The sequence below is a fragment of the Rana temporaria genome, chromosome 6, assembly GCF_905171775.1.
Source record: "Rana temporaria chromosome 6, aRanTem1.1, whole genome shotgun sequence".
NCBI classification, from domain to species: Eukaryota; Metazoa; Chordata; class Amphibia; order Anura; family Ranidae; genus Rana; species Rana temporaria.
Genome location: NC_053494.1, coordinates 24,437,462 through 24,581,640, shown reverse-complemented (window position 1 = coordinate 24,581,640; position 144,179 = coordinate 24,437,462). Strand labels below are relative to the sequence as shown.

General features: G+C 45.8%; 1 protein-coding gene across 1 annotated transcript; it reads left to right on the top strand.

Moving 5' to 3' along the window:
• The first annotated feature begins 44,720 nt into the window (after positions 1-44,720).
• HS3ST6 (heparan sulfate-glucosamine 3-sulfotransferase 6) lies at positions 44,721-124,156 on the top strand. Its single transcript, XM_040356464.1, has 2 exons — positions 44,721-45,374; positions 122,964-124,156. Exons 1-2 carry the CDS (start codon positions 44,950-44,952, stop codon positions 123,580-123,582), a joined length of 1,044 nt encoding a protein of 347 aa, XP_040212398.1. The 5' UTR covers positions 44,721-44,949; the 3' UTR covers positions 123,583-124,156.
• The last annotated feature ends 20,023 nt before the right edge of the window (positions 124,157-144,179 follow it).

Below are 144,179 nucleotides of genomic sequence, written 5' to 3'. Positions count from 1 at the left end.
AAGTAGCCATTTTGTACAGCGAACCCAATGCCTCGTACACACGATCGCAATTTCCGATGGAAAAAGTCCGACTGACATTTACCATCGGAAATTCCGACCGTGTGTATGCCCATCGGAGTTTTTACATCGGATATTCCGAGGAATTCCATCAAAGTTTACATAGAGAACATGTTCTCTTTTCCTCTGATGGAAAAGATCTGGAGCAGCTGGTTGCCGGCCAATATGGTTGCTGGTGGCCTTATTTCTAAATGACCCAGGCCAATCGTTCCCTGGTTCTGAACACAGAAGCAGTTTGCACAGCATCATGTGACCAGAAGCTACAGACCCACCCAGAAGAACAGTGGAACTCCTGCTGACTCCGGCTACAAAAGATTTGATAAAAATGATATAAATCTATAAAGATTCTATAAAAGATTGAAACCGAATTGATCTCATTTTCACCAACAGCTGTAATGTTTCCCGAGGAGGCTTGGCAGCTCATGGATTGATTTTTACTTGTTACTGTGGAGTTTTATATACTTGTCACCTTTTTTTAAACATATGTCATCATTTGTTTATATTGACTTTTTTCCCAACTGGAAAATGAAATGTGAAATATAGGAGAAAGATGTTCCGGATTACCAAATATGAGCCAACAAAGAGCCCTTGCATGACACGGAGAGGAAGTGAGATGTTATCGGCCGCTTTACTCCACAGAACATCCAATTACAATTCACACGGGATGTCTGGAGCGCAGAGGAAAAAAACGTCTTTGGAAATGGGATGAAGAGGAATCCCAAGTGTTACCAATTCTGGCACACACATAAATAAATAGATCTTGGGCCAGATCCACATACAATTGCACTTGCGCCGCGTATCAGAGATACGCTACGCCGCCGTACCTTACCTGGCGGAATTTCGAATCCTCAACGATTTTGCGCCGTAAGTTACGGCGGCGTAGTGTATTTCTGGCGGCGGAATTCAAATCGGCGATTAGGGGGCGTGATTCATTTAAATGAAGCGCGTCCCCACGCCAAATGAACTGCGCATGCGTCGTCCCGAAATTTTTCGCCGGGCATTGCGCTAAATGACGTCGCTAGGATGTCATTTTTTTAACTAAGACGTGAGTTACGTCCATCCCTATTCACGGACGACTTACGCCAAAAATGTATTTATTTCAAATTTCGACGCGGGAACGACGGCCATACTTAACATGGCAAGTCTATCTATACGCCGCAAAATACCAGCTTTAACTATACGCCGGAAAAAGCCGACTACAGACGACGTTAGAAAATGCGACGGCTGCGCGTACGTTCGTGGATCGTCGTAAATCGCTAATTTGCATACCCGACGCGGAAAACTACGCGAACTCCACCCAGCGGGCGCAGAAGTATCGCATCTAAGATCCAAAGGCGTACGAAGACGTACACCTGTCGGATCTTACCCAAATGCCGTCGTATCTTGGTTTGAGAATTCAAACTAAAGATACGACGCAGGAAATTTGAAAGTACGCCGGCGTATCAGTAGATACGCCGGCGTACTTGCTCTGTGGATCTGGCCCCTTGTATATAAAGATTGTCATAGCCTAGTGCAGCAGGCAACCTTTACCCCATCAATGGTGGTGGGACAGTGGGCAGAGTAGAGGGTATGACCAACAGTGGGGCTCAAAGTGGCCAAATTGTTCTAAAAGAGGAGGGGGTTTAACAGAGTAAAAATACGGCTGCATTGGTGTCAGTGGGATGAAAGAGGGAGCATGGAGGCCTGGGTAAGGCGTCTTTGGGGTGCACTATATTGCAGTGTTATCTTTTGGCCTGTTTGGGGTATAGCCTGTGACACTGGGTTTCATGGATCTCGGGTTTTGGGGTCTCTGTGGGTTGGAGGGGTAGGCATTCCTCCATGATGTGCATCTGGCAATGGAGGATGCAGATCATTGGTACAGTATTTTGGCTCACCTGTATGTCACAAATCAAGGAGAGTCACAGCAGCTCCATGAAGAGTTGATTGGAGGGAAACAATTCTGTAGTGTAGTACTGCTCTTATTTCTTGAGAGCACTTTCATGGACTGGCAGCCAGTCTGACCCTGAGAAGAGGTGGGTTGGGGTTATTCTGATGTGGCTCAGGACTTAGGACTCAAGACATAGGACTCAGGTCTCGGGACTTAGGACTCAGGACATAGGGCTCAGTCTCCGGACTTAGGACTCAGGACATAGGACTCAGGTCTCCGAACATAGGACTCAGGTCTCAGGACTTAGGACTCAGGACATAGGGCTCAGTCTCCGGACTTAGGACTCAGAACATAGGACTCAGGTCTCCGAACATAGGACTCAGGTCTCAGGACTTAGGACTCAGGACATAGGACTCAGGTCCCAGGACTTTGGACTCAGGACATACGACTCAGGTCTCCGAACTTAGAACTCAGAACATAGGACTCAGGTCCCAGGACTTAGAACTCAGGTCTTGGGACTAGAACCCAGGTCTCAGGACATAGGACTCAGGTCTCAAGAAATCAAACTCATGTCTCAGCACTCACAGTGTTAAGAGCCTGAGCCAGCCGCTCCCACCGCCTCCCGTTTTTTAATTTATTTTTTGCATTACATCTGTAAGGGGCCCGATGGTCCCCAGGGCCCCTTACAGGCCCGGCTGGCCCCCCCTTCCGTTTTTTTTATTTAAAAAGAATAATGTATTTATTTATTTTTTGCATTACACCTGTAAGGGGCCCAATGGTCCCCAGGGCTCCTTACAGGCCCGGCCAGCCCCCTTCCGGGTTTTTTATTTATTTTTCCTTTTTTTGAATATTTTTTTTGCATTACACCTGTAAGGGACCCGATGGTCCCCAGGGGCCTGGCTGGCCCCCCTCCGTTAAAAAAAAAAAAAAATTTGCATTACACCTGTAAGGGGCCCGATGGTCCCCAGGGCTCTTTACAGGCCTGGCTGGCCCCCCTCCCGTTTTTTTATTTAAAAAAAAAATGTATTTATTTATTTTTTGCATTACACCTGTAAGGGGTCCAATGGTCCCAAGGGCCCCTTACAGGCCCGGCCAGCCCCCCTCTCATTTTTTATTTAATTTTTTGTATTTTTTTTGCATCACACCTGTAAGGGGCCCGATGGAACCCAGCACCCCAACTCCAGGTTCGCTGCTCCAGGTTGACCCTGCCTAAAGCTGTGTAAGGGGCCCCAAAATTTGTGATGGCTGCCCTGGTTGCAGCATTAAAGCGGGGGTTCACCCAAAAAACAAGTATATAACATTAGATTCAGTATACCTCAAACATGTACAGTATGCCGTATTTTTTTTGGGGGGTTTTATCTGTATTTTCCTCCCGTCTTCCGGGTACTCACTCCCGCGGGACTGGGCGTTCCTGTGCAGTGCCGCAATGTCATCTGGGACTTCGCCCATATGATTGACGTGCCTGAGAAAAACTCCCACCGGCGGATAAGGCGCGTCATGACTTTCCCGAAAATAGCCGAACTGCGAGTCGGGTCTATACGGCGCCGTATGGAGTGAGTACCGGGAAGCCGGGAGGAAAATACCGATAATACCGTATGTACACCCCCCCCCCCAAAAAAAACGGCATACTGTACATGTTTGAGGTATACTGAATCTAATGTTATATACTTGTTTTTTGGGTGAACCCCCGCTTTAAGTTGACCACAAGTAAAGATATCAACCAGGTGTCACAATCCTACAAGGAAAAAGCGAAACCATTTTTTCATGCAGTACAGTAATAGCTAAAAGCAATTTGAAGATTTTCTGCTTTGGCCTGAACACCTCAATCATTATCGCCCAAATACAGGTTGATATATGAAACTCCTCGTACTTATCACTGGAACACAGTGTATTACGGTCAGCAGATACTGTCTGTGACTCCAGTTACCTCCACTAGAGGTCTCCCCATCACACAGCAGTCAGAATTCTCATTGGATGCTGATCACATACTGAACTTTTAACCAGTGACCTTTACCTTACAGACCCAGACTGGATGCGCCCGGGGCGAAAGGAGCACAAATTAATGTCAAATAACAAAAAAAAAAGAAAAAAATACAAGCCTCTTTGTCTGAGGACCTAATTTTTCTGTTATTAGTTTAGAGAAACATTGAGTGAAGTGGAGTTCTGAGCATGGGAAGAATAATTCTTATAATTCCATTACAACAAATGGATGGCACGGTTTTTGGAATGTTATTCTGTCAAGCCTGTCCGCCTCGTACCGCGCCGAATACATCCCTTTTCCCAGGCTGCTCATTCGGCGTAATGTGAATTTTCTAGGATGCGGTAATGGAGCTGTATTGTGTTATTTTCTCAGCGGGATCTGAAATGCTAAGCGTTATGGCTGCTAAGACAAGCTTCTGCCTGGTAGCAGTCATTTTTTTCAATTCAGATAGTATTACATTTAATAATAGTATAATAATGGGATACTACATTGCAGCTGAAGGTTGAAATCAGGCTTGCAATTAGAGGTGTCTGGGAGCACTGAGTGGACCCCATTAGTTCAGCAGTGTTTGGCTGTAGTTAGTGGCGGTGCGTCCATAGAGGGCGCAGGAGCGCCGCTCCCTCTCGCTTCTGCACCGCCACTGAAAACAATACATAGATTCATGCATTGCATGAATCTATGTATTGTCGCCGCTGCCGCCCACTATTCAGATGGCTGGCCCCCTGGTGAGCGCCGGCCATCTGAATTATGGCAGCTGGTTGGCTGTGGAAGTGACTATCAGAGCCAGCGGCTGAGGGCTGTAATCGGCTTCCAAATAGTTAACCAAGGGACGCACGGGGTGTGTGTTCCCTGGTTAACACTGACACGCATCTCAGCCAATCAGGTTCACCGGATCTGGTTACCGGTAACCTGATTGGCTGAAGCAACATCGAGGGCGGGACTACATTGAGGGGTTGTGGAGGAGGATCGAAAGGATGGCTGACGAGAAAGGTAAGTGCTGGGCAGGATCTTAGGGGCAAACTGGCGGCAATTGATAGGCACAGTGGCGACAATGGCTTGGCACAATGGCTGCGTTTGGCATGGCACAGTGGCAACAATTGATGGGGACAGTGGGGACAATGGCATGGCACAGTGGCTGCATTTGGCATGGCACAGTGGCAACAATTGATGGGCATGCTATTTTTCTCAATCATTTTCATCCATATTGCAGGGACCAGACATTACATTAAAGCCGCAAGCAGTTTTAAATTACTTTTTTCTTATAGTAATCTCATTTTGTGCAGGGACAGTTCTAAACACGTGCCACTTCACAGGCATACTATAGACACCCAGCAGGTACGATATTTAAAGGATTTTTTCTTTTCTTTTTTTTCACTTTAAGCATCACTGCTCCAGAAAAAACGACCGGTTTAAAAACTTTTATTTCCATTGATACATGTTCCCTGGGGCAAGACCCGGGTTCTCAAATCCGTTTTCCGACAATAACTTGCATATTAGGCTTTAAAATGAGCACTTTTGAATTCGAACGTTCGATTCCCATTGACGTCAATGGTTCTAAATGTTCGCGCAAACGTTCGGTTCGTTCGAAGGTTCTGTTGCGAACCGAACGGGGGGGGGGGGGGGGTGTTCGGCTCATCCCTAATGGGGGTTAGTGGACAGATTCCCAGTGGCGTAGCGTGGGTGGCCCCGGGTGCGATATTTAGGGGGGGGGGCGCAATTTCAAGCCAGTGTGTGTCACTACTGGCTGCGTCCTCCTAAATTTAATTTCCTGTGTCCCCAGCCGCCCGAAGCTCCGGCCATCATCTTTCAATGTCTGGCGCTGTGATTGGGCCATGGGGGTCATGTGCTGCGTGGGGCTGGCCTGTTCGTGATCCTAAACTCCCGCCTCTGCACATGACCTTCCTGTGTCCCCGGCGGCCCGAAGCTCCGGGCGCCATCTTTCAATGTCTGGCGCCCTGTGATTGGGCCATGGGGGTCATGTGTGGCGTGGGGCTGGCTTGTCCGTGATCCTGATCTCCCGCCTCTGCACATGACCTCCATACGCCCAATCACAGTGCGCCGGACACTGAAGAAACATGGCGGCCGCTTCCTCCTATCCTCCGGACCGATGTCATGATGCAGGACAAGCAGGTGAGGAGGAACACGGACTGAGGAGAGAGGCAGAGAGAGAAACGGAGGCAGAGGCAAAGAGCGAGAGAGAGACAGAGGCAAAGAGAGAGAGAGACAGACAGAGGCAAAAAGAGAGAGAGGCAGAGGCAAAGAGATAGAGAGAGACAGAGGCAAACAGAGAGAGAGAGAGACAGAGGCAAAGAGAGAGAGAGACAGAGGCAAAGAGAGAGAGACAGAGGCAATGAGAGAGAGAGGCAAAGAGAGAGAGAGAGAGAGACAGAGGCAAAGAGGGAGAGAGGCAGAGGCAAAGAGAGAGATAGGCAGAGGCAAAGAGAGAGAGAGACAGAGGCAAAGGCAGAGAGAGAGAGACAGAGGCAAAGAGAGAGGCAGAGAGAGAGACAGAGAGAGAGAGAGAGAGAGAGAGAGAGACGGGCAGAGAGTTACTTGCCTTGCCCTGGGTGCTGACATCCCATGCTACGCCACTGCAGATTCCCCACTGAGCATGCAGACTCCTGGTAGAGTCTGCTCCATGTGAAAGGGTCTAAAGTTGCTGGAGTATCCCACAGTTACCCTATACCTATCCAAGTTCAATTTTTTTTACAATAAAGCATCAGAGAAGCATACCCCTAGACCAGTGGTTCTCAACCTGGGGGTCGGGACCCCCTCGGGGGTCAAATCATGATTTTCCAGGGGTCACCGAATCCTGGTCTGGTCCTGAAGCCTGCACCACTCTCTCAGCCTTTTTGCGGCCACTCAGAAGGCCTATCCCTGGAGCCTGCGGCTGCCCAGCTGGGCTGTTCCTGTAGCCCACAGCCGCCCACTCAGCCTCTTTGCAGTCGCCCAATCAGTTCACGGCATGGCTGGGGGGCAGAGACTAGAGGTCAGCTGACTGGTGAGGAATGTGATGTGGGAGGGGATGAGGGAGACCCTATCTCCAGATTTCGACATAGGTGTCACTGCTACGAGACACCATGAAGCTGGAGACACAGTGAGTAACACTACCTGTGATTATAGTTGCCATTAAAAGGACTCAGGTAGCGCTAAATGTCTGTGGGTTAGGGGCGCAAATTACTTGTCTTGCCTTGGGTGCTGACAACCCACGCTACGATTTTTTTTTTACTGTTAGGGGTCCCCACAACTTGGGAAATTTTATCAAGGGGTCACGGCACTAGAAGGTTGAGAACCACTGCCCTAGACTGGTTACTGAGCGAAGAGAGTGACGGATGTGTGCTAGCTGTGAGATCAGCTACTGGGAAAGAGCCTATGGACCTAAACTGGGATCTCCTACGGGGGACTGGATGAGCGCTACATTTAACGCACCAATACAAGTGAACATTCAAGACCAGACTATGATCTTATGTCTATGGCTAACTCCAGAGATTGTCCCTCAAATCTGAGCTCACATTATCTCAGAGAGTTCTCCAGACTTATAATAAACTTGTTCCCCCGTTCTGGGAAGACGCCTGAGCTACAGACAAAGGTCTTGGTAAGATTTGTTCTCTAATAATTTCTTGCGGCTGGAAGTATGTATCATCTACTGTACCTCTATAGGACTGTGGGGACCTCTAGAGGTGGTAATATATAGAGTTCATTTCTCCATTTGTTGCCCCGGCACGGACACAATCCGAGGGGAAGAGTGTAACTCCTGCGTTAACCTTTCCTCCGGTCAGAGATGTGCCGGGGACCAAGAGAGTTATGATATGTCTACACACCAGACACAAAGGGTAATAAACTTTTTGTTTATGTTACTTCCCAGATCATATGATTGATTAGTATCAGGGGCCATGGCAGGGCTGTTCCTATCATAAGCCAAGGTGAGAAATTGGTCCAAGGTGGCACCGTATAGGAAAGGCATGTATTACCATTATCACCTTGGCTTGCCGATGTCATCCTGGCTCTTGCTAGTAAAGTAGATCTAAACCAGTGATGGCGAACCTTGGCACCCCAGATGTTTTGGAACTACATTTCCCATGATGCTCGCCTACACTGCAGAGTGCATGAGCATCATGGGAAATGTAGTTTCAAAACATCTGGGGTGCCAAGGTTCGCCATCACTGATCTAAACCATAACTAGAAAACATTAAAAAAGAACACCAATTTTTTTTAAAATTATGAAATCCTCCTTCTGTTTTGAAAAAAAAAAAAACAATTGCCAGTCTCTACTTACCCCTTTCACCCTCCCACAAACCCAGTGGCGGCTGGTGCTCAAAATGTTTAGGGGGGCGCAAACCAACGAAAAAAAAAAAAAAATCAATTGCAGCCTCACTGTGCCCATCAAACACAGCTATTGTGCCCATCAAACACAGACACTGTGCCCATCAATTGCTGCCACTCTGCCCATCAAACGCAGCCACTGTGCCCATCAATTGTCGCCACTGTGCCCATCAATTGTCGCCACTGTGCCATCAAACGTGGCCACTGTGTCCATCAATTGTCACCACTGTGCCAGCAATTTTTGCCACTGTGCCATGCCATCAACTGTTGCCACTGTGCCATAAATCGCAGCCACTGTGCCATGCCATCAAACGCAGCCACTGTGCCATGTCAATCTATGTATTGTAGATTTGAGTGACGGCGCAGGGGAGAGAGGGGGCGGCACTCCTGCGCCCACTATGGACGCACCGCTGCTGCACAGACCCCACATCCCTTTCGGGGGACAGAGTGTTGGGATGAGGCCCTTGTGTCCTCAACATGAGGACAAGGGGCCAGATTCTGGTAGATCGTTGCATCTTTGCGGCGGCGTAACGTATCTCATTTACGTTACGCCGCCGCAAGTTTTACGGGCAAGTGCTTGATTCACAAAGCACTTGCCTGTAAAGTTGCGGCGGCGTAACGTAAATCCTCCGGCGCAAGCCCGCCTAATTCAAATGATCCGGGTAGGGGGTGTGGATCATTTAAATTAGGCGCGTTCCCGCGCCAAACGTACTGCGCATGCGCCGTCCCTTAAATTTCCCGACGTGCATTGCGCTAAACGACGTCGCAAGGACGTCATTGGTTTCGACGTTAACGTAAATGGCGTCCAGCGCCATTCACGGACGACTTACGCAAACGATGTAAATTTTTAAATTTTGACGCGGGAACGACGGCCATACTTAACATTGACTGCGCCTCATATACCCAGGGGCAACTTTACGCGTCGCAAATCTTACGTAAACGTCGTAACTTCACTGCGTCGGTCGGGCGTATGTTCGGGAATTCGCATATTTTTCTAATTTGCATACTCGATCGGGAAAACTACGTTGGCGACACCTAGCGGCGAAAAAAATAAATGCATTTAAGATCCGACAGCGTAAGAGCCTTACGCCTGTCGGATCTAATGGTTATCTATGCGTAACTGATTCTATGAATCAGGCGCATAGATTCGACGGGCGGACTCAGAGATACGACGGCGTATCTCTTTTGAGAATCTGGCCCAAGGTGTCTTTCAAGGGGAAGGACCCCCCCCCCTCCCACTCCGCAAGGCACTCTCCCAATGTTGAAAGGCATGTGGCCTGGTGTAATTCAGAAAGGAAATGGGGTTGGGGGGTACAGGCTGCCCTCCCTAAATGGCAACTTACACCATTTATTCTTTTTTCTTTTTCACTTTTAAAGGATCAACTTGTACTGTTTCATAACTTCATGTGTAAATTTAAGGCATCCCCAAGCATGTTATTTAATGTATGTTCAATGTTGCCCTTTAAGCTGCATTAGGACCCTCTCCCTGGTAAGCAGTGTTTTTAAAAGCTTTTTTTTGCATTGGTACATGTCCCAGCTACTTTGTTCACTAAAAACTTGCAAAGTAAACTAGGAAAAAAGCAAGATTGGTCTCCTATGGACTTCTATAGGGTTTAGAGTAGACATGCGCACTGCCGAAAAATGTGTTAGTTTTTGTTTTGTTCAGGTTTTTTTTTTCGCTTTTCGGGTCATTGGTTATGATTGAAATTTGTAAATTCATAAATTTGAAAATTTGAATTTGCGAATTTTACGATTTTTCGAATATTCAAATTTATGAATATTTGGAAAAATTCTGTTAATGGATTTTCGTTTATTCGGATATTTCCGAATTAACAAATTTGTCTAAATTTGTTAAAAAAACTAATTCGGAACGAAACTAATAGGCAAACTTCCCTACTGGATCCACTGAACCTCCTTCATCGTTAACTGCAATTTTGCTCATCACTAATAAATAGTGGCCCAGATTCAGAGAGCAATTGCGTCTGCGTAACCATAGTTACGCAGCGCAATTGCTTACTTGCGCAGGCGTAACGACTTCTCCTGATTCAGAGAGCTCGTTACGCCGACTGCAGCCTAAGATATGCGTGGCATAAGACTCTTATGCCCTCATATCTTAGGCTGCATTCTTACGCAGGCCGCTAGGTGGCGTTCCCATTGTGGTCAGCGTATAGTATGCAAATTGCATACTAACGCCGATTCACAACGTTACGCGAGCCCTGCGTACGCAGTTTACGTAGTTTGCGTACGTCGGGTTTCGCGTAAGGCTGCACATTCTAAAAGCAGGGGCAGCCAATGCTAAGGATACCCGTCTTTCTCGCGTCGCGAGGTTTAAATTTTACGTCGTTTGCGTAAGTGAATCGTGAATGGCGCTGGACGCCATTCACGTTCACTTTGAAGCAAATGACGTCCTTGCGACGTCATTTGCCGCAATGCACGTCGGGAAAGTTTCCCGACGGAGCATGCGCCCTACGCTCGGCGCGGGAACGCGCCTAATTTAAATGATTCCCGCCCCCTACGGGATCATTTAAATTGCGCGCGCTTACGCCAGGCATTTTGCCGGAGCGCCCACGCAATTTACGGAGCTACTGCTCCGTGAATCGTGGGTAGCGCAGAAAATTTGCGGGGGCGCAGGGCAAAAACGGTGCCCTGCGCCTACGTAAAAAATGCTCAAATGTTACTGAATCTACCCAAGTGTTATTACACTGCAGTATAACGAATTGCTGGCAGGCTATCTAGCATGTAACAGAACAGCCCAGGGACCCCATTATCATAAAATAAGTCCTGACTCCTGGGCAATAATTCCCCAGCACAAACACTGAGGATTCATTGCTGGGTATTTAATAAGGTCAGTATATCAGAGCTCAGGCATTGCAATGCCAAACTATCATAGAAGCCCAGATATGAAATACTCATGAATTATGAACCTTTCTATTAATAATCTGTATAGGCAATCACCATGTTTTATTGGCTGCGCTTGTCTCTGCAGACCTTTGGCCTCTTCTTTCTGCCTGCAGAGTCCCAACAGCAACTACTTACCGTATTTTTCTCTCTATAAGACGCACCTGACCATGAGAGGCACCTAGGTTTTAGAGATGGAAAGCAAGAAAAATAATATTCTGAACCAAATGGTGTACTAAAATATTTACCGGCCCATTTTTTTTTTAGTATTGAGGTAGTATTGAGGCAGTATTGAGGCAGTATTGAGGTAGTATTGAGGTAATATTGAGGCAGTATTGAGGTAGTATTGAGGCAGTATTGAGGCAGTATTGAGGCAGTATTGAGGTAATATTGAGGCAGTATTGAGGTAGTATTGAGGCAGTATTGAGGTCGTATTGAGGCAGTATTGAGGTAGTATTGAGGTCGTATTGAGGCAGTATTGAGGTAGTATTGAGGCAGTATTGAGGCAGTATTGAGGTAGTATTGAGGCAGTATTGAGGCAGTATTGAGGTAGAATTGAGGCAGTATTGAGGCAGTATTGAGGTAGAATTGAGGCAGTATTGAGGCAGTATTGAGGTAGTATTGAGGTAATATTGAGGCAGTATTGAGGTAGTATTGAGGCAGTATTGAGGTCGTATTGAGGCAGTATTGAGGTAGTATTGAGGTCGTATTGAGGCAGTATTGAGGTAATATTGAGGCAGTATTGAGGCAGTATTGAGGCAGTATTGAGGTAGTATTGAGGCAGTATTGAGGCAGTATTGAGGTAGAATTGAGGCAGTATTGAGGCAGTATTGAGGCAGTATTGAGGCAGTATTGAGGTAGTATTGAGGTCGTATTGAGGCAGTATTGAGGTAGTATTGAGGCAGTATTGAGGCAGTATTGAGGCAGTATTGAGGTAGTATTGAGGCAGTATTGAGGCAGTATTGAGGTAGAATTGAGGCAGTATTGAGGCAGTATTGAGGTAGAATTGAGGCATTATTGAGGCAGTATTGAGGTAGTATTGAGGTAATATTGAGGCAGTATTGAGGTAGTATTGAGGCAGTATTGAGGTCGTATTGAGGCAGTATTGAGGTAGTATTGAGGCAGTATTGAGGTAGTATTGAGGCAGTATTGAGGCAGTATTGAGGTAATATTGAGGCAGTATTGAGGTAGTATTGAGGCAGTATTGAGGTAGTATTGAGGCAGTATTGAGGTAGTATTGAGGTCGTATTGAGGCAGTATTGAGGTAGTATTGAGGCAGTATTGAGGCAGTATTGAGGTAATATTGAGGCAGTATTGAGGTAGTATTGAGGCAGTATTGAGGTCGTATTGAGGCAGTATTGAGGTAGTATTGAGGCAGTATTGAGGCAGTATTGAGGTAGTATTGAGGCAGTATTGAGGCAGTATTGAGGTAGAATTGAGGCAGTATTGAGGCAGTATTGAGGTAGAATTGAGGCAGTATTGAGGCAGTATTGAGGTAGTATTGAGGTAATATTGAGGCAGTATTGAGGTAGTATTGAGGCAGTATTGAGGTCGTATTGAGGCAGTATTGAGGTCGTATTGAGGTCGTATTGAGGCAGTATTGAGGTAGTATTGAGGCAGTATTGAGGCAGTATTGAGGCAGTATTGAGGTAGTATTGAGGCAGTATTGAGGCAGTATTGAGGTAGAATTGAGGCAGTATTGAGGCAGTATTGAGGTAGTATTGAGGCAGTATTGAGGTAGTATTGAGGTAGTATTGAGGTCGTATTGAGGCAGTATTGAGGTAGTATTGAGGCAGTATTGAGGCAGTATTGAGGTAGAATTGAGGCAGTATTGAGGCAGTATTGAGGTAGTATTGAGGCAGTATTGAGGTCGTATTGAGGCAGTATTGAGGCAGTATTGAGGCAGTATTGAGGTAGTATTGAGGCAGTATTGAGGTAGTATTGAGGCAGTATTGAGGTAGTATTGAGGCAGTATTGAGGCAGTATTGAGACAGTATTGAGGTAGTATTGAGGCAGTATTGAGGTCGTATTGAGGCAGTATTGAGGAGGTATTGGGGTAGTATTGAGGTAGTATTGAGGAGGTATTGAGGAGGTATTGAGGCAGTATTGAGGCAGTATTGAGGTAGTACTGAGGCAGTATTGAGGTAGTATTGAGGCAGTATTGAGGCAGTATTGAGACAGTATTGAGGTAGTATTGAGGCAGTATTGAGGTCGTATTGAGACAGTATTGAGGAGGTATTGAGGTAGTATTGAGGAGGTATTGAGGTCATATTGAGGCAGTATTGAGGCAGTATTGAGGTAGTATTGAGGCAGTATTGAGGCAGTATTGAGGCAGAATTGAGGCAGAATTGAGGCAGTATTAAGGTAGTATTGAGGCAGTATTGAGGTAGTATTGAGGCAGTATTGAGGCAGTATTGAGGTAGTATTGAGGCAGAATTTAGGTAGTATTGAGGCAATATTGAGGTAGTATTGAGGCAGTATTGAGGTAGTATTGAGGAGGTATTGAGGTCGTATTGAGGCAGTATTGAGGCAGTATTGAGGTAGTATTGAGGCAGTATTGAGGCAGTATTGAGGTAGTATTGAGGCAGAATTGAGGCAGAATTGAGGCAGAATTGAGGTAGTATTGAGGTAGTATTGAGGTAGCATTGAGGCAGTATTGAGGTAGTATTGAGGCAGTATTGAGGCAGGGTGCTGTGATGTTTTCAGGAAGCTATGTACAGCACCCCGCCAGCTATGATCTGCCTGCATTGTATAGAGAAGTGCAGAGACCCAATGATGACATCAGTGGCCTGGATTCAAGAAGCAATTGCGCCTGTGTAACCATAAGTTACACAGCGCAATTGCTTACTTGCCCCGGCGTAACGAATGCTCCTGATTCAGGAACCTCGTTACGCCGACTGCAGCCTAAGATATGCGCGGCATAAGGCTCTTATGCCCGCATATCTTAGGCTTTATTCTTGCGATGGCCGCTGGGTGGCGTTCCCGTTGTGCTCAGCGTATAGTATGCAAATTGCATACTAACGCCGATCCGCGCGAGCCCTGCGTACGCAATTTACGTTGTTTCCGTACGGCGGTTTTCGCGTAAGGCTGCGTCGCAAAATTTGAAAGTTACGTAGTTTGCGTAAGTGAATCGTGAATGGCGCTGGAACGCCATTCACGTTCACTTTGAAGCAAATGACGTCCTTGCAATGTCATTTGCCGCAATGCACGTCGGGAAAGTTTCCCAACGGAGCATGCGCTCTACGCTCGGCGCGGGAACGCGCCTAATTTAAATGATTCCCGCCCCCTACGGGATCATTTAAATTGCGCTCGCTTACGCCGGGCATTTTGCCGGCGCGCCCACGCAATTTACGGAGCTACTGCTCCGTGAATCAAGGGCAGCGCAGTAAATTTGCTCTGCGCCTCCGTAAAAAATGCGCAAATCTACTTGAATCCGGGCCAGTGTGTCTAAAAAATAGATTATTTTAAACTTTTCATTAGCATGTTTATATTGGGAGTTGGGGGTCCGGTAAATATAAGCAGAATAAACTTCAGCTTTAAACACTTCAATTTTAGTGATTGGCCAGTTTCAGAGATAATGGTGCGTTCTTGCTTGACCAGAAGATGTTTTTTACCTCCAAGTTTGGAGCGGACAGGTGCCCAGCATGGAGGATTAATCGCAGGGATGAGACAGCCGAGGACAGAAGAGCAGAAGGTCAGGGGAAAGGAGAGCAGCTGCCCCCTCACCCCAGAGACACTATGACAACATGGACAGACCTGATCGGACTCTTCTTCTCCGATGACGAATCTGCCCCAGAGAGGACAATGCCTGCTGCTCCCTATTATGACCGATATAACACCGCTTATTGCCTGCCGGATTTAGGAATATAAATTATAAGCAGCCAAGCAGAAGGCGAACGCGCACAACACGGCCGGTAAAGGCACAAGTGGGCTCAGGGCAATGATTCAATTAGCAGCCAGACTGCTATAAATAAGAGGGACACACGTATCCCTGAAGAAGTCTATAGAGACTTTCTCAAGAGAGTATCTCAGCAGTAGATAAATGTCTCCAGGATCCAAGGACAGTTCCCGCTTTTCGAGATCCCTGGAATTATTGTCTCTGGAAATGTCCCCTTCTATTGTACTGGTGTCCGACTTACCATCAATTATTTTGCCTATATTTTATTTGCTTTCTTTAAATCCTTCAGCAGACAGGTTGAGTAGGGTTTTTTACAGTGCTTCTAGGCAGCATTGTGACTTTTCAATATATACAGGTACAGTGGAACCTCAGTTGCGAGTAACGCGGTTAACGATCGCTTCGCAAAACTAGCACTGTATTTTTTTAAATCCTAGCTCGGATTGCAACTGTTGTCTCGTAAAATGAGCAGGATTAAAGCCAAAGCGGTGTGCAGTACCGCATTTGGCCTGAGGCGGGGGGCGTGGGAGTTGAACTGCACCGTTCGGAAAGGATCGGAAATACTCTGAAGTACGCCGTTCCCGAGCCTTTCTGAGGTTTGCCGAGGTCAGCCGAGCTGTCCTCAGGCCTTTCCGTGTGTTCCTGAGGCTCTCCGGCATCCACCCACCTCTGGCCGCATGCGGTATTGCATGCCATTGAAGTCAATGCGGAATTAAATATTTGTGTATATATAAGCTTGAGAGCCCTTGTCTGTGGGGGGGTCTAACCACCGCCTCTACCTCGGGGGAGACAGCTCATCATTGGCCATCAGTCTATCCCTAATTGTGGGACTATTGGGTTATCCACTTTGGGCTTTGCCACTGTTAATGTATATGATCCCCTACTCTGCTCTCCTATTGAAAACATAAGTTAACTCATTTGAGACTTTAGTGACCTAATTTGTCCATTCATCCTTTTACTATTCTAGTTGACATTTACACACCCCACTCCTGATGACTGGCTTTAAGTGCCAAGAAACGCGTTGAGTCCATGCTCAGGGATGCCAAGTCAAGTTTTGTCCAACAATGAATTTTTATCAATTTAACCGATGGCTTGTACTCACCATCGGATCAAAATCCACGCGGATTTCATCCGCGGTGACGTGTTGCGCCGTCGCGGCGACGTGCGCGAAGCTGGAAGGTAAGTACTTCCACACATGCGTCGAATCATTATGACACATGCAAGGGAGTGGAGCGGACGGATTGATCCGGTGAGTCTGTACAGACCACCGGATCAATCCGCTGGACCCGATTCAAGCGGATAAATTTCCTAGCATGCTAATAAATTTATATCCGCTTGAAATCGATCGGGCCGAGAAATGTCCGCGGATAAATATCCGCTAGGCCGTACAGACGACCGGATTTATCCGCTGGAACTGATCCGATTTGCAGCCTGAAATGAAGACAGACACAGTTTTTGTTTTATCCTGCTGTATTTACTCAGTGCAACTTATAACATTCAAGTGAAAATTATAACACCAACATGTCATAATTTTTTTTAATAAATATCAAAGACAGAATCACTGAGCAGAGAAACCACTGCCCGTCGCCCGTGATGTCTTCGGAGGAGAGCAGAGAAACCACTACCCGTCGCTCGTGATGTCTTCAGAGGAGAGCAGAGAAACCACTACCCGTCGCTCGTGATGTCTTCGGAGGAGAGCAGAGAAACCACTACCCGTCGCTCGTGATGTCTTCGGAGGAGAGCAGAGAAACCACTACCCGTCGCTCGTGATGTCTTCGGAGGAGAGCAGAGAAACCACTGCCCGTCGCTCGTGATGTCTTCGGAGGAGAGCAGGGAAACCACTACCCGTCGCTCGTGATGTCTTCGGAGGAGAGCAGAAAAACCACTGCCCGTCGCTCGTGATGTCTTCGGAGGAGAGCAGAGAAACCACTACCCGTTGCTCGTGATGTCTTGGGAGTAGAGCAGAGAAACCACTACCCGTCGCTCGTGATGTCTTCGGAGGAGAGCAGAGAAACCACTACCCGTCGCTCGTGATGTCTTTGGAGTAGAGCAGAGAAACCACTACCCGTCGCTCGTGATGTCTTCGGAGAAGAGCAGGGAAACCACTACCCTTCGCTTGTGATGTCTTCGGAGGAGAGCAGGGAAACCACTGCCCGTCGCTCGTGATGTCTTCGGAGGAGAGCAGGGAAACCACTGCCCGTCGCTTGTGATGTCTTCGGAGGAGAGCAGGGAAACCACTACCCGTTGCTCGTGATGTCTTCGAAGTAGAGCAGATTAACCACTACCCGTCACTCGTGATGTCTTTGGAGTAGAGCAGAGAAACCACTACCCGTCGCTCGTGATGTCTTCGGAGAAGAGCAGGGAAACCACTACCCTTCGCTTGTGATGTCTTCGGAGAAGAGCAGGGAAACCACTGCCCGTCGCTCGTGATGTCTTCGGAGGAGAGCAGGGACACCACTACCTGTCGCTCGTGATGTCTTCGGAGGAGAGCAGGGAAACCACTGCCTGTCACCCGTGATGCAGAGGAGAAGAGCAGGGAGAGATGATGTCATTGCCCGGGTGAATCGTTGCCTGCCATAGATGGGGTAAGTGCCCTGACCGACTGGCCCGGGGGGTGCCCGTTACCCGACACGCTCTGGTGGCTGTGGGTGCACTATTTGCCCCCCCTCAAATAAAATTGACCACCAGCCCCTGCTGCCACCCCCGTCCCAAATGCAGGGGTGTACACATGCCATAGCCGTAGCAAAACAGGAGTTTAATGCAGGTGATTGTGACACGGTAGTACGGCAGTTTGGCGCGTGAGGAGGACACACTGTGCCCGGTGATCCCATGTTACATAGTTACATAGTTACATAGTTAGTCAGGTTGAAAAAAGACACAAGTCCATCCAGTTCAACCACAAAAAATAAAAAAACAAAAATAAAAAACACAGTAAAATCCTATACACCCAACTCCATTCCCACAGTTGATCCAGAGGAAGGCAAAAAACCCCAGCAGAGCATGATCCAATTTGCTACAGCAGGGGAAAAAATTCCTTCCTGATCCCCCGAGAGGCAATCGGATTTACCCTGGATCAACTTTACCTACAAATCTTAATACTCAAGTTATATTCTGTACATTTAGGAAAGAATGTTGTTCAGGTAGATCTCTTTAAGGTTGCCTAACCCTGCTTTAGTGTAATGCTTCAATGCATGTAACGTGTGTTGCGATAATGCGCATACATGAAAAAAAAATTTAAGCTCATTATGTGACGATTTCTTTTTCGGTTGTATTAAAAACATTTTTTCGGCTGTATACACTTGAACCAACCAATAATGAAAATGCAGAACCTAACATACTAGGTAGGTTTAGGTGAGAACGGTGCTTAGTGGAATGAAATTGGTCATCTTTGAGTAGAGTTTCCCTTTAATGTTGCAGCTGAACGCTCCCCAGGCACCGTCTAAGTTTTCCATGTATGATGTATGGAGGTCACATAAAGTTTATTGGCGGTGGGGGAGTCTGACGGAGCGGAATGGTCACCTCACCTCTTATTACAACAACAAATCATGTTATGTAAAGAGCAGTAGGAACAGGCGATGAATGGCCAGCGTCCCTGTCTGCGCCTAATGAGAGTCTCTCATTTGTCTCCTGAGCGGCAGATGAGTCCATTCTGGAATAATAACCGAATGATACAACACCGAGACGGAGGGGACCTGCCGCCTAATCCTTATACACTGCTAGAAAATAAAGGCCTGGTCAGTGGTCATAGGAGAGCTCAGCGGTCTGCTGCAACAAAAACTGCAGCTGCTGCAGAACTTCTTTACCGGTACCGCTGGTTATGCCGGTCCGTAGTCTGCTGATTGTGGGCCAGATTCACGTACATCCGCATAAAATTGTGCGGGTGTAACGTATCTGATTTATGTTACGCCTCCGCAACTTACACGGGCAAGTGCTGTATTCTCAAAGCACTTGCTCCGTAAGTTGTGGCGGCGTAGCGTAAATCGGGCGGCGTAAGCCTAATTCAAATTTGGATCAGGGGGTCGTGTTTTATGTAAATGTACTGTGACCCGACGTGATTGACGTTTTTCATTGACAGCAGCACCAGCCAATGGCTGTGCTGCTCTCAATCCATCCACTCTAGCCAGTCAGCAGCCAGGCTGAGCGGCGAAGAGGATCTCGGGACCGAGTGCGGGACTTTCGAAGGGTCAGGTAAGTAAAACGAGGGCTCGGGGGGGGGGTGGCATCATCAGATGTTTTTTCACCTTCTTTCCTTTACAACTCCTTTAAATAATTACACTGTTATTGCTGAATGAACCAGCCCATAGTGGACATGTAAAACTAGTTTTGGTCCAGGTAGAAGAGCTAAAGAGGTTATGAGGAATTTATAGGAAAATCAGATTCAACTAAATGAGCTTTCGGACTTTTTTCGGACACTTGTGCGTTTTCTCCTGAATAGCATTGGCTCCTCACTGCTAGATATGGCTTGTTCCTTGGAGATGGACCTCAACAAGAAGAGCGTCCCTCTCCTATTGCAGATGTGGATGAGGTGCCAGGTTCGTACAAAGGCTTGTGTTAGAAGGGGACCCTCAGGAAGGAAAGTGATATGGAGCAAAGGGACGAGGCTTCCTCTTCCTCCCCGTAACTGAATCCACCATTCTGCTGACACTCAGTCCTCCATCCAACACATGTTCCTTATCTCCTAGAATTAGCCAGCTGAGTGTAATACTAAGAAGGCTTCATCTGTGACAGAGGGCCCGGCGCTCCTTACGGCCTGCGTCTCTCCCACCTCTGCTGGGATGAATGATAAGGCTCGGTGCATTCAATGTATGGAGCCTCTATGATCTGATTTCTCAGATTACAGATAATGTGCAGCTGTTTGTACAGTCCCCCGGCTACACAGCTAACAAGCTCAGACTAAACCGACTGTGGGCCATATTCTGAGTAAGGATACGATGGAGTATCTCAGGATACTCCATCGTATCTCTCTTTTTTGGCCCGTGTATCTATGCGACTGATTCTTAGAATCATTTTCGCATAGATACACTTAAGATCCGACATGTGTAAGTCACTTACACTGTAATTACTCCGCCCGCCGCTAGATGGCGTTTACGTTCAGGTCTCATTTGTTTATGCAAATGAGCCTGATACGCCGATTCCCGAACGAATTTGCGTTGCGTAACCGTCGCTAACGTCGTTTGAGTAAGCGTAAACTTACTCCTTCTATATGAGGGGTAAGTTTACGCAAGTCCCACGTAGGCCATGTTAAGTATGGCGTCGGGTCCGCGTCGTGTTTTTCCGTCGGCTACGTCGTTTCCCTAAGTCGTTCTTGAATACGACTTTACGTCAATGACGCACACGTCGGCGTCATTGACGTTTTACGCCGAGAACTGGAGCATGCGCACTGGGCTATTTTAAGCCCGGCGCATGCGCAGTTCGTTAGAATCGGGGGCGCGCTTAATTTAAATAGAAGCCGCCCCCTTGGAGATACGCGGGGATACGCCGGGCCATTTACACTCCGCCGCCCCAAACTACGGAGCAAGTGTTTGGGGAATACAGGACTTGCTCCTGTAGGTTGGGGCGGCGGAGTGTAAATGGCTTACGCGCCGCCCGCGGGAAATCTAGGAGAATATGGCCCTCTATATGTATACAGTGTCTTGAAAAAGTATTCATACCCTATGACATTTTCCACATTTTGGCATGTTACCACCATAAACGTAAATGTATTTTATTGGGATTTTATGTGATAGACCAACACAAAGAGGGATTGGAGGAGTATGGGATTATTGCGGTGCCAAAATAGAAACCAAACAAAGCAGATATATAAAAATAAAAAAGTTTTATTGGTTACCCAAAGATAAAAAGTTTAGTTCAAACATATGGGCAATACATAAATAGTGTGGGAGCGAAACATTAGGAAACAAGCCAGTGGTCAGGTCTTCCCAACTAGTTTCGCCAATCCTTTGGCTTCATCAGGGGATTTATGACGTGACCATCACAATGAATTGCTCTAAAGAGATAAGACGAAGAATATTTATCAATTTATTCATTAAATACAACAATGTAAACATTTCCATGGTTTTTAAGAGCAATTCATTGTGATGGTCACGTCATAAATCCCCTGATGAAGCCAAAGGATTGGCGAAACTAGTTGGGAAGACCTGTCCACTGGCTTGTATCCTAATGTTTCGCTTCCGCACTATTTATATATTGCCCATATGTTTGAACTAAACTCTTTTTATCTTTGTGTAACCAATAAAACTTTTTTATTTTTATATACCGTATTTATCGGCATACCGCGCACTTTTTTGCCCTGAAAATCAGGACAAAATCGTGGGTGCTCGATATACGCCGATACCCGCTTTCCCGCGCCGAGTTTTGAATACTGCGCCGACATATACCGAGCGCAGTACACTCGGGTATAGTCGGGCAGTCTCGGCTCCTTCCGCGCTCACGTCCTGGACGTACAGGACGTCAGCGCGGGTAGCCGAGCATTGCCGACAATACACGAGTGTACTGCGCTCTGTATATGTCGGCGCAGTATTCAAAATTTGGCGCGGGAAACGAGCGGCGAGGATGCGAGGACGCCGCGAGGACGGCGCGAGGACGCCGCAGAAGGACGCCGGACCCGCCGAAGAGTACACCCGACCCGCCGAAGAGGACACCCGACCCGCCGAAGACGGACGCCGAAGAGGACACCCCGAAGCCGCAGAAGGACGCCGGACCCGACGAGGCCGCCGATGGACGCCGCGCAAGACACCAAAACTGTAAGTACAAAAAAAACAAAAAAACTTTTTTTCCACAGGATTCAGGGCAACTTTAGGGGTGCGCGGTATACGCGGGAGCGCGTTATACCGCGATAAATACGGTATCTGCTTTGTTTGGTTTCTATTTTGGCACCGCAATAATCCCATACTCCTCCATTCCCTCTTTTTACTCAATTAAGGGATGAGGTGCCGTATTCTTATTTGGACTATCGACCACTAACTACCCACTAGACCAACACAAAGTGGCACATAATTGTGAAGTGGAAGGAAAATTATAAATGGTTTTCAATTTTTTTTTTACAAATAAATATGTGAAAAGTGTGGTGTGAATTTGTATTCAGCCCCCTTTACTCTGATACCCCCTGACTAAAATCTAGTGGAACCAATTGCCTTCAGAAGTCACCTAATTAGTAAATAGAGTCCATCTGTGTGTAATTTAATCTCAGTATAAATACAGCTGTTCTGTGAAGCCATCTGAGGTTTGTTAGAGAACCGTAGTGAACAAACAGCATCATGACGGCCAAGGAACACACCAGACAGGTCAGGAATAAAGTTGTGGAGAAGTTTAAAGCAGAGGTCCAGCTGTAAAAAAATATATTTTTAAAAGTCAGCAGCTACAAACACTGTAGCTGCTGACTTTTAATAAGCACACTTACCTGTCCAGGGTGCCCGCGATGTCGGCCGCCCAAGGCTGATCCGTTCATCGGATCGGGTCCCTGCGCCGCCATTTGAAGTAAGGGAACCAGGCAGTGGAGCCTTGCGCTGTTTCCTACTTCGCATGCGCGAGTCGCATGGCGCTTTGTGAATGGTCGACTGTCTTCTGGGACACATGTCACAGAAGACTGCATGCCCAAATGTCACAGAAGACAACGCGAGGAGGCAGAAGAAGACAGAAGATTAGGAAGAAGAATAGGAAGTGGCAGATTAGGAAGATCTGCCTAGCAACAGCCATTTCTGCTAAGTATATAAAATAAAAAAATAAAAATTTACAGCCTTTTTGTCATTTTTTTTGTCACTCCTTCCCCACCCCCTACTGGTTAAACCCTTCACTGCCAGTCACATTTACACAGTAATCAGTGCATTTTTATAGCACTGATCGCTGTATAAATGTGAATGGTCCCAAAATAGCGCCAAAAGTGTCCAATGTGTCCGCCATAATGTCGCAGTCACGATAAAAATCGATGATTGCCGCCAATTACTAGTAAAAAAAAAAAAAATATATAAAAAAAAATGCCATAAATCTATCCCCTATTTTGTAGACTCTAGTAGCCAAATTCAGGTAGAGTTACACCGACGTATCAGTAGATACGCCATCGTAACTCCGAATCTGCGCCGTCGTATATATTTAAGCGTATTCTCAAACCTGCGCCGTCGTATCTTAGCTGTCTATTTACGCTGGCCGCTAAGGGCGTGTACGCTGATTTACGTCTAGAATGCGTAAATCAGCGAGATACGCCTATTCACGAACGTACGCTTGCCCGTCGCAGTAAAGATACGCCGTTTACGTAAGGCGTTTTCAGACGTAAAGATAAACCACCAAAAAGATGGCCTAGCCAATGTTAAGTATGGACGTCGGAACCGCGTTTAAATGTTTACATCGTTTGCGTAAGTCGTCCGTGAATGGGGCTGGCCGTAATTTACGTTCACGTCGAAACCATCGAGTCTTTGCGGCGTAATTTGGAGCATGTGCACTGGGTTACGTCCATGGACGGCGCATGCGCCGTATATTCAAAACGTCAATTACGTGGGGTCATGCCTTATTAGCATAAAACACGCCCACCTCTTCACAATTTGAATTAGGCGCGCTTACGCCGGCACATTTACGCTACGCCGCCGTAACTTAGGACGCAAGTGCTTTGTGAATACAGCACTTGCCTCTCTAACTTGCGGTGGCATATCGTAAATACGAGCACGACACTCCACACCAGAGAGAAAGCCTTGCATTACTGTGTGGAGTTACAGACAGAAGAACAGGAAGTGAGGATTTCTCAGAAGAAATAAGGACATTTAAAAGCAAAATGGAAGGATGAGGTAAGTGAAGGAGGACTGCACTAAGGTAAAGGAAGCTATTTAGGGGAAAAGATTGTACCTTTACAACCCCTTTAAGTAGTTGCAATTTCAAATGACAGACCCCGAGACTTCAATAGCAGAACAGCCGTATCGGGAAAGGCCCTAGCAGGGTGCCACTTCAGCACATGCAGGATTGCTGTCTCCTACGGTAACAGTACTTAAAGTGGAGGTCCACCCAAAAATGGAAGTTCAAGTCAATTTAAGTCAAGCTTTATTGTCATTCTACTACACGTGAGGACAATACAGTAGAACAAAATGTTGTATCTCCTAGGGCCACGGTGCTACATACAAACTAAACCTAATCATACCTCCCAACTTTTTGAGATGGGAATGAGGGACACCTATCAGCAAAAGTATGCAGGCATAGGACACACCCCTTGCCACGCCCCCTTAAAGGAGAATTGTACATTTTTTTTTTACCACTATTCCTTTATATTGGCTTTTGGAATTTACAAATGCAGCAATTTAGAAATCAGATGAAAGGTTTAGGGTTGGGAAACACCTTTTGATAGATAAAAAGTGGATTTTATATACAACTCTATAGATCAGACCAAAATGAGGGACAAATGAGGAGGAATGAGGGACAGAGGGACATTGCTCCAAATCAGGGACAGTCCCTCAAAATCAGGGACAGTTGGGAGCTATGCATAACTATAAATAAATATACAAAGCCTAAAAACACAGGGGTAGATTTAGAGAGCAATTACGCTGGCGTATCCATAGATACGCCGCGTAATTGCTAAGTAGCGCCGTTGTATCTACTTTCTGTATTCAGAAAGCTCGATACGCCGACTTTAGCCTAAGATACGACTGGCATAAGTCTCTTACGCCGTCGTATCTTAGGGTGCATTCTGACGCTGGCCGCTAGGTGGCGCTCCCATAGATGTCAGCGTAGAGTATGCAAATTACATACTTACGCCGATTCATGAACGTACGTGCGCCCGGCGGTATTTTTTTTACGTCGTTTGCGTATGTCGTTTTCGTCGTAAGGCTGCTCCTGCTATTAGGAGGCGCAGCCAATGTTAAGTATGGACGTCGTTCCCGCTTCGCGATTTGAAAATTTTACGTCGTTTGCGTAAGTTGTCCGTGAATGGCGCTGGACGCCATTTACGTTCACGTCGATACCAATGACGTCCTTGCGACGTCAATTACCGCAATGCACGTCGGGAAATTTTAGGGACGGCGCATGCGCATTACGAGTTGGCGCGGGAACGCGCCTAATTTAAATGATCCACGCCTCCTACGGGATCATTGGAATTATGCGCGCTTACGCCGGCCCCTTTTACGCTACGCCGCCGCAACTTAACAGGCAAGTGCTTTGTGAATCAAGCACTTGCCCGTAAAACTTGCGGAGGCGTAACGTAAATGTCATTCGTTACGCCGCTGCAGTTTTGCGCGCCCCTACCTGAATCCACCCCATAGTGAAGAACAAAAAATTGAAATAAAAAAATATTATAAACCTATGCGCCATCCAAGACAGTTGGCATCTATGGAGTGGGCTGACTCATTACCAACAATGTTCTCCCATGTGGCCAGTGCCTAACTGGCACCAGCCAGGTCAAGATCACTGAGATCCCATTTTCCCCAATCTGGGCATGGCTGTATACATTGTGCCGCTGCCACACCATTGGCTGATTAGATAATTGCATGAATAATCAGATGTATAGGTGAATACTGGGCCAGATTCACAAAAGAGATACGACGGCGTATCTCCTGATACGCCGTCGTATCTCTGTGATCTGCCCATCCTAACTATGCGACTGATTCATAGAATCAGTTACGCATAGCTAGCCCTAAGATCCGACAGGTGTAATTGACTTACACTGTCGGATCTTAAGGATGCAATTCTAGGCCGGCCGCTAGGTGGCGAGGCCATTGCGGTCGGCGTAGAATATGCAAATAACTAGTTACGGCGATTCCCGAACGTCCGCGCTGCCCGTTGATCTAACTTTACGTTGTTTCCGTCGAGATACGCTGCGTAAAATTAGGGCTGAGCCCTAGGTGTTCTAAGCCATGTTAAGTATGGCCGTCCTTCCCGCGTCGAAATTTAAAAAATCACGTCGTTTGCGTAAGTAGTCCGTGAATGGCGCTGGACGCCATTTACGTTAAGGTCTAAACTAATGACGTCCGTGCGACGTCATTTAGCGCAATGCACGTCGGAGCATGCGCAGTACGTTTGGCGCGGGAACGCGCCTAATTTAAATGGTGCCTGCCCCATTTGAATTGGGTGGGCTTGCGCCGTGCGCATTTACGTTACACCGCCGCAAGTTTACAGGTAAGTGCTTTGTGAATCAGGCACTTACGCTGCAAACTTGCGGCGGTGTAACGTAAATGGATTACGTTACGCCGCCGCTGCGTAGCGGAAATGTATGTGAATCTGGCCCACTGTTATTTCATGTGGACCCTTTAATACACAAAACCTGAGAACTGCAGCCAGAGTATCAGAATGAGAGTCAGCCAGCAGGTTAAGAAGCTCCCGTGTTCTGAACACCATGAAATCCTCGTGTCCTGATTTCTCTGCTTCCCTTTCAGGCATTACTCTTGTTGTGATTTGTGTCCTCTATTATTAGAGCGAGAAGGCGCTGCCAGTCCTGAGCCGTATAATACTTCGCCGGCTAACGACCTGCAGCCGCCGTGATAAATTTCTGAGTTTTCTCTGTTTCATGCAGATACAGCAGAAAATAGCGTGCGGCATAAAAACACGGGCTCACCTCGCACCTGCTGAAATATCGCCAGATAACCTCATTCATTCCCCAGCAGGCTCCATGAAGATTAAAAAAGATCAGCGGGTCTGCTGATAAACACTCCATACATGTGGAGGGGCTCAGTACACAGAATGGATACAAATAGGAAAACAGAGTCTTTGCTTCCAGGATACAAGCCATCTCCCTTATTAACCACTAGTGTTGAGCGGAATACGCCATATTCGATTTCGCGATATATCACGAATATATAGCCGAATATTCGTGAAATATTCGCTAAAATCGAATATTCGTGATATTTAAAAAAAAAAACAAATTTGCGAAATTTCGCTAATGCGAATTTATTGCGAACATTATTTATTTATTTATTTTTTTTCTGATTGGCTCTGATGCAAAAGGAGGCGGAGAAAGTATTCTCGAATATTCGGAAATCGAATATTCGGAATATTTTATAAAAAAAAAAAATTTTGTGAAATATTTTGACAGCTGTGGTAGAAGAACTCTGATTGGCTCTGATGCAAAAGAAGGGTGGAGAAAGTATTTGCGAATATTCGGAAATCGAATATTCGCAAATACTTTCTCCACCCTTTTTTTGCATCAGAGCCAATCAGAGTTGTCAAAATCTCGCAATCAATTTCGCATTCACATTAGCGAAATTTCGATAAAATATCACCAATATTCGATTTCAGAATATTCGCGAATACTTTCTCCGCCCTTCTTTTGCATCAGAGCCAATCAGACTTCTCCTACCACAGTTGTCAAAATATTTCACAACATTTTTTTTTTGATAAAATATTCCGAATATTCGATTTCCGAATATTCGAGAATACTTTCTCCGCCCTTCTTTTGCATCAGAGCCAATCAGAAAAAAAAAAAAAAAATCGCAAAATGTTCGCAATAAATTCGCATTAGCGAAATTTCGCATTTTTTTTTTATATATTCGGAATAGCGAATATTGGCCGCGAAATTCGAGATATTCGCGAATACTCGAATATGCCATATTCGAGCCGAATATTCGCAATACGAATATTCGTGAGCAACACTATTAACCACTTGCTTACTGGGCACATAAACCCCCTTTGTGCCCAGGCGAAATTTCAGCTTCCAGCACTGCGTCGCTTTAACTGACATTTGCGCGGTCGTGCGACGTGACTACCAAACAAAATTGACGTCCTTTTTTCCCCACAAATAGAGCTTTATTTTGGTGGTATTTGATCACCTCTGCGGTTTTTATTTTTTGCACTATAAACAAAAAAATAGCGACAATTTAGAAAAAAAAAAAAACAATATTTTTTACTTTTTGCTATAATAAATATCCCAATTTTTTTTTAAAAAAATATTTTTTTTCTCAGTTTAGGCCGATACGTATTCTTCTACGTATTTTTATATAAAAAAAAAAAATTGTTATAAAAAAAATAAAAACATTTTTTTTTAAAAAATTGGGATATTTATTAGAGCAAAAAGTAAAAAATGTAGGCCCGGATTCAGATACATTATCGTATCTATCGACGGGCGTAGCGTATCTCAGATACACTACGCCGCCGTAACTGAGGGCGCAAGTTCCGTATTCAGAAAGAACTTGCGCCCTAAGTTACGGCGGCGTAGTGTAAATGTGTCGGCGTAAGCCCGCCTAATTCAAATGTGGATGATGTGGGCGTGTTTTATTTAAATTACTTGTGACCCCACGTAATTGACGTTTCTTACGAACGGCGCATGCGCCGTCCGTGAACGTTTCTAAGTGCGCATGCTCCAAATTATGACGAAAATGGTCAATGCTTTCGACGTGAACGTAACTTACGTACAGCCCTATTCGCGAACGACTTACGCAAACAACGTAAAATACGACGCTGTTCGTACGTTTCTGACGTCCATACTTAACATGACTTACCCCTGCTTTATGAGGGGTAACTTTACGCCGGAAAAAGCCATACGTAAACGACGTAAAAAAATGCGCAGGGGCGGACGTACGTTTCTGAATCGGTGTATCTACCTAATTTGCATATTCCTTGCCTAAATCTACGGAAGCGCCACCTAGCGGCCAGCGTAAATATGCAGCCTAAGATACGACGGTGTAAGAGACTTACGCCGGTCGGATCTTAGGGAAATCTATGCGTAACTGATTCTACGAATCAGGCGCAAAGATACGACGCCGCACACTCAGAGTTACGACGGCGTATCCGGAGATACGCTGTCGTAACTCCTATCTGAATCCGGGCAATTGTGTTTTTTTTTTTATAGCGCAAATAATAAAAACCGTAGGAATAATCAAATACCACCAAAAGAAAGCTCTATTTGTGGGGAAAAAAGGACGTCAATTGTTTGGGAGCCACGTCGCACGACCGCACAATTGTCATTCAAAGCGTGACAGTGCCGAAAGCTGAAAATTGGCCTGGGCGGGAAGGGGGTGAAGAGGGAAAGAGTTTCTTTTTAAGGGTTAGGTTAAGGATTAGGTTTAATAATTTTAACTCCATTCACAATTTGGTTTGGTTAGATTCTTTGTTTCTGCGCTGCTCTCCGGTTGTGACAGTTGGGTGGAGTGTTTGGTGACAGAGTGTCCTCCCCTGCAGTGAGCAGTTGTGCCGTGTGTTGCAGAGTGACGTGCTGTGGGTCGCAGTGTGTGACAATAAATTATGTGTCGTCCTCAATCCTCTGACATCAACAGGTGCTGATACCACAAATTCGGGGCACTGACAGTGACGCCACAAAGCTGTCACCTTCCAGACCAGACAGGAGAATCCCAACAAATGACCCCGGGGAAAGAATGTGGCTTCTGTTTTTATACTATTCTATTCATACTATTTATCTGTTGATCCAACATGGCTGCAGTCGTGTCATAACAATAAGCTACGCAGTGAGGCCCCGTACACACGACCAGTTCATCCGATGAGAATGGTCCGACGGACCGCTTTCATCGGTCCACCGCTGAAGTGACCTGATGGTCTGATGTGCGTACACACCATCAGTTCAAAATCCGATCGGGTCAGAACGCATTCACGTAAAACACGCGACGTGCTGAAAAAAACGAAGTTCAATGCTTCCAAGCATGCGTCGACTTGATTCTGAGCATGCGCGGGTTTTGAACCGATGCTTTTGTGTACTAACCATCGGTTTGGCCCGATCGGTCAGCGGTCCATCGGTTCGATTTTAAAGCAAGTTTAAAAATTTTGGTCCGAAGGACAAAAGACCGATGGGCCCTACACACAGTCGGTTTGGTCCGATGAAACTGAACCTCGGTCCATTTTTATCGGTTTTGACCGGTCGTGTGTACGCGGCCTTATAGGGGCCAAACAGTCAGCTTTAAGGCTGCATTCACACCTGAGCGTTGGTCGTTTTTTCTGGCGTTTTTTTCTGGCGTTTTGTTGCGCGTATTCATGCTTATTTGCGCGTTGTCTGACGTTTTTGTACTTCGACGTTATTTATTTTAGCCAATAGGAAAAGTTATCATCTTTTCATTACTTGTTGCTATGTTAGTAGATTTTTTTAATCTTCTGCCTGGGTGACAAGTTCTATACCAGGCACTTACGCAGCTTCCCACCCAAGCCAATTTTCAGCTTTCAGCACTGTCGCACTTTGAATGGCAATTGCGCGGTCATGCTACACTGTACCTAAACAAAATTGGCGTCCTTTTTTCCCCACAAATAGAGCTTTCTTTTGGTGGTATTTGATCACCTCTGCGATTTTTTTTTTGCGCAACAACTAAAAAAAGACTGAAAATTTGGAAAAAAAATTACGTTTTTATTTTTTTCTGTTAATTTTTTTTGTAAATAAGTTTTCTCTTTCAATTACGGGCACTGATATGGCGGCACTAATGGGCACCGATGAGATGGCACTGATGGACATCAATGAGGTAGTACTGACGGGCACAGATGAGGTGGCACTGATTGGCGGCGCTGGTATGCGACACTGATGGGCACTCATAGGCGGCACTGATGGGCACACATAGGCGGCACTGATGGGCACACATAGGCGGCACTGATGGGCACACATAGGCGGCACTGATGGGCACTCATGGGCGGCACTGGGCACTCATAGGCGGCACAGATGGGCACTCATGGGCGGCACTTATGGGTGGCACTGATGGATACTTATGGGTGGCACAGATGGGCACTGATAGGTGGGCACTGGGCATGGATGGGCACTGTGGGGTGGCACTGATGGACACTGTGGGGTGGCACTGATGGACACTGGGGTGGCACTGATGGACACTGTGGGGCAGCACTGATTTTGCCAGGTTGCCAGTCAGTGCCCATTTGTGGGCACTGATTGGCATCTTTTTTCTTTTTTTGAATGCTTTTTTTTTAGACTTCTTTTTTTTTTTTTTTTTGCAGGCTTTTTTTTTTTTTTTGCCCACCCTGGTGGTCCAGGGTGGGCATCCCTGGTGGTCCAGTGTGGCGATCCGAGGGGGGGCTGCGCTGATAAACAATCAGCGCGAACCCCCCCTGTCAGGAGAGCCGCCGATCGGCTCTCCTCTACTTGCGTCTGTCAGACGCGAGTGAGGAAAAGCCATCAACGGCTCTTCCTGTTTACATCGTGATCAGCCGTCATTGGACACGGCTGATCACGTGGTAAAGAGTCTCCGCCGGAGGCTCTTTACCAAGATCGGAGATGCAGGGTGTGAGACTGACACCCCGCATCACCGATCGCCGCGATGCGCGCCCCCACGGGCGCGCGCGGCATGAAATCCTGCAGGACGTTCTGGAACGTCCTGTCAGGATTTCATAACCACTTCCCGGACGTAAATCGGCTATAGGCCGGGCGGGAAGTGGTTAAAGCGACAAAACGCCCGTAGCAAACGCTCGTCGCGCTAGTCGCTTGAATCGAGCGTTTCCATTACTTTCTATGGGAAATGGAAACGCTGAAATACACCCAAACCGCCCGATACACGCGACAAAAAAGGGTCCGGAACTTGTTTGAGCTTCAGGCGTTCGGCGTCAGGCGTATTGGCGTGCAGATGTGAACCATCTCCATAGGGAATAATGTATTTTTTTCTCCTCTAGGGTATTTGAGCGTCGCGCTTCAGGCGACAAAACGCTCAGGTGTGAATGCAGCCTAAGGGAATGAAAAGTGGTTTTGTACCTATTTTCTTGTTATTTATTTATAGCTATTGAAAATAAAACAAAATAAAAGTAAAACAAACAAAAATGTTACATATTAATGTTACAAATATGATAGAAAATATGTGATTGATCATATTTGTTAGTTTAGGCTTTTGATTGTGTTCACATGAGGTATTAATTACCAATTTGCTAATTGGATCCAATTTACCATTTTTTCGGTCACATGGTCGAAAGGAAAGAGTATGTATTTGAAATGTATTTTTGTGACTGTTAGCTATGATTAAGCACTAAGTAATAGTGTGAAACGCGTCAGTGGTTTTTCCATCTGCTGTGGCATGTATTTTTTGATCCTGATTTACCAATAAAGGCAAACATTTTTTGGAGTGCGGCTGTCCAGAAGTCTTCTTTTATCTTCATTGCTATAACAAAGGTATTTGGCACAATTATATTACAGAAACACACACATTGTACATTATATAATACTGTAATAGAGTGGATTATAGGATTTTACAATCATTTTAACTCGGATCACACTGGGGATTCCTGACAGGCAGGGAGGGAGAGGGGGAAAGAAGACAGCACATTACATGACAAGCCCTACCCCGAAAATAAGCCCTACTGTGCCTTTTGTTGCCAAAATGAATATTAGACTCAGGCTTATTTTCGGGGAAACGTGGTATATAAAACACTACAAAAAATTAAAATAAAGAAAAATGCCTTTCCAGCATCTACCAAAAATTGAAATAAGTATTGTGAGTGTATTAACCCTCTGTGTTGGTGTTTTTTTAGCATATAAATATTTGTGTATTTTTTTATCCACTTTAGAGCCGCGCTATAGACGAAAGACGTCCACAGCGCGGCTCTCCACTGCCGGGTGGACGTCCCTGGACGTCCTTTTATGTGCATTCCCCGCGCGTGCCGCTGAGAGCACGCAGCGGGTAAACACTGTGCCCGGCGCATCGCTGAGATGCCGATGCACGTGCCTGGCGGCCGTGATGTCCGCCAGGTTCCCGCGATCGGCGGTTAAAGCAGGGACGTGGAGCTCTGTGTGTAAACACAGAGCTCCACGTCCTGTCAGGGAGAGAGGAGACCGATGCTGTGTCCCTTGTACATAGGAACACAGCATCGGTCACCTCCCCCAGTCAGTCCCCCTCCACACACAGTTAGAACACACCCAGGGAATACATTTAACCCCTTCCTCACCCCCTAGTGTTAACCCCTTCCCTGCCAGTCACATTTATACAGTAATTAGTGCATTTTTATAGCACTGATCGCTGTATAAATGTGAATGGTCCCAAAATTGTGTCAAAAGTGTCCGATATGTCCGTCGCAATACCGCAGGCCTGACAAAAAAATCACAGATTGCCGCCATTACTAGTAAAAAATAAAAAAAAATCATAAATCTATGCCCTATTTTGTAGGCGCTATAGCTTTTGCGCAAACCATTCAATATACGCTTATTGCGATTTTTTTTAACAAAAATATGTAGAAGAATACGTATCGGCCTAAACTGAGGAAAACAATATTTAAAAAAAAAATTTGGGGATATTATTATAACAAAACTTAAAAAATATTGGGGCAGATCCACGTACCTCCGCGCCGGGCGCAGCGTATCTAAGATACACTACGCCGCCGTAACTTTTTTTTTTTTTTTTTTAATCCTCAAAGAATTCACGCCGTAAGTTACGGCGGCGTAGTGTATCTTTCGCGGCGTAATGGCACGCCATTCAAATCTCTGTGATGGGGGCGTGTTTTATGTTAATACGTCGTGACCCGACGTAAACAACGTTTTTTTTTAACTGCGCATGCGCCGTCCGTGGGGGTATCCCAGTGCGCATGCTCGAAATTAACCCGGAACAAGCCAATGCTCACGACGGTGACGTCATTCTACGCAAATCCCTATTCGCGAACGACTTACGCAAACAACGTAAAAAATTCTAAATTGTACGCGGGAACGACTGCCATTCTTAACATTGAGTACACCATCATATAGCAGCTTTAACTATATGCCGGAAAAAGCCGAACGCAAACGACGTAAAAAAATGCGCCGGCCAGATGTACGTTCGTGGATCGCCGTATCTAGCTAATTTGCATACTCGACACGGAATTCAACGGAAACGCCACCTAGCGGCCGCCGAAAAATTGCAGCTTAGATCTGACGGCGTACTAAGACGTACGCCTGTCGGATCTAGCCGAGATGCCGTCGTATCTTGTTTTGTGGATACAAAACAAAGATACGACGCGCAAAATTTTAAATTACGCGGCATATCAAGAGATACGCCGGTGTAATACCTTTGTGGATCTGCCCCATTGTGTTTTTTTTTTAAATTTTCTGTCTTTTTTTGTTTATAGCGCAAAAAATAAAAATCGCAGAGATGATCAAATACCACCAAAAGAAAGCTCTATTTGTGGGAAAAAAATGATAAAAATATAATTTGGGTACAGTGTTGTATGACCGCGCAATTGTCATTTAAAATGCGTCAGCGCTGAAAGCTGAAAATTGGTCTAGGCACGAAGGGGGGGTTTAAGTGCCCAGTAATGAAGTGGTTAAGTATCTTTCTAGCAGCATGCAATGCTTGGATCAGTTTGCCTGTCTTGTGATAATTGGGCTGCACATGGATGAGCTAATAGATGACAAGTAATACAAGACATTCTTAGTAGAAATCACATTAGGTACATTTTGCTTGTGATGTTCTCTTCTTATTCCATCCCATCAGTCAGTATTTACTTAAATAAATCCAGTTGTCTGTCCTCCCCTCCAGGAGTATTTGTGCGTCTTTCACTTGTCCTTGCTTTCTCTGTGGCGTCTGAAAGAATTTTTGCAGAGTCTACTGGAAGAAAAATATCAAGTATCATGGATATAAAAAAGAAAAGGAAGATCTTTTTTTGTATTTTTAACAATGGAAATAGTTCAGAGTTGGTTTACTTGGAGGCAATCCTGCTTTCAAGCAATCTCCTATAAAACATTTCTATGGAGTTATTTTAGAATAAGGATTTGTTGAAAGACCTGGCTTTAGATATTTTTGTTAGGCAAGTGAACATGTTAGGTTCAAGTAATGTGTCACTGTAACCCTTCCGAATATTTATTAGCTCTCACAGAGATTACGGCATCCCCCTGACAATGACTTCATCTGCTTTTCTCTCCAGGATGGAGCCATGTTTGTTCAGGCATCATACAAAGTTATCCTCACACGGGGCACCAAAAAAAATAAAAAAAAATCATACAAAGTTATCACCTTTACCTGGACTGCTATGACTGCTTAGAGGTGACACAATCATGAAAAATCCCAGACCCGTGGAATTCTTGACCGTGTTCACAAATACACTATATTGTCAAAAGTATTGGGACACTTGCCTTTAAACGCACATGGATTTTTTTTTTTAATCTTAATAGTTGCTGTAATTCTTTTCTGATCTCCACACTTCCTGGTTGTCTGTTTCCTGATGACCACAGTACTGGGAGCTTTCTCTCTGTGGTCACTAATCAAGGAGGTGTGATTACTGTGGGCCAGATTCATGAAGCACTTACACCGTTTATTTGGTAGATGCGCTGTACCCAGAGAACCAGATTACGCCTCCAAATAGACTTCATCGCCTCGGTGTAACCTTTCCACGCCGGCGCGGCGTTGGCGCAGATTTACGCTGGTCGGATCTGGCGCGGCCATGGTTTTTGTGTTTTAAATATGCAAACGAGGTTTTTGGGCCGATTAATCAACTTAAGCTTGACCGGCGCAGGCTACTCCCGGTGCGCGGAGCTGAAATTTCCGGCGCCAAGTTACACCTCATAAAAGCAGGGGTAACTTTGCACCAAACTTGCGGTCAGCTGGAGAGCAGCTAAAGCAGCAGCGTTACAAACGAACTGAGCAACATGCCAGGGGCAGCCACTCTGTGGCCCATAGAGGCGGTCCCCATGTTGGGAGAGGCCCTCAATAATCACAGCCCTCTCCTCTGGGCTGAAATTGGTCATCCGCCCACCTGAGGATTCCTCATCAGCCATAACTGCCCCACCACAATGCAAACGACCTAGCTTGGAAAAAAAAAGCTTCAGTACATTTGCACCTGCAGGGCGGAAGTCTGGGCTGATTTATGGACTGGGTGTTGGTAGTGGGTCGGCGTAGCTCAGGGATCACGCCAGGGCGCAGTTCTGAGCATGTGCAGATTGGGGCATTTACCCCTGGATGTCACTGAGCATGTGCGGTCTAAGATGCGCCCCGGCGTGACCCCTGCGCCACGGTCGGCACTTCATTAGCATAGGGTGACTCCCATGTGGCCTTACCCCGCCTTACGCCGTCTAAAATCCGCCCCGCTGGGGCATCGTAGACAAAAAAAGTTTCTTGAATCACCTAACTGCCACTCCGCGCTGGACCGGTGTAGTCTAAAAATGATGCACCACGCCGGTGCAAATCTGCACCATTGTACATGAATCTGGCCCTGTGTGTCTAAAACCCCTCAGCACCAATCAGTTTCGTTTTCCAAACCATCACTGCCCTGTATTGGCTCTGTGGCTCTGTACATCACAGAAGCAGGAAACAACATGCAAAACGAAACTAGAAACTGTTAGGTACATTATATGATTGATTTTGATCTATTTTTAATACTTTTTAAAAGGAATCAGTTAACTATTATGTCTCTATACCCTGTAAACAGTCATTTCAGCAAAAAAAAAATGTTTTTCTTTACAACTCCTTTAAGCTAAGCCCATCTGTTTGATGTATACAACCTACTACAACAAAACTGACATGTACAGAGAAAGAAAATAAATTACAACTAAATATTGAGTTGGCAATGCGTTTGAAGACCCCGGATCTAAGGTAAAAAAGTTGCAGAAGGATGGTTTAGGTTCTACTAATACTTTTGGCATGCCGTTTTTACTGAGGCTGTCTCTCTAATAATGTATTTTCCACCATATTCTCTCCATAGGAGGGATTCACCTTTAGAAATGTTAAAAATTCAGTACCTTGAAAAACATATTGTGGCCAGATCCACGTAGGGCGGCGTATTTTTACTCCGGCGTAGCGTATCGTAGTAACGCTATGCCGCCACAACTTTGAGAGGCAAGTGCTGTATTCACAAAGCACTTGCCTCTAAAGTTACGGCGGCGCAGCGTTAATCTGCCGGCGTAAGGGCGCGGAATTCAAATGTTAAAGATGTGGGCGTGTTTTATGTTAATTTTACTTGACCCGACGTAAATTAAGTTTTTTTTTAACGGTCCGTGGGGGTATCCCAGTGCGCATGCTCCAAATTAACCCGCAGCATGCCAATGCTTTCGTTGTGAACGTAATTCTACGCAAAGCCCTATTCGCGAACGTTTTACGCAAACGACGTACACAACGGAAAATTCGCCGCTGGCCCGACGTCCATACTTAACATTGCGTACGCCTCATAGAGCAGGGGTAACGTGACTCCGAAAAAAGCCTTACGGAAACTACGTAAAAAACTGCGCCGGCCGGACGTACGTTTGTGGATTGGCGTATCTAGCTAATTTGCATACTCAACGTGGAAATCGACGGAAGCGCCACCTAGCGGCCAACGAAAATATGCACCTGGATACAAAACAAAGATACGACGGGGCAACTTAAAAATTACGCGGCGTATCAATAGATACGCCGGCGTAATTCCTTTGTGGATTTGGGCCATTGTGGCTGGATTTGCACAATATTTTAGTCCATTCTCAGCCTGTAAGGAATTCTTGTATACTTTTCTTATACATACATGGGCCAGGTGGAACGTACCTGTTTCGACTACTCTAATTCTGTAATTATATTTTGCTATGGTCTCTAAAGTATTCCTTTGTGGTCGATCTTCTATACCTTGTTACACAACTTTGAAAAACCCAATAAAAAATGTTGTAACATAGAAATGTAAAAAATTCAAAGCAAATACTTCAATAGGCGTGGTTGGTACTCTTAAGCCAAGCCCTATAAAACATCCCATTTCTGTGTATCTCAGAAGATGTTGATATCCTTTAAGTGCTTTTTAAGAATAAAGTTGTAAGTCTCCCACAGATAATAATATGGGGTGTGTAGTAAAACATTTTTTTTTGTACAAATGACGGAGTGTTTGAAAGGCAAAAGGGTAATTAACAAATAATGAGTTCATCAGACTTCACATTCGAAAATATAAAAGGTCAGAAATATTATTGTGAGCCAAAAGTACTTGGATTTGGTATGCGGGAGGTTTGAAGAATTGTGCTGAGGTTCTAAATCTTAATATAAATTCCATTGAAACCAATAGCTAGATTCACAAAGAGTTAAGCCGGCGTATCAGTAGATACGCCGTCGTAACTCCGAATCTGCGCCGTCGTACATTTAAGCGTATTCTCAAATTGAGATACACTTAAATGTAGCTAAGATACGACAGCCTGCGCCGTCGTATCTTAGCTGTCTAGTTCCGCCGGGCGATAGGGGCGTGAACGCTGATTTACGCCTAGAATGCGTAAATCAGCGAGATACGCCTATTCACGAACGTACGCTTGCCTGTCGCAGTAAAGATACGCCGTTTACGTAAGGCGTTTTCAGGCGTAAAGTTAGTCGAACAAATAGCTGGCCTTGCCAATGTTAAGTATGGCCATCGTTCCCACGTCGAATTTTGAAAATTTTACGTCGTTTGCGCAAGTCGTCCGTGAATGGGGCTGGACGTAATTTACGTTCACGTCAAAACCAATACGTCCTTGCGGCGTACTTTGGAGCAATGCACACTGGGATATGTCCACGGACGGCGCATGCGCTGTTCGTTAAAAACGTCAATCACGTCGGGTCATGGTTTATTTACATAAAACACGCCCACCTCTTCACAAATTGAATTAGGCGCGCTTACGCCGGCCCATTTACGCTATGCCGCCGTAACTTAGGAGGCAAGTGCTTTGTGAATACAGCACCTGCCTCTCTGACTTATGGCGGCGTAGCGTAAATACGATACGCTACGCCGCCTCACAATTACGCCGCCCTACGTGAATCTAGTAGCAAATCTTTAAAATCAATTCTGCCCATTTTCAAGGTTAATAGGCAAGGGATTGTTAAAGTGGCAGTAAACCGCCGGCGATTTCTTTTAACCAGTTATAATGTGCTAGTATGCTTTGCATACTAGCACATTATGTGAAACGTACCTTAGAACGAAGCCCTTCCAGTGATGCGCTGAAGGCGCTTCCATCTTCGCCCGTCTTCCTTCCGAGTTCACAGATTCCGGCAGTGTGAGTGGCCGGAGCAGCAATGACGTCACTCCCATGTATGCGTGCGGGACCCACTGTTTACGGCAGAGCATGGGCGTCCGCTCCACAGGGCAAGGGGGGGCAATTGACCCCCCCTGGAAAATCGAGAAGGTGTTGAAGAGTCTCACGGCTGTGGGCTGTCTAAGCAGTCCCGGATGTCACACAGACACAGCGAGCAGAGTGAAGCCACCTCCCACTCCAGTGTTTATGTGTACACAGGGGAACCTGCTGTGCCCATGCTGTGCTGATGGCTGATCTGAGGTACTGAATGGGATTGAGGTGTGCTGAAGGGGGGGTTTTTGCTGAATGGAGGTCCATCTGTGTTGAAGGGGGGGTCTGTGCTTAATGGGGGGGCTGTGCTGAAGGGGGGTAGATCTGTGCTGAATGGAGGGGTCTGTGCAGAATGGGGGGGTCTGTGCTAAATGGAGGGGTCTGTGCTGAAGGGGGGTCTGTACATTCTCTAGGCTATATTCATATGGGCATGGAGTGAAGCTGAATTATCTCAAGAGCTATTTCACACTGCCAGCTGGCTGCGTTATCGGTAAAGAGCCGATTTACCATCATTTTAGCTGCGCTATTTGGCCCATAGCAGGGTGCTTTTAACCCCTGCTAGTGTTTGAAGAAAGGGTTAAATGCGTATTGCCGCTGCGGAAGCGCCCCCCACCCCCGGAAAAAATTTCAGTGGACGCCCATGCGGCAGAGGACTCTGAAGTAATGGCTTGGGTGGCCGTGGCCGTTCCTTCAGAGCGCATGCGCTGTGAAGTCACTGGCTGCATGTACAGTAAATATCTCCTAAAATTGTGCAAGTTTAGGAGATATTTACAGTACCAATAGGAAAGCCTTATTATAGGCTTACCTATAGGTAAAAATTCCATTTGGCTGCCCAAAGACCAGAGCACTTTTTGCGATTCGGCACTGCGTCAATTTTAATAATGCTTAAAGTGAAACGGTAAAAATAATGTGCCTGGGGAAGGCTGGGGTGTCCTTGAGCTGAGCACATCTGTTCGATGTATACAACCTACTACAACAAAACTGACATGTACAGAGAAAGAAAATAAATTACAACTAAAGAACAGCTCCCGGCTCCTTCCCTCTGTTTGCAAACTATATCCTTATTCTTGAAGGGGGCCCTACTTAAAAATAAAACTTAAAAATAAAACTTGCATCCCCCCCCCAAATCCATACAAACAATTTCAATGCATGCAGCCTGGTCGGCCAGGAATGAGGGTACTTTGCCAGGGGGGATTCCCCGGCAAGTATCCTTTCTCAGTGTTGATGAGGTCAATGACCTCTTCTCAACAACCCTGGCCCAGTGTGGTTGGGGGGCTCTGTGGTTGAGGGCACTTATTGGAATTGGGAAGCCCTCTTCAAAAATAAGGGGTCCCTCAGATTCTTCCCCTCCCATGTGAAGGAGTAGGGAGTACACAGTATCCCTGGGTACTCATTCACAAAAAAATTGAAAAGTAGATAAAGACCAGGAAAAAAGACCACAACTAGCGTTGCCTTCCAAATAAACACAAGTAAAGGGGAAAACAAGAGGACTGGGAGCCCATGGAGGGCGTTCCAAGGAGGCAAAAAAACTCAATAAGAATTTTTTTATGTCAAAAATAGATTACATCTACATTACAAAAAGGATATCATTTCGTGTAGATTAGGGGGGCCAGTTGTCGGGCAGTAAAACCGCAGTTTATTTGCATATTTTTACTGCTCCCTCCATCTGTGTGAAGGAGCCCTTAAAATGGTTGTAAACCCTTTACAACCACTTTTTTCTACAGGTAAGCCTATAATAAGGCTTACCTGTAGCTACCCAGGATTTCTCCTAAAGCTGCATGGTTTAGGACAGGGGTCTCCAAACTTTTCATACAAAGGGCCACTTTATCTTCCTTCAGACTTTAGGAGGGCCGGACTGTGACCAAAAGGGGCAGAAAATGTCATGAGCCCAGCATCGGGGAGAATAAATATGGCCTCTGGGTTGGTGGTCAAATGGAGGAGGAGTATTCCCCCAAATAGTAGGAGGAATAGTATCCCATCATTGGTATCCGTAGAAGATATAGTGCCCCATTGTTGGTGTCAGTGGGAGGAATAGTGCCTCATATCAGTGGAAGGAATTATGCCACAAGGGCCAGATTAAGGCTGGCAAAGGGCCACATCTGGCCCTCGGGCCGCAGTTTGGAGACCCCTGGTTTAGGAGATATCTCTTGTATCGGCACATGCGCACTGAAGCAACGGCACGTCGTGCCATTGCTTCAGTTTGACTGTGTCGTTACCAGCGGCTCCCATGCACATGCGCGGGAGTGACGTCATGCGGCTCCAGCCAATCACAGAGCGGAGTCCGCGGACCCCGGAAGCAAGAGGGGCAAGAAGATGGACGCAGCCTGCACAGAGGACTGCGCTGGATTTGTTTGCAGGTAAGTGTCACATGCTTTTAATTTGCAAAAGAGGAAGTAAAACCCATCAGGGTTTACTTCCTCTTTAAAGTATTTTTTTTTTTTAAAAGCTTTATTTAAAACTCCACATATATACATAGTCACATTACATTACATTTCAACTAAAGGCAAAACTTTTATTTTTATTTTGGATAGAATGCAGAGCGATAAGAAGACCTGTCAGTTTTAATTGCTGCCTGTGTCCCCATTAGGGAGATTCACCCTCTCTATTTGTTCTGTTTACCATTATCATTGAAAGTAAAAGAAAATCCTAAATTTTGGGTTGTCCCCAGAAAAGTAATAGAGGGCAAATCTTCCAATGGGGACACTAGTTCTGGTGACCTCCTGATCCCCAAGGAATGCCCCCAATTTGCAGAGATTTCCTCTTACTTCCTGTTTTTGGGACAGGAAGTGAAGGCAAATTCTCTGCAATGGGACACAAAGCGAAAAAAAAAAAAAAAGAATCTGACAGGGGTTATAACCCTCCCTTGCTTTATCCAGAATAAAAAAAAAGTTTTGGCTATAGTTCTACTTTAACTGTTTTGTTACATTGTACAGCATACCTGCCCTATACGACATTTAAAGTGTAAGTTCAGCTGTACAGATTCATATCCTCTGAACAGAACATACCAGCGCTCCTCCTTTTTTCAGTGACTGCACACATGCAGCTGTGAGTCCTCTCCACAAAAATCACTGACCCCCTGATTCCCCTCTGTCCTGTTATTTGCAAGGATAGGCTGGATGCTACAACCGTGCGCCCTCTAGCAGCTGCTTCAGGCCCTCCAAATGCTCAATACAACATTGAGGTGTATGGAGGACATAAGTGAACTGTCATTGCTAAACTGTCTTTTAGGAAAATATTCATTGCCTGGCTCTTATCTTATCCAAAAGGCTTCTGTGCTTTCTGAGTCCCTGACATGGAAAAAGTACTCAGGTTGGGAGATACATGCTGGACCTAATTGAGGGGCTTAGATAGTATTGAGACCACAGACAGCCAGGGAGCTAGCATTTCCAGAGGAAGGGCAACAGTAACAGTGTCTCGATTTCTCTACAGCTATTAAATGTCCCCTAAAAGACAAAGCAACAGGTTCTCTTTATTTTTCCTTTTTCAGCAGCATTAGGTGGAGTAGCAACTTATACAGAGCTCTGGACTCTCCAAGTGACAGTTCTGATTGGCTAAACTATCTATTTCTCTCCACATCATTCTATCTATCTATCTATCTATCTATCTATCTATCTATCTATCTATCTATCTATCGATCTATCTATAATTTATCTCATTCTTTATTTTGTATACTGAATTATTAATCTGTCTGCATTTTTGTTATTTATTATACTGATTTATCCTTTATATATCTCTTAATATATCTTTCTTTATTTTAATTACGAATTTCCCTTTTTATTAACCATTCTACTATACTACTTTACCTGCCTTCTTTATTTCTATCTATCTATCTATCTATCTATCTATCTATCTATCTATCTATCTATCTATCTATCTATCTATCTATCTATTCTTTCTCCTTTTCTTCATCAATCTATATTGTATATTACCTTTCTTTCTTTCATCTACCGGTATATCTATCTATTCTTTCATCAATCTAACAGTGTAAATATCTCTTCTTTCCTTTCTTTCCTTCTATCTATCTATCTATCTATCTATCTATCTATCTATCTATCTATCTATCTATCTATCTATCTATCTATCTATCTCTTTTTATTTATTTATTTCTTATCTATCTATCTATCTATCTATCTATCTATCTATCTATCTATCTATCTATCTATCTATCTATCTATCTATCTATCTATCTATCTATCTAAACCTTTCTTTCTTTTATCTAATATTGACCAATCTATCTCGTCTTACCTTTCCTTCTTTCATCTATAGCTATCTATTTTATTTTTTTCTTTCATTTTATCTTTCTTTCTTTCATCAATCTATCGATAGATAGGAAAGGAAAGGAAAGAAGATATATCTATTGATAGATTGATGAAAGAAAGATAAAATGAAAGAAAAAAATAAAGAAAATAGATAGATATAGATGAAAGAAGGGAAGGTAAGACGAGATAGATTGGTCAATATTAGATAAAAGAAGGAAAGATTTAGATAGAAAGATAGATAGATAGATAGATAGATAGATAGATAGATAGATAGATAGATAGATAGATAGATGAGAAAGAAAAAAAGAGGTAGATAGATAGATCGATAGAAAGAAGGAAAGAAAAGAAAGGAAAGAAGAGATGTATATTGATAGATTGATGAAAGAAAGAAAAAACTAAAGAAAAAAAAAAAAAAATATATATATATATATATATATATATATATATATATATATATATATATATATATATATATATATATATATATATATATATATATATATATCTACCTACTTCTTTTCTTTCTTTCTCCTTTTCTTCATCAATCTATCTCGTACCTTTCCTTCGTTCATCTATATCTATCTAAATCTTTCTTTCTTTGATCTAATATTGACCAATCTATCTCGTCTTACCTTTCCTTCTTTCATCTATATCTATTTTCTTTCTTAATTTTCTTCTTTCTTTCTTTCATCAATCTATCAATATATATCTCTTCCTTCCTTTCCGTTCCTATATCTATATATATATATATATATACATCATTTTTTTCTCCTTTTCTTCATCAATCTATCTTGTCTTACCTTTCCTTTTTTTTCATCTATATCTATCTATTCTTTCTTTTTTTACCTTTCCTTTATCAATCTATCTTTCTCTTAATTACTAATCTACCTCCTTAACCCTTCTACTATGCTTTATTTCCTTTATTCCTCTATTTCTATCTATCTATCTTGTATCTAAATTGAGCAATCAGCTTTCAATGTTTTCTTTCTTTCTCTATCTATCTATCTATCTATCTATCTATCTATCTATCTATCTATCTATCTATCTATCTATCTATCTATCTATCTATCTATCTATCCATCTATCTATCTATCTATCTATCTATCTATCCATCTATCTATCTATCCATCTATCTATCTAATAAAGACATATCCTTATGCATCTATAAATACATCTTCCTTTCAATGGGCTTTTTCTAGTGCATTGCAGACTTTGTGAAGTTAATTGACCTTCTCCCCCCCCCCCCCCCCCCCATGATCCCTTCATGAGTCGGGTCCAGTCTCCAGTCATACATGTCGCAGGTTCTAACCCTGTCCCATTTTCTCCCCAAACATACAAAGTTATGTGACTGTCTATGTTGTGGCCGGCTGATGCACAGGATTGATCAGGTATGCTGAGATCTGTTCTGGAAAGTAACATTGTACCATGTGATGTGTTACATTGTGGAATGTGTAGACATTGTATACTGATGAGAAGTATTGACAGGTAAACATTTGATGTGAGAAGTTCTGATGGAAGCTGTGCTGTGGAGGGATGTTAGGAGGAGCTGTCAGATGTCCCCCCCCCCCCCCATACACTCCCCCTAGCAGGCAGCACAGAGCACACTGCACTCATGAAAACTCCAGCACTGAGTGCAGACAGTCCATGCACAGAGCACACAGTCCTATCCTCATCCTCCGGCTTCTCTCCTTGTGGATCTATGGATGGATGATGCTGTCCCCCCCCCTCCCCTCCCCCCACACACCCCCTTTCCTAGGACTTAGCTCTCAGCACAGACTCGGGTAGAAGTAGTGGGCACAGCAGTGCCATGCCTGCCCTCCGTGCCCCCCGGACCCACTCATGGGATGTGGCACCCTGAACCCCACCATCGGATCTGCCGGCCACCTGGAAGCGCTGCGGGCTCAGCCCAGAGTCTCCCTGCTGCTGACTATGATCTTCCTCTTCACCTTCTTCTTCTACAGCCTGAGCGGCTCTTCCTGTGACCCCCAATTGTACGGACAGTCGGCTCCGACCCTCCTGGACTATCATCAGCCGGAGCTCAGCCCGGGGAGAATGAACAGGACCCGGGACCTACCGCACAGAACTCTCCCCAGTCACAGCACCTACGGGACCAAGACCTTCCCCCAAGCCATCATTGTGGGGGTGAAGAAGGGGGGGACCCGGGCCCTGCTGGAGTTCCTCAGGGTGCACCCCGATGTCCGGGCGCTGGGCGCTGAACCCCACTTCTTCGACAGGTGCTACGACAAAGGGCTGGAGTGGTACAGGTGAGGACCAGACATCGCTTCTGTCTATGTATCCGATATTACTATCTATTCTCTCTCTATGTATCCGATATTACTATCTGTTATCTGTCTATGTATCCGATATTATTATCTGTTATCTCTCTATGTATCCGATACTACCTAACACTATTATTTTTTTTTCTTTTTCTTGCTTTCTTTTTCTCTTTTTCTTCTTTCCTTCCTTTCTCTGACCTGTTCATCTATCTATTTATCCATCAATCCATCTATTACCTATCTGTTGTCAACTATATAGTTTTCTTTCTTTCTTTCTTTCTTTCTTTCTTTCTTTCTTTCTTTCTTTCTTTCCTTCTTTCTTTCTCTGACAGATCTGTTCTCTATCTATCTATCTATCTATCTATCTATCTATCTATCTATCTATCTATCTATCTCTGACCTAATTTCTACCTATCATTCTATGTATTTCTTTCTTTCTCTGACCCGTTCTTTATCTATATCTCTCTGTCTCTTTCTATCTCCACTTATCTTTGCTTCTATCTTTTCTTTTTTTTCAATTTTTGTTTACTAATATATGGCTTTATTTTAAAACCCTTCTACCTATAGTAGGGATAGTAAGGATAAGAATGGTTGTAGGAAGGATAAGAAGAGTTGTAAGGAAAAGAAGAGTTGTAGGAAGGATAAGAAGGGTTGTAGGAAGGATAAGAAGAGTTGTAGGAAGGATAAGAAGGGTTGTAGGAAGGATAAGAAGAGTTGTGGGAAGGATAAGAAGAGTTGTAAGGAAAAGAAGAGTCGTAGGAAGGATAAGAAGAGTTGTGAGAAGGATAAGAAGAGTTGTGGGAAGGATAAGAAGAGTTGTGGGAAGGAAAAAAAGAGTTGTAAGGATAAGAAGGGTTGTAGGAAGGATAAGAAGAGTTGTGGGAAGGATAAGAAGAGTTGTGGGAAGGAAAAGAAGAGTTGTAAGGAAAAGAAGAGTCATAGGAAGGATAAGAAGAGTTGTGAGAAGGATAAGAAGAGTCGAAGGAAGGATAAGAAGAGTTGTAAGGAAAAAAAGAGTTGTAAGGATAAGAAGGGTTGTAGGAAGGATAAGAAGAGTTGTAGGAAGGATAAGAAGAGTTCTAGGAAGGATAAGAAGAGTTGTGGGAAGGATAAGGAGAGTTGTAAGGAAAAGAAGAGTCGTAGGAAGGATAAGAAGAGTTGTAGGAAGGATAAGAAGAGTTTTGGGAAGGATAAAAAGTGTTGTAAGGATAAGAAAGGTACCCAATCATATACCAGAATCTACCTTCACATTCTATAAGGATGGATCAGCAGTTCTGTAGGGAGGCAGGGAATGGGATGATCCAGGCAGCAACATTCATTCTTTTGCCTTAAATCAGAAATATAAAATCAGAGATCAATAATGTAGCATCGGTCTGCAGACTCCAGAAATAATTTGTTGCTGTGTATTGTAAATTGTAATGCGTTCGCTGAGGACATAGCAGTGGAAAATCAGTAAATTTAGCACCTTGTTTTTTACATCTTGTATTTGACCGCAGAAACCTGGAGAGTGCCAGGAGCTCTATAGACTCTGTGCTGAGTCTGAATGCTGGGTACTTTGACAAGCCCATTGGATATTCCTGAAATGGTTCCATAGTTAGTGCCCTTTGCATTATATAGTTAGTAAAATTTGTTGATATGGCAGATGCAGATGCTGATGGGGAACTATTCCTCCCCCTGACACCAACGATGGGGCAGAATTCCATTCATTGACACCAACGATGGGGCAGAATTCCATCCATTGACACCAATTATGGGGAACTATTCCTCCCCCTGACATCAACGATGGGGCAGAATTCCATCCATTGACACCAATTATGGGGAACTATTCCTTCCCCTGACACCAACGATGGGGCAGAATTCCATCCATTGACACCAATGATGGGGAACTATTCCTCCCCCTGACACCAACGATGGGGCAGAATTCCATCCATTTACACCAATTATGGGGAACTATTCCTCCCCCTGACACCAACGATGGGGCAGAATTCCATCCATTAACACCAATGATGGGGAACTATTCCTCCCCTGACACCAATGATGGGACAGAATTCCATCCATTGACACCAACGATGGGACAGAATTCCCTCCATTGACACCAATGATGGGGAACTATTCCTCCCCCTGACACCAATGATGGGACAGAATTCCATTCATTGACACCAACGATGGGGCAGAATTCCATCCATTGACACCAATTATGGGGAACTATTCCTCCCCCTGACATCAACGATGGGGCAGAATTCCATCCATTGACACCAATGATGGGGAACTATTCCTCCCCCTGACACCAACGATGGGGCAGAATTCCATTCATTGACACCAACGATGGGGCAGAATTCCATCCATTGACACCAATTATGGGGAACTATTCCTCCCCCTGACATCAACGATGGGGCAGAATTCCATCCATTGACACCAATTATGGGGAACTATTCCTCCCCCTGACACCAACGATGGGGCAGAATTCCATCCATTAACACCAATTATGGGGAACTATTCCTTCCCCTGACACCAACGATGGGGCAGAATTCCATCCATTGACACCAATGATGGGGAACTATTCCTCCCCCTGACATCAACGATGGGGCAGAATTCCATCCATTTACACCAATTATGGGGAACTATTCCTCCCCCTGACACCAACGATGGGGCAGAATTCCATCCATTAACACCAATGATGGGGAACTATTCCTCCCCTGACACCAATGATGGGACAGAATTCCATCCATTGACACCAACGATGGGACAGAATTCCCTCCATTGACACCAATGATGGGGAACTATTCCTCCCCCTGACACCAATGATGGGACAGAATTCCCTCCATTAACACCAATGATGGGGAACTATTCCTCCCCCTGACACCAATGATGGGACAGAATTCCTTCCATTAACACCAATAATGGGGAACTATTCCTCCCCCTGACACCAATGATGGGACAGAATTCCCTCCATTAACACCAATGATAGGCAACTATTGCTCCCCCTGAAACCAATGACGGGGCAGAATTCCATCCATTGACACCAATTATGGGGAACTATTCCTCCCCCTGACACCAATGATGGGGCAGAATTCCATTCATTGACACCAACGATGGGACAGAATTCCATCCATTGACACCAACGATGGGACAGAATTCCATCCATTGACTCCAACGATGGGACAGAATTCCCTCCATTGACACCAATGATGGGACAATATTCCATCCATTGACACCAACGATGGGACAGAATTCTATCCATTGACACCAACGATGGGACAGAATTCTATCCATTGACACCAACAATGGGACAATATTCCCTCCATTAACACCAATGATGGGGAACTATTCCTCCCCCTGACACCAATGATGGGGCAGGATTCCTTCCATTGACACCAATGATGGGGAACTATTCCTCCCACTGACACCAATGATGGGGCAGAATTCCTTCCATTGACACCAACAATGGGGCACTATTCCTCCTAATGACACCAAGGATAGGGCATTGTTTACTCCCACTGGATGCCAAGACATTTTCTACTCCCACTGGCTACAGTTCAGCCCCCCTAAAGTCTGAAGGATAGTAAACTGGCCCTTTGTTTAGAAAGTTTGGAGACCCCTGATCTTCTCTATACATACAGTAGGGGGAGCGTTGTCACCATAGGACAGGTAGTGTGTTACTGGGCAGGTGAAAAGCCTGTACAATGGTAGGTGACCAAAGCAGGGAATCCTCACTGCTTTTCCAGTTGTAGATTCCATGGTCCTGCCCTGCCGTGTCTAATTTTCCAGAAGGGTGGAATTACACTTTAATTCTTCCGAAGCATCACTCATTACGACCGAGCCTCAGAAAAGCAGTCAGTGTGTCAGATGAGACGGCCTTATCACAATCTATCTATTTCGGCATTATATAAGGCGTCTTTTTTGGTAAATTAATCCCGGGATTTATTAGCTGTGCTGTGCCGGCTGAAGCGGCAAAATTTATTGTTGGGGAAATATATCCGATCGCCAAGGTTGCTAGAGAGGCAAGCAGGTCTGTCCTGGAGTTTAAACCAAACGGCGGCGTGCAACGACTAGAAGCTGCATTTATGTATGCGAACTGCGTTTTATTTAATCTTTCTGGCCAATAAAATGATTTAACGCCCGAGCACTTGACATGCCTAAACATGTTTAATGGCATAAAGTGTCAACAAGCGTTTTTTTTCCCGCCCAAAACGCTGCTGCCAGGAGGAAAGGCGTCTAGAAGAGATGGCCAAATGCCTAGTGTGTATGAGGCCTAAACGCTGATGTTTAACTCCTTGGCGCCGGCTGCACGCAAATATGCCGCATCTCAGCCGGCTGGGTCTCAGTGCCGAGTGGCCACATATTTGCGTGCAAAACAGTGCTGTGCAGGGAGCACGTGCCCTGCGCGCCCCCAGCACGGATACCGGTGGCTGAAGGAAAACTCCTAAATTCAATCGGGAGATTTCTGATCATGTGACCGCCTAGGCAAACAATCACGGCAGTCACATGACCTTAAGCCCCGCCACTCCCCCTGGCATGTAAAACCCCTTAAGGGGCCAGTAGGCACCTGCTCCAAGGGGTTAAAGGCCAACTCCATCTAAAACACCCTGGTTCACACCAGGGCGGCTTTCAAATTGTGCTACTTCAGTCATGTTCCTGTAAGGGGAGAGTAACGCACTAAACGCAGGGCCGTCCACATAGGCATGCGCACAGGGTGTGCCAGGTGTGCCTGGGCACACCATAATCGCCCTGTGCTGTGCAGATTCCCCCTGCTGCTTGTCTGCAGAGAAAGAGACTGGGGAATCTTTGTCCTCAGTCTCTTTCTCTGTGTCAAATGTGAGACATCAGGGGTCTGTTTAGATCCCTGATAGTTCACCAAGTGGGGCTCCTAAAAAATAAAAAAATAATTATTGTAAAAAAATGATAATAAATAAATAAAGAATAATAATAATAAAAAAAAAAATCATTGTAAAACAGTAAAAAAAAATAATTAAAAGACACTACTGACACCAATCTCTGCCCTACTGACATTGTCCCCTGCTCTACTGACACTGTGTATATATATATATATATATATATATATATATAAATATAAACAGACCTATGTGAGTTTGAGCTTTGGGGTGCACACCCTTATGCGCACACCTATGGCCGTCCACATGTCTGCACTTTTGCTCTTTTTTTTACTATGCATTTTTAAGCATGTTTATGCCTTTTCCATTAGTCGCAGCGTGTTTCCAGAGTGCGGTTTGGTGTTTTTAATGTTCATTTTCTATTTCCTGTCCACTGTGCAGCTGCATGCTTTTTTCAAGTGTATGAAAACCCTAAAAACACTGTGTTTGACATAAAACAAAATCACTGTTTATACTTCTCTTAAGAAAATTTGTTTTGCTAATCTGTTGCAAAGTTCCTTATCTGGAGATCCTACCAGTAACAGCACTTTCTGTTGCAGGCTGACAACACTAAGTCACTGCTTTGCAATTAGCCATCTGCGTTGTCAGCCTGCCATAGGGGCTCCTTCAGTTGGTCGTTGGGCTGCCTTTTAGGTCTGCCCATGCCTACTGTAGACCTGTTCTAGAGCTGGGGGTGTATTTGGGTAAGTTTTCTTTTCTATTGCGTTCTTTGTGGTTTTTGGTCTTTTTGTGTATTTGATTTTTTTTTTTTTTATGTAATTTAAGTTTTAAAAAAAATATTATCTTTTTTTTACTGTCCGATTTTTTTTCTTTCAATTAGGGGCCATTTTTTTGTCACCAGAACAGGTCCAGTAAAGTACAGTAATCTTCAGCATCCATTTAAAACTTATTAAACCCTTTAAAAAAACAGCAAAAGCCAACCAAATTTGACTTATGCCTTTGACTCTAATATACAGTTAGGTCCATAGATATTTGGACACAGGCACAATTTTCATACTTTTGGCTCTGTATGCCACCAGAATAAAATGAAACAATACAATTTGAAATGCAGACTTTCAGCTTTCAGACATGTTCGGTCGTGTGTACATGTCCGCTGGAAGCCTGTCCGTCGGACATGTTCGGTCGTCTGTACAGACTCACCGGACATGTCCGATCGGCTGAAAGCCCCCGCATGCGTCGAAGTGATTCGACGCATTCGTGGAGGCATTGACCTTCCAGGGCTCGCGCACGTCGCCGCGTCATCGTCGTGGCGACGGCGCGGCCACGTCACCGCGTATCGTGTCTGCACGGATTTCTGTCTGATGGTGTGTACAACCATCAGACAGAAATCCGGCAGCGGACGCAGCGGACAGATCCGCTGGTGTGTACGAGGCCTAAGATAAAACACACTCCATTAAGATACATTGACGATATCTCTATAATTGGAAACAAGGAGGCAGAACCCCCATATGTTTTAGATACAGGAAAACATACCTATACGCAGAGGTGTAAATAGGCCTGCGCGCTAATCCTTTCCTTGGCAAACGTATCGGCTGTCGCCAGTTGCCATATACATCTAAATCCGGTTTCTTTTTAAAGTTTTCTCTAGCAGCTGGTCTGTATTGAATGCGAAAAGCCCGCTCTTCAAGTATTCACAGAATCAAACGTTTTCCCTCGCACTGTAATAATTAATAGTGTTTGATCTCCCGTGTGTGCCCCTGCCAAACAGACTGTAGAAGTTTGTAAAAAATGACTTTGGAGGAATAGCAGATGCAGTGGTGAGTGGTCCTGGATGAAAAGGAAGTGCGTTTTTTATTTGGTCATTGTATGGAGGAAAAGCTGGCTTTCATTTCTGAGATTTCCCTCCGATATCTATTTTCTGAAGACTGGCATTGCACCGTAATAGTTCTATGGTGTAGGCCGTGTATGGGGCTTTCAGAGGCTGTCACAACTTATAAGACAGCTAAGAATTCGAGAATTATAAAATACCATTAAAAGCCCAACTCCATATTTTTTTCATTTTGGATGGCGCAAAGCCAATTCAGAAGCTTTGTCAGAGTTTAATAACGGAAAAAGAGAACACTTCCTTCAAATAAAAGTAATGAGGGGCACGCCAATGGTGTCCTGGAACTTCAGTCAAAGTTTTTGAGCAGGGAAGAGTAACATATAGCACCCGCTGCAAAACTCCCACCTTGAGCTATGAAGCTAACGTGTTTCATCCATATACTTAGGCCCTGCTATGGGTGAAACACGTTAGAGGCATGACTGAAGATGGGAGATTTGCAGTGTGTGCTATATGTTACTTGTGTTTTCTCAATAAACTTGACTTAAAGGGGTTGTAAAGGTAATTTTTCCCCCCCTAAATAGCTTCCTTTACCTTAGTGCAGTCCTCCTTCACTTACCTCATCCTTCCATTTTGCTTTTAAATGTCCTTATTTCTTCTGAGAAATCCTCACTTCCTGTTCTTCTGTCTGTAACTCCACACAGTAATGCGAGGCTTTCTCCCTGGTGTGGAGTGTCGTGCTCGCCCCCTCCCTTGGACTACAGGAGAGTCAGGACGCTCTCTACGTTGCAGATAGAGACAGGAGCTGTGTGTTAGTGGGCGTCCTGACTCTCCTTGTGGTTAACTCCCAAACTGCAATTGTCATTTTCACAGTAAACAATGCATTTTTAATGCATTTTTTGCTGTGAAAATGACAATGGTCCCAAAAATGTGTCAAAATTGTCTGAAGTGTCCGCCATAATGTTGCAGTCACGAAAAAAAAATCGCTGCTCGCCGCCATTAGTAGTAAAAAAAAAAAAATGAATAAAAATGCAATAAAACTATCCCCTATTTTGTAAATGCTATAAATTTTGCGCAAACCCACCGATAAACGCTTATTGCGATTTTTTTTACCAAAAATAGGTAGAAGAATACGTATCGGCCTAAACTGAGGAAATTTTTTTTTTATATATATATATATATATTTTTGGGGGATATTTATTATAGCAAAAAGTAAAGAATATTGCATTTTTTTCAAAATTGTCGCTCTATTTTTGTTTATAGCGCTAAAAATAAAAATCGCAGAGGTGAACAAATACCACCAAAAGAAAGCTCTATTTGTGGGAAAAAAAGGACGCCAATTTTGTTTGGGAGCCAGGTCGCACGACCGCGCAATTGTCAGTTAAAGCAACGCAGTGCCGAATCGCAAAAACTGGCCGGGTCCTTTAGCTGCCTAAAGGTCCAGGTCTTAAGTGGTTAAAGGAACCTATTTAGAAAATAAAAACGAACCTTTACAACCCCTTTAAAATTACATTTTTAAAGGAGAAATTCATATTCTGATTAAAGCAAATTTTAGTTAGACAGTGCAAATATCAAGTTATATTTTTCAATGCAACAGGCAGCATGGTGGTTTAGTCGTTAGCACTTTTGCCTTGCAGCACTGGGGTTCTTGGCTTGAATCCCAGCCAAGATACTATCTGCATGGAGTTTGCATATTCCCCCCTGTGTTTGTTTGGGTTTCCTCCAGGTATTCAGGTTTCCTCCCCCACTCCAAAAACATGCTGGAAAGTTAATTGGCTCCTGTCTAAATTAGCCTTAGATTGTAAGAAGCTTGAAGAACTTACAGGGAGCGATGTGAATATACAAGGCCAGATCCACAAAAGAATTACGTCGGCGTATCTTTCAAATTTTGCGCGTCGTATCTTTGTTTTGTATCTACAAAACAAGATACGACGGCATCTCGGATCGATCCGACAGGCGTACGTCTTAGTACGCCGTCGGATCTTAGGTGCAATTTTTCGGCGGCCGCTAGGTGGCGTTTCCGTCGAATTCCGCGTCGAGTATGCAAATTGGCTTGTTACGGCGATCCACGAACGTACGTCCGGCCGGCGCATTTTTTTTACGTCGTTTGCGTTCGGCTTTTTCCGGCGTATAGTTACCCCTGCTATTATGAGGCGTACTCAATGTTAAGTATGGCCGTCGTTCCCGCCTCGCATTTTGAATTTTTTACGTCGTTTGCATAAGTCGTTCGCTGAATAGGGATTTGCGTAGAATGACGTCACCGTCTTAAACATTGGCTTGTTCCGGTTTCATTTCGAGCATGCGCACTGGGATACCCCCACGGACGGCGCATGCGCCGTTAAAAAAAAACGTTGTTTACGTCGGGTCACAACGTATTTACATAAAACACGCCCCCATCACATCCATTTGAATCCCGCGCCCTTACGCTGCCAAAGATACACTACGCCGCCGTAACTTACGGCGCAAATTCTTTAAGGATTCGGAAAAAAAAATAAGTTACGGCGGCGTAGTGTATCTTAGATACGCTGCGCCCGGCGGAAAGATGTGCGGAGGTACGTGGATCTGGCCCACAGTATGTAAGGTTCTGTGTGAATTGTTGGTGCTATATAAATACCTGTAATATAAAATAAGGATTTTTAAGACGCAAAGAAAAGCGTTAAGTCATCATCATTTCAGGTGGTCGGAATGCAAAGTTTCCATACAAATATAGCACAGGCTCCTCTATTTCCAAGTCCCAGGCATGTGTGTTACATGAGGAGCCCTTGTGTTCCTGATCTGTGTTCTGATTTACAACCCTCATGACAGCCATGAAAATGCCTTCTCTGCTGCCGTGAAAAGAGAAAGCCCCCTAAGTATTTTCTGTGTATCGTTCGCGCCACCTACAACACCACTCGCCATTCAAGAGCGCAGCTTGTGACATAAGTGTGAGACACAACAAGACGCTATGTACCAACAGGCCCCAGAATTTAAAGGATCGATCAGTGAAGCGGATTATCAGTGCTGAGGCATTTCCCACTTTCTTACAATAGACCTTTCAGGATCGTAAATGTGTCTGGACCATTCCTAGGCTTGGAATGAGGTGACCTATGACCTTCGGCCCCCAGGCAGTTGTTATTTTGGAGTATAGTTTCTCTATTAGGGCTAACAAGAGGGTCACAGCCTTTGTAACGTGCGAAATGGCAGATCTGAGGCCTTAGGTGTCAGGGTTCTTAAAAGGTGCCAAGTTTATGAGAGGCCTCTAGAATATTAACTTGACCATTGTGCTTTATACTGCTCCAGCTTAAAGAAAGTCCCTTCTGAAAGGGCCAGAAGACCATAGAGAAGGTTCCGCTTTTCTATTGGTTTGGGGTCAGTTTGTGGGGAGTTCATGTCTTAGCAGGCACCTTTTTGACCCTTTCAAATGCTCCCTGGTCAAGCATGCTCGGCTGAAAGTTCAGGCTGTGGTGCATCTTATTCTTAAAAACAAAGGCCCGGATTCAGATACAATGGTGTATCTCTGGGCGGGCGTAACGTATCTCAGATACGTTACGCCGCCATAAATTAGGGCGCAAGTTCCGTATTCAGAAAGGACTTGCGCCCTAAGTTACGGCGGCGTAACGTATGTGGTTCGGCGTAAGCCCGCCTAATTCAAATGTGGATGATGTGGGCGTGTTTTATGTATATTAACTGTGACCCCGCGTATTTGACGTTTTTTTTACGAACGGGGCATGCGCTGTTCGTGAAAAATCCCAGTGCACATGCTCGAAATTACGCCGCAAATCGTCAATGCTTTAGACGTGAACGTAACTTACGTACAGCCCTATTCACGAACGACTTACGCAAACGACGTCAAATTTTAAAAACTCGATGCGGGAACGACGTCCATACTTAAAATTGGCTACGCCTCATATAGCAGGGGCAACTTTACGCCGGAAAAAGCCTAACGTAAACGACGTAAAAAATGCGCTGGCCGGACGTACGTTTCTGAATCGGCGTATCTAGCTCATTTGCATATTCCTCGCGTAAATATACGGAAGCGCCACCTAGCGGCCAGCGTAAATATGCAGCCTAAGATACGACGGTGTAAGACACTTACGCCAGTCGGATCTTAGGGAAATCTATGCGTAACTGATTCTCTGAATCAGTCGCATAGATACGACGCCGCACACTCAGAGATACAGCGGTGTATCCGGAGATACACCGTCGTATCTCCTTTCTGAATCCGGGCCTCAATATTTGGGGGGTTCTGTGTAATTTTCTAGCAAAAAAATTATGATTTTTACATATAGGAGCGAAGTGCCAGAATTGGCCTGGTTGTCAAGTGGTTAAATAAAAAATAGAGGGCCAGATCCACAGCCGCCGAGCGCAACTTAACTTTTCAGAGTTAAGTTACACTGCCGCAAATCTCCCAAGTTAGGTGCCGATCCACAAAGCACTTACCTGGAAATATGCGGCGGTGTAACTTAACTCCGTCCGGCGCAAGGCGTTCCTAATACAAATGGGCGATTCCCATTTAAATTAGGCGCGCTCCCGCGCCGGACGTACTGCGCATGCTCCGTCGGGTAACTTACTCGACGTGCATTGCGCTAACTGACGTCGCTCCGACGTCATTTGCTTAGACGTTAACGTAAATGGCGTCCAGCGCCATTCACGAACGTCTTACGCAAACGACGTAGAATTTAAATTTCGACGCGGGAACGACGGCCATACTTAACATGGCTTCAGAGTCCTAGGGCTGAGCCCTAGTTTTACGCGGCGTAACTCGACGTAAACGACGTAGAATTAGCGCGACGGGCCCGTCGGAACGTTCGTGGATCGCCGTAAGTGTTCATTTGCATATTCTAGGCCCGCCGCAATGGCCTCGCCACCTAGTGGCCGGCCTAAAATTGCATCCTTAAGATCCGACAGTGTAATTCAATTACACATGTCGGATCTTCTGCCTATCTATGGTAAACTGATTCTGTGGATCAGTTCCATAGATAGAAACAGGGATGCGACGGCGTATCAGTAGATACGCCGGCGTATCCCTTTTGTGGATTACCCCCAGAGTACACATAGATTGTTAGCTTATAGGGTAGTCAGTCCCAGTGTTCCGTATATTTGTTTTGTATATTATATAGTGTTTGTTTTACTCTCTTTGTATAGTGCTATGCTGAGGCTGTTTACATCAATAAAATAGAAATTAATAGTGGTCCCCGATCTTCTAAGTCGACATTGCCCAGGGCGAGCTTGACTACACCATGTCCCTGGAAATTATTCTAATATGTGGGCGTTCTCCCGGATCGAAAGGCAGAATTGAAATACTGTCCTGAATAGAGCACATCTTGGAGCTATTGTAAGTGACATACAAGTGGATTAGTCTGAGTGACAGAGACGGGCAATTATGCCACTCAGTATAACTTGACGGGGCAACTTAAGGTCAACATTGAAAAAGTCTGCGGTGTACAAAGGCATCTATGAGCTCCCGAGGGGTTTGTTCCTGACACATATTGATTGCACAGACCAGGGGAAGTCAGTCTTTACATACTAGAGATCCAAGGAATGTAGCGCCATCAGTGTCAATTCTTTGGGAATGAACCTGCTAATGTTCTGATGTGGCCAAGTGGGACATCCTCCAGCCACCCTAGGAGACATGCTGGTCATGGTCCATCCTTTTTCAAACTTGAAATAATATATATACTTAGGTGGTGCAATGGTTCTATCATTTTAAACAAAAAAAGCTATAACACTGGACATAAAGTAATAAAAATATAATCAACACAACCAATACACCAGGGGACTCCAGCCAATCAATATTATTAACAGGCTTAAAGGCCACTTGGAGTTCCCTCTGGCCCAACCACTGATTGGCTGATTGGAGTAGCGATGTCAGAACTAAAAGCAGACCGAGGTTATTGTCGCTACTTTTTATTGCCTGTTTGTTGTTTTTTGCCCAAATATTAACATAAATGTCGGTTTGTTACCTGAATTTTGTCACAACTATCCCTTTGTTACTCAAGTAGTGCCTAAATTGGCAATTTGTTGCTCTTGTAGTGCCTTGATTGCTCATTTATTGCCAATATAGGCCCGGATTCACGTAGAGCCAGGGGAGGGCTGGCAGGGGGGGCAGGGTGGAAATCTCCCCCTGGGCTGGTGACACTATGCACAGCCACCGGCCGCCACTACCAAATGCTGTTTTTGCAGAGCAGGAATATGCCTGCTGGAGCTCTGTTGACACAGTTCACGGCCGCTGCTCACCTCCCACTGGCGGACTCTGATGTAAGGGGGGCCTCTGTGCGGACTCTGATGTAAGGGGGGCCTCTGTGCGGACTCTGATGTAAAGGGGGCCTCTGTGCGGACTCTGATGTAAGGGGGGCTACTGTGTGGACTCTGATGTAAGGGGGGCCTCTGTGTGGACTCTGATGTAAGGGGGGCCACTGTGCGGACTCTGATGTAAGGGGGGCCACTGTGTGGACTCTCATGTAAGGGGGGCCACTGTGCGGACTCTGATGTAAGGGGGGCCACTGTGTGGACTCTGATGTAAGGGGGGCTACTGTGTGGACTCTGATGTAAGGGGGCCTCTGTGCGGACTCTGATGTAAGGGGGCCTCTGTGCGGACTCTGATGTAAGGGGGCCTCTGGGCGGACTCTTGTGATCATGAAAAATCTTAGACTGTTTTCCTCGATCCATCACTTTTCTACGCTCTATGGGCCACTTGACTGGACGTGCCCCCCAGGCCTAAGGCTGCCAGCCCTCCCCTGCGTAGAGCCGCGTAAAATTGTGCGGGCGTAACGTATCTGATTTACGTTACGCCTCCGCAACTTACACGGGCAAGTGCTGTATTCTCAAAGCACTTGCTCCGTAAGTTGCGGCGGCGTAGCGTAAATCGGCCGGCGTAAGCCCGCCTAATTCAAATTTGGATCAGGGAGGCGTGTTTTATGCAAAACTACTGTGACCCGACGTGATTGACGTTTTTGCGGAACGGCGCATGCGCCGTCCGTGGAATTTCCCAGTGTGCATTGCTCCAAAGTACGCCGCAAGGACGTCATTGGTTTCGACGTGAACGTAAATGACGTCCAGCCCCATTCACGGAAGACTTACGCAAACGACGTAACTTTTTCAAATTTCGACGTGGGAACGACGGCCATACTTAACATTGGCTGCGCCTCATATAGCAGGGGCAACTTTACGCCGGGAAAAGCCTAACGTAAACGTCGTAACTTTACTGCGTCGGCCGCGCGTACGTTCGGGAATTCGCGTATCTAGCTAATTTGCATACTCGACACGGAATTCGACGGAAGCGCCACCTAGCGGTTAAAAAAAAATGCAGTTAAGATCCGACGGTGTAAGAGACTTACGCCTGTTGGATCCAATGGATATCTATGCGTAACTGATTCTAAGAATCATACGCATAGATACGATGGGTCAGATTAGGACTTACGGCGGCGTACATGGCGCTGCGCCGTCGTAAGTCCTTTGAGAATTTGGGCCATAGTGTTCTGTTTGCTCGTTTGTTGCCCCTGTATTGCCATGATTGCACCTATTATCTTTATTGCCCATTTGTTGTCCATATATTGCCATGCATGATTGCCTATTTGCCATGCCCGTGTATTGCTATGATTTCCATTTTGTTGCCCATGTATTTATATGTTTACATATTACCTATTGCCTTTATTGCCCATTTGTTGTCCATGTATTGTTCATATATTGCCATGCATGATTGCCTATTTGCATGCCCATGTATTGCTATGACTTCCCTTTTGTTGCCCCATGTATTTATATGATTACATGTTTGTTGCCGATGCTGATTGCTTATCTATTGCCATATATTGAACCTGATTGCCCATTGGTTGCCGGTGTTTTGTCTTAATTGCCCATTTGTTGCCAATAAATTTCCACAATTGCACATTAGGCCGGCCATTCACCTTTTAAAACTTGGCCGGTTCAGTAGGAACTGGTCAAGATTTGAAACATTAGTGGGCAGGTGAATGTACCAATCGATCGATATCAATCAATAAACTTGGGTACAACCAGCCTGCTGGATTCGCTTACGATTATTGCAATAATCACTGTCACTGTCACCCCCCACCCATTGGGAGAAGACAATGGCCCAGCAGGAGGGATTCCCACAGCAAATTTCTTTCCTGCAACCCGTGGTTGCAGGAAAGAAATTTGCTCCATGTATGGCCAGCTATAGTTGCCCATGTGTTAACCTGGTTGCTTATCTATTGCACATGTATTGTCTTGACTTCCCAGTGTTGCCCATGAATTGTCCTGATCTCCCATCTATTGCCCATGTTTTGTCTAGATTGCCCATTTGTTGCCCATGTATTTCCACAATTGTCCGTCTGATTTCCATGTATTATCACAATGCCAGTGTAAAACCCATGTATGCCACAACTGGCTGCATATTACCATTATTATAAGCAAATCCCAGGCTTGTCACTGTCAGATCACATCTCTTGCCACTCTTGCCACTCCCCTAAGTGTCTGTGCTATGCGTGGTACTCTTCCCTCTACAGGATCTCAGGCTGACAGGTGTACGAAAGTTCCCAGTTAGGAAATCCACCTTGCCAAAATATACCGTAAATTACTTTTGCTCAGGTAACCATCGCAATAAAAGCGCAGATTGTTTATTCTTTAACCACTTAAGTACCGCCTCCTGCACATATACGTCGGCAGAATGGCACGGCTGGGCACAAGCACGTACAGGTACGTCCTCTTTAAGTGCCCAGCCGTGGGTCGCGGGCTCACGCCCCGGTCCAAAGCTCTGTGACCGCGGGACACGCGGACCCGATCGCCGCTGGAGTCCCGCGATCGGTCCCCGGAGCTGAAGAACGGGGAGAGCTGTGTGTAAACACAGCTTCCCCGTTCTTCACTGTGGCGCCGTGAACGATCGTGTGTTCCCTTTTATAGGGAAACACAATCGATGACGTCACACCTACAGCCACACCCCCCTACAGTTAGAAACAGACACGAGGTCACACATAACCCCTTCAGCGCCCCCTTGTGGTTAACTCCCAAACTGCAATTGTCATTTTCACAGTAAACAATGCATTTTTAATGCATTTTTTTCTGTGAAAATGACAATGGTCCCAAAAATGTGTCAAAATTGTCCGAAGTGTCCGCCATAATGTCGCAGTCACAAAAAAAAATCGCTGATCGCCGCCATTAGTAGTAAAAAAAATAAAAAATTTATAAAAATGCAATAAAACTATCCCCTATTTTGAAAATGCTATAAATTTTGCGCAAACCAACCGATAAACGCTTATTGTGATTTTTTTTACCACAAATAGGTAGAAGAATACGTATCGGCCTAAACTGAGGGACATTTTTTTTATATATATTTTTGGGGGATATTTATTATAGCAAAAAGTAAAAAATATTGAATTTTTTCAAAATTGGCGCTCTATTTTTGTTTATAGCGCAAAAAATAAAAACCGCAGAGGTGATCAAATACCACCAAAAGAAAGCTCCATTTGTGGGAAAAAAAGGACGCCAATTTTGTTTGGGAGCCACGTCGCACAACCACGCAATTGTCAGTTAAAGCGACGCAGTGCTGAATCGCAAAAACTGTCCGGGTCCTTTAGCTGCCTAAAGGTCCGGGTCTTAAGTGGTTGAACATACAGCGCACTTCCATATTAAAGTAAAGGTACAATTTTTTTTCCTAAATAGCTTCCTTTACCTTAGTGCAGTCCTCCTTCACTTACCTCATCCTTCCATTTTGCTTTTAAATGTCCTTATTTCTTCTGAGAAATCCTCACTTTCTGTTCTTCTGTCTGTAACTACACACAGTAATGCGAGGCTTTCTCCCTGGTGTGGAGAAAGCCTCTTGAGGGGGGAAAGCAGGAGCGTCAGGTCAGGACACTCTCTACTTTGCAGATAGAGAAAGGAGCTGTGTGTTTAGTGGTCGTCCTGACACTCCTGCTCGCCCCCTCCCGCCTCAAGAGGTTTTCTCCACACCAGGGAGAAAGCCTTGCATTACTGTGTGGAGTTAAAGACGGAAAAACAGGAAGTGAGGATTTCTCAGAAGAAATAAGGACATTTAAAAGCAAAATGGAAGGATGAGGTAAGTGAAGGAGGACTGCACTAAGGTAAAGGAAGCTTTTTAGGGAAAACATATATTTCCTTTACAACCCCTTTAACTGCAATGTCAGCTGAAATGCAAACTTGTCGTAGCACATTTTTGGCATAGTCAGCTCTGCATGGGTCCTCTATGATTCTCTACACACGTTGAAAAATGCAGAACGTTATTGGCTGTAAATAAAGCGATTTTTCATTTTACAGTTATATATTAATGTGTGAACATAAGGCAGACACAGGAAAATATGTGGGTGGGGATTAGGGGGGGGGGGGGTTGATGAAGATTTTTTTCGAGACTTTACCCATAGAAGGGCAAAGTTTGCTATGACAATCCCAAAAATCTGAAAATACGACTTTCCATTTTTTTCCTTAATGTTATCCATTTTTGTATCCCACACTCCTTTTGCCTAGTTTAATTCAGAGACAGTGGTGATGCTTTTCAAAATATAATTCAAGGCATAGTCTATATTTTACCAAAATGTAATAAATGCACCCACATTAACCACTTGCCCACTGGGCACTTTCACCCCCTTCCTGACAGGCAACTTCACAGCTTTAATTTTTCTTAATTTCTGTAAATTTTTTTTGCAAATAAGTATTTTTTTTTCTCCATTGATGTGTGCTGATGAGGCTGCACTGATGGGCACTGATAGGCTTCACGGATGGGCACTAATGATCACTGATGAGGCACTGATTGGCACTGATAGGCTTCACTGATAGGCTTTACTGATGGGCACTAATGAGGAGCCACTGATGGGCACTGATGAGGCTGCACTGATAAATGGGCACTGATAGTTGGCACTGAAGGACACTAATAAGCTGCGTTGTACATATAAATAAAAAGCACTAAATATTGTAAAAGTGATTGTAAAACTTTTTTTTTTTTTTTAAATAACAAGCATGTCATACGTTTTGCACAGAGTGGCCCCGATCTGCGAATTCTGGGGTCCCTCGGCGGCTCTTGCGGCTCCTCCCCACATCAGATAACCCCCTAGGAGAAGCGCTCTCCCGGGGGTTACCTTTCAGGCATGCTCACCGAGTCATTCATTCGGCGTCCATAGCCCTTGAATGTATGACTTGGCCCCGCCCCCAGGTGCCCGGTCATTGGATTTGATTGACAGCACTGCTATCAATCTGTCCAATCAAGAGCAGGGACCCCTGTGGAGAGAGGGAGAGTGCATCACCGCCGAGTGAATTCCACGGCTCAGGTAAGTAAAACGGGGGGGGCTGCGGAGCCCGTCACTGCCAGAAGTTTTTTCACCTTAAAGCGGTGGTTCACCCTCCTTAACATCAGTCTAGCATTACATTCGGCATAGTAGCGCGAGCTACAGTATGCCTATCTGTATTTTTCTATCCCCGTACTCACTGCGCTATTGCACATTGAAGATTCCGACTCCCGCGGGGAATGGGCGTGCCTATGGAGAGGGAGGATGATTGACGGCCGGCTCTGGCACGTCACGCTCCCCGAAGACAGCCGGAGTAGGTCTCGGCTCTTCACGGCGCCTGCGCACAGGCTATGCGCAGGCGCCGTGAAGAGCCAAGCCTATTTCGGCTATTTCCGGAGAAGCGTGATGTGCCAGGACAGGCCGTCAATCACCTTCTCTCTCCATAGGAACGCCCATTCCCCGGAATCTTCAATGTACAATAGCACAATGAGTACGGGGATAAAAAAATACAGATAGGCATACTGTAGCTCGCGCTACTATGCCGAATTTAATGCTAGAGGGAAAATTTTTTTTTTTTTTTTTTATATAGGGTGAACCCCCGCTTTAATGCATAGGATACAGAGGTTGTGCTTTCTGGTTCAGGTACTGCTAGAGGGAGCAAGTCCCCAAAGACCCCTTTGACCCACCTGTATTTAGGGGGTCCACCAACTTTGGTAAGAGGACATCCACCAACTCTGGTAAGAGGACATCCACCAACTCTGGTAAGAGGACATCCACCAACTCTGGTAAGAGGACATCCACCAACTCTGGTAAGAGGACATCCACCAACTCTGGTAAGAGGACACCTTTTAGGGTGTTGGTGATTGGCCTCTTTAGTGAAGGGTAGGGGATAACATCCATCTTCAATTTTTTGGCTGTTGGAACCACACATCTTTCACAATTTTTATTGCAGGACTGTTTTTCCCGTTGGATTAATACATGATTACTATATACGATATATAGTACAAGATAACTATAACATCAAGAAGTGTGTGTGTGGTCTCTCCCTGATTTGGTACCCTGGACCTAGGCCCTACCTACATGCCCTTACCCCTTGCACTGCAGCTAACTGACTAGTTCCTTGTGCTGTTTCTGCCCCCCTCAGGTTGAGCTCTGCTTTACACTGCTTGTAATTACAAAAATACATTTAAAGCGGAGGTTCACCCTCAAAATGAACTTTCCAGCATCCTTAAAGCGGAAGTAAACCCATCAATTTAACAGTTTGAAAAAGCAGTTACATTCCTGGCATGCCGGGATTGCTAACTGTCACATTGGTTGTGCTCTCAACCAAGCTGTCAAGCCATCCAATGGCTGGTGTCATAACTGATCATATGTGCAGCATCATGGCAGTTGAAGATTAAACAGAGGCCAAGACGCGCCTTAGCAGCCGTCAATCAACTCCTCTTCGCTTAGAAACGCCCATTCCCCCGCAGGATTCCCCGCTCGGAGCCGGAAAACAAGGGCTCATATAACGATAAGTACAAGTAAAAAAAAAAAAAAAAACAGCATACTGCAGATGTTAGCAGTATGCTACAGCTAATGTCAAAAAGTGGATTTTTGAGTGAACCTCCGCTTTAAGCAGGGGTCAAGTCCTGGGGAAAAAGATCCACTCCCCCACCAAAAAAAAAAAAATGATACGCTCATATGCATAATTACTAAACAGCATGTTTTGTTTTTCGAAAAAAGTAGCAAGTTCTTTCTAAATTCCGCGATAACTCACGGCAGACCTCCGCAATGTTTCCTGGGAACAATGACAAAAGCTCCCAGGAGACATTGCGGCATCGAGGAAGTGACGGAATACCCGCACACTACCCGATGAATCCATATACAGGAAGCGGCCAGTAACATAAAGGATTACTAAGGTTCGCCTGCCCCTGACAGTGACTCGAGCTGGGCATCGCCGCTTAGTGTAGGATTGGCTCGGGCGGCTCGGCTGCTCTAGTCCTGCAAAGGGAACTGCGTTCCTGCTGTGAAAAAAGTGCAGGAACTCCGTTCCCACGCGTTCCCGCAGGACTTGAGCCCTGCATTTAAGGATGTAGTAATAAATACACAACTGCATTAATTTGTCTTTTATATCTGCCATTGAATTCAGCTTTAATCTCCCAAATAAAACAAGCCTAAGATGGCTGCTTATACCATTACACATATGACAGCAATGTTTGTTCTTACATGCGTGCCTTCTTGATGTGTCCCAGTCATCTTAAAGTAAATTGATCCCATAAATGTACCTATGTAACGTGAGCTGGTTAAAACTTTGCACTCATATTTTCTTTTACAGAGCGCATAATTTCTTAGCCGTTAATCTATATTTTTGATCTCTTCTCCATTATCTTGGAAATTTGACTAAAGCGTTAAAGAGGCTACTCTATCCTGATCCCCTGTAATCCCCCCGAAGATTACTGGATCGGTGTAACATTGTCTGTGTCATTACAGACTCAACACAGAAAGGAGTTTTGTGATGTTATTAGTGTCAGACTGTCTATAGATGGAATTAGGGCTCCGAGGAAGGAGGCAGCGCGTTCCCGGCCCTCCTGTCTAGCTCAGCGCCGATTCTCAGGCCCATCCGCCTTGGAACATGAGTAAAAGATGACTGGCGGTGGCGGGTCAATACGCCAAGCCAATACCCCCAGGAGCTCTCCTGACACAATGTTTGGGGTTGTTTGACATCCTCTGAAATCCAATCCATAAAGTATAATGGGAGTTTACATTGCAGATAATCCGCTGACTTTATTGACACAAGGAAAACAGATTGGACGGCTGGAGTGAGGCAAGATTTGTGGGAAACAGATTTGATTTCTATACGTTATATACACTTATATTACCAAAAGTATTGGGACACATGCCTTTACACGCACATGGGCCCAGATTCTCGTATCTGGGCGTAAAACTATGCTGGCGTAACGTATCTGGTTTACGTTACGCCGCCGCAAGTTTTACAGGCAAGTGCTTTATTCACAAAGAACTTGCCTGTAAAGTTGCGGCGGCGTAAATCACCCGGCGCAAGCCCGCCTAATTCAAATTAGCCGGGTAGGGGGCGTGGAGCATTTAAATTAGGCGCATTCCCGCGCCGTCCTGAAAATATCCCAGGGTGCATTGCTCCAAATGACGTCGCAAGGACGTCATTGGTTTCGACGTGAACGTAAATGGCGTCCAGCCCCATTCACGGACGACTTACGCAAATGACGTAAATTTATAAATTTCGACGCGGGAACGATGGCCGTACTTAACATTGGTTGCCCCTCATATAGCAGGGGCAACTTTACGCGTCGCAAATCTAACGTAAACGTCGTAACTTCACTGCGTCGACCGCGCCTACGTTCGGGAATTCGCATATTTTGCTAATTTGCATACTCGACGGGGAAAACGACGGAAGCGACACCTAGCGGTGAAAAAAATAATGCATTTAAGATCTGACAGCGTAAGAGCCTTACGCCTGTCAGATCTAATGGATATCTATGCGTAACTGATTCTAAGAATCAGTCGCATAGATACGAAGGCCCAGATTAGGACTTACGACGGCGTACATTGCGTTGCGCCGTCGTAAGCCCTTTGAGAATCTGGGCCATGAACTTTAATGGCATCCCAGTCTTAGTCCGTGAGGTTCAATATTGCGTTGGCCCTCCCGTTGCAGCTATAACAGCTTCAACTCTTCTGGGAAGGCTGTCCACAAGGTTTAGGAGTGTCTATGGGAATGTTTGAACATTCTTTTAGAAGCACATTTGTTAGGCCAGGCACTGATGTGGATGAGAAAGCCTGGCTTGCAGAATCCGCTCAAAAGCCTCCACCCCAAACTCGCTCATCCATGTCTTTACGGACCTTGCTTTGTGCACTGATGGGCAGTCATGTTGGAACAGGAAGGGGCCATCCCCAAACTGTTCCCACAAAGTTGGGAGCATGAAATTGTCCAAAATGTCTTGGTATGCCAACACCTTAAGAGTTCCATGCACTGGAACTAAGGGGCCAAGCCCAACCCCCCCCCAACAAAAAAAACACCATAACCCCCCCCCCCCCATTAAATTATTTGGACCAGTGCACAAAGCAGGGGCCATAAAAACATGGATGAGCGAGTGTGGGGTGGAGGAACTTGACTGGACTGCAACTTAACCTAATAAAACACCTTTGGGATAAATTAGAGTGGAGACTGTGAGCCAGGCCTTCTCAACTACATCAGTGCCGTACTTCACAAATGTTCTTCTAAAATAGCCCTGTATTTGGCTCCATCCATCTTCCCATCAACTCTGACCAGCTTCCCTGTCCCCGCTGAAGAAAAGCATCCCCACAACATGATGCTGCCACCACCATGTTTCACGGTGGGGATGGTGTGTTCAGGGTGATGTGCAGTGTTAGTTTTCCCCTCACACGTAGTGTTTTGCTTTTAGGCCAAAAAGTAACATTTTGGTCTCATCTGACCAGAGCACCTTCTCCACATGTTTGCTGTGTCCCCACATGGTTTCTCACAAACTGCAAATGGGACTTCTTATGGTTTTCTTTCAGCAATGACTTTCTTCTTGCCACTCTTCCATAAAGGGCAGATTTGTGGAGAGACCACTAATAGTTGTCCTGTAGACAGATTCTCCCACCTGAGCTGTGGATCTCTGCAGCTCCTCCAGAGTTACCATGGGCCTCTTGGCTGCTTCTCTGATGAATGCTCTCCTTGCCCAGCCTGTCAGTTTAGATGGACGGCCATGTCTTGGTAGGTTTGCAGTTGTGCCATACTCTTTCCATTTTCAGATGATGGATTGAACAGTGCTCTGTGGGATGTTCAAAGCTTGGGGTATTTTTTTTATAACCTAACCCTGCTTTATACTTCTCCACAACTTTATCCCTGACCTGTCTGGTGTGTTCCTTGGCCTTCATGATGCTGTTTGTTCACTAAGGTTCTTTAACAAACCTCTAAGGGCTTCACAGAACAGCTGTATATATACTGATATTAAATTATACACAGGTAAACTCAATTTACTAATCAGGTGACTTCTGAAGGCAATTGGGGTTATTGGAGTAAAGGGGGCTGAATACAAATGCACGCCAAGCTTTTTAGGTATTTATTTGTAAAAAGTCTTGTAAATCTTTTATCATTTTCCTTCCACTTTACAATTATGTGCCACTGTTGTGTTGGTCTATCACATAAAATCCCAATAAAATACATTTACTTTATTACGTTATAACATGACAAAATGTGGAAAATTTCAAGAGGTATGAATACTTTTTCAAGGCACTGTAATTAATGGATTCCAAGCAGAAGCAACTTGCCATTATTGAGTTCTTGATGAAGGAAGTCACAGGCTGTACTGTTGATCTTTATAGATGAGTGCCAGAAACTACACCAACAATTTAGCAAGTAGGATTTATTTTAGTTTTAAAAAATCACAATTGAACTCCTATGCCGCGTACACACGATCATTTTTCGGCATGAAAAAAAACGTAGTTTTTCAGCATGTCCAAAAAACTAAGGCCCAGATTTACAAAGCACTTACACCGTAACAAGTTACGCCGACGTAAGTGCAAATGTGCGCCGTCGTATCTGTGCGCCAGACCCACAACCAGATATGCGCCTAAAACCAGGCTACACCCGCCGACGTAGCTTGCTCACGCCGGCGTAGGGTGGGCGCACATTTAGGCTGGGTGCATGGTGCCACTCCCATTGATTAGCCATTCAAACATGCAAATGAGGGAAATACGACGATTCACGAACGTGCACGCGAGATGCACGTAAGTTGTACGTCTGGCGTAAAGTTATTCCCCATAAAGGAGGTGCAACCTGGCAACAGACATGCACAGGTCTGCACCAGGGAACACAAGCCGGCGTATTGTGTGTTGGACGTGTGTCTGGCTGGGCGTACGTTACGTTCACGGTGTACGCAGTGATCCTGTGTAGCTTAGGCAGTTGTGCTGGCGTGGTTGTGAGGCTTGCGTCCACGTCACGGCGCATGCGCAGTTCGCATGTCTGGCGCTCGGCCCATCATTTGCATGGGGTCACGCCTTGTTTGCATGGGTTCACGCCCACTTCCACCTACGCCGACGTGCGCCTTCGAAATCCACGCCATGCTGGCGCAGCGTTGGGAGCACAGGCTTGCTGAATGCAATGCTTGCCTCTCTGCGCTGCGTTGGCGTAGCGTACGGTGGCGTAATGTGCGCCTTGCTCTTTGTGAATCTGGGCCCACACACCATCGTTTTTAAAAAATCATGAAAAAAGTGCGGTGACGTAAAACACATACGACGGCACTCTAAAGGGGAAGTTCTATTTGCCTTTGAGCTGCTTTAGCTGATTCCGTGTTAGTAAAAGACGATTCACGCTTTTTTGTCTGTTACAGCGTGATGAATGTGCTTACTCCATTATGAATGGTAGTTTTACCAGAACAAGCGCTCCCGTCTCATAACTTGCTTCTGAGCATGCGCGGGTTTAAAACGTCGTTTTAGCCCACACACGATCATTTTTTACAACCCAAAAAACGACATTTTTTAAAACAACGTTAAAAAATGCAGCATGTTCGAAAAAAAATTAGTTTTTGTTTTTCAGAAGCCGAAAAAACAGGTGAAGCCCACACACGACCATTTTAAATGTCGTTTTTAAAAACTTTGTTTTTTTTTCATGCCGAAAAATGATCGTGTGTGTGCGGCATAAGATGTGAACTGCAGCAACATTTCAGTGGCTGGCTTTTATTTTGCTCAGAACTTCTATTGACCGCATGCCCCTTCCTTCCAATACACATGGGTACACGATGGCTGGACGCTCGGAGCGTACAACGGTGCGCTGAATAATCAGCCTCACAGCCCATAGTAGAGAGCGCTGGTTGATGTGTGTGATTAATTAGCTCAGGCAGTGAGCTCTTATCATCAATGCCATTCATTGCTTGCATCTGCCAATAATGTCTCAGAGTTTGCGGTGAGGAAATGACAGCCTGGTCAGCGGTATGTCAATAAACCTCTTCTAGCTATTGACAGGAGCTACCAAATGAAAGCGCTACTCTCCCTTTGGAGTTACGGTGGAATTAACCCCCTTTTTTCTGTTGACAATTATGAGCTTCAGATTCCATCGATTAGAATTCCATATTCAGTCATCTAGGAAGATATTACATTTAATCCCAGTCACTGGGCTGGTATTCTATTTATGCGGTAGGTAGTGAGCAGATTTGTTACAATACGTTGTTTTTTGATACCGAAAACCTCTCCCTGGCTAGAAACGGGAATAAGGAAAATGTAAGCCACATCAACTGACATCTAACCCTTCTATAGAGTGCAAAGCAAGAGGTTCACTTCCATGGTGCAACCAGGGCCGTTTGAAGGTATTTGGGGGCCCCAAGCAAAATGGATATCGAGGTCCACGCACGCAAAGCCCCCCTCCCAATGTTTTTTTTTACTCCCCCCTCCCTATGTTCTTTTTACTCCCCCTGCCCCAATCCCTACCAGGTTCATACCGCGTGGCAGGAGATTCAGTTTCCTGTTATCGGAGGACTGAAAGGAAGTGTGCACTTCCTGTCAGTCCAACCGGGAACAGGAAACTGAACTCCTGTACCGCATGGTATCCAGACTGACAGGAGTCCAGACTGACAGGAGGAAGTGGATCTCGGCTACGCTACAGAGAAGGGGAAGGGACGACTCGAGGCAGCAGTGCTGCAGGCTCTCTATAGAGCGCTCAGGCAGCTGCAGCATATAGGAAGCTTAGCGTGTCAAAGGGCCCTGCTTGGGGCCCCAGGCTAGCTTGGGGCCCCAAGCAATTGCTTGGTTTGCCTGCCTTGTAGCGACAGGCCTGGGTGCAACACCAGTAGGTGATTTATACTAACCCTCTCATTGCTCCCCCACTGATTCACTTGGCCCCCCAAGAGCAAAGAACAACCAAAGTACTTCCAGGTATGGAAAGGATCTAGTTCATCCCCTCCCCCTCTTCTTCCCATGTTAGAACACTAGTTCTTGGTGACTGGCCAACAAGGAACCCATTGAGGCAGGAAGAATGAACTCAACCATGTGCAATCATCTCCAAGACCCACATATGGACTTTCTCTCCTTACTGCTGGCCAATGGGAGCAAAAGAAAGGTTACATAAGTATGTGCAACCTTAAAGGGGTTGTAAAGGAAATAATTTTTTTTCATAATAAGCATCCTTTACCTGCAGACATTCCTCTTTTCACTTCCTCATTGGGCTGGATTCAAGAAGCAATTGCGCCGGTGTAACCATAGTTACACAGGCGCAATTGCTTACTTGCCCCGGCGTAACGAATGCTCCTGATTCAGGAACCTCGTTACGCCGACTGCAGCCTAAGATCTGCGCGGCATAAGGCTCTTATGCCCGCATATCTTAGGCTGCATTCTTGCGATGGCCGCTAGGTGGCGTTCCCGTTTTGCTCAGCGTATAGTATGCATATTGCATGCTAACGCCGATTCACAACGTTGCGCGAGCCCTGCGTACGCAGTTTACGTCGTTTCCGTACGGCGTCTTTCGCGTAAGGCTGCCCCTGCTATTAGCAGGGGCAGCCAATGTTACGTATACCCGTCGTTCCCGCGTCGCGAAATTTCAAATTTACGTAGTTTGCGTAAGTGATTCGTGAATGGCGCTGGATGCCATTCACGTTCACTTTGAAGCAAATGACGTCCTTGCGACGTCATTTGGCGCAATGCACGTCGGGAAATTTTCCCGACGGAGCATGCGCTCTACGATCGGCGCGGGAACGCGCCTAATTTAAATGATTCCCGCCCCCTACGGGATCATTTAAATTGCGCGCACTTACGCCGGGCATTTTGCCGGTGCGCCCATGCAATTTACGGAGCTACTGCTCCGTGAATCAAGGGCAGCGCAGTAATTTTGCGGGGGCGCAGGGCAAAAACGTTGCCCTGCGCCTCCGTAAAAAAAGCGCAATTCTACCTGAATCCAGCCCACTGTTCGTTTTTGCTCAGAAGTTGCTCTATTTCTTCTATGTTCTGTTCACTTTCTGCTTGTCTGATTTTACTGAGATAATAAAGACAAATATATAGCGCAACCCCCAATATAATAGGTGAATAAGTGAAAATAACACTCAAAAACGAATGTGACAAATAATGAATAATAGGTGAATCAGTGTATCTGTTGCACCAGGTTATATAAATATATAAAGTCCACTGGTTGTGAATGAGAACACCTGATCGCTGTTCAAATGATGGCTAATTATTCACACAGTAATATAACTTCAATGTGCAGAAATGCAACATAAAAAATAAAAAAAGAGTGAATCAATGTGTCTGCTGCAACAAGCTATCGAAATGTATAAAAACATTTAGTCCACTTGTTGTGAATAAGAGCGCTGAGTCACTGTTCAGAGAATCCTCCACACAGTAATACAGCTTCAATATGCAGGAATACAAGATGTAAAGATCCGGGCTAGGTGGCCCCTTACCAGAAAAGGTGGATCTCTATGACAAGAGATCATATGGGCATAAGGTAAGGAGTCTTTAAACCGGAGGGATGCAGGAAACAGGAGATCCGTCTTCCCAGGTTCCCAGGGACGGTCACACTCTGCTCTGCTCGGCTCGTTCCCAGCTCTCCCGGAGGTATCGTAATCAGGAAATGCAATTAGAGGAAAAAGAGGACTTCATAGCGCAACCCGTTTAAAATGTTCATATGAACCTCTTTATTTGAAAAAAAGTTTGCAATGGACATCAAGGTTTGGCAATCACTTTTTCATGAAGTCAACAATAAAAAAGAGAGAAGTATCCAATATCCATATAAGATGTATCTCTTTGCAGTATTCAGTAAAAACAGATATACTTAGATAGTGGCTTGTACTAAGTAGTATTTCCAGTGGGGACAACCGTGGCCTCTCTGCTGCTCAGACTAAAGACTAGAGTAGCGCAGGAAGGGTGTGTAATAAGTTCTCTCTCATGTCACTCTGCTCCACGGCGGCCCCTTCTCTCTTCTCGTCCATCACAGATGATGTCACAAGCAAATGGGGATGGACAAGAAGAGAGGAGGGGCCGCCGGGGAGCAGAGTGACATGAGAGAGAACTTATTACACACGCTTCCTGAGCTACTGTGCATGCTGGCTAAATCTCGATCTACCCGTCAGGCGCCAGCTGTCTGCAATTGACTGGTAGATCCCTGCGGACCTCCGATGCAGATTAGGCAGCCGCTGTAACTGGCCCACTGAGCCCATCGGCCCACCGGGAAACTCCTGGTAGTCCCGATGGCCAGTCCATCCCTGCCCCCTGTTGCCGCTGCGCCTCGGTGGCCTTGTCTGGAATCCGGAGTTTAGCTTTAAAAAGACATCTAGAAACTAGCAAAACAGCAATCATTTTAGTAGCAATATTTGACACATAAAGAAAAAACAGTGGCCCGGATTCAGGTAGATTTGCCCCTTATTTGCGGAGGCGCAGGGCAGCGTTTTTGCCCTGCGTCCCCGCAAATTTACTGCGCTACCCGCGATTCACGGAGCAGTAGCTCCGTAAATTGCGTGTGCGCTGTGTAAACTTGCCCTGCGTAAGGGCGCCTAATGTAAATGATCCCGTAGGGGGCGGGAATCATTTAAATTAGGCGCGCTCCCGCGCCGAGCGTAGAGCGCAAGCTCCGTCGGGAAACTTTCCCGACGAGCATTGCGGCAAATGACGTCGCAAGGACGTCATTTGCTTCAAAGTGAACGTGAATGGCGTCCAGCGCCATTCACGAATCACTTACGCAAATTACGTAAAATTCGAACGTCGCGACGCGGGAACGATGGGTATACTTTAGCATTGGCTGCCCCTGCTAATAGAAGGGGCAAAAAGGGAGAAAGAAAGGCGCACCAGCCTCGTGTACTACCGTTTGGCAAATTTTAATGGAATAATAAAATAATGAAAACTACTCACAAACAAAGAATGATAAAAGGCTTGTCAAACGATAATTGTAGTTAAAATACCCCTCAAACCACACTCCAGACTGTAGGGGGGGGTGGCGAGGTGCGTTGCTGCTGGCTGACGCGTTTCGAGGTGACAGAGACCTCTTCCTCAGAGCCCAGCAGTCCGGGGGAAGGGGCAGCCTTACGCTAAACACGCTGTACGGAAACAACGTAAATTGCGTACGCAGGGCTCGCGCAACATTGTGAATCGGTGTTAGTATGCAATTTGCATACTATACACTGAGCACAATGGGAGCGCCCCCTAGCGGTCATCGCTAGAATGCAGCCTAAGATATGCGTGGCATAAGAGCCTTATGCCACGCAGATTTTAGGCTGCAGTCGGCGTTACGATGTTCCTGAATCAGGAGCATTCGTAACGCCGGGGCAAGTAAGCAATTGCGCTGTGTAACCTATGGTTACACAGGCGCAATTGCTACTTGAATCCGGGCCAGTGAGAGTAATAATAATACAATAGTGTGCCTGGCTCTTTGGTGCCTTTTACAGAGCAGAGTTCCGGCTGATTTTTATGCCGCGTACACACCATCGTTTTCTGCGATGGAAAAAAACGTCATTTTCAAAAACGTCAATTTAATTGACCGTGTGTGGGCAAAAACGTCGTTTTATGTCTTCTAAAAAACGACAGAAAAAAATTGAAGCATGCTTCAATTTTATGTGTCGTTTTTGGCCGACGTCGTTTTCTGTGTTCTAAACATTGACCGTGTGTACGTAAAAACGTCGATTTAAGCCCGCGCATGCTCAGAAGCAAGTTAGGAGACGGCAGCGCTCATTCATGTAAAACGACTGTTCAGAATGGAATCAGCACATTCGTTAAGGTGTTTTTCAGCTTATAGACAAGAAAATAAACCGCATCTTTAACCCCTGCTTTTAACTGCTACCCAGAAATGGACGTTTGTTGCGGCTGATCTTGTTGCATAGTTATGACAAGCTTTTAATTAGTTTCTTTCTTGTTTGATAATGTTTATGTTTGTGTTCTGTTATTTAGTTGTATCTTCCATCTTAAACATTTTAAATATATATATTGGTCCACCTTTTATTTTTTTTAAAAATTTTTCTCACCAATTTGATTAGTAATCTCTATTATTTTTTTATTTAGGAGTGTGTGAAGTGTATGCAACAACCTAATTTTTTAGTTTACTCACCCACAAGCATGTTTTTTTACCTTGTTAATGTTTTCATTATTTTTTTTGTCATGGGTCTGCCCACTCAATACTGATCTCTCAAATCTACAATAAAGAAACATGTTTAAATTTGGCTGAAAATTAAATTTTTATTTTAGTCTTCATAAAAATTTAGAAAAAAAAAAAGTGGCAAACCAAAAACACAACATAATAAAAACAAAGATGCCAGGGTAGGCAGCACTTTAGAGCATGCTTGTTTTTTTCTGAAAACAAGGGTCCCCGAAGCCACAAATACAGCCTGTGAGTCCACATAAAAATTCCATCAGGGGCACCGTATTATTTCTTCGCCCTTTTCTTCCCAGCAGCCTTCCCTGCAGTCTTCCCTGCAGCCTTCCCGGAAGCCCGAGTCCTTGGGGGCTGGGTTCCTGGAGGAGATGAGGTGGCAGGAGCCATAGCAGCCTCATGAGGTGGAGAAGCAGGAGCAGGAGCAGGTGCAGGAGCAGGAGCAGGAGCAGGAGCAGGAGCAGGAGCAGGAGCAGGAGCAGGAGGAGCAGCAAGGACAGGAGGAGCAATCCGCACAATGTGGGTGTCGTCATCGAGCTGCCCCAGGGATGCCATGGTTATGGCTTCGAACATGAGGAGTTCGCAGCGCACACGCTGGCTCTGCTCCAGATTGTACAGCTTGGCTGCAATGAGCGCTGCGAACCCCTCAACTTCACTGGGTGGCTCTCGGATGGCTGCAGTAGCTTGGCGAAGCAGGCCCTGGGTCTCCTCCTCCATCTGTCGCATACTCCTGAGCCGTTTATTGGGATTGCGGAATGGAGGGATCCGGGAGATGGTATCCCGCCGGCGTGCCTCCTGGGTCCCACTGGGGCCTGCCACCTCCTGGCTCCCAGTGGGCTCTGCCACCTCCTGCCTTGCAGTTGGCCCTGGCTCCTCCTGGCTCCCTGTGGGCCCTGTCTCTTCCTGGCTCACTGTGGGCCCTGGCTGTTCCTGGCTCCCTGTGTGCCCTGGCTGTTCCTGGCTTGGGTCTGCCTGTGTATGAAAAAAAGGAACATATGTTATTTGTGTTTGTCATTAATCACACACATTTTTACAATCATGAGTGATGCAAATTGAATGTCAATATATATTACACACAGGGTCGCCATCCTTAATTATGTGGCCCCTTAAACACCTTCAGACATGGTCCCCCTGGAATTATGTGGGTTGTTGCATGCCTAATTTAGTAAATAAGTGGCCTTTTACCCAAAAATTAGGTTAATCAATTTAGTGTCAACTAGATAGTACTCAAAAAGGGTGTCTTCCATCTGGGACCCCTTGCAGGTGTATTGCGTTACTCCCCCCCTACTGGCCTATCTGAAAATGCCACCCACTCCTTCATCAACATTATTAATTTGCCCATTTTGACCCCATCATGTTTTCCCACTACTGACTATTGATCCTATCCCTAAACTTTACAAGATTCACATAGAATTTAGAACAATAGTAACATACATTTACCATTATTACTATACTTGTCATATACTAACTAAATTCAAACAAAAAACACATACCATTCTCCACGGCTCACAATTGGGGTCCTCCAGGAACTCTTCCTCTTCCTCCGAGCTTGTCTGCTCTTGTCTGCAGGGAAGACTGGAGGATTGGCTGCTGGGAAGCTGGGAGCTACCTCTTGGGGGAAGGGTAGACAGGGATGGCCTGGTCTCTATGTGGTCGTCCAGGAACTGCAGCTGACTGTAGTACCACAGGGTTGGTTTGTAGATGGAGTCAGCTGCAGCCCCAGACCTCATTGAGGCCAGGACTTGGACCCGTTGGGCCCTGTAGGTGCCCCTGATGGAATTGATTTTATTTTTCACAGTGGCTGTTGTGGCGTTGGGGACCCTTGTTTTCACAAAAACAAGCATGCTCTGTCTAGCTTTCTCCCTGGCATCTTTGTTTTTATTTAGTGTGCTTTTGGTTTGCCACAGAACTGGATGTTCCTTCCATTTTTGGATGAAGTCTGTCAGGAAGTCCGCATCCTTGAAGGCATCCATTCTTTCTGCACATGAAACAGAAGCCAAAACATAATGTAATTAAAGGCACTAGCTTACTTCCCCTAACTAGCCCACAAACTCATTCCCTATTCACTATAATAAAGTCGGAATTAAAAACTTACGTCTCGTCGTTATTAGGAAAGATCGGGAATTACGACTTCTTCCACAGACTATGCAGGCCGTTTCCAAACACGTCCCATCCCTTTTACACTACGCACGCGTGACGCTCCGCACGACACCCCGCCCCTGACGTTCGGTATCGTCCTTTCCACGCCCCTTCTCTGTCGTTTGGTGAGGGAGAAAAGATGGACAACATGGAGGTGTATTCCAGCTCAAGCCAGGAGGCAGGCCAGGCCCAACCACGCCGCAGATTCCGCTGCAGAGCCTCCAACATGTCATTTAATGAAATGGTGGAGATGGTCACCATATTGAGGAGGGAGGACTATGATGCCAAGCATGGCCCCTACATGCATCCCAATAAAGTAAAAGCACAAATTATGGAGAAGGTCATCCGTAGGCTCCAGCGGAAGTTTGGTAAAACCAGGAGCAGAGAGCACCTGCGCAAAAGGTGGTCGGATTTGAAAAAAAGGGAACCCCACCAACTTTACCGAATTAATAAGGTGATTCGAAGAAGAAGTAAGTTTTTTCCATGTGTATTTAATTATTTTTGTGTGTTCTTTGTGCCCTTTTTTTTTTGTGCCAGGTTGACCATAAAATGAATATTATGAATGTGGACGCATGATGCAGTCGTCGTAGTCGTCGTTCATTCGGTGACTTTCAATAATCCAAGACCATATTAACGAGAAATGGCATCATGCCTAGTTGGCATGTGCAAAGGGGAGTTGAAGCACTGTATCTGATCAAAAATCGTAAATTGAGGAATTGTGGGCGAATGAACGACGACTCCTATGACCAATTAGTCGACACAAATATGAAAGTTCTGACATTTTTGGGGCTTAAAAAAAAGGTGTATTCAATTCTGGACTAGATGGAAATGTGTTTCAGCTTATTTTAGAAGAAACGTAAATACCTTGAGATTCACAAAAAGGAGCGTTTGCTACTCCTTTTTTTATTGAACATGTGTACTCAGTAGCACAATTGTTTGTCACAATCACAACCTATGTTGGGTCACACACAGGGGTGAGCAGATCCAGGGGAGACTTGTTTAGCTTACATATCTAAACGTAAAAATTGTGTTAACTGATTTGAGATTACTTTGTGAATGGATTAAATATTGGTCTATTTTATTGATAATTGTTTAAAAATCAACAATAGTGACCTTTTGTTTATCATTTTTTAATTTTTGGGTGTCATTTCAGGCCGCTCTTAATGGTTGAACCTCATGTTTTCCCTTTCTTCAATCTTGTAGGGCACAATGAAGCACAAAGGCAGGAGGCACAAGCCAATCAAGCCACACCCCCGAGGGATGTAGAGGAAGAGGAACCTGCCTCAACATCCGGTAAAGTAACATCTACCACATTTTCTGTGAATATAGATATAGGCATACAATCTTTTAACACATGTTTTGGTTCCACATTTCAGGAGGAAATCGGGCTGGTCAGGGACTGGACACGTATAGTGCCCAGCTCCTCATCGGCGAGGTTCTCACCTGCAGGGCCCAAGTTGAGGACATACGTCTGGCCTGCCGTGAAATACGCCACAAAGCCAAGACGCTGGAACGGCAGCTAAAAAATTTTATTAATGTTTTGGGGAGGGTTTAATTTTTGGTGTATTTTCTTTTTTCCTTGAATTTAAAAAAAATAAAAAAAAAATAAAAAAAATATATTTTCTAATAATCAAAAAAGACCAACAAAAATAAAAAAAATATTATATTTTGTAATAATCAAAAAAGACCAAAAAAATAAAGAAAATATATTATATTTTGAAATAATCAAAAAAGACCAAAAAAAATAACAAAAAATTATATTTTGTAATAATCAAAAAAGACCAAAAAAATAAAGAAAATATTTTATATTTTGAAATAATCAAAAAAGACGAAAAAAAAAAAAAAAATGATTTGTTGTACTAATCAAAACTAAAAAAGTAACAAATAAATAACATTTTGGACTCCAAACAATTTGTGTGTAGTTATTGGTATCAATGCAGACTCATTAAATTAATCAGGCATATTTGTAGAGTTATTAAGATTTAACACTCATGGGAATTTATTACATCCCAAACACATGGCTGGATGAGAACCTACGAAAAAGAAACATTACCCCCCAAAACTTACAAATAACTAAAATCAAAAAAATAAACACTGTTTCATCAAACAAAAAGTAAATTTATTTTTTTAAACAAGATCAGGCATTGCAATGGCCCCCCTCCCCATAAAATAGTCCACATAGGATTGACGCACTGCACGTGCGGTTTGGGGGGCCAAGCCTCTATGGCTAGCCTGATGTCCCGGCTCCGGAGCCACAAGATCAGCCTCATCAGGCAATACCGTCAGGTACGTTTGAGAATTTCTTTTCAAAAAATTGTGCAAAATGCAACAAGATAGTATGATGTAATTCCACTTGTATTCCGCCATGTTTATTGCTGTTAAAAACAATCTGAATCGGCTGGCCATGATTCCAAAGGCATTCTCTACCACACGTCTTGCCCTGGCCAGCCGATAATTAAAAACCCTCCTCTCATGGGTGAGGGTGCGTACGGGAAATGGCCTCATGAGGTGGGGACCCAAACCAAAAGCCTCATCTGCTACAAACACGAAGGGCAGACCCTCTTCGTTCTCCTCCGCAGGTGGCAATCCTAGGTCCTCCAACCGAAGCCGTTGTGCGAACTCCGTCTCCGCAAAGACACCGCCGTCCGACATCCGGCCATTTTTCCCAACATCCACGTACAAAAACTCGTAATTTGCTGAGACCACCGCCATCAAAACAACACTGTGGAATCCCTTATAATTGAAGAAATGGGATCCACTATGGGGTGGGGGCACAATGCGGATGTGCTTGCCATCAATGGCTCCTCCACAGTTCGGAAAGTTCCAACGCTGGGAGAAGTCCGCTGCCACAGTCTGCCATTCCTGTGGCGTGGTGGGGAACTGGATAGAAAGAAAAAATAAAAAACATTAGAACAAAGATTTTAAACAGAATATAGCTAAAATTACAAGGGATCCCACCAACAATTCAACAAAAAAGGTTAGTATTAAAAAAAAAAATGTGAACAATTAAGCATATTAATCACCCCCCTCTGATGTTTAAAAAATATATTTAGGGGGAGTGGGGCTCAAGATGAGATGAGAAACAACCCCCCAAAAAATATCTAAAGAAGAAAAATAATTATTAGTATGTATTTCAAAAATCTAGGGGGGGGGGTTTGGACAATGGAGGCCACAAATAAACGGGGATATAGGGACACACAAAATGCAGCACTACAATGGAGGCCACAAATAAACGGGGATATAGGGACACACAAAATGCAGCACTACAATGGAGGCCACAAATAAACGGGGATATAGGGACACACAAAATGCAGCACTACAATGGAGGCCACAAATAAACGGGGATATAGGGACACACAAAATGCAGCACTACAATGGAGGCCACAAATAAACGGGAAGATAGGGACTATGCTAGGTGGGTTTGCCCACAACATAGAATGATGGACAGGTTGGCTAAATTAAATAAACATGTAGGGCTTTACTAATTGTGTAGAACAGCATACATAGAGACAAAGTGAGCATTCTGAGCATATTAGAAAATTATTACTTTTTTTTTTTTTTTTTTTGGGAATTAGTTTGACCATTGAAAGAACACCACTTACCTTAACATAGTCCTCCTGAAGAACCTGAATGATGGCCGAACAGGTCTCAGGGATTATGAGGCCCAGAGCCTGGGGGGAGATGCCCGTCGAGAACTTCAAGTCCTGCAGACTTCTCCCTGTTGCAAGGTAGCGCAACGTAGCAACTAGCCTCTGCTCAGCAGTGATGGCTTCCCGCATAACGGTGTCCTGCCTGGTGATATATGGCGACACCAAAGCCAAAAGCTGCTGAAATACGGGGTCAGACATCCTAAGAAAATTCCTGAAATCATCAGGGTTATTTTCTCGGATCTCCCGCAGCAGAGGCATATGAGAGAACTGGTCCCTGCGTAGCAACCAGTTCTTGGTCCACAACCTCCTCCTCACCCTGTTCATGGACCGTCGCTGGGATGCAGCACACATCCTAACAACAAGCACAGCACGATCTCGGCGACGAGTTCGTACCCGCAACATGGCTAGAAAACGGTCGTCAAATCAGATCAGACTAAAAATTACGCCCTGAAGTAAAGAATGGCCTTTGAAGAACGACCTGCTAAACAGCACCGTGCACACCAAACGTAATGCCTAAACAAATACGTCCTTAGTACAAGCACTGTATCACAGATCCGACAACAAATAGACAAACTGTACGACAGAAAACGAAATTTAAAGCACAGTCACTGAAAATCACGAATCGTATCTCACCAAACTTTTACTAACACGCAGCAACACGATATCAGCAAAAGAGGCCGTCTTCCGCATGGAAACGACCCTTTATAGTGACGTAGTGCGTGATTGACGGAACTGCGCTGTGCTAGAGCGTTGTGAAAAAGCGATGGTGTGTATGCTACGTCGTTGTTCAAATTGAAGTTTGAAAAATGACGTTTTTTTAAAGCACATAAAGCGTCGCTTTTTTCCATCGCAGAAAACGATGGTGTGTACGCGGCATTAGAATAGATGTACAGCACATGTACTACAAAATTATAACCATTAGGAAGCAGAGACTATGCTGGTCTAGGAAGAACTAAAAATACACTTTAAATTGCAAAGATGAAAAGACAGAGCAGTTGATCTTTATCTGCCGTCAAAAATCGTTATTATTTTTCTTTTTAAAAGGACGCAGAACCGCGTGTACCAGAACACAGGAAAAGCAATTATTGTCTTTTCTGAGGACGGTGCTATTTTTCTTGTGATGGAGCTTTATGTTCTTACAGTAATGTAATTATAGAGAGAGATCCCAGGTGAGCTCGTAGTTGTGGTTCAGCTGCTGTGGAACTACAACTTCCAGCATACTAGTCAGCGACCCATTGGCTGATCCTGATCTAGAGGAACTAGAACAGCTTCTATCGGTGCCAAAATAGATGTTGTTAATGATGTTGTTAATGTATGCTGGAAAATCAGAGCGTTGCAAGTTACGCGTTTTCTTGTCCGCTGGGATCATTTGGTCTGATGGCTGTACACACCATCAGACCAAATTTCCCGCGGACAGGATACGCGGTGACGTGGCCGCGCCGTGGCCGCGACGTGCGCGACCCTGGAAGGTCAATGCTTTCATGCATGCGTCTAATCACATGCGAGGGCTTTCGGCCGAGCGGACATGTCCGGTGAGTCGTACAGCGGACATGTTTCGTAGCGTGCTAAGAAACATTTGTCCGCTGGAAACCTGTCCGCTAGGCCGGGAATCCGGTCCGGTCGGCCGTACACACGACCGAACATGTCTGCTGAAACTGGTCCGCAGTTTTTTGCGGAAAAAGTCATTTGCATATTCTACGCCGAAAACGACAGCTGCGCCACCTAGCGGCCAGCGTAAATATGCACCCTAAGATACGATGGCGTAAGAGACTTACGCCAGTCGGATCTTAGCCTAATTTCGGCGTATCTTGCTTTCTGAATACAGAAAGAAGATACCCTGGCGCAGATTTGAATTTACGTGGCATTTCAATAGATACGCCGGCATAAATTCTCTGAATCTAGCCCACGGTCGGTATAGGCACCATCGGACTTTTGTTGTCGAAAAAGTTTGTCCGTTTGCAGACCAAACTTTTTGTCCGATGAAACCCGAAAAAGTTGGTCCGATTGCGTACACACGATCGGACAAATTTGAAAGCTTGTTGATTTTGAAGTTTGTTGGCCGAAAGTCCGACCGTGTGGCCTTAAAGTGGATGTAAAGCCACTCTCATCCTTTCTAAACTACTGCCATAGTGCTGATCTATAAGGATATAGACGCCTCCTGCATGTATCCTTACCTGTCAAATTTCTCCCCTCTGTCTGTTATAAGAACTGAAAAACTGCAGATTCTGTGGGTGGATCTGTTGTCTGGAGCTCGGTGGGTGGAGTCGTGATGTCAGTAGACTGCCCCGCCCTCCTCTACACTCCCCTTACACTAAATTCTGCTATGATCAGCAACATCCAGTCAAAATCCAGAAAAGTAACCACAAGACTTCAGAAAAGGAGTGGGGGTGGGAATTAAAAAATAATGCCTGTCTCCAAGCCAGTGCATGAGATATGTAAATAACCTGTCACTCACAGAAAGGGGGCGGAACGGACTAAGGTTTTTCTCTGTTAGTCCGTTTTATCTCACTGAACAATAAAAGAGGATTGCTCAGAGCTGGATTAACTTTGTGTGGAAAGACTGGGCACAGATGATAGGAAATCTTTTACTCTACATTGTGACAGCAAAAAAGAAATAAAAATTTTTCGGGTTTACATCCACTTTAAGAGAGAAATTATGCACAGAAGCTGCTGAAGTGCAGGAAGTGGTAGCAAAGAGGCTGCAAGAGATGAGCCAAGGTGAGACAGTCTTTTATTTTCTATAAGAAGTTTAGGAAAATAAATGTCATTTAGGGTTTACATCGACTCTAATTGGCACAGCTTTTCCTGATTTTTCGGCTTTTTGCAGTTTGGCCACCACAGAGGGAAGCAGATTGCCAGCAGCCGGCCGCCCAGACCCCAGGCAAGGTCTAGCTGAGGGTTTAAGTGGATGGGCACAGGGATCCGCATCCTGTTTTCTTAGCACAAGAGATGAGTTTAAATGAAACCATATGGCCAGTGGGAGCGACAGAGCAGCAGTGTTCTACACTCGGATCTCATTTCATGGCTTCCCATCTGTTTTTTTGGCTGGACGGTAATTGTGCGCTGACGGTCAGGAGCCTCTGACATTGGACGCTTCAGACCCTTGTTTGAAAAATTGACCAGTCAGCCGTGAGGACTTGCTGGCCAATCTCCGCTTAATGGGGGGGAAATTGCACCGTACCGAATTGACATTGTGCTAATTAGAAGAGCTCTGTACATCCTGCCCTGCCAAGTTCCCCCAAATGTGCGGATGTGATACAATGTGCCAGGGCACAGCCGATGGCGGCCTGTGGGCCAGATTCAGCACAGGCGAGCCTTTGTACCCGGCGCTCATATTTTCTTGTTGATGTGAGGCTTTTATACAAACTTTCTCTGCTCTTTTGATCTTCCAAGAAACTCTCATCTAAACCCTAATTAGATGATGTTTAGTTTGCAAAAGAACCGTGAATCATAAATAAACAGCTTTTTTTTTTTTTTAGGAAATACATTTTTACTTTTTTTTCATTTTTTGTGGATCTTCTGCAGCTTCTTTCAGCTATTCCTGTCCATAGGGTGCCCACGTGTCCCGGATTGCCCGGGACTGTCCCGCAATTGACATGTCTGTCCCTGGTCCCGGGCACCTTCATTCTGGGACAATACAATGTCCCGGAATGAAGAGGACACAGCCACCCCCTACTAACTAATTAACTAATACTAGGGTTGTCCCGATACCACTTTTTTAGGACCGAGTACAAGTACCGATACTTTTTTTCAAGTAGTCGCCGATACCGAATACCGATACTTTTTTTAAATGTGTCCCCAAATGCAGCCATGTCCCCCACATATGCAGCCATGTCCCTCTAGCCATGTCCCTCACATATGCAGCCATGTCCCTCTAGCCATGTCCCTCACATATGCAGCAATGTCCCTCTAGCCATGTCCCTCACATATGCAGCAATGTCCCTCTAGCCATGTCCCTCACATATGCAGCAATGTCCCTCTAGCCATGTCCCTCACATATGCAGCCATGTCCCTCTAGCCATGTCCCTCTAGCCATGTCCCTCACATATGCAGCAATGTCCCTCTAGCCATGTCCCTCACATATGCAGCAATGTCCCTCTAGCCATGTCCCTCACATATGCAGCAATGTCCCTCTAGCCATGTCCCTCACATATGCAGCCATGTCCCTCACATATGCAGCAATGTCCCTCTAGCCATGTCCCTCACATATGCAGCAATGTCCCTCTAGCCATGTCCCTCGATGCAGCGGCAGCGGCGGGGGGGGGAAAGGGGGGGGAAAGTATTCTATTTAGGTATCGGGGGTATTTGCGCGAGTACGAGTACTCCCGCAAATACTCGGTATCGGTCCCGATACCGATACTGGTATCGGTATCTGGACAACCCTACTAATAACTACATTTCCGGAACTGGTTGCTGCCTGGCATCTTGCAACCAGTGACAATTTACTCTCAGACAGTGAGACCGGGAGTGAGGCCTGCGCCTAGTGCAGCACTGCTGTCCCCACCCACCTCGGCACCTCCTCCTTCTCCCGCATCCAGCAGGGACTGGTGTGATCTTCACTCTCCAGGGAGTGATGCCACTCCTTTCCTTCTATGCACATGGCTCATGCAGAGGGAGTGACAGCAGCACTGCATCTGGTGGCAGGCTATGGGGGGCAAGTGGCACTGCCTCTGGTGGCAAGTGGCACATTCACCTGACAAATAACCTGCCGCCAAATTCCCCATCAACCCCGAGACTACATTTCCCCCCCCCCCCCCCCCCCCCCCCCTCATCTCTTTTGGGGGGAAGGTGAGAGAGGGGGTGTGTCCCTGAATGGCAGTTTGGAAATGTGGTCACTCTATGTGTGCCAGGGCCAAAGATAAGGCAGTACACCCTGCCCTCCATGCCCCAATTTCTCAAAAGGGGGTCCAAGCACCTTCCAATCAGGAGGACCGACTGTACTGCCTTATTGCAGATATCGATCCTCTTGTTCCTTACATTGCAGTCAGGGCTGGTGCTACCACTAGGCAAACTAGGCAGCTGCCAAGGGGCGCCCGGCCACTGGTGTTCCTACTCTCTTCTCTCTGCAACAGCTAACTAAGTCTCAGCATCAGCAGGTAGCCGCCGCTCCATTCGTACATAGTGTCAGATACGCACTGGTGGCGGAGGACTGTGTCTGTGTCCCAACTCCCCAATGAACGGAAGCAAGCAAACATTCATTGATGAGCGCTGGTGAGGCTGCATTGATAGGCGCTGGTAAAGCTGAATTGATGGGCGCTGGTGAGGCTGCATTTTTTGGAGCGCTGGTGAGGCCGAATTGATGGGCGCTGGTGAGGCTGCATTGATGGGCGCTGGTGAGGCCGAATTGATGGGCGCTGATGAGGTTGCATTTGATCGGAGCGCTGGTGAGGCTGCAATTGATGGGTGCTGGTGCGGCTGCATTTGATGGGTGCTAGTGAGGCTGCATTTGATGGGTGCTGGTGAGGCTGCATTTGATGGGCGCTGGTGAGGCTGCAGTTGATGAGCGCTGGTGAGGCTGCATTTGAAGGGCGCTGGTGAAGCTGCATTGATGGGCGCTGGTGAGGCTGCATTGATGAGTGCTGGTGAGGCTGCATTGATGGGCGCTGGTAGGCTGCATTGATGGGAACTGGAGAGGCTGCATTTGATGGGTGCTAGTGAGGCTGCATTTGATGGGTGCTGGTGAGGCTGCATTTGATGGGCGCTGGTGAGGCTGCATTTGATGGGTGCTGGTGAGGCTGCATTTGATGGGCGCTGGTGAGGCTGCAGTTGATGAGCGCTGGTGAGGCTGCATTTGAAGGGCGCTGGTGAAGCTGCATTGATGGGCGCTGGTGAGGCTGCATTTGATGGGCGCTGGTGAAGCTGCATTGATGGGCGCTGGTGAGGCTGCATTTGATGGGTGCTGGTGAGGCTGAATTGATGGGCGCTGATAGGCTGCATTGATGGGCACTGGAGAGGCTGCATTTGATGGGCGCTGGTGAGGCTGCAGTTGATGAGCGCTGGTGAGGCTGCATTTGATGGGCGCTGGTGAGGCTGCATTTGATGGGCGCTGGTGAAGCTGAATTGATGGGCGCTGGTGAGGCTGCATTTGATGGGTGCTGGTAAGGCTGCATTCATGGGCGCTGGTGAGGCTGCATTTGATGGGTGCTGGTGAGGCTGCATTTGATGGGCGCTGGTGAGGCTGCATTTGATGGGTGCTGGTGAGGCTGCATTTGATGGGCGCTGGTGAGGCTGCATTGATGGGCACTGGAGTGCAGGGATGGACTGGCCATAGGGACTACAGGGAGCCGATGGCTCAGTGGGCCGTTTTTTAAAACAGAGATGCTGCTTGGAGGACTTTTTTTAACGCCCTGGCAGTGCCCCAGTGTGAAAGCACTCAGGCTTTCACACTGGGACTGCAGCGGAAGCGTTTTTCAGTCGCTTTACAGGCGCCCAAAAGCGCCTAAAAAACGCCTCAGTGTAAAAAGAGGTCCTACACTCACCCCCTCTCTTTTACACTCACTCTCTTTTTCTTACACTTACCCCCCTCTCTCACCCACCCCCTCTCACCCCCTTTCCCTCCTCCCTCTCTCTCTCTCACCCTCTCATGATATACAATAATGGATGTAGGGGCCTTTTGGTGGGCGTGATTTTTCGGGGGGGTGGGGGCAGCATTTTATTGAATTAAAGTGGGCCGGTCTGGATGAAGTCCAGGGCCAAATTTTTGTCCCAGTCCAGCCCTGCTGGAGTGGCTGCATTTGATCGGAACGCTGGTGAGGCTGCATTTGATGGGCGCTGGTGAGGCTGCATGTTTAGAACCCTGATATTTCCCAAAAGCCCCCCAAAAGGGCAAGTAAAAAAATAAATTAAAGGACTGATTCACATGTGCTTTGCACTCGCCACCGCCTAGCTACTGCCTGTGTTGCTCTGTGTTTGAGTTTTGGGGTGCACACTCTAATGCAATAGGCTGTGCACACCTCTGGTCCTGTCTATATGCGCTGGTTGCACGCCATTGCTCAGCATCAGCTTTCTGATCATGACATTGATGGACATTGGCTGCGCAACGTTTGCAATTCTTAAGACATTTATTGTGGTAAAATTGGGGTAGGCTCAGCAAAAGTATTCACGTTTCTGTACTATAAGTTGGATTTTGGAAGTTGGAAGTTTCAGCTTTGAGACCATGAGAGAGAAAAATGGGTGTTATTTGGAACATCCTGTGTCTGTCCCAGCTGACATTTTTCCGGCTCACGAGTTACATGATGAGAACACATGCCGATGTTCTAGTTGAGAGGGATTTAACTAAACCCAAAGGAACATTTATACAATATAATACATTGCTATGTGCATTTGGTCATTTTGAATGCTTTACCACACACAGTGCTCTTCAAGGGGCAGGAGGCATCGCTGGGTGGTAGGCAACTGGCCCACTGACGTGACAGTGGTGGTACAGTCTGGGGTGGTTCACCAATACCTATCAGGGCAACCCTGACCCCCTCTGCATCCAGGGCATGTCCATTCTCTGCACTACTATGTCATTACTTTAATGGTGTTATAGATACAGCAATGACCTTGGAAAATCATTTTCGTCATTCTGTCTTCAAAAATGACAGCAAAAATACATTAAACACTAAACCCAGCAATGACTGCAGCACTCTGTGTGCATTACATACCCCTGACTGTGAAACTCTTTGCATTATGCACTCCCAAACCCTGCACTATGTGCATTGCACACCCCTGCACTCTGCGTTATGTATTCCTAAGCCCAACACTGACTGGAGTACTGTGCATTACATACTCCTGACCCCTGCACTCTGCCTTATAGACACCAAGCGCAGACACTGTGCATTCGGATCTGTGCCCCTTACCCCTGCCCAAATGTCATGCAAAGTATTAAAGCCAGAGACAGCCAGGCAACTAGCATTTTTGAAAGGAGGCCAGTGATAATGATCCTTGTATTTCTCTCAGACAGGTTTCCTTTAACCACTTGCCGACCTGCCGCCGTTGTTTCACTGCGGCAGGATTGGCTCCCCTGCGCGAGAGCACGTAATATAACGTCGGCTCTCGCGCAGGCCACTGCGTGCGCGCCCCCCGCTTGCCCCCGACTCCCGTGCGCGTGCCCGGCGGGCGCGATCGCCGCCGGGCACACGCGATCGCTCGTTACAGAGCGGGGACCGGGAGCTGTGTGTGTAAACACACAGATCCCGGTCCTGTCAGGGAGAGAAATGCTGATCTTCTGTTCATACAATGTATGAACAGAAGATCAGTAATTTCCCCTAGTGAGGCCACCCCCCCCTACAGTTAGAACACACCCAGGGAACATACTTAACCCCTTCCCTCGCCCCCTAGTGTTAACCCCTTCACTGCCAGTGGCATTTTTATAGTAATCCAATACATTTTTATAGCACTGATCGCTATAAAAATGCCAATGGTCCCAAAAATGTGTCAAAAGTGTCCGAAGTGTCCGCCATAATGTCGCACTACCGAAAAAAATAATCGCTGATCGCCGCCATTACTAGTAAAAAAAAAATATTAATAAAAATGCCATGAAAATATCCCCTATTTTGTAAACGCTATAACTTTTGCGCAAACCAATCAATAAACGCTTATTGCGATTTTTTTTTTACGTAAAAAAAAGTAGAAAAATACGTATCGGCCTAAACTGAGGAAAACATTTTTTTTTATATATTTTTGGGGGATATTTATTATGGCAAAAAGTAAAAAAAATCATTTTTTTCAAAATTGTCGCTCTATTTTTGTTTATAGCGCAAAAACTAAAAACCGCAGAGGTGATCAAAATCCCTCAAAAGAAAACTCTATTTGAGGGGAAAAAAGGACGCCAATTTTTGGGAGCCACGTCGCACGACCGTGCAATTGTCAGTTAAAGCGACGCAGTGCCGAATCGCAAAAAGTGCTCTGGTCTTTGACCAGCAATATGGTCCGGGGGTTAAGTGGTTAAACACCCGAGGTTTAAAATTTCTGCGGTCTTGCGGGCACAATTTTCTACAGCAAAAAAAAAACATTCTGCGGCGTAACTTCAAAGCCGGCCTGTTCTCCCCCTCGGCACGGCCGGGGACGTCGTCTGCTCTTTCTAACACCGATCTTCCCACATATGTTGTGCATTTGTCCTGCCTCATAGCATTTTACATAAATAGCGCTGCTCTGGGCAGATGAGCTTCAAACTAATCAAAGGCAGCGCCAGGGCCGCAAAGTACTTAAAAACCAAATAGATTTCAGTACGTTATTATCTCCTGTTGTTTCCGGAGATTGAATGGCCTTTATATTGAGGGGGAAGGGACATAACAGAGCTAGAGCTGGCCGCACGCTAGTAGATTTTCAAATCAACATTTGAGCAAAAATTCGTACAAACATTCTCCGTATATTCAATGGCTTGACAGATGTCGTTTAAAATAATTTTTTTTTAATGTTTTCTTTTTATAACATTCAATTTTAGAAAAAATGGACTTTCCTGAACGAAAACCACATTCACTGTTAAAAGTTTGTCAATTGGTTAAAACATTTCCATCCTGCTCCTTCGAATTTTGTCATCACTAAGGTCAAAAATTCATGTTGATTTGACCCCACTAACAATTAGAACATTGAATTAATGTTCTTTAAAAAAATAAAATAAAAAAAAAGATATATATATAAATATATATATATATATACATTCAGCGGGTAAAATAATCACCATTTCTTTCTAGGTAAATATATTTCTAGCTATTGACATTAAGGGCCAGATTCACAAAAGAGATACGACGTCGTATCTCCTGATACGCCGTCGTATCTCTGAGATACGATTGTCGTATCTATGCGCCTGATTCATAGAATCAGTTACGCATAGATAGCCCTAAGATCCGACAGGTGTAACTGTGTTACACCGTCGGATCTTAGGCTGCAATTCTAGGCCGGCCGCTAGGTGGCGATTCCATTGCGGTCGGCGTAGAATATGCAAATGACTAGTTACGCCGATTCACGAACGTCCGCTTTGCCTGTCGATCGAAATTTACTTTGTTTCCGTAGAGATGCGTCGCGTAAAACTAAGCATGCCCTCTAGGTGGTGTAACCCATGTTAAGTATGGCCGTCGTTCCCGCGTCGAAATTTTAAATTTCACGTCGTTTGCGTAAGTCGTCCGTGAATGGCGCTGGACGCCATTTACGTTAACGTAGAAACCAATGACGTCCTTGCGACGTCATTTGGCGCAATGCACATCGGGTAATTTTACGGACGGAGCATGCGCAGTACGCTCGGCGCGGGAACGCGCCTAATTTAAATGTTGCCCGCCCCATTTGAATTAGGCGGGCTTGCACCGAGCGGATTTACGCTACGCCGCCGTAATTTTACAGGTAAGTGCTTTGTGAATCAGGCACTTACGCTGTAAACCTGCGGCGGTGTAACGTAAATGGTATACGTTACGCCGCCGCAGCGTAACGTAATTCTATGTGAATCTGGCCCTAAATGTTCACCACATGTCGGTAACAACCCTTGCAACCATACATACAAAAACACCAAAACAAATAAGTTCAGAAATCAAGTTTTGTGTAATAAAATTAAATGACACAGGGAAAAGTATTAAACACATGAAGGAAAGAAGGTGCAAAAAGGTATGGAAGATCTATCAAATGAAATCTATCAGTTATTAGAAAGCAATCCTGCACCTTGTCAGTTCAAATTAATATCAGCTGGTTCAGTCTCAACTGATGGCCTATAAAAAGGTGTCTCATTACCAAGGTGTCACACAAGAAACCTCTCATAATGGGTAAAAGCAAAGTGCTCTCTCAAGACCTTCGCAACCTTATTGTTGCAAAACATACTGGGGCAGATCCACAGAGCGAGTACGCCGGCGTATCTACTGATACGCCGGCGTACTTTCAAATTACCCGCGTCGTATCTTTGGTTTGAATCCTCAAACCAAGATACGACGGCTTCTGGGTTAGATCCGACAGGTGTACGTCCTCCTAAGCCTTCGGATCTAAGATGCAATACTTCGGCGTCCGCTGGGTGGTGTTCACGTCGTTTTCCTCGTAGGGTATGCAAATTAGCTATTTCCGACGATCCACGAACGTACGAGCGGCCGGCGGATTTTTTTTCGGCGTCTCTAGTCGGCTTTTTCCGGCGTATAGTTAAAGCTGGTATTTCGGCGCGTATAGTTAGACCTGCCATGTTAAGTATGGCTGTCGTTCCCGCGTTTATTTTGAATTATTTTTTTTTTTTTTTTGCGTAAGTCGTCCGTGAATCGGGATGGACGTAAAACACGTCTAAGTTAAAAAAAATGACGTCGTTGCGACGTCATTTAGCGCAATGCACGGTGGGAAATTTGGAAACGGAGCATGCGCAGTTCATTCGGCGCGGAGACGTGCTTCATTTAAATGAAACACGCCCCCTAATCGCCGATTTGAATTCCGCCGCCAGAAATAGACTACGCCGCCGTAACTTACGGCGCAAATTCTTCCAGGATTCGAACTAAAGCCAGGTAAGGTACGGCGGCGTAGCGTATCTCTGTTACGCTGCGCGGGTGCAGATCTCTGTGGATCTGCCCCACTGATTGCATTGGTTAACAAAGGTTGAGAACCACTGATCTAAGTCATGGTATAGCTAGTTTAGTTACTTTTACTTGGACGTGTTTTTTTGTTGAAGATGTTTCACAACTTATCCAAAACCGTCTTCATATCTGAGGGTCAGGAACATAATGCAATCACCATGGAATGTGTCAAGGAAGATGTTTGTTTTTCAAGAACAGAATGGGAAGTGGGAAAGGTGATTTGTTGAGGTCTATACATCAGACCAAAAAAAAAGGGACAGTTGACGATGAAAGGGGACTAAGGGATTTGCTTTAAAAAGTTGGATTGTCCCATCTAAAGAAGAAACCTGGTAAGATGAGATGTGGTTGGCTATAATGTGTTACTACAAATTGCACATCATCGATGCTCCGCACACTGATATATAAAATTGTCCACGTTCAGGAAGATGTATGGTCTGTGTAAGCCCACGGCATTTCCTTGGCAGGAATTTCCCAGGAAACCCTTTTGCTTGTTCAGTCTTGTTTAGCTGCAGCGAAGCCCAACCACTTTTTCCGGAATGATGCTCGGCGCTCACAGGAGCCTAAAAAAGCTGACATATACAATGTGAAGATATCTGATATCTTCACACAGAACATCTGGAGGACTTGTATCTTGCACTGGAACCTTTCCTACTCCTGCAAGGTTATCCTTTTGCCTGAAAGCAAAATTTTAGATTTGTAATAAAAATTTAAGTGGACCTTCCATAAAAAATAAAAGGTCAGGTTCCGTGCCAGCCCCCCACCACCACATCACCCAAACAAAATTAACAGTAAATAAGAAAAACTTTACAAATAAAGATTTAATAAAAATATAAGATAAAAAAATACCTCAGTCCCCTCTCTCAGGAGGTCTGGTGATGTCACCTTGCTTTACCACTGGGATAGCTGGGCACTGGAAATACTGTGGGCAGGGGCGGACTGACCATTGAGTCACTCGGGCACTGCCCGAAGGCCCCATGCCACTAAGGGGCCCCATCAGGGTTGCCAGGCTCAGTAAAACCAGGGACAGTATGTCAAAATCTGTGTTTTTTTTTACATCTGTCCCTGATATGTCCGAAACTGACATGCTTTTGATGTGAAAATCCAGAGATTTTAGCTGCCCCGCCTCTGCACTGCCTCCTGGCGTGGTGGCCATCTGTAAGCCCGGGGGCCCCATAATTTTCCATTGCCCGGGGGCCCCATGAGTTGTCAGTCCGCCCCTGGCTGTGGGACTACATCCCAGTCCATTGCAGGACAGCATTCTTCTGGGATTTTGAGGGCCAAAAGCCAACAGTGAGGGGTGGTGACAATGTACGTCCCTCCCAGAAGATGAGTTTTTTTTTCTTTATTGTAAAATTGTATTTACAGATTATTTGTGTGACTGGGTAATAATGGTAGGGACTGTAAAATGATTTATAAACATCACCTAACTTCATTGAAGCAAATACAATGGGGAAGACAGAGAGCAGAAGAGTTTGGGAGGAGCCACAGAAATAGGACAACCCCCAAAGAGCTGTGACTTCTGTCAGCTGATTCCTGACAGCCAATTGAAAGGTAGAAAGAAAAGCAGAGGTGCAAGAGATGACTTCTTTGAATTTTGCATATACACAGGTCAAAGCCTCAGGTATGCTTCCGAAGATGGACTAATGTAAACAAAAAGCTCTACCTGTTGAGAGGTCTTTGTGGACAGAAAGAGAAGGAGAGAAGAGACAAAGTTGTAATTGCAGTCCATTTGATTTGCATAGATATATTATTTTGCTGATGAAGATGTATTTGTCATTTAAAAGTTCACTTTTTTTTCCACCTATTCTGTTATGTATTTGCACTTTGTTCTTTTTACTTTTTTACATTGATCAAATTTTTTTTTTTTTTTTTTTTATTGTTCATTTGAGGGGGTAAATACTTAAATACCTACTCCCTGTCCCCAAAAACAAGTGTACTTGTCTATTGTGTGTAATCTACTTTCCAAATATATTATTGTGAAAACAATGTGATGGGGAACTTATTATAGCACAATCATATAAAAAATGTATTGGGTGTTGGCAAAAAAGATTTTAAATGCCGGGGGTTGCCTACACCTGCTCTACAGCTAGCCATTTCTGCCAAAAGACCAGAATGATAGCAGAGCACCTGTCAGGACTTAGGTCTGAACCTGTAACTTCTGCTGTGCCTGGCAATATATCTTCTTGCTGAGCCACCTGAGATACTGGACAGCACCCTGTCTGATCCATTGGACAATCTTGCCTTGTGCTTTGTTTCTGCTGAACCTTGAACTCCTTGCTCCTCCCATGAGCTTCCTATTTAAGCCACTCCTTTGCACTTCCTGTTAGCCAGATTATTGTGTTTTCTCCAGCCAATATCTCCCTCTTGTCACCCTTGCTCGCATCCACATCTCTGTAACCACTCATTAAAGACTTTTGGCTTGTACCTTGACTATGCATCTGCTTGATCCTAACCTGCAATTGTTCAAACTTGTTTACTGACTATGCTTCTGCTTGATCCTAACCTGCAATTGTTCATTTCTGACCTTAAACTTGTTTACTGACTATGCTTCTGCTTGATCCTAACCTGCAATCGTTTATTTCTGACCTTAAACTTGTTTACTGACTATGCTTCTGCTTGAGCCCTATCTGCTATATTTGCTACTGGACCCCGGCTGGTTCACCTCCTGGTGGGGGCGATCCTGAAGACCGCAACATTGTGATAACACGCAGCAAAACCCATCCCCAACATCAAGAGCTCTGGTGAATGCTGGCTAGACTCTGCAGTTCAGGCGAGCCTGTGTCATCCACCGGGGCTAACCTGCTGTTACACTTATTTAGCTGGTCGGTGGGGGCCTCTATGTGGCTATAGCTACTTGCCTTCAAGCCTGAAGCCTCGTACACACGACCGAGGAACTCGATGGGTGAAACACATCGTTTTCCTCGTCGAGTTCCTTGTAAGGCTGTCGAGGAACTCAACAAGCCAATTTTCTCCATTCCTGTCAATGAAATAGAGAACTTGCTCTCTTTTTGGCTCGTCGAGTTTCTCGACAGTTTCTTTGACGAAAATGTACACACGACCGGTTTCCTCGGCAAAAAAATATCTCCCAGCAAGTTTCTTGCTGGTTTTTGCCGAGAAACTTGGTCGTGTGTACGAGGCCTGACCCCTGGCTGTGACAGCACCCCTACTGGACACTGATAAGAACAGATATAGTGGAACCTAGGATTGCGAGTAACGCGGTAAATGAGCGTTTCGCAATACGAGCACTGTATTTTTAAAAATCATGACTCGGTTTGCGAGTGTTGTCTCGCAAAACGAGCAGGATTCAAGCCACAGCGGTGTGCAGTACCACGTTTGGCCGTTGGGTGCCGTTCGGAAATGCCTAGGAAAATCTCGGAAATAGCCTTTCCGAGATTTGCCGAGCTGTCCTTGGGCTTTTCCGTGTGTTTCCAAGTCTCTCCGGCGCCCCCCACATCTGGCCACATGCGGTATTGCATGCCATTGAAGTCAATGCAGAACAAATTATTTTCATTTCCATTGACTTTAACGGGGAAACCCGCTTTGATATGCGAGTACTTTGGATTACGAGCATTCTCCTGGAAACGGACAATGCTCGTAATCCGAGGTTCCACTGTACTACATGTCATCATTGCGCTGGAATGATCCTTTAGGGAAAATGCAGGTTTGAAGTGCTCTGTCCATATCGCGTGGACAATAGTCAGACAGTGCTTACCTCGCCCTACTCCTTTTATTAGAGAGGCAGCCTGTATCGGGATGAAATTTATACAAATATAGTGAAATTATTCCTCTCCCCGGGGACCATGAAGGAGTTTTCATAACATCTGCTGATTGAGGAAGAGGCAGAATTATAGGGCCTGTCAGCAGGTTTGATTGTGTTGGAGGCTGACAGAGGGGACCTGTATTTAAACAGGGAGCAGCCCGTGGTGATGTTACTCGCAGCGGGCGGAAGATGGAGCGGAGTTATTAGAGAATTAATTTGTATCGCAGCTGTAAAACACCGCGGATGTCTGTCCCTGAGGGCCATAATCAACTTTTTTTTTTTTATTTAGCAGCTTTAATCCTTTCACTTCATCAAAGAATCCCGCAGCGTTTATATTCAGCAAGTGGGCAAATGTGTTCTGGCGTGGGACGGGAATTGTTGTCATGAATCACTAACCAATGTGACAGCAGTGTTCATTAGATAGAATAGAAGCAAGTGAGGGCACAAGAGCTTGCACTCAGGCAAGGTAAGGTTTGTGATGTGGTCCAAATACAGACAACTGTGGCTGAGGTACGATGACAATTAGGTAGATTCAGGTACGAAGGCTTAAACTTGCGGCGGCGTAGCTTAGCCTGTTTAGGCTACGCCGCCGTAAGTTAGCTAGGCAAGTACATGATTCTCAATGTACTTGCCTGCTAATATATGGCGGCGTAGCCTAAAGCGGGCGGGCGTAAGGGCGCCGAATTCAAATGTGTTGGAGGGGGGCGTGTTTGATGGTAATGAGGCTGCTGCCTATCGTCGAATGCTGCGGAAGTCACGTGGCGGCCAACTGCGCATGCGCAATGCGTTCCAAACGCAAGTGCGATGCGTTCCAATAGATTTACGACAGTACACACCAGCGAACCCGGCATTCAGGGCGACGTGGAATTAGAGGAAAGTGGCCAGTCGGCCTCACGTCCTCGCTTCGCTCGGGCGGCTCGCTACGCTCGCTCGGCCTCCTGGCTCTTTTTTTAACATCCTCCAATCCACGGGGATGTTAAGGAAAGAGCCTGGATGCAGACCGAGGTTTCACTGGTGTGTACTGTCGTGAATCCATTAGAACGCATCGCACTTGCGTTTGGAACGCATCGCGCATGCGCAGTTGGCCGCCACGTGACTTCCGCAGCATTCTACGATAGGCAGCAGAATGTGACAAAACAGCGGCGCTATACAGGAAGCATTGGCTTTGCTTCCTCTTGCGCTGGCTCCAGTCTGTGAATGAGTAGTAAAAGAAGAGCATCAAGACAATGATAAAGTCATCCCTATGCTCTCTACTCCTCTACACTAATTTCATTTATTAATATATTTCATGATATTTTTAAACCCAGTCTGTGAATGAGTAGTAAAAGAGCAGCAAGAAAATGATAAAGGGGTAGATTCAAAGAGCAATTGCGCCTGCGTAACCATAGTTACGCAGCGCAATTGCTTACTTGCCCCGTCGTATCGAATGCTCCTGATTCAGGAACCTCGATACGCCGACTGCAGCCTAAGATATGAATGGCATAAGGCTTCTTATGCCATCGTATCGTAGGCTGCATTCTTACGATGGCCGCTAGGGGGCGTTCCCGCAGTGGTCAGCGTATAGTATGCAAATTGCATACTAACGCCGATTCACAACGTTACGCGAGCCCTGCGTACGCAGTTTACGTCGTTTTCATCCGTCGGGTTTTGCGTAAGGCTGCTCCTGCTAATAGCAGGGGCAGCCAATGCTACGTATACCCGTCGTTCCCGCGTCGCGAAGTTTAAATTTTACGTCGTTTGCGTAAGTGAATCGTGAATGGCGCTGGACGCCATTCACGTTCACCTTGCGACGTCATTTGCCGCAATGCACGTCGGGAAAGTTTCCTGACGGAGCATGCGCCCTACGCTCGGCGCGGGAACGCGCCTAATTTAAATGATTCCCGCCCCCTACGGGATCATTTAAATTGCGCCCGCTTACGCCGGGCATTTTGCCGGAGCGCCCACGCAATTTACGGAGCTACTGCTTCGTGAATCAAGGGTAGCGCAGATAATTTGCGGGGGCCCAGGGCAAAAACGTTGCCCTGCGCCTCTGTAAAAACTGCGCAAATCTACCTGAATCTACCCCAAAGTCATCCCTCTGCTCTATTCTCCTCTACACTAATTAAATTTAAAAATACATTTTATTTTTTTAATGCTTGTTTATTTTATTTGGTGGTTTTATGTACCGTAGTTATCGGGGTATTGCGCGCTCCGGCGTATAGCGCGCACCCCTAAAGTGGACCCGCATTCCTGTAAAAAAAAAAAAGATTTTAGTACTTACAGTTTTGGTGTCTTGCGCGGCGTCCATCGGCGGCCTCGTCGGGTCCGGCGTCCGTCTGCGGCTGGTGTCCTCCTCGTCGGGTCCGGCGTCCTTCTGCGGCGTCCTCCCCGCTTTCCCACGCCGAGTTTGAATACTGCGCCTGCATATACCGAGCGCAGTACACTCGTGTATAGTCGGGCAGGCTCGGCTACTCTCGCGCTCACGTCCTGTACGTCCAGGACGTGAGCGCGAGAGGAGCCGAGACTGCCCGACTATACACGAGTGTACTGCGCTCGGTATATGCCGGCGCAGTATTCAAAATTGGACGCGGGAAATCGGGTATCGGCGTATATCGCGCACCCACGATTTTGAGGGCAAAAAAGTGCGCGGTATACGCCGATAAATACGGTATATATATTTGTGGGATGAAGGGATGATTATGGAACGTTGTGGGGCCCTTCAGATCCAGCATGTAGACACGTTCCCAGGCTGTCAAGCTGTGTCTCTATTATATGACTTGTCTCCTTCCATTAGAGACTTGCAGATGCCTTTATGGTAATACCCCCAATGCATTAATCCGCTGTTCCTCCACCTCTGCCTTCTTTTCCCTAATAAATCCCATATGTAAATCACAGACTGTCCTTGTTTTATACTTTTAATAAAAGTCTGGGGTTATGAGCTACCGCCGGCAGTCATGACTATTAACCTGTCACCAAAAACAAGGCTTTTTACTGGAGCCATTCAGCAGAAGTGATAAAATTCCGCTCAGTGTCCTTATTGTTAATGTAGCAGCACTGACTGGTATTTATAGGGACTAAAATAACATCACCCCGGTGTCACTTCAGGACGCCAATAAATCCTTTCTATGAAAAAAAAACAAAAAACGATTGTTTGTGAAATCCCCATTGTTCTTACAGTCAGGCACGTGTGTAGAAATTTAAAGCTGAACTCCAGAATGAGCAAATGTTGTCTAAATACAAAAGACGTGTAGGATTCAGTGGCGGCTGGTGCTAAAAAAAATTGGGGGGACTCAAATAAACTGAAAAGAATTTGAAAAAAAAAAAACATCAAACGCTGCCACTATGCCCACCAAATGCTGCCACCAGGGCCCTGCAAAGCTGCTTTGCACCCAGGCGCCTGCAGAGGTGGGGGTGGCGCCAAAGTGGCAGAGTTCTCCCCTCCCTCCTCTCCTTGTTTGTGTCCGTCCAGAACTCATGTGTCTCTGACCATCTCATTTACTATGTCTGTAGTCTCTGACTATCTCCTGTACTATGTCTTCAGTCTCTGACCATCTCCTGTACTATGTCTCCAGTGTCTGACCATCTCCTGTACTATGTCTGCAGTCTCTGACCATCTCCTGTATCGTATTTGCAGTCTCTGACCATCCCCTGTACCATGTCTCCAGTCTCTGATCATCTCCTGTACTATGTCTGCAGTCTCTGACCATCTCCTGTACTATGTCTTCAGTCTCTGACCATCTCCTGTACCATGTCTCCAGTCTCTTACCATCTCCTGTACCGTATCTGCAGTCTCTGACCATCCCCTGTACCATGTCTCCAGTCTCTGACCATCTCCTGTACCATGTCTGCAGTCTCTGACCATCTCCTGTACTATGTCTCCAGTCTCTGACCATCTCCTGTACCATGTCTCCAGTCTCTGACCATCTCCTGTACCATGTCTCCAGTCTCTGATCATCTCCTGTACTATGTCTTCAGTCTCTGACCATCTCCTGTATTATGTCTGTAGTCTCTGATCATCTCCTGTACTATGTCTTCAGTCTCTGACCATCTCCTGTACCATGTCTCCAGTCTCTGACCATCTCCTGTACTAAGTCTGCAGTCTCTGACCATCTCCTGTACAAAGTCTGCAGTCTCTGACCATCTCCTGTATTATGTCTGCAGTCTCTGACCGTCTCCTGTATCATGTCTGTAGTATGTCTGGGGGTCTTTCTAACAGACTCTCCAACAGAAGCCCTCTCTGTGTCCATCAGAAAGGGCCCCCCTCCAGGTCCCAATAAAGTACTCTGCTTCTCTTCCTATATTTAGTTTATTGTTAAGAGATCATGTAAGGATCCCAGGGTAATGAAGACTTTGTGGGGGAGCATCCCTGTTGTTAAGTCATTGCCATAGAAACATGTGTAAAGGGGAGGAGTTAGTAAAATCACCACGCCCATGTGGGGGGGGGGCGCCAAAAAATATTTCTGCACCCAGACGCCTGTGACCCCAGGATCGGCCCTGTGTTGCTGTCTGCTGTTCCTCCTTTTCTCAATCATCTAGATTGGTGTCTCAGTAACTCAGAAGGTGTGTTACTGACCAGGTGAAAATAGGGAAGAAAGCCTAAAAAAGAAAACAAATGCAGACACCACATATAAGGATTGATAAGCTGCAATGTAATACATTTTTGGTTTTGGATTTATTAGCGCTTTAACCTCTTTATAGGTATTTGTCTGAACTACAGCAATGTCAGTCTCTAAAAGGAGGCAGTGGTGATTTATTTTTTCACATAAATATATTTACATCTAGGCATTTTCCTTCATTAAATATATTTCACTCAAGCTCTTTGAAATTGCGCTTTAATGAAAGTTTGCCTCTCAGGAATTTTCCATAGGGCAGGAAAAGTGTAAATTGCGATGTTGTTATATAGGAGTAATTTAGTTTTATGCCAGAATAATTGTATCCTTCAGTCTCCTGGGGAAGGAAGGCCTCTTGTACTCAAAGCTTATTTTAATTCTCTTGTTCGTCGGCTAAATTGGGCCTAGTGAAGGAAGGTGAGGCCTTGGAGTCAGACTACGTCTATACAAGGCACAGGGGTGCTGCCCCCCTAATCCATGCAGGGTGCCGGACGCATGGATTCCAATGTTTTTTTTTTTTTAAGCACATGATTATAGCCTGAGGCTGTAATTGTTTTAAAAAAGGGGTTGGCTCGGGGCGCAGAGCAGTGCGTCCTGAGCCCACCCAGTTGTGTGACAATAGCAAATTAATATTCGCTATTGTCTTCCTGATTCTCCTCCCAGCCATTTAGGAAGTGGGTCCTGAGACCAGATTGGCCAGGGAGTCTTAGGACTCTCCGAACCCACTTCCTGTTCTGCCGGGAGGAAAGGCAACTGCCTCGTAACGAGGAATAGCTGGAGTGCGGAGCAGCTATTCACCTGTCACCTGTCTCCTAAGGCATAGGATTGGCGACAATCGGCCCCGCGATTGGCGACAAACCCCCCCCCCCCCGCTCAACAACTCAGATCTGCCGAACCCCCCCCGCTCAACAACTCTGATCCACGGAATCCCCCCCCCCCGCTCAACAACTTCGTTTGGGGGGTATGCTCGCCGCCTTCCCATCCGCCTCCCACGAAGGAGGGGGGGGTATGATCGCCACCTTTCTGTCTGTCTCCCGGGGTCGGTTTGCCGCCACCCCCAAAATGGCACCAGCCGACACTGTATACCAGCAATTCTGATTGGTTGCTGCAATCAGTATTTTTCTTATACCAATTTAGTAAATGTTGAAGTTTAAAGTACCGGTACTCATGTATACCTCCCAACGTTAGAAAAGAGGTACGGCCTGGAGAAGTAATAATAGGTTGTGAGCAGTATGTCGTTGTGAGAAGGGGCATGGTTACATATGGCTTAATATTGGGCATGGTTAAGAAGATCAATTGTCAGTTAAAGTAACTCAGTGCTGTATCGCAAAAAAAGGCCTGGTCATGAAGAGGGGTAAATCTTCCAGTCAAGTGGTTAAAATAAAAAAATAACAAAATTCTACTAGAACTTGGCCAGGTTCTTATATCTAAAATTTCACTTTGGGGTTGACTGACCCTATAAGATGAATGTGGGTTTATAGCACGTCTTAGATCCCCAGTTGCGATCTTTTTGGCATATTTTTCATTGCCCAAGGTACAGAAAGCTGTCTTTGTAACTGTTTAGGATAGAATTTACTTTTAGCCTTTGCCCGGCAGCTAGTAGGATCTTTTGAAGGGCCCCTAGTTTTCTGGCACAGCCCTCCTTGGCTCCAGACTGTCATGAGGCGTCCGGGGGCAAAGGGGAGATGTTATGAAAATGATTTCACTCGCCACCCCCTTGTCGCTAATTGAAAAGCCTTGAAGTCAGCGGGAGCCGTTTTTATTCCAGACGGATCATTTCCTCATTAGGGACCTCATTAGCATATCCATCCCCGGCTTAAAGGCAATTAAATTTCAGCCGCTGACGGTGAGACGCGGGCTTCGGATCTGACGAGGAGAAAAATCAGAAAAGGGAAAAAAAAATACAAAAACTCAATAACAGAAAAGAAACATACAGTATATATAAAAGGGAAGAAAGGTAAACTTAAAAAAGTCAATTATTTTAGGGGAAAGAGCTGCTTAAAAAATAAATAAATAAATAAATAAATAATAAAATATATATAAATATTTTTTAAAAGCCTATGGCGTGTGTGACACACTCAAAAACTCCACCCGGTGCAGAAAAAATGTGCACACACATAGAGAGTGTTCACAAAAACGTGCAGACGGGTGCAACGTCAAGTGGTCCTCCTGTGAAGAGGGACCCAAACCCTGATCCCCCGGGGCGTTAGGCTCCAGACGGGGACTGAGGTACTGTGGTCCGAGCAACCGAAGCCGACACGGACCCAACTTCCTCGGAGGGGCTGCCGAAGCAGAACCCTCCCAGTACTAGGTGGGGCTCCCCCGAAGGGAGACCCCATGAGAGCAGGCGAACTAAGCCAGAAGGCCATGTCCACCCACTCCCAAGACGTTCAGGGCTGGCCCGAGGACCCGCACCCTACTAATCACACAGTGAGACAAAACATGCACAAACAAAAAAAGACAAAAAGTGACAAACATAGGCAATAAATAAAATAAAGTGGGGGAAGGGATAGTGGAGAGGAAACAGCTCCTCAAACAGAGGATGCAAAATTGTGGCGGGTGGTCCATAAGTGGTTAAACCGCTGAAGTGTTGCTTTAGCAGTGTGTTTGGGGTCATTGTCCTGCTGGAAGGTTAACCTCCGTCCTAGCCTCAAATCACACAAAGAGTGCTACAGGTTTTGCTCAAGAATATCGCTGTATTTAGCACCATCTATCTTTCCCTCAACTCTGACCAGTTTCCTGACTGCTGAAAAACATCCCCACAGCATGATGCTGCCACCACCATGTTTCACGGTGGTGATGGTGTTCTTTGGGTTATGTGATGTGTTGGGTTTGCGCCAGACATAGTGTTTTCTTTGGCCAAAAAGTTAAATTTTAGTCTCATGAGACCAGAGCACCTTCCTCCATACATTTTGGGAGTCTCCCACATGCCTTTCCGCAAACTCAAAACATGCCATTTTGTTTTTTGCTGAAAGTAATGGCTTTCTTCTGGCCACTCTGCCATAAAGCCCAACTCTATGGAGCGTACGGCTCATTGTTGTCCTATGTACAGATACTCAAGTCTCTGCTGTGGAACTCTGCAGCTCCTCCAGGGTTACCTTAGGTCTCTGTGCTGCCTCTCTGATTAATGCCCTCCTTGCCCGGTCCATGGTGTGCGGCCGTCTCTTGGCAGGTTTGCTGTTGTGCCATGTTCTTTCCATTTGGTTATGATAGATTTGATGGTGCTCCTAGAGAATCATCAAAGATTTGGATATTTTTTTTATAACAATATGGCGGCATTTTAGGGGCAAACTGGCAGCAATTGACAGGCACAGTGGCGACAATGGCATGGCAGAGTGGCGACAATTGATGGGCACAGTGGCGCCAATGGCATGTCACAGTGGCGACAATTGATGGGCACAATGGCTGTGTTTGGCATGGAACAGTGGCGACAATGGCATGGCACAGAGGCGACAATGGCATGGCACAGTGGCTGCGTTTGGCATGGCACAGAGGCGACAATTGAAGGGCACAGTGGCGACAATGGCATGGCACAGTGGCGACAATGGCATGGCACAGTGGCTGCGTTTGGCATTGCACAGTGGCGACAATTGATGGCACAGTGGCTGTGTTTGGCATAGCACAATGGCAACAATTGATGGGCACAGTGGCGAAAATGGCATGGCATAGTGGCGACAATTGATGGGAACAGTGGCAACAATTGATGGCACAGTGGCTGCGTTTGATGGCATGGCACAGTGGCGACAATTGATGGGCACAGTGGCTGCGTTTGATGGCATGGCACAGTGGCGACAATTTTATGGCACAGTGGCGACAATTTTATGGCACAGTGGCTGCGTTTGATGGGCACAGTGGCAGCAATTGATGGGCACAGTGGCGGCAATTGATGGGCACAGCGAGGCTGCAATTGATGTTTTTTTTTTGTTTGTTTGCGCCCCCTCAAAATTCTTGAGCACCAGCCGCCACTGAGTGTGTCTATGGGAATGTTTGACCATTCTTTCAGAAGCGGAATGTTTTCAGCCCCTCCCCCCAGCCATGATCTGCCTGCATCGCATAGAGAAGCACCCAGTGATGACGCCGCTGGGCCTACAATAAGGTATGTAACGAAAACAGAAATGTTTTATTCCAAAAGCGTGTTGGTAAGGCGCGAACGAGGGTCCAGGGAAGGCAAAATCTAATCAGATTGAATTTCAGCCTGGCTTGGCTCCCCATGTGAGAGTCAGTCCCTGTATGGAGGAGAGGCAGAGAGATGAAACAGATGCATTTTCCCAGCTCTCGGGGTGTGAGATGGGACCTGGCAGGCGCTGGCTCTCACGGAGAAGGACAGCCAACACGGTTGGCCACAGGAAAGCTGCGCAGCTAATGGGCTGTCACTTGCTTGGTCTTGGCAGCGCAGGCACCTTGGATGACCCGTCTGAGGTTAATTTTCTCATTACCGCACAGCGTGCCGCCGATCTCAGTCCCCCCCCATGCAGCGTACAGGACAATCGCTGCCTGTCGAGCGAATAAGATTGTGCGCTAATCCAGAAATAACAGCATATGTTCAGAATGGAGGGTATAGAAAAGATGATTGACACAGGCAATGCAGAGGAGAAGACAAAAGTGTCCGCAGCCATCAATCATCGCAAAGATGACGGCCGCGTCCTGATTGGTGGCTGACTTTTTTTTTTTTTGCCTCCAGTTTTCATGCATAAAGCTAAAAAGATGTCACTTTATTTAAATCTGCAATTCTTTGTTTTATTAAAGTGGAAGTGACATTAACCGCTTGCTGCCGAGGGGTTGTCCTGGGCAGCAAGCAGGTATACCGTTTTTTTAACCACTTAAAGTGGAGGTTCACCCTCAAAAAAAATTCTGACATCACACGGAGTCGCGCCATCCTACTGACAGAATGCCGGTGTTTTTTTTTTTTTCTCAGCACATACCTCTTAATCCCGATTTTCACCTCACGGCAATCCCGCCGGGATTAAGAGGTATGTGCTGAGAAAAAAAAACACCGGCATTCTGTCAGTAGGATGGCGCGACTCCGTGTGATGTCAGATGTCATAAATTTTTTTAAAGGGTGAACCTCCACTTTAAGTCCCGGACCTTTAGGCAGGTAAAGGTCCCGACCAGTTTTTTGCGATTCGGCACTGCGTCGCTTTAACTGACAATTGCGCGGTCGTGCGACGTGGCTCCCAAACAAAATTGACGTCCTTTTTTCCCCACAAATAGAGCTTTCTTTTGGTGGTATTTGATCACCTCTGCGGTTTTTATTTTTTGCGCTATAAACAAAAATAGAGCAACAATTTTGAAAAAAAATCAATATTTTTTTACTTTTTGCTATAATAAATACCCCCAAAAATATATATAAAAAAAATGTTTTCCTCAGTTTAGGCCGATACGTATTCTTCTACCTATTTTTGGTAAAAAAAAATCGAAATAAGCGTTTATCGATTGGTTTGCGCAAAATTTATAGCGTTTACAAAATAGGGGATAGTTTTATTGCATTTTTATTATTTTTTTTACTACTAATGGCGGCGAACAGTGATTTTTTTTTCGTGACGGCGACATTATGGCGGACACATCGGACAATTTTGACACATTTTTGGGACCATTGTCATTTTGGAGCAAACAATGCATTAAAAATGCATTGTTTACTGTGAAAATTACAATTGCAGTTTGCTGAATGGGTTAAGTGTGACCTCATCTGTGTTTCTAACTGTAGGGGGCGGAGCTGGACGTGTGACATCATTAATCGTGTTTCCCTATAATAGGGAACACACGATCAATGACAGCGCCACAGTGAAGAACGGGGAAGCTGTGTTTACACACAGCTCTCCCCGTTCTTCAGCTCCGGAGCCGACCGCGGGACTCCAGCGGCGATCAGGTCCGCAGGTCCCGCGGCCACGGAGCTTCGGACGCCTGCTTCCTCTTCTGCCAGTGCACTCCACGCACTCTGATTCACTGGGATGTCGGCAAGTCCAGATTATGATCAACGGGTTGCCCACCCTGGGCATTCGCTTCCCTGGTCTGAGGTCGAGGGCCACATTAGTGGGCTGCGAGGGGCCACAGGTTGACCACCTCTAGTACAGGCCCATTAAAAACAATGGGCTGCATTTAGATCAGTAAAAAAAAAAATGCTTAAAAACGTGGCGTTTTTTTGTATCCATGCGCAAGAGAGCTCTGGGGAAGTGGGACTTTACAAGAAATCTGATATTGATCTTGAGACTTACATGCCTTTGTTAATGACGAACAAAAAAGTACTAATAAATAGGTATGACGGGTAAAGAGACTCCTGCAGTGATTGCCTACGAAGGATTTCCACCTAGAAGATCTTTCCTCCGAAGGACGGCGCGCTCCTCATGAATCTCCTCCTCACTCTATCTGCGATGCCCGCTGCCTGTCTCCGGGGAATGGCACATGTCGTTATCTTGTTTCATGTTTTATTGTCTTTTCGTTTATTTCATTCACATAAAACATTGCCGCAGCGCCATACCCTTCCCTTTATTGTCTGCTGCGTAAAAACACAGATGCGGATTTCATAGTATAAAAAGGCAAATACTTCCCGGCGAGAAAAACTTCAAGGAAATCTCCCTTCTTTTGTTCCTCCATTCATATTTCACATTGGGGTTTATTATAATGCAAACATTTCTAAGGAGGGAACTCAGCTGGGAAACTCAGAAAGTCTGCTTGGCATTCCGCAATGTGGGCTACAGATCATCTTCTCATGGGCCATGGTGGTCAGTCTGAGATGGGCTTCTGAGGTTTGTTCTTTCTTGTGGCTATACTGCTGCCCAGGGCCGTCGTTACCATAGGATAAACAGGGGCAGCTGCCCAGGGCCCTGTCACTGTTGGGGGCCCAAAGCAACCCCCCTTTTTTTATTTATTTTTAAATAAAAAAAATATATATTTTTTTAATATATTTTTATTTTTTATTAAAGGGCCAATTTTTTTTAGGGGTCCACAGGGCCCCAGATGGCAACCCCCCTTTTTTTTATGTATTTTTAAATAAAAAATATATATTTTTTTAATATATTTTTATTTTATTTTTTATTAAAGGGCCAATTTTTTTTTTTAGAGGTCTGGAGGTCCCCAGGGGCCAGTAGTTCCCCAGGGCCCCGGATGACATTCCCCCTTTTTTTATAAAAAAAAAACTTTTTTTTATATAAAAATACTTTTTTTATATATTTCTTTATTTCTTTTATTTTTTATATATACAAAGGCATGGCAGCCCATTCAAATCAATGGGCTGCTGTGCCTGCACAAATGAGGGCCACCAAAACACATACATGTGAACCAGCCAGGCCCAAAATAAGCTGGAGGGGGGCCCAAAAAAAATGTTTGCCCAGGGCCCAAACCATATTATAGACGGCCCTGCTGCTGCCCTCTGGCAGGTGGTCAGGCACTGACTTTAGCTCTCAAAATGCCAACCCACCACGCTTAGAGTGACCACATTTCCAAACTGCCATTCAGGGACACCCCCACCTTCCTAAAAATCAGCTTGTGCTGTAACGAATCACAGCCGGGGCAGCATTTTTAAACGTCCTGCCAGCGCACCGCTCCAGCGTGTGGTTGAACTTGATGGACTCACTGCATTACATTCTTATTCATTTTGAAAGGTCCCCAACTCACTAAGGAAAGCACCATAGTGCATTGTGTTACATGGTGTTACAAATGTTCTGGTCAATTTTGAGTTTAAATTCAGTGAGTCATCCTGACAGCTCCTCTGGTACCTGCCCCTGTTTGTGGGACATTGGAGAATGTTCTAGAGGTAGTGAGTGGAGGTTGAGAGGAAGCTATCCCCTAGTCTGGGGGGAGAGGGCTCGGATGCTGGAAGGATCCTGCCACAACACATGTAGGAAGCCCTTCCTGGAGGCACAGGCCAAGAGAAAGACCGTGTGAGTAGGTCAGCACTGCTGGGGACTAATAAGGGGGGGACTGCCTGTGCTGTTTGGCAGGGGCGCTTGCATCACAAGATTGACAGAGCAGAAGTACAAATTCTATGAATGGGAGGGAAGACCACATTTATAGATTTCAGTGTGTGCATTATAATGCTTGCTTGTAGTTCTGTTTACAAAGGTAAGGGCCCAGATTCACAGAGTGTGGGCGCACATTACGCCGCCGTAGCACAAACGCCGTATGCCACGCCGGCGTAGCGTGGAGAGGAAAGCATTGCATTCAGCAAGCCAGTTCTCCCAACGTTGTGCCAGCATGGCCTGGGTTTCGAAGGCGCAGGCCGGCGTAGGTGGAAGTGGGTATGACCCCATGCAAATGATGGTCCGAGCGTGGTGCAGTGTTTTACGCCCGGCGTATCACGAACTGCGCATGCGCCGTGACGTGGACGCATGCACAGCACCCCTCTGCGCCTGCTCACAACCATGCCGGCACAACTGCCTAAGCTACGCCGGATCACCACGTACGCCGTGAACTTAACGTACGCCCAGCCAGACATACGTCCAACGCACAATACGCTGGCTTGTGTTCCCTGGTGCAGGCCTTTGCATGTCTGCTGCTGGGTTGCGCCTCATCTATGGGGAATAACTTTACGCCGGACGTACAACTTACGTGCACCTCGCGTAGCATGCGTCAGGCGCACTTACGTTCGTGAATCGCCATATTTCCCCTCATTTGCATGTTTGAATGCCTAAATAATGGGAGCAGCAACATGCGTCCAGCTCATATGTGCGCCCACGCTACGCCGGCGTGTGCAAGATACGTCGGCGTAGGGTGGCCTGTGTTTAAGAGTATGTTGGTTTGTGGGTCTGGCGCACACATATGCCGGGCACACATTTGCACTTACGTCGGCAAAAGGTGTTTTACGTCGGCGTAAGTGCTTTGTGAATCTGGGCCAATGTCTTTAGACATTTCACAAATGTATTTCTGCTTGTCAGGGACCACATTTTTATTTTTGGCTTTCCTTCAATACATTTTTTTTTCTTTTTTTGATTGCCATATCCCCTTTCTTTAAACCAATCAGAACGCTGTCTGTTCTAGGCGGTAATGAGGACGTGTGATGTGCAGTCAGCTGTTTTATGTGTCAGAGTAATAGCATTACCTTGGAAAATCTATTCCTCCAATTTAAAATTAAAAACAGGATACACGTTCAATTGCTCTCTGCACACTCTGTTTAAGAGAAGATGTCAGCAGCCAGTGTGCCCAGTTTTCTTGGCACCTTAAAGAGACCCTGTCAGTGGACCCATTTTCCCATGTGATTAACCGCTACAATACCTTCACCCCCTTCCTGCCCAAGCCAATTTTCAGCTTTCATCGCTTTCGCACTTTGAATGACAATTGTACGGTCATGCAACACTGTACCCATATTATATTTTTATCATTTTGTTTACACAAATAGAGCTTTATTTTGGTGGTATTTAATTACAAATGGGTGTTTTAGTTTTTGATAAATAAACAAAAAAAGGCCATACATTATGAAAAAAAAAGCATTTTTTTTATTCTGCTATAAAGTGTTGCAAATAAATAATTATTTTTCATCATTTTTTGCCAAAATGTATTCTGTTAAATTTCTTTGGATAAAATAATTAAAATCAGTGTATATTATTTAGTCTGTAGGAAAGTTATAGGGGCAGATCCACAAAAGAATTACGCCGGCGTATCTATTGATACGCTGTGTAATTTCAAATTTCCCGCGTCGTATCTTTGTTTTGTATCCACAAAACAAGATACGACTGCATCTGGGATCGATCCGACAGGCGTACGTCTTAGTACGCCGTCGGATCTTAGGTGCATTTTTTCGGCGGCCGTTAGGTAGCGTTTCCGTCGAATTCCGCGTCGAGTATGCAAATTAGCTTGTTACGGCGATCCACGAACGTACGTCCGGAAGCAGTGCGGATGCTTTATGGGGGCGCTAGACTAATTTGCCTCTCAGCCCAGACCGCCCCAACAGACTGGCGCTACACTAATAGTGTAGTACAAGCTGGCGGGGGCTCTTTCTGTGCTGCCCCCCTGCAAAGTGCCGCCCTAGGCCTGGGCCTTGTTGGCCTAGGCCAGGGTACAGCGTTGCGTCCACCTGGATCGATGAAAGGCCCAAAAGTGGAGGGGGCTATGACATACAAGGAGGGAGGGGGCTGTACTAGGGCATAGACTTGTTAACCAGGCCATGCCCCCAACATGTTTTGCTCTGCCCCCTGGAGCTTAATCATGGGGAACCCCTATGATTAAGCTCTGAGCGGTGGAGTGAAATGCGTAGCCAGGCTGAGGTTGTCTGACATTCTGATACTACTGTGGGACAGGATGGATGTGCAGCTTTAGGGATCACCTCCTCCCTTAGCCTTTGGTTTCACTCAGAGTTCCCCTTGAAAGCCCAACTCTACCCCCACCTCAGAACCCAATCACCCTCCCTCTTTTGAGGGCCCTCTGACAGTGGGCTAGATTCAGGTAGTAGTTACGGCGGCGTATCTCCAGATACGCCGCCGTAATTTCAAATCTGCGCCGTCGTATCTTTACGCCGATTCTCAAAGGCAGATACGTTCAAAAAATAGGCTTCCTCCGCCGACGTAACTTGAATACGGTGGCGTATAATTGTGTGCAATTTTACGCTGGCCGCTAGGGGCGCTTCCGTTGTTTTCGGTGTAGAATATGCAAATAACCTAGATACGCCGATTCACAAACGTACGTACGGCCGGCGCAATTTATTTACGTCGTTTACGTTAGGCTTTTTCGGCGTAAGGTTGCTCCTGCTATTAGGAGGCGCAGCCAATGTTAAGTATGGACGTCATTCCCGCTTCAAAATTTGAATTTTTTACGTCGTTTGCGTAAGTCGTTCGCGAATAGGGCCGGGCGTAATTTACGTTCACTTCGAAAGCAATGACAATTTACGGCGGAATTTCGAGCATGCGCACTGGGATTCTTTCACGAACAGCGCATGCGCCGTTCGTAAAAAACGTAAAATACGCGGGGTCACCATTAATTTAAATAAAACACGCCCCCTCATCATCATTTGAATTAGGCGCGCTTACGCCGGCCCCATTTACGCTACGCCGCCGTAAGTTAGGAGGCAAGTGCTTTGTGAATACAGCACTTGCCTCTCAAACTTACGGCGGCGCAGCGTAAATACGATACGCTGCGCCGCCGTAAGATCGCGCGCAGCTACCTGAATCTAGCTCAGTATTTTTAGCTTTTCTTTTTTTTTCCCATGCTTATCTTTTCAGAAGTCTTCAGGCCGATCACATAATGTGCAAGGTCTTTCTCTTTGCCTCTTCTCTGGTGATAGGTTGCCCTCTCTGACCAATATACAACAAGTTCAGGGCATTGTTAAGATGCCCTCCTAGGAAGGATGTCCACGTTGCCCTGCACTCACATTATGTCCTCAGTCTTCCTGGTTGAATGAGCCTGGGCCTTACTTCTCCTCAGCCTCCTGGGGCATCTTGTGGCAGAGAAGAGGTACTGCAGGGGACAGCATCAGAGAGAAAATTAGTGTTGCAGCTAGAACTGAAAACGTTTTTGGAATCCAGGTGGTGCGCCATTTAAAAATAGCCTAGAATTGGTCTTTTGTGGGGAAAAAACACACCCTGGAAAAAGATTGTCTTTTCAAATGGAGTATATCTCACAATAATGTGAGTACAAATGGTTTAGTAGATATTTTAAGTACAGCACTTTACTGTATGTACCTATAGTGCAAATAACACAAGGTATCGTAGAAAGCTCCCCAAACACTAAATGGGCTTTTGTTATTCACCCAAATGATTTCCTTGTTAATATTTTAGGCGGTTTTGCCTTTTCTGGCACGTCCCGGCTTTCTATAAACATCCCCGTATAAGTTAATAGGTTTCCTATATCCTGTTCCCGTGTCGCTGGTAGAACGGGCTGCGTAATAAAAGACTGACTTCCACCCGGATCCAGTTTCTGCGCCCGTCCTTGTTGGCACCAACTACAATCTGGATGTATTGAGTTACCAGTAAAGGAGAAACATATAAAGCACAGAGATTATTCCTAGTAGAGTGAAGTGTTTTATAAGAACGTTGTTTGAAAACAGGACAGAAATTAGTTGAGTTGTCGGAGAAGATCGATGTCCGACTCGCGGGGATATTTGGTGGGGCGCCACCATAGCGGTAATGGTAGATGGTTCTTTTTTTTATTCAGCTGACGGAAAAATAATTGCAGATGCTGGTGTAGCTGAAGAACCATAAACACCAGAGAGGAGACATAGCGCTCCATGGAACTGCTTTCACAGCTGTTCTATAAACTGCTACAACGCCCCAGTAAATGTCTACTGGGCCAGTTATCCTGCTTAACCATCAGACATGAAAGACACTTTTAAATCTCTTTCAGTTTTAAAGACTCAATAGGGGTATTTATAATGTAATGTTTTTAGAGCAATTCTATAATATTAATCTACAGTGGGCTGGATTCAGGTACGAATTGCGCCCTCTTACGGAGGCGCAGCGTACCGTTTTAACGCTGCGCCTCCGTCATTTACGTGCGCTACGCTTCATTCATGAAGCAGTAGCTACGTAATTTGCGCGGGCGCTCCTTAAAACTGCCCGGCGTAAGGGCGCGTAATTTAAATGATCCCGTAGGGGGCGTGGATCATTTAAATTAGGCGCGTTCCCGCGCCGAGCGTAGTCCGCATGCTCCGTCGGGAAACTTTCCCGACGTGCATTGCGGTAAATGACGTCACAAAGACGTCATTTGCTTCAAAGTGAACGTGAATGGCGTCCAGCGCCATTCACGATTCACTTACGCAAACGACGTAATTTTCAAATTTTGCGACGCGGGAACGACGGGTATACTTAGCATTGGCTGCGCCTGCTAATAGCAGGAGCAGCCTTACGCGGAATCCGACGAACACAAACGACGTAAAATGCGTACGTAGGGCGCGCGTACGGTTGTGAATCGGCGTTAGTATGCAATTTGCATACTCTACGCTGACCACTACGGGAACGCCGCCTAGCAGCCATCGTAAGAATGCAGCCTAAGATACGACGGCATAAGAGCCTTATGCCAGTCATATCTTAGGCTGCAGTCGGCGTAACAAGCTTTCTGAATACAGAAAAGGCGTTATGCCGGCGCAACTAAGCAATTGCGCTGCGTAACTATGGTTACGCAGACGCAATTGCTTACTGAATCTACCCCAGTATGTCTATGCATTATAAAATAAATTCAAGCCCTTCAAATAGAACCAAACCAGCTGGTATACCTCTGTGTTTGTCAGTTACTTTGCTTTTTTCAGGTTGGCATTATTAATCCAGTAAATCTAAAGTCAGAAAAACCCCAACCTTGACCCCCCCTGACCCCCCCAAAATCTACTCCCCATCCCACCTTGTGGCCACCACTGTCACCACAGTCTGCACCAGTGATTCCCAAATGGTGTGCCGTGTGAGATTTGCAGGCGTGCCGTGGGAGTTTTAAAAAATATTTAAAATTGATAGCGTTTTAAAAACCTTGAACATGTTGAAAAATTAAATAGTAAATCAATGTCGCAAAAGTTTAAAAAGTAACATATAAAAAACGCAATCTCTGTCATTTTCTCAACTTTGAGAAACGCTGGTCTACACTGAAGACTGAGGACGTCTTGTGGCAAAGAAGAGGTACTGTGCGGGACAGTTGAGAGGAGCCTCATTCCTCTATGATCTCCTCAGTCACAGAGAGACATCATCTGATTAGATGTTGGCATCACATGTGACTTTTCAGCCATCTTGGGTCAGGCAGGGTCTATTTAGTACCCTGGCTCCTGGGTTTGGTATGCATTTCACATGTGGATAGTGTAGGATGCATTAAGGTGAAAAAACATGAAGCTTTACAACCCCTTTAATATCCGAAGCAGACTCTCATCTAGAACAAGGTTCTGGTATAGATGATGGAAATCCCCGGCTGCTTTTTGTTTACAACCAGAATGAAACAGTCGTGGGCTGTCATTTGCCGGAAACTGAAACACTTTGCAGATGTCAGTGTTGCTGTAATAGGATGTATACATCGCACAGATGCACCACTTCACAGGCAGGGTCAGGGCATCCCCCAGACATGTTACTTTTTTTTTAAAGTTTCACTTTAAACATGACTAAAATCACTGTAACCTTCAAACTGAATAAAAAAAATTGCTCTTCAGTGAGTAAAGTTAGTGTGAACAAAGAACAAGTCCTAATTAGACTTGGGTTTTCTGGTTTGGCAACTGAACTATACTCCATGGCCCGGATTCACAAGGCACTTACGCCGACGTATCTCCAGATACACCGTCGTAAGTACAAATGTGCGCCGTCGTATCTATGCGCCGAACCAGAAACCAAGATACGCCTAAAAATAGGCTTCATCCGACCGACGTAACTTGCCTACGCTGGCGTATCGTGGGCGCATATTTAGGCTGGACGCATGTTGCGCTCCCATTGATTTTCGATTCAAATAGGTTAATGAGGGAAATACAGCAATTCACGAACGTACTTGCGCCCGGCGCATAATATACACGGTTTGCGTAAGTCGTATGTCCGGCGTAAAGTTATTCCCCATATATGAGGCGCAAGCCATGGAAAGGTATGGACCAGGGAACATAAGCAGTCGTATTTTACGTAGTTTACGTTGGACGTGAATATGGCTGGGCGTAGGTTACGTTCACGCCGTAGGCAGTGATTCGACGTATCTTAGGCAGTTGTTTCGACGTGATTCTGAGCATGCGCACTGTAATGCGGCCACGGGATGGCGCATGCGCCGTTCGTTATATGTATCTGTCTGGCACTCGGCCCATCATTTGCATGGGGTCACGCCCACTTCAACCTACGCTGGCTTATGCCTTAGAAACCCAGCTCAGATTTGAGAGCAAGTGCTTTGTGAATTCGGTGCTTGCCTCTCTGCGCTGCGTCGGCGTAGCGTATAAAAGATACGCTACGGCGGCATAAATATGCGCTGATGTCTGTGAATCCGGGCCCATGTGTCTATGACTATGCTTATTTAGTCTTTTACATTAAAATCCTGTTCTATTTTTTTTATACACGTATATATACTTGCCAACTGTCCCGGATTTGCCGGGACAGTCATGGTTTTCAGTAAGCTGAGATGGCCATGTTCGGGCTGAGTTTTGGAAATTAGAGCTGCGAGGACAGCAGCAGCCCTGTCTGCTCACTCTTCCTGCGGCTGCACGTTCCCCCACCGCTCTGCCTCTCTTTGCACCTCTCCTGGCCCCCCCCACCCATCACAATTTCTCTGCCCCTGCAGCACTGATACTCCTGTGGCTCCCCTGCTGCTGGCTTCTCTTCCTCTCCCCTCCTGCTGGATTCAACTGCTGCAGGGGAGCCACAGGTGGATTGAACTTAGTAATTAAAAGTGCCCATTGCTGTTCTGCCCCCCCCTTCCTGTATTTGAACCTCCATTCCAACGGTACCAATTGCCTGCCATGTGCCCCAACCTAGCACTGCTGCTGGCTTCTCTTCCTCTCCCCTCCTGCTGGATTCAACTGCTGCAGGGGAGCCACAGGAGGATTGAACTTAGTAATTAAAAGTCCCCATTGCTGTTCTGCCCCCCCCCCCCTTTCCTGTATTTGAACCTCCATTCCAACGGTACCAATTGCCCGCCATGTGCCCCAACCTAGCACTGCTGGCTGGCTTCTCCCCCCTGCTAGCATCTGCTGCTGGGGTGGAGGATTGGTGCAGTCTTCAGAATGGAGAAACATGTCATTGGGGTTCTCTTCAAAAAGTATGAGAGATCCTGCTGCAGTGCATTACATAATTACTATAAATTCTACTCGCTTTACATCCTAAGGATCTGACATTTAGCAGCCATGAATATGGAAATGTTTGACCAGTGTAAGGCCAGCCAAGTCATTCCTCAATAAAAGTCAGATGGATGAAGTTCTGAAAGTTCCTTCCTAGTTTCCCTGGTGGAGTCTGTAGGATTCCGTCTCTCTCAGCAGGGTAAGGCTTAATGTCATCCTTGCTACAGGTTGTGCTCTCTTTAGTATCAGATACCTGTAGGCGATGTTTAACATTCCAAAAGAGAATTCTAAGGTCACTCAAAATGATCTGCACTTTTAATTAAAGTTACTGGAACACAAGGGAAATGCTGCATAATGCAAGGCTCGAGGTTTAATGTCCGTGGCGTCTCAGGTACAAATGAACATTATCAATAATTAAAGACCGCAATATAGTGGAGAGCTTGATGGAGCTTGGGGAAAACTGGCCTAGAGAAGGTTAGTAAAGTCAGTAAGAAAAAAATATTTCTCAAGATGTATATTTTAAAAAAAGTACAAAGATGGGTAGTTACTAGCACCACATCACATCAGAAATGTAGAACACAAAACATGGGATTTTACAGGTGCAACCTCCAAAAAAAAAAAAACACGACACATTCAAATACTCATAAAAAGTGCTTATTGATGAAAAACTCTTAAAGGGTCAGTAAAGAAAAAATTCTTATTTTTTTTAAAAATAACTAACATGTTATACTTACCCCCAATGTGCAGTTCGTTTTGCACACAGTGGCCCCGATCCTAGTCTTCTGGGGTCCTTCTGCGGCTGTCTCGGCTCCTCCTCGCAACAACTCCACACAGATATGCGAGCGAGCTGCCATAGTGTGGAGCTGTTGCGGGCGTGCTCCCGTGATACAGCGGCGGCCATAGCCGATGCTGTATCAATCGGCCCCGCCCCGCGGTTCGCTGCTTTCAATCCATCCACTGCAGCCAATCAATGGCCAGGCTTCAATCAATCAATGGCCAGACTCGAGGAGGATGACGGGGGCGAGCTTGGGACTTTCGAAGGGTCAGGTAAGTAAAACGGGGGCTCGGGGGGGGGGGGGCTCATCATCTGATGTTTTTTCACTTTAATGCATAGAATGCATTAAGGTGATTTTTTTTTTTACCTCTACAACCCCATTAAACATTTCCATTAAATATAGCACTTATAGCTGGTTGTATGCCATGCCTAGTGTGTATCACGGGAGCACGCCCGCAACAGCTCTACACTATGGCAGCTCGCTCGCATATCTGTGTGGAGTTGTTGCGGGGAGGAGCCGAGACAGCCGCAGAGGGACCCCAGAAGACTAGGATCGGGGCCACTGTGTGCACTCAGGTACCCAATCCCCCCCCCCCAAAAAAAAGAGCTAACCAAAGGTAGTGGGTGGGGGTCAGAGGCCAAAAATCAGAACTTACCCTTGTGGGTGAGGTTCTGCTTTAATGAGAAGTATGGAATGGAAAGGTACCGTATATACTCGAGTATGAGCCGACCCGAATATAAGCCGAGGCACCTAATTTTACCACAAAAAAATGGGAAGATGTATTGACTCGAGTATAAGCCTAGGATGTCCATCTGCATGCCTCACTGTGCCTCACTTTGCCTCACTGTGTCCATGTGCATGCCTCACTGTGTCCATGTCTCACTGTGTCCATGCCTCACTGTGTCCATGCCTCACTGTGCCCATGCCCCCCTGTGTCCATGCCTCACTGTGCCCATGCCTCACTATGCCCATGCCTCACTGTCTCCATGACTAGACTGATGTTTATGGAAGGGGTTCCCGGGTTTGAAAACTCGGTTCTCCCCAGCCATAGGTCCCCCAGACAACAAACTTTGCACACTTGTAGAGGAAAAATGGGGCTACATGTTTTGCCAAGTTCCGGGTCCAGGTGACCTACGACTGGCCAGTACCGGGTCCACAAAATCACCAGAGAAATGACCGTTTAACCAGGGTGCCTGGTTTGAAAGATCCATGCTCTCCGATCGCAGGTACCCCGGACAACAAACTTTGCACACTTGCAGCGGAAGAGTGGGGCTACACGTGTGCCAAGTTTGGGGTCCAGGGGACCTACAGCCGGCCGGTACCGGGTCCCCAAATCCGGAAGATCAGGCACAAAAAGGTGATGGCTTATACTCAGGGATGGACTGGCCATTGGGACTACAGGGAGTTTCCCAGTGGGCCGATGGCTCAGTGGGCCAGCTTCAGTGACAGGGGACCACTGCCCCCCTTCTCTGTCTCTCCCTTCCCGCAGCGCTTACCTGGGGGGAACAGAGAAGCATGGGGGAGGGGACAGATAGCTGACTCAACAGCTATGGCCTTGGAGTTTCTTACTTCTGCCTAATCTTGTCCCATAAGGGAGGGGGGGACACCAAAGTGATTCTTTGCCCCGGGGGAAATAATGCCTAGCTTCCCCACTGGTACTGCCTATAAGAGTACCAGTATCTAATAAAGTAGAACGGCTAGTGGCTAGTGAAGGGGGTTGGGGGGGTCCGGGAGTTGTCCGGCCGCCATGGGAGAGACCTGTCAAAGTGGGCCAGTCTGGATGAAGTCCAGGGCCAAATGTTTGTCCCAGTCCAGCCCTGCTTATACTCGAGTATATACGGTAAGTAAAAAGCATACAGATTAGGGTCAGACAAATGATAAGATAAGGGGTAGGGTGGGAAGGTATAGGAGTAGGTGGGCATCCTGGGGACAGTAGTCAGGAAAAATGGGTAATCTGTAGGTCCTAAACGTTCTCAAATTTGGGCAAAAGTTTCACTGTTAATTTTTCATTGGAGAATATCCAACAAATTCCTGATGTGACCTCAGCCAGTGTACGTGTGTTGGATGGTAATCCAATTGGTTTGTTTAGTGGCTGTCAGAACATAAGTCATTAGGGTAAACTGGAATTTCTTGAGGCCCTCTGGTTTCAATTTAAGAAGTTCCTCGCAAAGGGTTTAAAGGGATGGGAACCTGCAGTAGCTTTTTGGAGTTTTTTTTTTCTTTTAATTATATTTATATAAAATAATTGGCAACAAAACGTATGGAGCCTGTTAAGACTTATGGTACTGCGGAATATTGCCTTAGTCTAGTCCACATTCCTTCACACATCCTAAATCTGTATCCCATTCATTCCCTACAATAAGGTTACAGTGACAACCCCCCCAAGCATCTGTAGTGTACTTGTGCTCTCATCCACAGCTGGTGAATGGAATAGAGTTCAGTCAATACAGTTGGATCTCGTCTATGTGAATGGAGAATGAAAGCTTAATTATAGCATTGGCTGCCTATTGCACATGTTGGGTATCAGATGACAGCAGTAATGGCGTATTATCTGATAGTCCGGAGATGGCTGTGACAATGGAAATGTCGTGTACGCTCTCCTTTATCTGCTGATGCTTGAGGAATCCCCCCGCACAGGTTACTGTTTCAACAAATATAAGATTTGGCTGAGGTCCATCTTTCAAGATCTCCTCAAATCTCAGGTCCCCCGAGGAGCAGAAAAGTGAGAACACGGCTTTTTTTATATCAATCGTTTTCATATAAAAATAGTGCTATTCATTACATCGCTCCCTTTACACCGGCTGGAACATTACAGAGCTGACTATGGCCAGAGGTAACTGGATATTCAGAGAGGCATCTAGGTGTATATGCCTGGAATAAATCTGCATCATTCAACCCTGTAGAAAAAAACGTGATTCCTTAAAGGGGAACCCCCCGGACCATATTGCTGGTCAAAGACCAGAGCACTTTTTGCGATTCGGCACTGCGCCGCTTTAACCTCTTCCCCACCGCGCCATAGACAAAAGACGTCTACAGCGCGGTGGAGTTATTCTGGGAGGACGTCCCTGGGACGTCCTCCCAGAATCCTTCACTCGCGCGCCCCCTGGGGCGCGCTCCCGGAATCATCTGTGAGCGCCGGGTCTAGAAGACCCGGCGCATCACAGATCGCGGTAAATCGCCGCTGATAGCGGCGGTTTACCACGTGATCGCTCCGTCAAATGACGGAGCGATCACTTGTAAACAAACCGGCGTCATGTAATGACGCCGGTTCCTCCCTCTCCTCTCTGTACCGATCAGTACAGTGCGAGAGGAGAGGGGAGAGAGCGGAGGCAGCAGCAGCTGCTGTGGCTGGATCTGTGACAAATGCAGTCACAGATCCAGCCATCCATCCCTGCGCAATACTCTGCAATAAAATCAATACTCTGAAATAACCCCCCATACTCTGCAATACCCCCATACCCCCCCATACTCTGCAATAACCCCCCCCCCCCCATACTCTGCAATAGCCCCCCCATACTTTGCAATAGCCCCCCCCCCATACTCTGCAATAGCCCCCCCTATACTCTGCAATAACCCCCCCATACTCTGCAATAACCCCCCCTTACTCTGCAATACCCCCATACCCCCCATACTCTGCAATAACCCCCCCCCCCCATACTCTGCAATAGCCCCCCCATACTCTGCAATAGCCCCCCCATACTCTGCAATAGCCCCCCCTATACTCTGCAATAACCCCCCCATACTCTGCAATAACCCCCCCATACTCTGCAATAACCCCCCCATACTCTGCAATACCGCCAATACTCCGCAATACCCCCAATACTCCGCAATACCCGCTAATATGACAGAAACAAGATTTTTTTTTTTTTTTTTTTTTTACAGAATTGTCAGTGTTTTTTCTTTTTTAGCGCAAAAAATAAAAAACCCAGAGGCGATCAAATACCACCAAAAGAAAGCTCTATTTGTGGGGAAAAAAGAACAAAAATTTCAGATGGGCACAATGTTGTATGACTGAGTAATTGTCATTCAAATTGTGAGAGCACCGAAAGCTGAAAATTGGTCTGGTTAGGAACGGGGTTTAAGTGCCCAGTGGTCAAGAGGTTAACTGACAATTGCGCGGTCGTGCAACGTGGCTCCCAAACAAAATTGGCGTCCTTTTTTCCCCACAAATAGAATTTTCTCTTGGTGGTATTTGATCACCTCTGTGGTTTTTAGTTTTTGCGCTATAAACAAAAATAGAGCGTCAATTTTGAAAAAAAAAATTTTTTTTACTTTTTACCATAATAAATATCCCCCAAAAATATTTAAAAAAACATTTTTTTTCCTCAGTTTAGGCCGATACGTATTCTTCTACCTATTTTTCGTAAAAAAAAATCGCAATAAACGTTTATTGATTGGTTTGCGCAAAAGTTATAGGGCCAGATTTATGTAGATGGGCGTATTTTTGGGCGGGCGTAACGTATTTGATTTACGTTACGCGGCCGCAAGTTTTTCAGGCAAGTGCTTTATTCACAAAGCACTTGCCTGAAAAGTTGCGGCGGCGTAGCGTAAATCACCCGGCGGAATTCAAATTCGGCGGGTAGGGGGCGTGTTTCATTTAAATGAAGCGCGTCCCCGCGCCGAACAAACTGCGCATTGCGCCGTCCCTAAAATATCCTGGCGTGCATTGCTCTAAATGACGTCGCAAGGACGTCATTGGTTTCGACGTGGACGTAAATGGTGTCCAACCCCATTCACGGACGAGTTACGCAAACAACGTAAAATTTTCAAATTGCGACGCGGGAACGACGGCAATACTTAACATTGGATACGCCACCTAGGGGGCATGTTTATCTTTACGCGGTGTATCTCTTACGGAAACGGAGTATCTTTTACTGCGGCGTAACGACTCATTTGCATATTCTACGCCAAACTCAATAGAAGCGCCAACTAGCAGCCAGCGTAAATATTGCACCGTAACATACGACGGCGCAGGCAGCGATGAAGCGTTAAAAAACATGCAGAGGCGCTTTGCCGGCGGTATAGCCGCGGTGCCCCATTGATTTTAATGGGCAGGAGCAGTGGAGGAGCGGTATACACACCGCTCCTTTACCGCTCCAAAGAAGCGGCTAGCAGGACTTTTTTTACCGTCCTGCTAGCGCCCTCAGGACTTTTTTTACCGTCCTGCTAGCGCCCTCACACTGGAGACACAGCAGCTGCTGTTTAAGGTCGGTTTGCAGGTGCTATTTTGAGCACAATGGCGCCTGCAAAACGACCTAGTGTGAAAGGGGTCTTAGATAGTGCAACCCCAGTTATGTGATCAGGAGCTCAATGCTATTGTGAGAAATGACTGGCATGTACAGTACCTACCTAGCTGGTTACGAGTTTCTGGTGGCTACATGGTTACAATGGTATCCAATATTGGCTGGTTCTTTTCAAGGACCAGCTTTACTCATTATATTTATTATGGTAAAAGAGAAAAAATGGTGGTATATATTTGGTATCTCTCCATCCTCTTGGCTTTTTTAAATTATATTAGAAAATCCCTGTTTGCATACAACTTACAATTCCCCTTGTCCTTTCTTTTTTAGAAACTTGATGCCACGGACATTAGAGGGACAAATCACCATGGAGAAGACCCCAAGTTACTTTGTGACCCTTGAGGCGCCAAAAAGGATTTACAACATGTCCAAGGACACCAAGCTCATTGTGGTGGTCAGGAATCCGGTGACCAGGGCTATCTCTGATTACACACAGACTCTTTCTAAAACTCCATCGCTTCCGTCCTTCCAAGCTCTGGCCTTTAAAAACACCAGCACGGGCACCATTGACACTTCCTGGAGTGCCATAAGAATTGGCATCTATGCTAAGCACTTAGAGAACTGGCTCCAGTACTTCCCTCTCTCCAAATTCCTTTTTGTCAGCGGAGAGAGACTGGTCAGTGACCCAGCTGGTGAGATGGAAAGGGTTCAAGACTTTCTGGGGCTAAAGAGGGTGATAACAGACAAACATTTCTACTTTAACAAAACCAAGGGCTTTCCATGTCTGAAAAAACCAGAGGGAAGAGGCAAGCCACGGTGTCTAGGGAAATCCAAGGGACGGCCACATCCGGATATAGACCATAGACTCTTGCTACGTCTCCAGGACTTCTATAGACCGTACAATATGAAGTTCTACCAAATGACTGGCCACGACTTTGGCTGGGACTAATATCTTCCGAAAAACTGTTTATAGCACCCATATCTTTTGTATGCCAGTATAAATGGAACTTATTTCCTTCTTAAAATTGAATGTACACATTTTGTTTCCTATATGTACAGGAAAATTCCTTTAATACAGCCTTCATGAGACCAGGCAGATGTTGTATTCTCAGATGTGTTTTATTTTTGGACTGCTATGGAAAGGTCATCGAAACTTTTTTTAATTTGGATAGAGTGGGGAAGGTTTGGAAAACCTGTTGGGTTTTTACCGTGTTTCCCCTAAAATAAGCCCGGGTCTTATATTAATTTTGCCAGCCAAAAACACACTAGGGCTTATTTTCGGGGTAGGTCTTATATGCTGTCTTCTCTCCCCCCTGCCTGTCAGAAATCCCCTGTGGAAATTCCTAAAATTTACAGCACCGCATATTGCATAATGTGTATGTCGGCAATTCAATTGTGCCACATACCTTCTTCTAGTGCTGGGCGCATCTGTAACCCTTTGAAGCTCACTTCCCCTCTTCAAGCACTGCAGAGGGAGAGGGGCCCGACATCCCTCGCTGACAGCTTGCAGAAGAGCAGAGCAGCCCGACATCAGCTGATCGCTGCTCGGCAATTCCTTTTCCCGCCGAAAGCCTCTTCCCAGCTCTAAGAAATGCAGAGGGAGGGGGGCCCGAGATCCCCCGCTGGGAGGAGAGGGGAAGAGGAGAGCAGCGCGAGTACAGCTGAGCACAAGGAGGTCAGCGCTATACCAAAAAGGTATTTGGCACAACTACACTATATAATAGTGTAATATAGTGTACTCTAGTATTTCCCCAGCACTCTAAACTAGGGCTTATTTTCGGGGTAGGGCTTATATTGCAGCCCTTTCTGAAAATGTGGGTAGGCCTTATTTTTGGGGTAGGTCTTATTTTAGGGGAAACACGGTATTTCTGTCTTTTGCCACGTACACACGGTTGGAATTTCCAACAACAAATGTTCGATGTGAGCTTTTTGTCGGAAATTTCCGACAAAAAAAATTGAGAGCTTGTTCTCAAATTTTCCGACAACAAAATCCGTTCTCGTAAATTCCGATCATGTGTGGACAATTCAGATACACAATATTCCACGCATGCTCTGAATCAAGTACGAGACGGAAGCGCTCGGTCTGGTAAAACTAACGGTCGTAATGGAGATAGCACATTTGTCACGCTGTTACGGACTGAAAAGCACAAGGCTGAAAAGCGCGAATCGTCTCTCACCAAACTTCTACTAACACGACTGGTATTGAATTTCCGACAACATTTGTGTGACTGTGTGTATGCAAGACAAGTTTAAGCCAACATCCATCGGAAAAAAATCCACGGTTTCCGATCATCTGCACGCGGCAAATTTTTCTCAACTTTTGCTTCTCTTCCTGTACTGAAGAAAACACAAGAGGCAAAGAGAATCTCCAAAAATTAAAGCGGAGGTTCACCCTAAAAAACATCTATGTACCATCCCATCCAGCATACTTGCGCCAGCTATAGTATGTTTTTTTTTGCGCTGTATTTACCGTTTAATCGTGCAGTTTCGTTTCAGACTCCCGCGGGGAGTAGGCGTTCCTATGAAGAGGGGAACATGATTGACATCCGGCTATGGCGCGTCACGCGTTCCGAAAATAGTCAGAGTAGGACTCGGCTCTTCACGGCGCTCTACGGCACCTGCGCACAGACTAGGAGCTGACTGCACAGGCGCCGTATATATCCGAGTCCTATTTCGGCTATTTTCGGAACGCGTGACGCGCCATAGCCGGACGTCAATCACGTTCCCCTCTTCATAGGAACGCCTATTTCCCCGGCGGAGTCTGAAACGAAACTGAGCGATTAAACGGTAAATACAGCGGTGAAAAAAATAAAAAAACATACTATAGCTGACGCAAGTATGCTGGATGGGATAGTACATAAAAAAAAAAAAAAGTTTTAGGGTGAACCTCCGCTTTAATTACTTTCTAAACCTTCCCAACTCTACAGTGTCCACTTTAAGAAAATATTCCCTTCAGTTTCCTGTCTCTATGACCACACAGGAAGTGAAGGGAACTCTTCCCAATGGGGAAATTAGTAAATTTTTCCTGAGTTTGAAAAATGTTTGGGAATGTATCCATTGGAAATGTTTTTGTTGACTGCCAATTTATTAGGATTACCAAACTGTTAGCTTTGGGATTAAAGGAATTTTACTGTACCTGTCAAGTCGCATATTAAATCTTATGCACAAAAATGCATTCAAACAGTGTTCTTCCCTTTTTAATCTTCAGATATTCCCAACAATTTACATTTTATGAAATTCTCTCAGCAAGAACAACTGGGATAATTACTAATACAGCAAAATTAAAGTTTAAAGTGGACAAATAAAATAAATGTGATTATCAAAGCATGACCCGTAGGGGCATCAAGCTTGTCACATAGGCTCTCTCTTCATCAGGTGAAAAAAGTGTCCATTAGGCAAATGATCAGTAAAAGGATACAAGTAGATGGATGTTTAAAGGTGTCGTAAAGCTTTGTTTTTTGTCACCTTAATGCGTCCTATGTATTTAGGTGAAAAAACACCTTGCACTCTCGGGCCCCCCAGCCCCACCGTTTTACTTATCTGAGCCACGAAACTCCGTGCTTTCCCCCAGCTTGAGGTGGTTCTTCATTGGAGATTGATCGTAGCGCAGCCATTGGCTCCCGCTGCTGTCAATCATATCAATGACGTGGCGTCGGACCATTCTCATCGGTTTTGTCCGACCGTGTGTACAAGACCTAAGTGTGCATAGAACAGTGCACATGACAGCAACTAACATTCACTGCTCGTTCAAAACATAGAAAGTGGAGAGGAGAGAAGGTTCGGAAGCTCATGGAGGAGGAGGAAAAAAAAACAGTAGGAAACAATATAATGAAAAATAGATTACAGGGCCATTGAGTAGTAGATGCATATGGATGACTTTTGGCAAATAAGGATATTGATTAGTGTCACCTTAATATGCAGATCTCAGCCTCTTCGCGTCCCCCCACTAGCTTCTAGAAACTTCTAACAGCTTCTAGAACCAGGGGGAGGTACCAGAGGCCTGACCTGTAGAGCCCTCCAGCCTGACCTACTGTAACCCCAACCGTTTACCCACACTCACACAGACTACTGTGATTCCGCATATATATTTTTCTCACAGCTAGACTGTACACTAGAGGGTGCTACACTGGTTTTAGTCAAACAAATTAAGACTTAAAGAGGAACAGCATGCTGCTCACATAATTTGTAATAAAAACATCTTTGCCATTCTAAAGTTACCCTCCAACCACTTTGCGTATTATTTTATATATAATGTGATTCTTTACTTGCCAAATATGCTGCAGAAATCTCCCTCCACTGAGTCTGGCTGAAACCATTTTAACTGTGGGCAGCTGAAGCTGCTGCCTGTTCACTTCCTGGATTTACACAGACTAGCATTGGGTGGGGACAGAGACAATAGGGGGTGCCGCGGCTGTTAGGAGAGGTGCGAGGGCCACATGAAGTGGCCTGAAGGGTCGGATTCAGCCCACAGGCCTTGCGTTTGACACATGCGATGTTGACCATCAGTCTGAGGACATCTGGACACAGAAAGAAGTAAACTAAAAGCTGAAGTTTTCAGCAAAAGCTGGTTTTGTTATTTGATTTTTAATAGACTATCCATTTTGATCTTTTTTTTTCTGTTCTGCTTTAACCACTTGCCGCCCGCCAATGACATATTGACGGCGGAAAAGTGGTCGTAGAATCCTGACTGGACGTCATATGACGTCCTCAGGATTCTAAGCCGCTGCGCGCCCCCGGGGCATCGCGGCGATCGTTGTTGCAGGGTGTCAGTCTGACACCCCGCAACACCGATCAAGGTAAAGAGTCTCTCACGGAGACTCTTTACCACGTGATCAGCCGTGTCCAATCACGGCTGATCACAATGTAAATAGGAAAAGCCGGTAATCGGACGCGAGTAGAGGAGAGCCGATCGGCTGCTCCTGTGACAGGGGGGGGGTTTGTGCTGATCAATCATCAGCACAGCCCCCCCGAGGATGCCCACTGGGCCACCAGGGATGCCCACTGGACCACCAGGGATGGCCATATAGACCACCATAAATAAAAATAAATAAAAATAAAGGATGCCACCCTAGACCACCAGGGATGAGGAGGACACAGAAAATGGATGCCAATCAGTGCCCACAATGGGCATCACTGATTGGCAGGCATTGTTTGGCACTGATTGGCATCCATTAGTACAACACATACAATAGTGCCCATCTATGCCCATCCGTGCCACCTATCAGTGCCCATCCATGCCGCCTATCAGTGCCCATCCATGCCGCCTATACGTGCCGCCTATCCGTGCCCGTCCATGCCGCCTATCCGTGCCCAGCCATGCCGCCTATCTGTGCCCATCTGTGCCACCTATCCGTGCCCATGCGTGCCGCCTATCCTAGCCCATCCATGCCGCCTATCAGTGCCGCCTATCAGTGCCCATCCGTGCCGCCCATCAGTGCCGCATATTAGTGCCCATCAATGCCACCACATCAGTGCCACCTCATCGGTGCCCATCAGTGCCGCCTTATCAGTGCCCGTCAGTGCAGTACCATCAGTGCCCATCAGTGAAGGAGAAAACGTACTTATTTACAATGTTTTATAACAGAAACAAAAAAAAATTTGGGTCATTTTTTTATTTTTTTTGCAGAAAATAAATATCCCAGAGGTGATCTAATACCACCAAAAGAAAGCTCTATTTGTGGGTACAAAATGATAAAAATTTAGTTTGGGTACAGTGTAGCATGACCGCGCAATTGTCATTCAAAGTGCAACAGCGCTGAAAGCTAAAAATTGGTCTGGGCAGGAAGGTGTATAAGTGCCCTGTATGGAAGTGGTTAAATAATGACCCTTTTCCAACATAACTGAGCAGAACAGAGAGGAAAGGATGTAAGGGGCAGCTTAGTGACGTGACAAGGCACTTTTTAGGTCAAGTACAATGCAGGTTCTCTTCATGGTTGCCAGAGCTCTGTCTATAAAACAAACCTCCTGCCTTCATTATTATAACACCATGCCATGGTTGTTGAGAAAAGGGGTGGAGCCTTTATGAAAGGGCACATCAATCACGAGCGCGGAGGGCAGCATGCATCCTAGGTACGGTCCCGTCCATAGCCGCACAAGCAGCCTGTCATTAAACCTGACCCATTTCCTCTTCTGTAGTCACCTGCTAAAACTAGAACACGCTTGTACGTTGGAGAGACGTCTACTCAATGAAGGCACCCTGGGCCATGATCACTCGAAGCACTGCGAGCGCTGGGAACAATAGCCGCCATCCGGGAGCAAGGAACACTTTGAAATACAATCACAGAGAAGTTCTAGTGAAACAGGAGATGGAAGGACTTGCCTGTTCAACATCGGACACATGAAAGGCAGCTGCAATAAAAGAGCAAAATCCGAAATACCTCCAACTTTTTTATTAGTTGGGATGAGGAAACGTGTTCTTTCATGTGTGATACAAATACTTCTGAGACAGATGAGGACTTGCGTTTTAGGTTTTAGATACATTGTCGCTATGTGTCTGTCACAGATCAGAACAGTAATGAGCAAACCTGTCCTCCCAATCTGCAGTCGCAGCAATCTGATCGGTTGCATTTTCTTTGGGGTGCCCCATTCACCAGGACACACTGCACAACCTGGTGGTGTGTCATATCCAGGGGTCAAGTCCTGGGGAAAAAAGTGTGGGAACTCCCACCCAAGATCCACTCCCCCACCAAAAAAAAAAAGGATACGCTCATACGCATAATTACTAAAGCGCATGTTTTTTTTTTTTAAGCAAGTTCTTTCTAAATCCCGCGATAACTCGCGGCAGACCTCCGCAATGTCTCCTGGGAACAATGACAAAAGCTCCCAGGAGACATTGCGGCATCGAGGAAGTGACGGAATACCCGCACACTACCCGATGAATCCATATACAGAAAGCGGCCAGTAACATAAAGGATTACTAAGGTTCGCCGGCCCCTGACAGTGAGTCAAGCTGGGCATCGCCGCTTAGTGAAGGATTGGCTCGGGCGGCTCGGCTGCTTTAGTCCTGCAAAGGGAACTGCGTTCCTGCTGTGAAAAAAGTGCAGGAACTCCGTTCCTACGCGTTCCTGCAGGACTTGAGCCCTGGTCATATCCTCATATTGTATTGTGGATACTTCTATAAAGGACTATACAAGGTCCAAATGAGGACTTAGCTAAAACAGAGGTTTGGCCAGACTATAGACCCTAAAAGGCTTACTCCACCGTTAAAGGGGTAAAAAAAAGAGCTTTACCTTAGTGCAGTCCTCCTTCATTTACCTTAGTCTTTGATTTTGCTTTTAAATGTCCTTATTTCTTCTGAGAAATCCTCACTTCCTGTTCTTCTGTCTGTAACTCCACACAGTAATGCAAGGCTTTCTCCCTGGTGTGGAGTGTTGTGCCCACTCCCTCCCTTGGACTACAGGAGAGTCAGGAAGCCCACTAACACAGCTCCTTTCTCTATCTGCAACGTAGAGAGCGTCCTGACTCTCCTGTAGTCCAGGGGAGGGGGCGAGCACGACACTCCACACCAGGGAGAAAGCCTCACATTACTGTGTGGAGTTTCAGACAGAAGAACAGGAAGTGAGGATTTCTCAGAAGAAATAAGGACGTTGTGCCTACTAACGATCGGTTTTGTTCTATCGGTTAGGAATCCATCGGTTAATTTTAAAACAAGTTGCCTTTTTTTTAACCGATGGTTAACTAACCGATGGCGCCCACACACAATCGGTTTTGACCGATGAAAACGGTCCATCAGACCATTCTCATCGGTTTAACTGATCGGCATAAGACATCATGAGCCTGCCCCCAAGGGAGCATCCACATAGATCCCTCCATTCACAATGTATAGATGCAGAGAGTGGTGCTGACCTCATCATCTTCAGAGGAACGTCTACAACCGGGAGGGTAACCTTGTATGTCACAAGAGCAAAAGATTACAGAAAAAGGTTTGTATAAAAAAAAAAAAAAGATAAAGCAAAACATATAGTGCAGGGGGCCTCCAGGAGGCAGGGATGGACTGGCCATAGGGACTACAGGGAGTTTCCCGGTGGGCCGATGGCTCAGTGGGCCGTTTTTTAAAACAGAGATGCTGCTTGGAGGACTTTTTTTAACGCCCTGGCAGTGCCCCTGTGTGAAAGCACTCAGGCTTTCACATTGGAACTGCAGCGGAAGCGTTTTTCAGTCGCTTTACAGGCGCCCAAAAGTGCCTAAAAAACGCCTCAGTGTAAAAAGGGGTCCTACACTCACCCCCTCTCTTTTACACTCACTCTCTTTTTCTTACACTTACCCCCCTCTCTCACCCACCCCCTCTCACCCCCTTTCCCTCCTCCCTCTCTCTCTCACCCTCTCATGATATACAATAATGGATGTAGGGGCCTTTTGGTGGGCGTGATTTTTCAGGGGGGGTGGGGGCAGCATTTTATTGAATTAAAGTGGGTCGGTCTGGATGAAGTCCAGGGCCAAATTTTTGTCCTAGTCCAGCCCTGCCAGGAGGGGAGGGAAGGGGAGTGAATGGGGGGGAACGACTGAGCCCGGAGTTGGGCTGGAGTTAGATAATACTGGGTAAGTTAAGGCCCAGATTCACATATAATTACGTTGCTCCTGGGCAGCGTAACGTATGTGATTTACGTTACACCGCCGCAGGTTTACAGCGTTAGTGCCTGATTCTCAGAACACTTACCTGTAAACTTGCGGCGGTGTATCGTAAAAGCGCTCGGCGCAAGGCCGCCCAATTCAAATGGGGCGGGCACCATTTAAATTGGTGTTGCGCCGTCGTAACGCCTTTGAGAATCTGGGCCTAAGTATTTAACTGCCCATAATCTGGCCACCATTCTTTTTTAAGCTTGAATAATTGAAACAAAAGCACATAGGACGTCTTTACCATACGTTGAGGATAAACTAACTTGGCAATCAGATTGTAAATTTTCACTTTTTTTTATGGAAGATTATTTAGTACAAGAGCATTTCATCACAGAAAAAAAGTACAATTACCAAGTAATTGATAACTTTAATAAGCTAGATGGATGGACATATTAAAGGACAATCAGGACGAGAAAAGCAGCTATGAACCCCTATTGGATTACATTACAGCAAACATATATACTTGACCTGATTGTAGCCGTATTAGTGCAATTGTGACAGAGAAAATTGAGAACTGTCCGTGAAACTTTTATTTGCACTAACATACAATTTTTCAGGACAAGCTTTCGGGGTGTTTCCCCTTCTTCAAGGTCCAAGCAGTACTGATTCACATTTTTTTGCCAGAATGTTAAAACAAAACAATAAAAAAAATATATATATATATAAAAAAAAAAAAAAAAGAAATCCAAAATAAAAATAAAATAAATAAATAAATAAATCTCCCTCCGAGATTTTTTTTTTCTTGTTTTGTTTTAACATTCTGCCAAAAGAATTGTGAATCAGTACTGCTTGGGAACCACTACTGGGTCCCTGGCTTGGCAGATACTCCTCAAGCTTCACCCCTGTTAGGTCCCTGGCTTGGCACTCCACAAGCGAACCTCTGCTGTCCCACTGGGTCCCTGACTTGGCACTTGCTGATGCTTTCCCACTTCTTCACCATCTCCAGGTTGGCAATATGTCTGCTCTAGTACTGGCCTCAGCTTACCCACAGAGGTCACTGTAGCAAGATGGATGGTCCATTTGTGGTGACAGCTTCCCCTCTACCACTGACCACGACTGGTTCCCCGGCCAGCAGAACCGTTACTTCTGGTTGAACTACAAGCCTGCAGTCCCAACCCTGCACTACTTCTGGATAGGCCCTCAGATGGCCTACCACCAGATGCCACCAGGGGTCCCCAGTGTAGTCCCTCCATACAGGAGGCATTCCCAGTAGATTCCCTCTTTACACCAGGCATTCCCAGCAGAGTCCCTCCTTACATCAGGTGTCCCCAGCAGAGTCCCTCCTTACATCAGGTGTCCCCAGCAGAGTCCCTCCTTACATCAGGTGTCCCCAGCAGAGTCCCTCCTTACATCAGGTGTTCCCAGCGAAGTCCTTCCTTACATCAGGTGTCCCCAGCGGAGTCCTTCCGTACATCAGGTGTCCCCAGCGGAGTCCCTCCTTACATCAGGTGTCCCCAGCGGAGTTCCTCCTTACATCAGTCTCCCTGCCTCCATTCAGTCACTCCCTTCTATTATGGCCTTTCGTAAAAGGCTAAAAACCTGGCTTTCTGAAAAAAAGTATGCCGAGTTATGTTAGTTCTCTCTGGTGTTTTTTGTTGATCTGTTTCTCAGTCTTCTTGCTCTTCTCTTTTTCTTTCTTTTTTTCCTCTTTTCTATTTCCTTCACTCCCCGTTTTGATTTATCTATTTCCAGTTATGCTTCTTGTGCTTAGATACTGCCCTAATGGGCCAGTATTTGGCGCACTATAAATCCATTAAATCAATCAATCAGGTGTCCCCCAGTGGAGCCCCTCCTTACATCAGGTGTCCCCCAGTGGAGCCCCTCCTTACATCAGGTGTCCCCCAGTGGAGCCCCGCTTTACATCAGGTGTCCCCCAGTGGAGCCCCTCCTTATATCGGGTGTTCCCCCAATGGAGCCCCCCCTTTACATCAGGTGTCCCAGCAGCAGTGTCCCCCTTACATCAGGTGTCCCCCAGCGGAGTCCTCCTTACATTAGGTGTCCCCCAGGGGAGCCCCTCCTTACATCAGGTGTCCTAGAGCAGCGATGTCCCCCGTACATCAGGTGTCCCAGCAGCAGTGTCCACCTTACATCAGGTGTCCCCTAATGGAGCCCCCCTTTACATTAGGTGTGTCCCCCAGTGGCGCCTCCTTTATATTAGGTGTCCCCCAGTGGAGCCCCCTTTTACATCAGGTGTCCCAGCAGCAGTGTCCCCCAGTGGACCCCCCTTGCATCAGGTGTACCAACAGTGGAGCTATTGATGGCCTCCTGGCAAAGTAGGTATGCGCTGTAGCATACCTCCCAACTGTCCCTGATTTCGAGGGACTGTCCCTGATTTGGAGCAATGTCCCTCTGTCCCTCATTCCTCCTCATTTGTCCCTCATTTTGGTCTGATCTATATAGATGTATATAAAATGTGCTTTTTATCTATCAAAAAAGTGTTTCCCAGTGCTAAACCTTTCATCTGATTTCTAAATTGCTGCATTTTTAAACTCCAAAAGTCAATATAAAGGAAAAGTAATGGTAAAAACAGCACTTGTGGGCATAGGTGTGCGCAGCCTATTGCATTAGGGTGTGCACACCAAAGCTAAAACACACATGCGTGTGTAATATACCATATATGGCAGTGGGCAAGTCAGTAGGGCTTTGTCAGCAGGGCAGAGACCGGTGTCAGTAGTTTATGTTTATTTGTATTATTATTATTATTATTTTTTTACAATTTTATTTTTTCTATTATTTTTTAATCTTATTATTATTATTTTTTTTTAGGAGCCCTGTTTGGGGGCTTTGGTGAAATATTAGTGGTCTAAACAGACCCCTGATTTCTAACTTTTGAGACAGAGTAAGGGACTGAGGACAGAGATTCCCCAGTCCCTTTCTCTGCAGCCAGGCAGCAGGGGGAATCTGCATAGTACAGGGTGATTAGGGTGTGCCCAGGCACACCTTACACCCTATGTGCGCACGCCTATGCTTGTGGGTTTAACCAATCTTGTTGTTTGTATAATCTACCTTTAAGGCCTTGTACAGATGGGCAAACATGTACGATGAAAACAGTCCGCCGGACCGTTTTCAGCGTACATGTCCGCCCCCGGAGATTTCTGTATGATGGCTGTACACACCATCATACAGAAATCCGTGCGTACACGATACGCGGCGATGAGGCCGCGCCGTCGCCGCGAAGATGACGCGGCGACGTGCGCGGCCCTGGCAGTTTAATGCTTCTACGCATGCGTCAAAGTCATTCGACGCATGCGAGGAATGGCGGCCGCTCGGACATGTACGGTAAGTCTGTACAGACGACCGAACATGTCCGACGGACAGGATTCCAGCGGGCATGTTTCTAAACAAGTTTAGAAACATTTGCCCGCTCGAAAAAGGCCCGGCGGGCAAATGTACGCTGGAATCCTGTCCGCTTGGCTGTACAGACGACCGAACATGTCTGCTGAAACTGGTCCGCGGACCAGTTTCAGTAAACATGTTCGGTCGTGTGTACGGGGCCTCAGGGGCGTGACAAGGGGTGTGTCCTATTCCTGCATACTTTTGCTGATAGGTGTCCCTCATTCCCATCTCAGAAAGTTGGGAGGTATGGCTGTAGCCATCATTTGGCCATAGCGCGGTTCTGAAGGAGTTACGCAGACACTGATAGAAGTCACAAGACTCACTCTGTTACTAAGACTTGATCTCCCTGTATCAGAGACTGTCCTGTCCAATTAGAGTGCTTCAGTGACCAATAAGAGGTGCTATCACTGGACAGGGAAACAATGGGTAGGCGAGGCTTAAGTTAAGCTCTGAATTCAATGATTTCAAACACTGAGCCCTGGTTCACACTGGGTACGATTTGGAACGATTTGAGATGCGATTTGACATGTCAAATCGCATCTCAAATCGGCGGCAATTGTCGGCAATGGCACTGTCCTAATCAGTGCGACGCCGCATCTGCGATTTCAAAAAGTAGTTCCTGTACTACTTTTTGCGATTTCTGGCCGCGATTTACATTAAATTGCGGCCGAAATCGCGGCAAAATCGCGGCAAATCGCAGCAAAATCGCGCCGGCGAAATCGCGGTAAAATCTTGCATTTTACCGCGATTTTTAATTTGCAGCAGTGTGAACCTAGGCTGAAGCTGCTAACATAGCATAAAACAATAATTAGTCTTCATGGGAATAGATATCTATTTCTTGATTAATCAAACGGTAATAAATACCAGCATGATAGATTACACAGAGATAGAAGGGAGCGGCACCTAACGAGCAGGAAAAAGATCTATTTTAATGAGGCTGATTTGGTTAATGAATGGAGGAACACCTCATTAACCTCTAATGATCAGCAGCTGATTACCAACTTTGAATCTTCCATTAGCTAATTCTACGTCTTGGGGAAAAGTCCCAGACAAGACACCGCTATTGAATTCTATTGAATTCCCTTCACTGCCCATTAGCAGTTACAAAGCATTTTGCGGGATAAGTTCAAAGATCTGCCAGTACAAATATTGTTTCCGCAGACAGACAGATCCTCCTTGGGTGGAGAGGTTGGCATTTTTTAAATCAAATTTGGAAAATGAAAAGCAGAAAAAGTAAATGTAAAAATTACTGCTCTCTTGGTTAGGAGTAGGGCTCAACTCAAATACTAAAGAAAACCTCCAGCTTTTTGAAATATCTACGCAGGATATTACATTGCTGTATTTTACAGAACTGGTTATTATTCAGAGGTATTAGTATTATATTTTGTGCATACAAGGAATTATTAATATTATTATTCATGGTGCATACAGGGAATTATTACTATACATGATGCATACAGGTATTATTATTATTATTAATATACAAGTGTATACAGGTATTATTATTATTATTATTATTATTATACAAGTGTATACAGGTATTATTATTATTATTATTATTAATATACAAGTGTATACAGGTATTATTATACATGGTGCATACAGGATTTAGTATTATTATTATACATGATTTATATAGTGCCAACAGTTTGCGCAGCGATTTACAACATCAGGGAAGGCAGTACAGTTACAATACAATTCAATAGAGGAGGGATCAGAGGGCCCTGCTTGTTAGAGCTTACAATCTAGAAATATTAGGGCAGATCCACAAAGATATGCCCCGGCGCACCGTATCTGAGATACGCTACGCCGCCGTACCTTACTGCAGTTTGGTTTGAATCCATAAAGATTTTGCGCTGTAAGCTACGGCGGCCTAGTCTATCTCTCGCGGTGTAACGGCGCCTAATTCAAATCGGCGAGTAGCGGGGGCGTGTTTCATTTAAATGAAGCTCGTCCCCGCGCCGAACGAACTGCGCATGCGCCGTCCCTAAACTTCCCGCCGTGCATTGCGCTAAATGACATCGCAAGGACGTCATTGTTTTGACGTGGACGTAAATTACGTCCATCCCGATTCACGGACGACTTATGCAAACTAAAAAAAAAAATTCAAATTAAACGCGGGAACGACGGCCATACTTAACATAGCAGGTTTAACTATACGCCACAAAACAGCAGCTGTAACTATACGCCGAAAAAAGCCGACTAGAGACGACGTAAAAAAATGCGACGGCCGCTCGTACGTTCGTGGATCATCGGAAATAGCTAATTTGCATAGTTGACGCGGAAAACGATGTGAACGCCACCCAGCGGACGCCGAAAAATTGCATCTTAGATCCGAAGGCGTACGAAGAGGTACGCCTGTCGGATCTAACCCAGATGCCGTCGTATCTTGTTTTGAGGATTCAAAACAAAGATACGACGCGGGAAATTTGAAAGTACGCCGACGTATCAGTAGATACGCCGGCGTACTCGCTTTGTGAATCTGCCCCATGGTGTATACTGGTATTGTTTTTATTATACATGGTGCATACAGATATTGATATTATTATTATACAGGTGTATACAAGCATAACTATATAGGTAGGTATAATTATTCTTATACAGGTGTATACAGGTATTAATAATATGGTGTAAGCAGGTATTATTATACAGTATTATTATTATTATACATGGTTTATACAGGTATTAAAGAGGAAGTAAACCCTAATGGGTTTTACTTCCTCTTTGTTTCCCTGCAAAGGTAAAGCATAATGGGCAAGTATGCATCGCATAGTAGCTCATTATGTGTCACTTACATGAAACCGAAGCCTGCGATGTCACCGCTGTCCCGTCTTCCACAAAGTGTCCTTCCTTCCGGGTATCGCGGCTCTGGCACTGTGATTGGCCGCATGCGTGCGGGAGCCGCCAGTCACGGCACGATCTCCTTTAGAAACGGCATGCTCGCCGTTTCTAAAGTTTTCTAAAGTGCGCCTGTGCTGTTGTATATGGTGCCTGTCTCATCAAGCACTTACAGGTAAGCCTTAATCTAGGCTTACCTGTAGGTAAAAGTGGTTGTAGTGGGTTTACAAACATTTCAATATTATACAGATGTATGCAGGTATTATTATTATAATACATAGTGTATACATGTATTATTTTTATACGGATATTATGATACAAGTGGACATCGATATTGTTATTACACATGGTGTTCAACTTAGTACACATTCGGAGCTGCTGTACTAACAATCCGACTTTAGTAAAGCGATCTCCTCCACTGAGCTGTTGTGCTTTGGCAATTCATCGGGTTGAGGTCAGAACTTTGTAGGCCAGTCAAGTTTCTCCTCCCAAAACTCGATCATCCATATCTTTATGGACCTTTCTTTGGGAACTGGTGCGCAGTCATGTTGGAACAGGAAGGGGCCGTCCCCAAACTCTTCCCACAAAGTTGGGAGCATGAAATTGTCCAAAATGTCTTGGTATGCTGACGCCTTAAGAGTTCCTTTCACTGGAACTAAGGAGCCAAACTCAACCCCTGAAAAACAACCCCACACCATAATCCCCCCTCCACCAAATGGTTTGGACCAGTGCACAGAGCAAGAGACTGTGAGGCAGGCCTTCTCGGCCGACATCAGTGCCTGACATCGCAAATGCAGTTCTGGAAGAATGGTCAAACATTCCCATAGACACTCCTAAACCTTGTGGACAGCCTTCCCAGAAGAGTTGAAGCTGTTATAGCTACAAAGGGGGAGCCAACTCAGTATTGAACCCTACGGACTAGGACTAGGATGTCATTAAAGTTCATGGGCGTGTAAAGGCAGGTGTCCCAATACTTTTGGTAATATAGTGTATGTGGCCTTCAGGCAGTTTTAAAGCTTGCTAGCCTCCTTACTGTTATTTTCCTGGCCAGCGTGATACTAGCACTGAATACTATCCGTACGCAATCGGCTATCAGAATACATTTTCAGTGGTCCTTTTAACAGCAGCAAAGCACCTCTGGCTATTATTAAAGCCGCTGACCTATGCAGCAAAGCATGCTGGTCACTGTAGTTCTTCAGCAGGACTACAGGCACAGGTGTCCCACCTCACCTCTTACCTAGAGCTGGAGTTTCACATTTCCCCTGCAGCAGCTGCAGCTCTGTAACAATAGTTGGTGTGTGTGTCTGCGAGAATTTGTCTCGGCCTGACAGGAGGCCGGTGTGTTTACTGCGATATAAAGGGCGCAAATGACATGAAATCAATCGCAGCGGCTCGCCTCACACATAAAGAACATTTTTGTTAGCTGCAGCAAGCTATTTTAAGGTCACCGGTGATGTGCATGACGGAATGGAGAAGTCCGATGGTGGGGCATTAGAGAAAGAGCAGCGCAGGTTTTTCTGATTTCTTCACATAATGCGGATATTTATTTAAGTAATTCGTAACACACAGTCTTTTCTTCTATAAAAAAAAATCCTCCTCAGAATCTGCATATCAGGCTGAAGGAGAGAGGGTGCCTGCTTCACTACTGAAATGGCATGCAACAAACGCACAGCAAAGCACGTGTATGCTAACTGATATTGGGGTATCATTATTAATTAGGCTGCATTCACATCTGTGGGTTGCTGAACACACAGCAACCCGCACAGAAAATGCGAGCATTACCTTGAGTTTAGAAAACGCGCTGTAAATGCGATATGGGCTTGTTTTGCCATATACCTCCCAGAAGCCGGCGGGAGAGGAGGGGAGCCAGCTGTGGTATGAGCGGTGGGGGGGCAGGGGGGAGGACTGGGGTCTGGAGGAGGAGGACAGGGGGCCGGAGGAAGAGAACAGGAGACCAGAGGAGCGGCCAGAGCACATGGGGGATGGAGGAGGAAGACAGGACTGGAGGAGCGGCTGGAGCACAACGGGGGGAGGGGCAGGACAGGGGACCAGGGGAGCGGCCAGAGCACACAAGGGGACGAAGGAGGGAGACAGGGCACCAGCGGAGTGGTCAGAGCACACGGGGGGGGCAAAGAAGGAAAACAGGGGACCAGAGGAGCAGCCAGAGCACACAGGGGGCGAAGGAGGAAGACATGGGACCAGGGGAGCGGCCAGAGCACACAAGGGGACGAAGGAGGAAGACATGGAACCAGGGGAGCGGCCAGAGCACATGATGGGGCAAAGGAGGAAGACAGGGGACCAGGGGAGCAGTCAGAGTACACGGGGGGTAGAGGAGGAGGACAGGGGACCAGGAGAGCGGCCAGAGCACACAGCGATGAAGGCAGAAGACAAGGGACCAAGAAAGCAGTCAGAGCACACAGGGGGCGAAGGAGGAAGTCAGGGGACCAGGGGAGCGGTCAGAGCACACAGGGGGCGAAGGAGGAAGACATGGGACCAGGGGAGCGGCCAGAGCACACAAGGGGACGAAGGAGGAAGACATGGAACCAGGGGAGCGGCCAGAGCACATGATGGGGCAAAGGAGGAAGACAGGGGACCAGGGGAGCAGTCAGAGTACACGGGGGGTAGAGGAGGAGGACAGGGGACCAGGAGAGCGGCCAGAGCACACAGCGATGAAGGCAGAAGACAAGGGACCAAGAAAGCAGTCAGAGCACACAGGGGGCGAAGGAGGAAGTCAGGGGACCAGGGGAGCGGTCAGAGCACACAGGGGGCGAAGGCGAGCCCAGTGTCAGCTAGGAGGTGGCCGGGCCCAGTGGCAGCCAGGAGGTGGCCGGGCCCAGTGGCATCACACAATGCCAGGTGCCCCCCTTCTGGGGCCAAGAGGGGTAGGAACCTGGATGAGGCAGCACTGGTCCTCATTCAGGATGCACATGCAACCCTCAAAGACCCCTCCACCGTCCAAGAGGGCTATGCCTGCATAGTCGCTGCCACAATACGAGGGGGCAAAGGAGGAAGACAGGGGACCAGGGGAGCGGTCAGAGTACACTGGGGGTGAAGGAGGAAGGAGGAAGACAGGGGACACTGAAAAGATAGAATAAAATATTTACAAAATGTGAGGGGTGTACTCACTTTTGGAAAATACTGTTTATATACAGTGCCTTGAAAAAGTATTCATGCCCCTTGGAATTTTCCACATTTTGTCATGTTACAACCAAAAACGTAAATGTATTTTATTTGGATTTTATGTGATAAACCAACACAAAGTGGCACATAATTGTGAAGTGGAAGGAAATTGATAAATGGTTTTAATTTTTTTTTACAACTAAATATGTAAAAGTGTGATGTGTATTTATATAGCGCCCCCCTGAGTCAATACTTTGTAGAACCACCTTTCCTTGAAATTACAGCTGCAAGTCTTTTTGGAGACGTCTCTACCAGCTTTGTACATCAAGATCTGTCAGATTGGACGAAGAACGTCCGTGAAGAGAAATTTTCAAGGCTTGCCACAGATTCTCAATTGGATTTAGGTCTGGACTTTGACTTTGAAAATGTGATATAAAACACAATTTATATACTGATATTTAACTTATTTTATTTTAAAATGTATACATGTAAGAAATAACAAAACATAAAACAAACTTACAAATATTACTGTCTCCAAAACCATTATAGATACCCTTTAAAGCCCAAATTTAGCCCAACTTTTTTATTTGTAGACAGATAGCTGGATTCACGTAGGGCGGCGTATGTTTCAGCCGACGTAGCGTATCATATTTACGCTATGCCGCCGTAAGTCAGAGAGGCAAGTGCTGTATTCACAAAGCACTTGCCTCCTAAGTTCCGGCGGCGTAGCGTAAATGGGCCGTCGCTAACGCGCCTAATTCAAATGAGGAACAGGGGGGCGTGTTTTATGTTAATGAATCGTGACCCGACGTGATTGACGTTTTTAACGAACGGCGCATGCGCCGTCCGTGGACATATCCCAGTGTGCATTGCTCCAAAGTACGCCGCAAGGACTTATTGGTTTTGACGTGAACGAAAATTATGTCCAGCCCCATTCACGGACGACTTACGCAAACTACGTAAAATTTTCAAAATACTTAACATTGGCTAGGCCAGCTTTTTGGTGAAATAACTTTACGCCGGAAAACGCCTTACGTAAACGGCGTATCTTTACTGCGACGGGCAAGCGTACGTTCGTGAATAGGCGTATCTCGCTGATTTACGCATTCTAGGCGTAAATCAGCGTTCACACCCCTAGCAGCCGGCGGAACTAGACAGCGAAGATACGACGGCGCAGGCAGTCGTTCGTATCTTAGCTACATTTAAGTGCATCTCAATTTGAGAATACACTTAAATGTACGACGGCGCAGATTCAGAGTTACGACGGCATATCTACTGATACGCCGGCTTAACTCTTTCTGAATCTAGCTAAGAATTGGGAATACTTAGAAACCCTTTTAGTTTTTTAATGCCATCTCTGCCTCCAACTGAGTGAGTTTTATTATACGATACACGTGTCAACGAGACAGGAAGTGGGGGAAATTTTTCAAACCTGAGCCCTTTTAAACCTAAAAATAAAATACCTATTTATCGCGGTATAACGCGCTCCCGCGTATACCGCGCATCCCTAAAGTTGGGCCGAATCCTGTGGAAATTTTTTTTGTACTTACAGTTTTGGTGTCTTGCGCGGCGTCCATCAGCGGCCTCGTCGGGTCCGGCATCCGTCTGCGGCTTTGGGTGTCCTCTTCGTCGGGTCCGGCATCCGTCTGCGGCTTCGGGTGTCCTCTTCGTCGGGTCCGGCGTCCTTCTGCGGCTTCGGGTGTCCTCTTCGGCGGGTCCGGCGTCCGTCTGCGGCTTCGGGTGTCCTCTTCGGCGGGTCCGGTGTCCTTCTGCGGCGTCCTTGCGTCGTTTCCCGCGCCGAGTTTGAATACTGCGCCGACATATACAGAGCGCAGTACACTCGTGTATTGTCGCCAATGCTCGTCAACTCTCGTGCTGATGTCCTGTACGTCCAGGACGTGAGCGCGGAAGGAGCCGAGACTGCCCGACTATACCCAAGTGTACTGCACTCGGTATATGTCGGCGCAGTATTCAAAACTCGGCGCAGGAAAGCGGGTATCGGCGTATACCACGCACCCACGATTTTGCCCTGATTTTCAGGGCAAAAAAGTGCGCGGCATACGCCGATAAATACGGCAATTTATTTTTGGAATTGCACTTTAAATCTCAGCAGTAACTAAGCAGTTATTTCCTTCAGGGTCGATATGACCCGTTGAGTAGCCAGTATGTGTTCCTCTTGGAAAGCCCCTGGGCCCTGATGCCGGTGACCCTCCAGGGTGTCGGGTTGTCAGAGCCTCTCTATGGTTGCTTGTTTTCCCCGAGTAATAGACTGCACTCTCTTGCTCTGCCTTTTGTTTCCAGGCAATACATCCGACCATATTATTCTCCCCAAACAGCTTTTTTTTTTTTTCAAGAGTTTTCCCAAGTGCCTATAAAACTCCAGATATGGTGATACAGATCCTATTTATCAGCTGAGTGGCCACATTCAGGGACAGCTTTATTCATATGTAAAAGCGCAGCGTCCAGCTTTCCAGGCAGCTCGTGAATGGAGGCTACACTATCCGTACTGGGAGCTTTTCTATAGCAACCTCCTTCTATGTAGACTACGCCATTAAAAGCATGTGAAATGGCCCCCCGACTAAGAGAAAGGCTCCCATTGCTGTGTCATTCTCTGGGCTTCAATAGGCTTCAGCAGAGGCCGGTGAGAAGTATGGCAGTCCGGATTAAGACTTTTGAAGGGTTACATAAACCCTTTACTAAGAAAAACTAATTGCTGCCCTTGATTCAGTATGGTCAAGTATTGCTATTCATGGGCTGAGCCAGAAGCCACTCGGGGAAATGTTTGGCTCAGGAGCCCACTTCATTACATGGACATAAAGAACGAGCCTCTCACAAGAAAGTAAATAATTTGAGAAAGTCAGGGGTTGATACCCTGATCGGTATTATAACAAGGAGGCGATACAGAATTTTGTGGATTGTAACTTGTTATATTTGTGCTAAATGTTCTTAAAGGGATACTGTCTTTTTTGCCATAAAATATTGTCTTCACCTTTTTTTGCATCTCAGCCCCCGTACACACGGTCGGTTTGGTCCGATGAGAATGGATCGAAGTTCATTTTCATGGGACCAAACCGACCGTGTGTATAGGCTATCGGTCTGTTTTCCTTCGGTCCAAAATTTCTAAACATGCTTCAAAACCGAACCGATGGACCGCTGCCCCATCGGACCAAACCAATGGTTAGTACAGAAAAGCATCGGTTCAAAACCCGCGCATGCTCAGAATTAAGTTGACGCATGCTTGGAAGCATTGAACTTCGTTTTTTTCAGCACGTCGTGTGTTTTACGTCACCGCGTTCTGACCCGATCGGATTTTGAACTGATGGTGTGTACACACATCAGACCATCAGTCTGCTTCAGCGGTGAACCGATGAAAACGGTCCGTCGAAAAACCATTCTCATCGGTTTTGTCCGACCGTGTGTACAAGGCCTAAGTGTTGCTGATCTCCTCCATCCTATTTTGCAGTCACACAAATTTTGTCTGAAATTCCGAAAAATCAAGAACGCAGTGACGTACTGTACAACACTACGCCGAGCCGAGAAAAATGAAGTTCAGTGATTCCGAACATGCGTCAAATTGATTCAGAACATCCAGCTCCTGCTGGATTTTGCTTCTAATCCCCTTGTGGAGGCTTCCAT

Coding starts and splice junctions, on each gene's coding strand:
- HS3ST6 (XM_040356464.1), top strand. CDS start 44,950: ATGGGATGTGGCACCCTGAACCCCACCATCGGATCTGCCGGCCACCTG. Junction 45,375..122,963: donor AAAGGGCTGGAGTGGTACAG/GTGAGGACCAGA, acceptor TTTCTTTTTTAG/AAACTTGATGCCACGGACAT.